Here is a 143,417-nt window from a genome sequence, read left to right on the forward strand (position 1 = left end):
TTTTTAGGTAGGTCAGTCTAGGGCTGATTATTCTAGGGCTGAGTGTTCTTCTCAAAGGCTCATGAATTATATGAGTAGTCTAGTCTGGCTGGTGGTGGTGAGTACTATTGCCTGTCCTGTGTGAACACCAGGTACTGTTCCATGATCTTTTCAAAAATTTCTTTTCTTGGTCTCAGGCATTTCTTCACAAGCATGCTCTTGTCAGAACTCTGCTTAGTACTTGAGAGAGACTCTTTCATATCCTTGGATTCACTCTCTCTCTCTCATCACTGGACCTTTGTTCTGTGAACTCTAGCTGCTTTGCTCTCCACCAACACTCAGCGTCATCTCCACAATCTAAGGAGTTGGTCTCAGATAGCCCTCCTCATGCCCAACCTGGAAACTCTCTGAAAGCATTAATGCGGGCCAATGGCGGGACTCAGCTTGTTTCTCATCTCTCAGAGATTGCTGTCCTCTGTTGCCCGATTTTCTGTGTCTAGAAAACTGACATTATGTATTTGCCTTTTTTTCCCTTGGGGGGCAGGCAAGAGGGGAGGGTGAAATTTCAGGCAGGAGGGCAAATCTGGTTTTTGTCATTCCACCTTTGTCAGAGGCTGAAGGCATCTCCTTATGTGTTCCTACTTCGATTTCAGCAGCAGGTGTGCCAGTTTGTATTCCCATTTTTCCAGCTCCGTGAAAGAGCTTTTTTCTTCATATTCTTGCCATCACAACAAACTATGTATACATCTATATGATACTCTAACAAGGGGAGTGGCACCCTCCTGATTCAACTAAGCCAGAGGTACAACAAAAGTCCAATGTGGACATTACTCAGAGATACCTTATTGCACATGTTCAGCAGCTAAACTTACAAGATGTTTAGAAAGTCTTCCAATAATTGTAATTATTTTTGGTGGTGACCTACTTATTCAGGTGCAGAGAAGACTGACCAGAATGACTTCCAATTGCTTCATACTGAACAGTTTATGGATAGGAGCAGGAAAAAACACTGGTCTCAGACATTTATTCTTCTTCCCTTTTCTTCATGAATATATTTTTGCCATCTTGGATGCACACATCTAATGGTTGTTCACCCTCTTATTCAAGGCTGTGTTAGCATGCTAATGACTGTCTCTATATGATTCCTTGACAGTGTTTGGCTGTTTCTGCAAAAATTATCCAATTTGAGACAAATCACCCTGACCAACAGGATTCTGCACCTGAAAATCCATCTTGTGCAGACCTGGATGCCAAGAGTTATTGGTTGACCTTCCCTGGGTTCTTCTGTTGAATCTCATGAGCACACATGAGCTCTTAGGCTTTTACACACTAAATCTAGTTCTTGGACATTCTCTCTACTCTCTTAGTGTGTGTCTTTGTCTTTCTCTGTCCCTCATACTCTAGGCCTCCACCAATCTACCTACTTTCTCCTCCTTTTCAGCTTTCCAGGACATTGCACTAGATTGCCTTCAATCACTGAGCACTTATTAGGCACTTAGGCACTTACTAGATGCTAGGCCTTGCTATGGCGGGAGGGGGAGAGAGATGCTGCATCGTGAGCCAACTCAAGGTCTCTGCCCTGTGGAGCCCACATCTGGAGGCATTGAAAAGTGCAGTGCAGCGGGAACATAATTGGTTCCTGGCAGTTTTTCCCAGGCTTACCTGCCCACCTTGGCCTAGGGGCTCTAGAAGTGATAGAGACAAGAGAAGCATAATGAAGAACAGTAAGATGGATGACTTCAGGCCTAGAGGTAGGTAACCTAGAACCAGAAACATTGTTTTATTAAATAAACAAGCACTTTAGGAAAACAGGAGGCTTTCAGTGACAGCTCCCTACTTCCTGGAGCAGATATTCCATGTGTTCTACAATTCTTGCAGTTACATTGATGGCCACAGTCATCAACCTCCCATAAACGTTACCTGAGCCTCCTCTCAACCTGTTTACATATGGCCATTCTCTAATCTATAAAAATACGAGGCAGCATCATAGTAGAACAGTGTTTCTCATTTCTACCTCAATTATAAATTATACAGGCAAAGACCACACATCAATTAATTTAATATCAATCAAAGAACTTAAAGATAAAAATAGATCTTAAAATCAAAAGTTGAGCTGACACATAATAGAGAAATGCATGTTGGAATCATACAGTAAATGATACCCCAAATTGTAAGTAGAATAATTAAGTTACTCTGATTTCTAGAATTATAATAGTAAATCTCCATTTAAAATATATTTATGGTATATTTAATTTACTGGAAAATATGATTTTAAATATCATAAGCTCAAATATTTATTGGATTTTAAATTTCTTGTTAAACAAGTAAAACCAGTATAAAAATTTAGGCAGTTCAATGTTATTAGAATTTTGAAGAGAGAATAAATCCAGGACTCATGAAACTAGAATACTATGCTACCCATATGTTCCGTGTTATTGTAATATTTGTAAAACAACATAAAGTAGTTTTTAGACCAAAATTATTAAACTGGTGTGATGCATACAAGGGGTCATCTCTAGGAATATAACATTTTCTATACAATCATATGTTAATTATTAGAATTCCCTAGAGTGTCAAAAGTATTCGAGATTTATCTTTACTATCAACTTGAATTTTTTTTCTTGTACCTAGCACACTAGGTACATACTAATTTATCTCTATGATAAAGTAAAGCTAAACTTTTTGGGTTTTCTTCGGAGTTACAGTTCAGCATGAAAGGTCAGTAAAAAGCACCTTGGATGCTATCCACTGGAATCCTCAAAGTATAGAGGCTCTATCAGAGCCCCACTCTGGGGAGTGACACAGCGGAATGAATACATAACTACAAATCAGGATGCCAGCGAAAGGACACTTCCCTGACCGGGAATTGAACCCGGGTCACGGCGGTGAAAGCACCGAATCCTAACCATTAGACCACCAGGGAGCCACGCAAAACGTCCAACTTAGTGTCTTCAGGTGGAAACTATGAAAGCACAAATTAAATTCCTGAGACACCTAGAGCAGGAAAGGAGGCGATTCCCAGCGGCTCTCAGCTGAAGGCAGCTGTGCAAGGCTCCCAGCACTTGCCCCGCTGCTCAACACCTTTCACCTCTCCTGTCCCGGGCGACGCTTTGGGCTCTGGGGCCAGGCTGCAAGGTAACTGGCTGGGTTCCATCCTGGTCTAGCTTTAGCTCTGTGTGAGGCAGAGACAAGGTCATGCTCTCTTTCTGAACCTCAGTTTCCTTATGAGTCAGGTGCCAACTTGGTTTTCCGCGGGTGATGAGCGTATCTGTTTACTTCCTGATCTCTGACCTGACTCCAGGGGCTCTCCCGATAATGGCACCTGCACGGGCTCCTTTTCCTACCGTGACTCAGTTAGTGGAGTTCTTCAGCTACCCGTCTTTGGCTCCAGCCCCCGGTGCAGAGTTGGGTTCGGTCTCTTTTGTTGTGTCACGCAAATCATATTGTTCTGCAAGTGTGCTGAGCTGTGGGAAAGCCAAGTGTGCTTCACAGGGATGAACTCGTTGGTTTTCAGAGACATAATACGTATTAGTGTGTAGAGGAGATTTAGGCGCCAGATGAGATGAGGGCATTTCCGGACATAAAGGTAACCTGAAGTTGGTCTTGGCCTGTGCCCTCCTTGGAGTAACTGGTGTGGCCTGGTGTCCAAACTGACTCAGACAGAGGAGGCCTGGTTCATGGTGCTGAGTAGGCTTTCAGGTAGTCACAGAACTCCTCCCAGGTTTCTTGGGGATCGAAAATGCAGCTGCTCCCCACACCGTTAGCCTCCTTTTTAAAAGTTTTTCAAATGTGACTGTAACTCTGGAAAAAAATAGAAGCTCTTTCTGCCTGGTTTTGAAGTGCGCACCTCTCGCGTGTTAGGTGAACGTGATAACCATTGCACTAGGAAAACCACCTGACCTACAGGCCCTAAAGACACATTCAAGAACTGTACCCCTTGCCACCATTGGCCACAAACATTTTTGAAAGGAAAGGACCCTGGGAGCAAAGGCGATCCCTCAGGTAAGGAGACTGCGGGTCCCAAGAAGCCTTAGTTTAGGGTTCCTCGCCTCCCCCGAAGCGAGGTCCCTGGGGCTCCCACAGTTTGACTTCCAGATCCCGCATCCAACACACAGCTATGCACCGAGTGCAGGGGTCGCGCCCCCGCGGACTCTCCAGGTCCCGGAAGCCCCAGAAGCCAGGGATTAGGTGAGCCTGAGCCTCAGGAGGCCCCGCCTCCCAGCAGTGTGGACGCAGCCTCTCCAGGGCTGCGGACCGGCTCTTCTGTGGCCCTTTTCACAGCACGGGCGCTCAGTGCGCTCGGCTCTCAGAAATGATCAATGCTCTGAATCCACCGGGGAACCACAGGACCCGCCCTCCCCTTCCTCCCCTCCCTCCCCTCTGCTCTGGTGCGCCTGGCCCGAGCGCTCCTTCTTCGCAAATCCTTTCGCAGCAGCGCTTCTCCGGTGTCCTTCCCGGCAAAGGGGCTTCCTCAGGTGCCGCTGTCGCTTATTCTAGTCGTCTAGTTGAAGTCCTGTACTTTAATCACACTTTCACGTTTAGCAGGAAGCCTAGCAAAGGCTGACGTCTCAGGTCATTTGGCTGTTGGAAAAACCTCGAACATCAACGCAGGCCGAGCCGCGCTTCCCGGCCTGTATTGACTTCGTTTGAAGACCAGGCCCAGCAGAAAGCCGCGGAGGACGCAGGCGCGGTCCACGCCCATCTCACGGTTGTTCATTCCTCCCTCATCGTACTTGACATTCTTCTTGAGGAACAGTTTTGTTTTACCTTTTACAATGTCTGAAACGTCTTTTATTTGCCTTTTATAATTTTCCAGTTCAACAGGTCATGGAGAGCGAATTTTATTAAAATAATGTTTTTATTTAAATCACCATATCCAAAATATTATTTCATCATGTGTATTTTTTATTTTATTTTGGGCTGTGTTGGGTCTTCGTTTCTGTGCGTGGGCTTTCTCTAGTTGCAGCGAGCGGGGGCGACTCTTCATCGCGGTGCGCGGGCCTCTCACTGTCGCGGCTTCTCTTGTTGCGGAGCACAAGCTCCAGACGCGCAGGCTCAGTAGTTGTGGCTCACGGGCCTAGTTGCTCCGCGGCATGTGGGATCTTCCCAGACCAGGGTAGGAACCTGTGTCCCATGCATTGGCAGGCAGTTTCTCAACCACCGCGCCACGAGGGAAGCCCGGAGAGCGAATTTTAACCTAGGAAGACAAAGAGGTAAAGGCGGTTTTCCCAGAAAGCCGGTGCCTGCAGGGGGTTTCGTGTTCACCTCACAGCACACGGCCAGCAGGCAGACGACTTTCTTTTTGCTGAAAGACTTTAATGCAACGTTGTCTGTCTGTGTGTCTGTGTCTCCCTGTCTGGTTTCCTTTAAAAGTAAAGCTTTACAAGTCTGGGGAAGCATGTGCCATTTTCTCCAGCTGTTACTTTTCTTCTTTCTTAATGTGGCGGTCACCGCGTTTCCTTCACACGTGAGGTTCAAGTGCTCCGACCCCGAGGAAGGCGCGGGCAGCTTGCGCACTGACCCCCAAGCCGCGGGGCTCTGCCTTGTTCCACGTCGACTCCAAGTGTCGTCGAGGGTGCTACCGGACTGCAGCATCCTCGCCAGCGCTGGAGGGCTGAGTCCCCAAAGAGGCGGACTTGAAAATAGCTTCAGATCAGGACATTTCATGAGATTTTCCGCTTTTCCCTCCCCTCCAGGTTCCAGTTTTCACCTCCCACGCGCAGCCAGAGGAACGGATTCGCCGTCTTTGGGGCGTGTCCGGCGCGCTGCTGTCCCACGTGGACAGGACGAGGGGTCGGTCGTCCTTTCCCCGACAGGAGCGTTGGGACAGCGGGCCCCCGAGGGACCACAAACACACACCCGCGCCGCTGGGGCCCGCAAACCCGATCAGGCGGCCCCTGGAGCCTCCCTGCAGCCGCAAGGGAAGGCGCGGGGCTCCAGAGCCGGCGAGAGGAGCGCGCTGAGAGCACCTGGCCCCGCCCCTGGCCTCGAGGACGGGCCCGGAAGAGGGACGCAGCCCAGGAAAAAGCGCAAGGGTCGCCCAACGCCCCCATCCGAGGTTCAGGGTGAGGGAGCCGAGCGTTACACTGATTTCCCCGCCTTTATCAGGAGAGTCGTTTGCCCAAGTCCAGAGTCGCGAAAAGGAGGGACTGTGTAGACCAAAGTCCACCTGGACCTAGAAGCAAACACCAAGTCCTAAGTAATTGCATGTGGGGTCTGAGGAAAAGGCTACGTCAGAGACAACTCTTGGTCGGAGCCTTAGGACCTGGAGTTGGCGTCATCTAAGGCGGGAGAACGGCAGGCGTCGCAGGTACTGAGGGGAAGATCCAGAATCCAGGTCTGGGGACAAGTCATGCTCTCTTTCTGAACCTCAGATTCCTTATGAGTCAGGGGGCAGACTTGGTTCTCAGCGGGTGATGAGCGATTCCGTCTACTTCCTGATCTCTGACCTGACACTGGAGGGTCTCCTGATAATGGCACATTTACCGGCTTCGTTTCCTCAGCCAGCTCAGTTCGAACAGCCTGACGTTCTTCATCTTTGGGTCTTTGGCTCGAGCCCCCAGTGCAGGGTTGAATTTGTTCTCTTTTGTTCTGTCACACAAATCAAACTGTTCCGCACATGTGCTGGGGTGAGGGAAAGCCAAGTGTGCTTCACAGGGATGTACTACTACTTGGTTTTCAGAGACATAATACGTGTCAGCGTGTAGCAGAGATTTAGGTGCCAGAGGAGGAGGTGAGGGGATTTCCGTATGTAAAGGTACCCCAAAGTCGGTCTCGTCCTGTGCCCTCCTTGGATTAACTGGCTGTGGCTTGGTCTGCAATATGACTAAGAAGAGAAAGGAGGGCTGGTTCCTAGTGCAGATTAGGCTTTCAGGTAGTAACAAAACTCTTCCCAAGTATCTTGGGCCAAGGAAAATGCAGGCCCGCCCGCTGCCACACACCTTCCGCCCCCCTTTTTAGTTTCTTGAATGGGAATATAAATACGTTCTCGCTCAGTTTCGAACTGGGGACCTTTACACGTATGAGACAATTGTGATAACCACTACACTATGGAAACAATCACCTATGTATGGGTTCAAACCTCTGTCCATGAAAAGCTCAGGTTCTGCCACCACTATCCTAGTCACCAACCTTTTAAACTAAAGAATGAACCTGGAACCACCAGTGATCTCTCAGTGGAGGAAATTGCAGCTCCCGAGAGGCCCAGCTCTAGGGCTCCTCACCCCACCCCACCCCCGTTTTACAGATGAGGTAGCTGAGGTAACTGAGACGCTGGAAAGTTAAGTACATTTGCCCAAGGTCACACAGCTAGAAGCCACATTGCTAGTATTCCAACCCAGGCATGTGTCTCCATTTTATTCATATAGCATTTGAGGGAGAATCCAGAGGCCTAACTAGTCCACCATCCAGTTCCCACAACCCTGCAGGCTGTCTTTGTCTAGTTCTGGGCCTGCCGTGTACATTTCCGCCCTTCTCCTTGCACAGATTTGCTCTTTATTCTATCAGTCTGGGCTTCCCACACAGCTTCCTCCTTACCCAAGCCTTGCAGCCGGTCTCATCTTCTCTGCCAGCTCCCCCTCCTCAAACAGCACTTCCTCCTCCAGCACAGATTCAATGAGGTCTTTGTACTCTTCACACTCTGGGGAAACAGAGACGCTGCCTCAGGGGAAAGCTGGACAGGCTGCTGCGGTCACTGCCTTCAAGGGAGGAGGCAGAGTCCATCCCGGGGACAGATGTAACCTCGGTAGCAGGCTCTACGCAGGGATTTCCATATCTGATTCCTCAACCTCCCAACTACGTGGCATTTGATTCCTCCCCATGTTACAGCTGAGGAAAGAGAAGCTCACAGGCAGGTATAATAACTTTCTCAAGATGATTCAACTGGAATGAAGCAAAGTCAGAATTCACATACCCTGAGTTCTGACTCCAAAACTTTACCAAGCCTTGCAGCCTCTTAAGTAGAATATTAACCTGGGGCATGGAGTAGGAATTTCCCATGTTTGGGAGAAGGCTCCAAGGACTGTAAGGCTGACAGTTGTCCCACACTGACAGTTTCTGTAATTCCCCAATATTTCAAAGATTTTTTAAAATTTTTATTTCTTCATTTATTTTTGGCTGTGTTAGGTCTTCATTGCTGTGCGTGGGGTTTCTCTAGTTGCAGTGAGCAGGGGCTACTCTTCATTGCGCGGGCTTCTCATTGTGGTGGCTTCTCTCATTGTGGAGTACAGGCTCTAGAGCGCAGGCTCAGTAGTTGTGGCGCCCAGTCTTAGTTCCTCCGCGGGATGTGGGATCTTCCCCGACCAGGGCTCAAATGCATGTCTTCTGCATTGGCAGGTGGATTCTTAACCACTGCACCACCAAGGAGGTCCCTCAAAGGTTTTAAAGTTTATCTGGATACAAACTGTGTAAAAATGTGTATGAAGGGAAAAAACTCTGAAAGACATATGCTCAAATGCTAGCAGATGTTGTGTTAGTCTGGAGGCAGAACTAATACAGTGTATGCCAAGGCCCTCTTCTAGTAGATTTTTGAGAATTATCATCCTGTAATCATCACCTCTGCCTGAGGAGGTAGATACTAGTCCTAGTACCATTACAGATGCAGAAACTGAGGCAGAGAGAAGATAAATAACTTGGGTTTATATCCAGGAGGTCTGGGTACATGCCAGGGTACATGCTCTTAATCACTGCACTGTATTACCTTTACATGAAGATGTTGGATAATACCTTTATTCTTCTGCAGTTTCAAAAAAAGCTGTGTTATGATTATAATAATTGATACTAAAAAACCTTACATTCCCACACCCCAAAGCTTGTCTTTTCACTTCTTTTACAACTAGGCTTAAATTTTTACTATTCGGCCCATATCAGTAAGTTGGATAGCAAATTTTATACTCCATTGGTTTACTAAAAAATAATGGTAGAAATTTGAAAGCAAACTCAATTTCAGTGTCAGTAAGAATCCTCCCCTTATATCCCTGTCCCTCTCGTGCCCTCCCTCCCGTGTTCCTCAGTCACTACAGCTCCACCCCTCCACTCTCTGTTATTGATGTTCTCATCTCCAGATATCTGTGGTTCACTTGGGAACAGACAGCTTTAAACTCCTTTAAGGTAGGTGGGGTCTCCTATCACTTCTTTCTCCCCGAGTGCAGCTAGAACTGTGCTTTGCAAATGGGTGCTCATAAAAGTCTGAATTAAATCCTGACATGTTTAAGCCAACAAGGATCTGACACGTGTTCCTGGGAGAGAAAAGAAAGTTTAGTGCCTGAACCGAGATCTCAGCCTCTATTCCTCCATACACTCTCACTGCAAACTTTACTCCCTTGTGCCTCAGTGTTTCCATCCCCTGCAAAATGAGGGTAAACTACCCACTTCCACCTTTCTAGGAGTATAGTAAGGATGAGATTGATTTGATTTGATCTGATGAAGAAGAGAAAAGAAAGCCTGGAGGGTGTTCAGGTGCCTGGAGGGAAGATGGACAATCATTTATCACTTTGGTGACTGTGAACCCATAGGACTTACTGTATTTCTGCAGCTGGTTGGCCAGGGAGTAGGCAGTAGCTTGGGACATGAGGAATTTCTCTGTGAGGTCTCGAAAGTCCTGTTTGCTTTTTTCCAGATGGGAGCGCAAGTACTGGTTGGTTTCCAGGATGCTCATTTCTGTTCTCGGACCAGAGAAAGCGGTGAGAGATACTGCCATGCTGAAGCTTATGGTGGAGGAAGTAGAGCCAAAACCTGGGGAGAAGAAACCCAAACAAATAATAAATTAAAAACAAGTGAATGGATTCTGGTGATGGCCGCACTGCCTGGCAAATTACTAAAATCACTGAAGCATACAATTATATTGGGTGAGTTTTATAGTACGTAAATTATACCTCAATAAGGTTTCATTAAGTGAAAAAATGTATTTAAACATGTGTAAAGAATGCAGATGTAATTCATTACTTAGTTCCTGCCAGACTTTGTCAGCATTCCACAACTGAGAATCCTTAACCACAAAAATAAGGCAAAAGATGCCAAAGCTCAGAGGTCAGGCTCTGACAAGAGTGCCCGAGGGAGGACCCAGTGTGCAGGTAACCATGAGGAGCCGCAGTAACAGAAATGGAAGGTGGGGCTGTCATGGAATCTTGGGAGCCCCTGTCTTCTAGTTGCCTAGGCCACACTGAGACTCAAGGCCACCTACCGGGTCTGTTCTGAAGGTCACCACTGATGGGGACACCCCATCAGCAGCTACTCTCAGTATCTTGTACTGAAACCACAGGCCCGTCTCCTTCTAATATTTAATGCTAGTTTGTACTGTTTATTCTTGCAAGCATAGAAAACACCAAGGAATCGAGATTTTCCCAAATTCTTTCATTGTCTTAAGGACTGTCATGAAGACACTTTTCTTACAGAAAAATTGAAAACTTTTAGTCATATTAAGGGGGTAAATATACAGTCAAAATTATTTTATTATTTTTAAAGAAATAAAAATGAAGTATTAGCCTAAATAGCAAGGAAAGGAACAAAAATGTGCAACTTGAAAGACAGCAGAAAAGAGAAAATAATAAAGCAAAAAAGTTTTAAATGATGAACCGAATGGTTGCAAACTTTTGTGAATATACTAAACATCACTTAACGACATACTTTTAAATGGTGAATTTTTGGTATATGTAAATTATATCTCATAGCGCTTATAAAAAGAAGTAAGGAGTCGGTAAAGAGAAAAGCAGTGGAATGAAAAATGACATAAAATTTAAAATCTGGTTCTTTTGAGAAAAAATAATGAAATACAGTAAAACTGGCAAATTTCTGGAAAATCAAATCAAAGAAAAAGGAGAGAAAATAAACTTTAAAATGAGAAAAGAGATAAAATAAATATGAAAACAATTTAAATTATAAATGAATACTACATGTCAACCCTTATACAAATTTTAAAATTTCAAAAACAGAAGAAGAAAAATTGAAAACTTTTAGAGTGTCTTGGTGTTCTTCTTTGATTCTCTAGTTTTTTTCCACACCATTTTAATATTGTGGGGAAAAAATCCTGAGTATAATACTGTGCTCCGTGTGTGCATAATTAATTTATGAGGATTACCAGACAGATTGTGTCTTATTTACCTTCTTGTTGGAGACCAATGTTAGGGTGGCTTCTTTTTACTCACTAGGGAAGCATGTAGGCTTCTCATTAAACTTGAAATCAGGTTTGACCTCCCTGCCTCCAGTCCCGCCCTCCTCTTCTCCTGTAGGCTGCTTTGTGCTTTAATCTGTATATAAGATGTCGTGCTTGTCACTTGTCAATGTCACCCTAGCGCCACAGGGTTTCTTTCCAACTTGTCAAAGTCACTGAAATACTTTTTTAATGTTTCTTTGAATACGTGCAGTGGCCACCTAATTTGGGATGACTTGGAAACGAATGCTGTTCCTTATGCCAAGAGCAGTTTTCATAGAACTCTGACAAGAGAGTTTGTGTTGACGCAAAGCTATTGACCTGTGGTTGTATTCTCAGCCAGCGCATAGTAAACATTAAGATCATGGGTCTATGGTTGTTGGTCGTGACCACAGCACTCCTGCACAGTGGGATCTAGTGGCATAGAAGCTCGGGTTTTAAAGAGAGGCACAGACAGGCAGGACAGAAAGTGATCGCCTGACCTCTGCTTACTTCCTATGTATCAATTCGTCCCTGATTTTGTGAGCCTAGGGCAACTTCCCTGAAATATCTATCTCTTCTCTTCCGCTGCCTAGCTTTTCCAGGCTGATGGCCTACACATGAACTGTGGGACCACGGCCACCTCCATAAGTGCCACTGAACATTCATGACAAAGTGAAGGAAGGAGGACAGGCTACCCAACCCGCTTGCCACCCTTTCTCTAGGCTGTAGTGTTGGTGTGTGAGATGTCCCAAACTGTATATGACTTCAATCCCTTTAAATGTATTTTAGCTTATATTATGTCTTAGTGAATAGTCTCCTGGAGAATGCTCTCAGTGCACTTGAGAGAAATTCTATACTGCTCTTGTTGGGTGCAGTGTCTATAGGTGTCTGTTAGGTCACATTGTTTAAATCTTCTGTCTCCTCCTGCTATTCTGACTGGTTGTTCTATCCGCTGCTGAAAGTGTGGTATTGAAGTCTCCAATAATTATTGTTGAATTGTCTGTTTCTCCCTTTGATTCTGTCAGTTTTTCCTTCATGCATTTTGGGACTCTGTTAGATGCACTGTGTTTACAACTATTACATCACCCTGATGGATTAACCCCTTGATTGTTATAAAATATCACTCTTTATCTCTGGTAACATTTTATTGTTGCAAAGTCTCCTGTCTATTTTGTCTGGTGTTAGTATAGCCACTGCAGCTTCTTTATGGCTACTATTTGCATAATTATGTTACATTACATGGCAAAAGGTACTTTTCAGAGATAATACAGTTGACTTTAAAATGGGGAGATTACTCGGGTAATCTGACTGATCTAATCACAGGAACCCTTTAAAATCTGGGTCAAGAGGTCAGAACTAGAGAGTTGGAGGGAGTCCAAGCTTGTGAGGGATTCAGTGAGGCTTTGCTGGCTTTGAAGGTGGAGGGAGCCACAGGCAAAGAAACAAATTCCTCAGTCCTACAGCTTCATAATTACTGCTACCTACATACATTCACTGACAGCTTCAAAAATGCATTTATAGTGCGTGCTGTACTGATTCAGACGGATTCCCACGGCCTCTGACCCCTCTTGTCTTCTTGCAGGTTCCTGCATCTGTCTAAACTGGGGGACACAACTGCCAGGGCTTTGTTCAGCCTCTTCTCTTCTCTCACGTGCGTATGGCTCTCTGGAGCCAATGACACTGTTGAGGACGGGGGTGCTGAGCACAGGCTCCGGGTGTGATTGGAAGCCACAGGCTCCTGATACATCTAGGCTCTGAACATCACTTACCTGCAAAGCCCAGTACCCTCCTCAAGCTTCCTGTCAGCAATAAACAGATTAGTACATTCAAGCCTTGCCCTTCCGTGCACCCCTGAGGCCATGGCCTCTAGCATCTCAGCCCCTTTTGGATGGATATGTCCCACCCCAGGGCTACTCTCCCTCCAGGAGGTTCACTTCCTTCATCCCTACAGCACATTGAGAAACTACCTGTGACCAGCCCGAGGGCCAGCTTGCAAATCAGGGTTAAACAGTGACCTGAGGATGCTTTGTCTAGATCAGCCAGAGGTGTAGGTGAATATGCCAAGGAGATTGTTTCCAAATGTTCCACACTACAGAAACACCCCAGAACCGACTTCTCACCATGGAATATACAACCTGGAGGAGCGGTTGTTTCACCTCAGGCCAAGCACTAATCCCCCTAGGATCACAACCTGGCCCCCAAGGCTGCCAAGCTACTGTTTAGACAAACTCTTGAATATCTTTTATTCCAAAATCATGGCTGGGTTCTCCACAGTTTCTTCAGTTGACAGCATCATGGCTCCTGGCTGCTAGATCTCTGCATGGAACAGACTTATCTGTGCAATAAACAGTCCAGCAGAGGTAGTAAAAAGGGTGACTCTTCTAATCTTGCATGCACAATAAAGATTCCCACACATGCTCCGCAGAGGCAGAAAATAAACTGTGGCAGAGTGAATGGCAAACACATACCTTGGCCAGGAATCAAATCTGGGTACTGCACATGAAACCGCAGACACTGCCATTGAACTACCGATGTTCTAAATTCAAGGTTGGGTGCAAGCTTATAACACTCCCAGTAGTTGACGTTCTGCAACCACCATATCTGGACTTGGGGACACCACAGCTCCCAACTACACTGAGAGCCCTTGTGGTTTGGGAGCGTGGTGTGGAAAGAACCAACTGGACCAGAACTGCAACTTAGGATCCAATTCCTCCTCAAGGCTACAAATTCCCACCTGGGGTCTGGAATCCACAACTGTGCCTCTACAAAGGTCAGGGTGCTCCAATGACACCTCTGAGACTTGACTACTAAGAATTCCCCAAGCCTAAGTTCCATAAGGTTCCTCTAGCGAGTTTCCCTAGAGGGATCTTTAGGGGCCTCCATCCCAGCTGCCAGAGAACTGAGTTGAATGAATTCAGAAGTCAGAAGTTCAGGCACATCAGAGGACTGCTGTTGGTCAGTGACTCCTTTGATTAGTGTGGTCCAGATGCTTTCAGGACCTTGACTGATAGTTGAAAAGCAAACATTCGAGTGGTGCAAACTTTTGGAATTTTGTCTTCCAAAAAAGGAGGGCGGGGGACGGGAGGCTCCCAGAGTGAGACCCAGGATCTCCAATATCATAAAGGACGGCGGATGTGGGAACAGGGACGGCCTGGGTGGAAAAGACTTTGAAGGAGGGCCCCAGGGCTCTGAACGAAATTCCGGGTCTCTCCTCTAAAACCTGCGGCAAGGCAATTGCAGCTTTCCCGCCTTACCTGATGATCCGTATGCTCAGACCAAACACACTTCTCTTTTCCGCCGGTCTTTCTCTCACACCACACTTCCGATTTGTCAGAAAATCGTATTTTTTCTTTGATTAATTGCGAACTTTGACCCACACAATCTTTTTCTTTGTCTGATTTTGGCCTTCGACTCTCCTGATAAAGGCGTGGAGATCGATTCAACTCGCGACCCTCGGTCAGCCAAGGCTTCAGGGCTGGAGACCTGTAACCTCGGGAGCGTGGGGCCGGGCCGCGCTTGAGACTTTGCTTGGCTCCGCCCGTCCAAATCGGCCTCGTCCGGGCCTGTCCTCGAGGGCAGAGGGCAGGGGGCAGGGCCGGGCCGTCTCAGCGGGGCCCCTCTCGCCGGGTCGGGAGCCCCACACCTCGCGTGGCGCCGGAGGAGAAGCTTCGGGCGGCGTGGGTTCATTGGCCAACGGCCCGCGTGACGCAGGGGCGCGGTGCGCGCGGGCGCACGCGGCGACTTTGTGGTTCTCGGGCATTCGCTGCCCTCCCGGCTCCTCTCGTTCTCCCTCGCGGGCAGTAACGTCCGGGCAGGAAGACACGGGTAGTAGAAGGGCAGCCTTTCCTTTAAGTCCTGTCCACTCAGGATCCAAAAACGGTCTTGAAGAGACCGTTGTCTCTTCAACGGAGAGGTGGAAACAGATTACGGGAAAAGAAGAAATCCTATGCGAATTCCACATCTAAACGCACCTTGAAGATGAGGTCGGCGTCCGCAGGGACCCTGTTCTCCCGGCGCTGGTGAAGGTGAGTCGAGTTCCCCGTGAGCAGTTGGCGCCAAAGCAGACAACCGAGGCCAGGCGGCCAGCGAGTAAGCAGCCAGCCCCTCCGCCTCCCCAGATGGGCAGCACTTGAACTTGTAGCACTTGAACGTCTCTCCGTTGGCTTTTGATGGATTCCAAGAATGCAACAGATAGGTTTCTTTTTTAATGCACTTACTTAGCGTAAGACCACTTTAAAAGTTTTAGCAAAGAAAACGATTGCCGAGAGGTTTTTTTTTTAAGTGAGGATTTTTAGGTGTGGGGGAAACTAGACAAAACGACCACGTACTGTTGAGGATGTCACACACTCAGGGGCACTTCAGCCGGCTATGTTTGACCCCCAGATCGGGCCCGCTTTATTTTCAACGCATTGTTTGTGGAACTCACTGAAATATGCGTTTTATGTCGGAGGGGGACTAGTGCAATGCGGTTTTGTGGTAAGACAGAGAGAGCGATCAGGCTCAACGCTGAATACAACAAAGCAAAGTGGGAATTTATAGCCAAGAAGCACGATGAGGGTTAGTGAATGGAATATTGCTAAGAGGAAACATCAGCAGTAAGGGGAAATTATGGCTAAACCGAGCTAAGGGATTCTTGCTGAATGCCGGCCAAAGTGATCAAGCATCAGCTGGGGTAGGGTGGTGGAGAAGGAGGAGACTATGGGGGGGCGTTCTGTTTAAAATGACTTAGCAGGATTCTTGCTAAAATTGGACAATGCAAGCAGAAACTCTGAGGTCTAAGAATCAAGACCTAGTTGAGAAGAGAGTTCAGAGGAGCCTGACCTAGAGTTTGGTCAAGGAGAGAGTATGTGTCAACAATCAGAGCTCTCATACATTGTTGGTGTAACTATAAAGTGGTACAACCACTCTGGGAAACATTTAGCCGGTTTCTTATAAAATTAAATCTCCACCCTGCCTCTTAAGTATTCAACCAAGAGAAATGGAAGTGGGGCGGGGGTGGGGGGGTGGAGGGGGAATGTGCCTACAAAGACACGTATAACAAGAATGTTCACAGAAGCTTATTCATAACAGCCCAAACTGGAAACAACCCAAATGTCCAATATCAGGAGAATGATAAAGAAATTGGAAAATATCTATGCAATGGACTACTACTCAGGAATAATACTACTTCTTCAGTCTCGTCTGTGCAATAGAGAAATTAGCTTCGCAAAATTCAGTAAATCTCCATTTTGGGGAATCAAAAGCAGGGTCCTGGGGATGGGACAAAAATTCGACCACTGTCCCGCAGTTGCTGACATGACTGCCTTACTCTCGTCCCCGCTGCCTTCCAACACAAGGAAATCCCTGCCGTATACAACATAGGCGCCTGCACAGTGCTGCAGCGATAATAATCAAACGTGGAAGGAAAGGGGGAAAGCTCTACCACCTGGGTAGAGCTGTGTGACTAGCCAAGGCAGATGAGACCCCTCTGTGAGAGAGCAGGACTGGCTGAGGCTCTTATTCCCTTGGTGGAGGTGTCAGGATCTGACGAGGAAGCAAAGGCAGCTGCGCAGCCGGCCCCACCCTGGAGTACCCGTGGCTGAATTGACATTCAGCTGTATCTAAGCAGATGGAGAAAGGCATTCAGAATTGTTAGTAGATATGAGATCTTATGAAATCTGTTTATCGCTACAGGGAAATAAAGCAGCTGATTTTATGGTATAATGGTCATTCTCTAACCCGTGCAGTCCTATAGTGTAGCCAATAGCCACATGCAAGTATTTAAATTGAAATTAATTACATATTATGAAGTAAAAAAAGAAATATTCAACATCTCCACACTAGCGGCATTTCGAGCACTCAGTTGCCACGTGCGTCTAGTGGCCACTGTATTAGATAATGCAGATCAAGGTCATTCATCTAGCGAGTCAGTACACATAAGATTTTTAAATTTCAAGGTCCCGACTTCTCACTCAACATTAGATTCATTCCAGTCCATTTCGTTCATCCCTAGTACTAGTAGCTCCTGGGTCTATACTGATCTCTATGTGGTCTCTGAGCTTTGATTGAGAGGACGACTTTAGTGGTTCCCTCGGCTGGAAAAGAAGAAGCATTCCATACCCTAAGGGCTACTATAGGGCAGTGGTAAACCAGGCACAACCAGGGTTTTCTCACATTGGTCACTGCAGCCCCAGTGCTGCTCTAGGTTGCTCTAAAGGCCGCCCCTGCCCAGACCTCCAGGGAATGTTTGTGCAAACTCACGAGCTCTGCCTATTAACTCTGCTATTAGCCATAATAACACGTTTTCTTTTTATTTAATTTTAGTATTACATCCTGCTTGTGGCAATTCATAGTGGTATTTCAGTTGTGGTAGTGAGAGGTAATTAATTTTAAAAACAAATTTTCCAAGTAAAACTGTGAATCAAAGCATGAAAACTGTCAGGTAATCAATGATAAAGGTACATGGACATGGCTAAATATGAAAGTGATCTGTTCACTAATGAACTTAGAAAATCATGCTTTTGTCTGATTTCTCTGGGATGTCCTCCCTACCTCTTTTCCCTCGAGGAGCACTTCCTCTTGGCTGAAGTCAAGAAGGCAGGAATGCTGAGCTGTTCCCTCTACAACTTAAACACAGAAGGCACTGTCACCTTTTTCTGGGAGCCCCTCTGGGAACTCCCTAGTTCAGATCAGGAAAATCAAGGCCCATAAAGTCATCTGGTTGGAGATGTGATTGCATCCTCCCCAGAGGCATAGAGTCTGTTTCTTGGGAAGACGAAATGGTTCTGTTTAGTCTCTCTCTTCTTCTCCATTGCATTAATTGGTTCTGAGTGTTTTGTAGGCCTTCCTTTCAATCTTCTTTTTCTCTTTGAAATCTTGGAGGTTGAACAAGAAGGAGGGGATGCAAATCTTAGTGAAGTTTTCTCAGTTACCCGTGAGCATGTTGGCCAAGGGAAAGGGCGCTGGAGGCAGACTGCCTGGGTCTGGGTGCTGGCTCTCACTGTCACGGGGGTGGGACCCTTACAAGGTTAGCTCAGCTTTTCAGTGTTCTCGTCTGCAACAAGGGGGTGGTAATATCCTACACGATCTTTTAGGGTTGTTATGTGGACTTAATGAGTTTTTACGCAGTAAAGCACTCAGGAACAGTGCTGGTCACACAGTGAAGCTCCGAGAAATCTGGTATTATTTCCACTTCTAACTGTCTCGCTGCTGACTTTCAACATTGCCCAGATAAATGAGTGTTTAATGGTTTAACTGATCTCTTCTGCCCCATATTAGTGTTCACCATCTGGAAAAGTGCTTGGTTTTGATGTTGATCTAAGTGGTGATCTAACTGCAATGGGGGACTGGATCCAGCCTCATCAGTTTCTTGGACCTTGGACAGGCATGACGATTGTTCAGCTCACGGTAGACAATATTTTGCACACGCTTCCAGCAAGATCTTTCAATATACAGTCCGTTAAGTGTTATAAGAAAAGTCCAAGTATGTACCAGTGACTCAGTCTTTTTGGTTGCTTTTGTTTGTTTTGTTTGTAAGAAATCAAAGGAGGGAAATATAATTTACCTGGAAGTTGTGGAAGATTTCCTCTCTCGGTTATGGTGCAGTGTTTGTAGCAAAGCAGCATTGACCCTGAAAACAACCAAATAAAGTCTGGCTTAAAGAAATTCTGTTTGAGGTCGTTGGAGAAATACCTATACAGCGAGGACCCACAGGATCAGAGAGAGAGAGAGAGAGAGAGAGAGAGAGAGAAGCTCATTGGAATGAAACTGATTCTCTACCTTTTCCCCTTAGGGCATTTGCCAGTTCTTGGCAAGGCACAAGCGACTGGGAAGCTGGGGACAGGGCAGCTGCTGAGGGTCAGGGAAAACAGCAACACTCTAAGTAGTCTCACAAATCTGGCAAGCAAAAAAAACGAGAAGGAGGAGGGCGAGGAAGAAAGGAGGGCTGGAGGAGGGGAGAAAGAGGGGAGGGGAGAGGGAAGGGAGGAGGAGAAGATGGGGCAGGAAGAAGAGAAGGGAGATGAGAAGAAGAAAAAGAGGAAGAAGAAAGAAAGTAATGTGGGCTGTCCACGTATTCAGACTTAAGGAGCCAATATACTGGAGTGGCTTGATGAGTGTGTTGGATGCTTGCTTCAGGATTTCCCCTGAGGACATTTGCGAATTTAGCCATGTGCGTGTGTGACGTTATGAGGGCAAGCAGAGTGTGGCTGAAAGAGAGTGGAATTTCCATCAGTATCATGGTATGAAGGAGATAAAACTGGAAGTTCAGAATTCCTCAAGGGGCAGGACCCAAGGAAACACCTCAAGGTCTCAGGTGGGAGCCCTAGCCGTCTAGAGCATGGCCCTGTGCGCAAACTAGCCGTGGACGGAGACTTCCCTGCAAATCAGCTCAGTCAAGGACTGGATTGAGGTGATCTTCCCCTCTGCTGCCTGCTGGGGGACAGGGTGCACAATCTTCAGAGAAAGATAACATCATGACTCTATCTATCATTTTTCACACAACAGGTTCATCCTTCAGTCACAATATTCGAGGACTATAAAGGAACGGAAGCAAGGAAACGTGGAAGTTGACTCAACAGATGATTGAGATATTGAAGTTATCAGGTAGGAGGAACTTAGAGTGATGTGTTTTAACTGTTCAGAAAATAGATGACAGGATCAGTCTTTTTCACCAACGATAGAGAATCTATTTTAAAGAACCAGTGTAAATTCCAGGAGCTGGAGAGTCAGCGGGGGCGACTCCTGCCCTCGGGTGCTTAGTTGTGGAAGTGGAGACACTGCGTTGGATGCGGGATCCCGAAGTTAAGCGAGGGCCTCTCAGGAGTCACAGTCTTGTCTCTTGAGGGCTCGCTGGTGCTTCCCGGTTTATTGTTCACTTTAAAACGTTGGTGACCAGGACCTGTGGTTTTCACTGATACAGCTGAGGACTCGGAGCAGCGTTTCCGTAGTGTAGTGGTTATCACGTTCGCCTCACACGCGAAAGGTCCCCGGTTCGAAACCGGGCGGAAACAGACTCAACGCTGCTGCCTTTTTCCTGAAATTTACATTCCCATTTAAAACATGAAAGGGGGGCGAGGGGAGTGAGGTGTAGCGACCTGCGCGGCTGCATTTTCCATCCCCAAGGTACAGGGCAGGAGTTGCTTTGATGCCTGACAGCCTGCTCAGCACTAGGAACCCTCCTTTCTCTGCTCTGAGTCACTGTGGAGTGCAGGCCACAGCCAGCTGATCCAAGTGGGCAAAGGACAAGGCTCACCTCAGGTTACCTCTACATTCGGAAATCCGCTCACCTATTTTCAGGCGCCTAAATCTCCTCTACACGCTGACACACCTATCATGTCTGAAAAGCAAGGAGCTCGTTCCTGCGAAGCACCCTTGGCTTTCCCCCCACCTCAGCACACGTGCGGAGCACGTTGATTTGCGTGACAGGCCGAAAGAGAAGGAACCCAACGCCACCCCGGGTGCTCGACCCAAAGACACGTAGATGAAGAATGTCACGCTCCGCGCGAACTGAGCGGGTCGGGGAGGAAAAGGAGCCGGTAACGTGCAGTTATCAGGAGAGACCCCGGAGCCAGGTCAGAGATCACGAAGTAGACGGATCCGCTCATCACCCGCTGAGAGCCCAAATGGGCCCCTGATTTAAAAGGAAACTGAGGTTCAGAAAGAGAGCATGTCCTTGCGTCGGCCGCACGTAGAGCTAAAGTTAGACTAGGATGAAACCCGGCCAGTTACCTTGTGGCCTGACCTCAGAGTCCAGAGTCGCCCAGGTCGGGAGAGCTGAAGGGCGATGAGCAGCGGGGCAGCGACTTGGGCGCCGTGCGCTACTGCGTTCAGCCTAAGGGGTGCTGGGAATCGCCTTCCTTTCTGCTCGGCCCTTCTCAGAAATTCAACCTTTACTGTCACAGTTTTCAAGTGGAGAGGCCAATTTTGAGAATCTGTCTCCTGCGCGGCTCCCTGCTGGTCTAGTGCCTAGGATTCGGCGCTTTCACCGCCGCGGGCGGGCTCGATTCCCGCTCAGGGAAGCCGCCTTTCGTGGAAGAAGAATCCAACTCTCTTTTCTTCCTTCATGTCAGAAACCTGATGGTTTCACAGAGTTTTCATCCAAAGACAACCTGCGATTTGAGTTCCAAAAACTCAGTAAGACATTTGAAACATACAGGACACTCGAAATACAAAGGTATATTCTGGACCTAGCCGCGCAGAGTTAACATTTTCTCACTATTGCTTTCTCACTCTCTCTCCATATATATGAACTGCGACGCCTTTTGGAGTAACCTGGAATCCGTTCCCTTCAGGCTTGCAGAGACGCTTCAGGCGGTGTTGGATTCGGCTCTCCCCCAGGTGCAGGCCAGGCGCGCCCTGTGCTCGTAGGCGTCCCCCCGGACCGGCTGCCCTCAGGTCTCCTCCCGGTTGCCTTGGCGGGCAGTGGGGTCTTGGGTCAGCCTGAGCGCTGGAACCGCCTACCTCGGGAAGGGCCCTTCAGGGAGGTGCAAGCTGCCCCTTTGGCCCTTGCCTGGCTCCCTGGGCCCTGCAGGGGGCAGAAATGTGTAGGATCTTCCCTGTGGTGGGAGGATGAAGGGAGCAGGTGGGAAATGCATGAAAGGGAGGGGAAAGTTCTCAAGAGCTTCCCAGAACCGTCTGGACGGGTAGACAATTTTGTATGCATCACAAGAGTTTAAGAACTTCTGTCTAAACACTACTTTACGTTGTCTTCCGGATTCTCTACTGATGTGGAAAGTATTGCTGGCACAGTATTCTAGCGTGTACACGTCTTGGATATATTTTCTCTTCAAAATGCTCATGACACTGAACGGCCTAAATTTCCTCCCCTGGTTTTACTGATCCAATAAGCAAACTTTAATTCCAATAGCTATGGAAGTTCATAAGATTTAGAATTATGTGTTCCAGTAAAATACATGTGCCCTAGAATATCTTTTAAATAAAGATTACGTCTCAGAATTCTGTAAAATCATAGCGACTTAATTATGTCAGTTACAATTTGGGGGTAAACCGTTTTAGGCGTCACCCAATATACGATTCTAACATGCATTTCTCTATTAGGACTCGGTTCGAGTTGCCATTTTAAGATCTATTGTTCTCTTTAAGTTCTCTGGCTGATATTAAATTGAGTTAATTAATGTATAATCTTTGCCTGGAGAATATCTAATTAAGACAGGAAAAACAAAACACTGTCCAACTCGGTATAATGCAGTCGCATGTTTTTATAGACTGCAGAGTGGTCAAAGTTTCACAGGTTAGGAGGAGTTGTGGGAATCTTTAGGGGATGATGGTGAACGCAGCCCTCATGTCACCTGAAGAAATGTAAAACCCATGGCATCAGTGCTCCAGGAAGTAAGGAGCTGTCACTGGAGACCTGCTGTGTTCCTGAGGTGTTTGTTTATTATTATTATTTTTTAAATTCCCCGTTCTTGGTCACCTGCCTTCTAGAAATGAAGTCATCCATTTTCCCATTCTTTGCTATGCTTCCCTTGTTTCACTCACTGCTCCTGCTCTTCGGCTCTGGCAGGCGGACGAGCCTGACTGTGTTCCCACTGGGCTGCCCCTTTTGGATGCCTCAAGGTGCAGGTGCAGTGGGCCCAGGGACTTTGGGTTTGTTCACAATTCAACATCTCTCCTGGGACAGGGCCTGGCACCTCATAAGCACCCAATGAAGTGCTTGGCGATTGATGGCATTCTAATGCAAGGTCCTGGAACGCTGAACAGCAGAAGACAGTGGGTAAGACTGGGGGCAGCCTAGAGCGTGAGGAACAGAGAGACACAGGCACACAAAGACAGAGAGTGAATGAGAGGAAGGGGGTGGGGAGAAAAGGTCCTATCCGATTTAGCCCGTAAAAGCTGAAGAGCTCGTGTTTTTGCTCATGAGATTCAACAGAACAACCATGGGAAGGGAAGGGAAGGCAAAAACTCTAAGAACCCAGGTCTGCACAAGATGCATCATCAGGAGCAAGATCCTGTGGTTCCAACAGTTTGTCTCAAATAGGATAATTTTTGTAGAAATAGCCCAACACTGTCAAGGAATCATACAGAGACAGTCACGGTCATGTTCACGCACGCTGGTGATATAGCAGGGAGGCCAGTCATTAGATTGTGTGCATGCAACGAAAGCAAAAACACAATTCAGAAGATAAGGGAAGAGGAAGAAATGCCTGGGACCAGTGGCTTCTCCCCCGCTCCAGTCGATAAGCTGCTTGGCAGGAAGAAATCTGGGGTCATTCTAGCCAGTCTACTCTGGACCCCATTAAGTAGCTCACCACCGAAAACAATTACAGTTGTTGGAAGACCTTCTAAACATCTTGGCAGTTGAGGTGCTGAACATATGCAATAGGGTATCTCTGGGTAGTGCCCACATCGTCCTTCTGTTGTACCTCTGGCTTACATGAGTCAGGAGGGCACCACTCTGCTTGTGAGCATGTCAGTTAGTGATACAGAAACTTTGTTGTGATGGCAAGAGTATGAAGAAAAGACTCTTACTCTGAGTTAGAAAAATACATTGGGATACAAATTGGCCCACCTCCTATTGAAGTCAAGCTAGGAACACATAAAGAATGCCTTCAGCTTCTGGCAAAGGTGGAGTGATATAAATCAGGTTTACCCTCCTGCCTGGAATCTCGCCACGGCCCAAACCACCACCCCCAAGAAATGAAAAAGATAAAAGACATGAAATACCAGTTGTCCAGACACTGTAAAGCAGGCAGCAAAGGACAGCAACCCCTGAGAGATGAGACACAAACAAGGTGAGGCCTGCCACTGGCCCAGCTTACTGCTTTCAGAGAGTTTCCAGGCTGGGTGGGCACCAGGAGGGGCATCTGAGGCCAACTCCTTGGATGGTGGAGATGAAGCTGGGTGTTGGTAGGACAGTAAGGAAGCTAGAGTCCACAGGACAAAGATCCAGTGATCAGAGAGATAGACAGAGAATCCAGGGTTATGAACGTGTCTCCCTCAAGCACTCCGCAGAGTAATGATTGGGATATGCTTCTGAAGAAACTGCCTGAGGCCAAGGAAAGAAACTTCTTAAAAGATCGTGGAACAGTGCCTGGTGCTCACACAGGACAGGCAATTGTACTCGCTTCCCCCAGCCAGACTGGACTTGGACTACTCATAATTCGTGGGTCATTGGGAAGGACATTCAGGAAACTCTTGTTTCAGTAGTGGGAATAATAAGCCCTAGAATGACCAACCCCAAAAATCATGAAAGCAAGATCCAAAGGGATCCAACTGTTTACAAGTCGCTTAACTGTGCCCCAGAACAAAACTCAAGAAGATTTAGAGGAATACCAAAATAGCCAGTGCCCAAGAAGGGAAACTTTGACAATGTCTGGCGTCCAATCAAAGAATGCCAGGCATGCAAAGAGGCAGGAAAACATGAGGTGTAAGGAGGAGACTAATCAATCAAAACTGAACCACAACTGACATGATGGTAAAACTAGCAGAGAGGACTTTAAGATGGTTATTAGGACTGTGTTGCGTATGTCCCAAGAGTTAAGTAGAAATGTAGAACACATACAAATGGCCAGAATCAAACTTTAGACATGGAAATGATAACATCTGATATTATGTAGTTCACCAGATGGAATTAATAGCAGATTAGACGTCGCAGGGGGAGTTTTAAAAAAAGGAAACAAAAAGGATCAGGGAATGTCAAGCCACGAACGACTGACAGTATCCAAAATGAAACTACAGGCGAAAAGAAGTTTTTAAATGAACATAGCATCACTGAGTGGTAGGGTATGTTTAAAAGGCCCAATATATGAGTAATTTGGAGTCCCTGAAAAGACCAGAAGAGAAGGAACAATTTTTGCAGAAACACTGACAGAAAAATTTCCAAAGAGCCCAATGAACACTATGAGGACAAGAAACACGAAGCAAACCACACTTAGCCACATCATAATTAAACTGCGCATTACCCCACTGAAATAGAACAGTATCTCCAAAGCAGTCAGAGGGAAAAGACACAGTACATACACAAAACAAAAATAAAGATTATGTCAGATTTCTCATCAGAAGCAGTGAGAAGACAGTGGAGCAACATCTGTAAAGAACGTGGAATTCTATGCCTCCTCCCCAAGAAATGTCTTTCAAGAATGCAAGTGAATAATGACATCTACAGACATACAAATGCTGAAAGAATTCATCACCCGCCGACCCACACTATAAGGAATGTTAAAGGAGTCCACTGACACCAGATGGAAATCTGGAGGTACACAGAGGGGCGAAGGACAACAGAAAAGGTATCTGCCTGGGAAAATACGTAAGGATTTTTTTTATTATTTAAGTCTCTTTAGAAACATGGGACCGATTTTTCTAAAGTAATAACGGTGGGTTGTGGGGTTTAGGACACATGCAAAGTTAGATGCATAGTGACGACAGCATAACGGCCAGCAGGGAAGAAATGCGAACAAGTGTGGCATCGCTTGAAGGCAGACTGTGGTAAGTTACAGAAGTCTGTTACAGAGAGTCAAGCAGTCGCTAAAATAAGAAAAGAAAGAGTGATACCTAGTAAGTCAGCAAAGGAGCGGAACTGGAATCATAGGAACCATGGAAGCGCTATGTGATCGAGCAACTGCTTCTCCAGGACTCTTCCCTATTATAAGAAGACCTTGTACAAGGGGCCAAAGATACCTGTACAAGAAGGATGACTGCAGCATTATTGGTAACGTGAAATCGTAGAACCAACTTAATTTCAAAAGTATATGGAAAGGGTTAAAGAAAGACTAGTACGTGCAAACAACGGACGCAAGAGAGTCCATCGTGAAAAGGAATTCAGAAAGTGACGATGACAGCCGTACTCCTTCGAGGATTTCCAGGCGACCAATTCCGATCGCCCCTTATGTCCTCGTGTTGTGAACCGGACACGGGGGACAGAAGGGTAGTAGTGGAGGAGCCCTTTTCGGCCTTTACGGGAGAGAGTGTGCAGAGCAGAAAGAACCACGAAGCCTTTACTTTCTAAAAGAGGCGGGAGAAAGGCGTCCCTGGGTGGGCTCGAACCACCAACCTTTCGGTTAACAGCCGAACGCGCTAACCGATTGCGCCACAGAGACACGCGACCGCCATTCTCCCCTCTCATTGCCTTGGAGATGAAACACAGCTTCCGCGCCAGGCGTAGTCACTCGCCTTTCGCAGGACAGCGGCGACGGCTCCAAAGCCTCGGACAACCGCAGACGTGGAGTCGACGCAGCGCGTTCGTCCCGTGGCAAAGCCGTGCGTCGGGCGATTCCGAACGCAGAAGGGCAGCCGAGCGTCCCCGCCGCAGATGTCCAGCGCCCCGGAGACGCCCCCGGGGGCCTGAGCCGAGGGGGCCCCGAGGGAAGCTGAACGCCGGGTTTGGCTCCGTGACGGCTCCCCGTTCTCTCCGCGGGCGCTGCCCGCCCTCCGCTCGGCCGCGGTCGGTGGCACGCGAGCCGGAACCAGGGGCTGGGGAGGGAGGGCTGGTCCAAAGGGGCAAACGCGAAGAGGCGGGAAAGAAGCCGGCGAGGTGGGCACGAGCGCAGCTTGACTTCCCGGGAGGCCTGTGCAGAGTCACGTGCTGGATTAGGGGAGATGAGAATTGGGTTTGGGTTTGGTTTGGTTTGTTTTGATCATCGTGTACCAGAATTGAGAGGACGGGAGTGGAAAAGGGAGAGCGGGCATGAGAGAAGACTACGAATACCTACAGTTGTCCAGGCACAGCGCAGTAATTGGAATGATTTTACGTCAACATCCTAAGAGCAAGAGCTCCCTCCGCCGCGGGGACCGTGGCGCGCCGTGATCGTATAGTGGTTAGTACTCTGCGTTGTGGCCGCAGCAACCTCGGTTCGAATCCGAGTCACGGCACCCTCCTCTCTCTCACGTGGCACGGCGGCTCCCCTTTTACTTTGTCTTGAAACTTGCACCGGCCTGGGGGCCAGAGAGCACTGCCTTCCCCAGGCCACCTGGCGGCAGGAGGTCAGGAGAAGGGAAGGAAACCCCACACAGGGCACTTACCTCGTGTCTGAGCAGAAGGAAACCCAGGGCAGTGGCTTCTCTTCGGCCCTGCTCCAAAATAGGGAAGCCCGGCAAGGAGCCTCCTGTGCTGTAACTGGTGAAAAAATGTGGTTTCGGTGTTACTCAAAATCTGCAGGATCTTAAAGACCAGATAAAAAATTTTAATCAGATAGGCGACTCCCCCTCCCTAGACCTGTTTTGCTGGTTTAATCTTGGCTCCTGGGAATCTCTGCTCCGAGGACTTTTTCAATCCTTGGCTCTTGTTCCCTTTAGAGTCACCGACGTAACCTCTCTAGTGCCTTTCTATACTCTCAAGGATTTTAAATGCCTGTCGGCAGCCACTCACAAGACAAATGGTATCCATCAGGACTGGACAACTGGAAGACCTTAACAGTCACCGCAGAAATCATGAAAACGGTGACTACAGCACCCTGCGCCCTGACGACCCAGCTAGTGGAAACAGCGAATATGTGTGATTCTTCTGCCTGACTACATCAATGCTGGTGCCCGAGAGTACCGTTAGACTGAGAGCATGACCAAAAGCGGGCGGGGAATTGTTAAAAATCAGACACAAATGGAGATCACGCTTGAAACTTCCCTGAGCAGACAAACCCGTTTTAGTCACACAAGGAAGAGCTCGTTTCGCTTATTTAGCAAAACAAGTGAAACTTACCTTGGGCCACTTCTTGTTTATGCCTCTGAAAGTCATAAACAAAGCCTAAAACTGTTCGCCAAAATTGATGGGAGGTAACCACTTTTAACCAATTCCCTATCACGAGGAAAACTCTAATGTTATAACCGATCACTGGGAAGGACAAAACAGCCACCACCCCCTCACGATATAAGTTGCTTTCTAACAGTGTACCACCTCTGAGCCTCCTTCCATATTCCATTGGAGTGCTCCCAGTTCCTGAACGGTAAACCTTTTTGCGCACGGTAAACCTTCACTAATTACTGCTTCGGTGATCACCAGTGGCTTAACGTCTGCTATATCTGAACTTTGACGGTGCCTCGACATTTTCATCTACCAGATTGGACCAACAAGGCAATTCCACATCACGCTGTTGTTGTCCCATGTGCCTGGACTTAGTGACTACTCAGGCAGTCACGCAGAATCATTAAAATCATTGCCATTGTCCTCTGTTTTATTTGTTAACAATCACTGTCCAGACTCCTTTCACTTTACCTTTGCCTCTTCTAGAATGTCATGGAAATGGCATCATAGTGCACACACTCTTGCCTGCACACCTCTTCATCTTTGCACAGCGTCTCTGACTTTATCGATTGTTGAGTAAAGCAGATGTCATTCCTCTTTCATCGCTGAGTTGTATTCCATGGCAGTAACATAGCACAGTCTGTTTACCATTCACTCGATAATGAGCATTTGAGCTGTATCCAGTACTGGCTATTGTGAATAAAGCTGCTTTGAACAGTCTTTCCACGAGAGATCTTGTGGACGTAGGTTTTCATTTCTCTCGGTGAAGAATAGCTGGTACCAAGGAGTAGTATATGCTCCACTTCATAAAAACCACCAAAGCCTCTTCCAGAGCAGTTGTACCATTTTATGTTACCACCAACAATATGACAGTTGTGGTTATTGCACATCTTTGCCAAGATTGTTGGTGTTTCCTCTCCTTATAATTTTGCCACGCTACTAAGAGTCGTGGTAGCTCAACATGGTTTTAATGTCCGTTTCTCTAACGGCTAAAAATATTGAGGACTCCAGGCATGCTTTTTTGGCCATGTGCATATCTTCTTTTCTGAAGTATCTGTGCATATTTTTTAACCCATCTGAAAAATAGTGGGGTTTTTGATCTTTGAAAAACTTGGTACTGGGTTGGAGGAGCTCATTTTACATTACAATGACAGGCGGTGAGGGTGGTCAGCTATGTGTTGTGAATATTTTCTCCCTGCCTCTAGCTTGCTTTTCCATTTTAGTGGCCTCCTTGAATGAGAAGATACGGCTAACGCTGATGAACTCTAATTTATCATTTGTCTTTGTTTTATACATTCTTTGGGTCCTGGTTAGTACATCTTTGCCTACCACGAAATCACGAAGCATCCTCAAAATGCCTTATACCTTTAACTTTTATGTCTTGGTCTATGATCCACTTCAGACTGACTTTTGTGTGTAGTGTGAGATAGAAATACAGCAGCCCCCCTCCCAATATGGAACCTATTTCCTTTCCCCATTGAACTGCTTTTCTTGAAAACTCATTCACTAATTGAGCTATGGGTCAGTTTCACGTCTCTGAACTCAGTCCATTTTCCAGTTGTGTACCCTGATGCCATTTGCACACTGCTGGTCTATGTTGGGGGCGGTGGTCACAGTAACTCTTAAGGTCAGGTAGTGCAAGTCTCCCCATTCCGCTCTGTTCCACACAGAGCGATACATTTTGCAACGTGTAATAACTCAGGTAACCATCCCCCAGGTCGAGATATGCGTGCCATCACATCATACTTCTCATTTCCTTGTGGGACACAGGCCCTCCCTCCAATGTACTGGCTGGCCCCTTGTAGCCAAAGAGCCTCTGTTGTACTCTCTGGGGATAACAAACGCCCAGTTGCCTGCAGGGCAGCTGAACCTTGCCAGAAAGATCTTACAGGACTCAAAACAGTCGGGATTTTCGGATGCAGGGGAGGGGGCGGGGGGGAAGTTAGCTCACTTTTCAGGCCTTTGGTCTTAGAGAAAGTTTCCTTTAGTAATTCCTAACCGTAAAAAGTACAAAGCTTTGTGCTGCTTAACATTTCCTCTTCTTTCTAGGCAGAGAGAGTCCCATGGAGCATACCTAATTTGCGAAATTGTTCGCTGGGTGCGATGTTGAAAACTGGAGGCTGAGGGAGAGCTCTATCATGTTGTGTTTTGTGTGAATAAAAGAAAATGAGGAAGAAGCGGAGATACAGAGAGGGGAATCATAGGCTGGATCCTGAAAAGCGATCGTGGGGTCTGGCCCTGGATGTCAGATTTTGGAGAAAGATGAGCGTATCCAGGGAAGGACTTCGTTGGAAAGAGCAAACACTTAAGGCTATTTTATGATGTTTTCCATTCGTTTATATGTACTTCTCCTTTCCCATCTTTGTAGATAAGGCACAGGTGAGCTTGATTCGTTCACTGCTTTTTGGAATGCATGCTTAAACAAAAGTGACTACCATACTTCAAATAGTCATCTGTGAACCTCCTAGACTCCTCTTAGGTGCCACCAACTGTGCATTCAAAGTAAAATGGGTCCAACCTGGGGACTCTACCTGGGAAAGTGCAATTAATTTTAAGGGGGTGGGTGAGAGAGGAATGAGACAGTCTCAACAATGGTTGCTTTCCTTACTGCAGTGGTTTTCATGTATGCTCCACACCCGATCGATCGATCCTTTCCTCAAATCCTTTCCTCCTTTTCTCAAGCAGTTGAGAAAAAGAATTCAGTGAGTTGCACCCTGGAAATGGACAGATTTCGTGGCTAGGGAAGTTCAAGCACTCCCGAGTGGGAAGATTGGGGACTGCCTACTCACTGGTACCCGGGCCACCTTTGTTCGCTGTGTCTACTTGCACTGGACTGGACAAGGGGACTCCACTTGCTTTCGCCAGCCAGGGGGAGGACGCGGTTCCAGAGGTGGTCAACTTCATGGTGACTCCAGATCCTGAGACCTCATAGGATTTTTCTTCACTTTCCCTTTCATGTCTCTTCTGCCTGCCCAATAAGAGAGGATTCACTGCCTTTCTCTCTCAGTCAGGACCCTTTTGGGGGGGTCCCTCGTGGACAGGACTGAAGTGGGCCTCTGGTTCCCCCTAGGTGTCTCTCCTGGCTTGGGCGTCTCCAGAGCTCAGGCTGGCCCAATATGGAACCCCCGGCTGGGCTGGTGGGACCGCGGGGAGCCCAGAAGGCTGCACTAGCGGTGGTGGAGGTGCGGGCCCCAGGCGGCAGGCGCCACAGTCAAACCCTGTTCTTCCCCGTGCACCTCCTCCTCGGGGATGCGCGGGACAGCTGGAATAAAGCGGCCCCTAAAGCTTCTCTGCGGGCTGAACCCAAAGAGGCGTGAAGTTCCAGGAGGGGTGAGAGGAACCTCACTGAGCAGAATCAGACTTCTTCCTGGCTGCCTCTCCTGGGCAGGCTCAAGAGAAGCTGATGTCGAGGATGGAGCCAAAGAAAAGGCTTCATGGCGGAAAACCCCACGATCTCGACAGACGTGCAAGTCCTAAATCCTAAAGTCTAGATGAGCAGGGGGCCAAGCTGAAATCCGCCCCTGTGCCCTGATCAGGAGAGTCATCTGCATGAGTTCAGAGGCCAGTAACAGGAGCGACTGTGCACATCTCTGGTTCTCAAACGGGGGCGATTTGGGCTCCCACCCTCATCCCTGGCCCCCTCTGTGACACTAGGCCTTGTCTGGAGATATTTTTTATTGTTAAAACTGGGGGAAGGGAGACGGAGAGTTTTCCACCTGGCATCCAGTCAGCAGAAGCCAGGGGTGTCATTAAACATGCTTCGGGGCTTCCCTGGTGGCGCAGTGGTTGAGAGTCCGCCTGCCGATGCAGGGGACGCGGGTTCGTGCCCCGGTCCGGGAAGATCCCACATGCCGCGGAGCGGCTGGGCCCGTGAGCCATGGCCGCTGAGCCTGTGCTCCACAGCGGGAGAGGCCAGAAAAGTGAGAGGCCCGCGTACGACAAAAACAACAACAACAATAAACAAAACATGCTTCGGTCCTCAGGCGGAGCCCTCCCCCACAAACAATGATCCCGCCCAAAATATCAACACTGCGGAGGTTGAGAAACCCCGGTGTAGATCAATGTCCACACACTTGAGAGACGAGAAAACACGAATGAATTCCTGACTACTTGGATGTGGGGTCTGAGGAAAACCGTGGCGTCAGAGAGAACTCCAAGATCGTTGACCTGGGTATAGAGAAAGATGGAGTTGGCATGGACTAAGGCGGGAAAACTGCAGGTGCAGCAGGTTGTAAGGGGGAAGATCTGTTATCAAACGTCACTCGGGTCCTCTGGCCCATCGCACAGCAAAGCCAATCAACGGACACCAGGTAGTGGTAAGGAAAGTACAGCGTTTATTGCAGGGTGCCTGAGCAAGGAGAACGGGCAGCTAAAGCTCAAAAGACCCCAAATCCTGGATGGCTTTCAGGACAGTGTATTTAAAGGCAGGGTGAGGGAGAGGGTCTCAGGGTGCGTGATCAGCTTCCACACAATTCTCTGGCTGGTTGATGGTGAGGTAACAAGGTGAAGTTTCAGGAATCAACGTCATCAATCTTCTGGCTCTAACTGGTCAGGGGTCTATGTGCTTGTGGTCGGCAGTTTCCATCTGGTGGGGAGTCTGAGTTCTGTAAATACAGCTTGGGAATGTGCATCAAACAGTGTTATCTATGTCCTTCAGGGAGGAACTACAGGTCCCTTGACTCTGCTATATGACTGATATATTGTGAAAATTCTTACCAGTTCTCCTGCCTGACTGCTGTTCTTTATTTCTGCATGTTTTCATTCCTCTAATCATTAATTCTTGGGCCAGACTTTTTGCAACTCAGGGAAGGCTCAGGAGACTGAAGTTTTTCTTTACGGAGAGCTGGGGACACGACGGGATGGGTTAACCGACAAAGCCCATCGGGGGATTGCTCGGCTTAAGCTCCGGAATCCAATTTAGCGCCTTGGAGCCTGGCTTAAAAGGGTTTTCCATCCAAGCCGGGTCTCCGTTGCTGCATCCGCCTGAGTCCTTTTGGACAATGGAGATGCCGGCTGTCGGTGCGTGGCCCCTTCTCAGCCCCGCCACATTCCCTCCCGCCTCCTCCCGGCCACCGGGCCCCGGTGACCTTCTCTCCACACGCGGCCACCTCACAAAGACGCGTCACAGGGCTAGTTCTCAAGGCTAGGTGCGGCCGGGATGAGGCAACTCGCTCGGGACTTGCGGACCCGGCAGGCCCCGCGGGCGTTCGGGCTCCTTTTTTGGAGGAAGCACGGAGGGAACGGCCTTAGGGAAGGCTTTCTGGAACGACGGATGACCCGCTCCCCCGAAGCCTCAAGGTCTTCCAGAGCAAAGGGAAAGGTCGCTGTAGTCAGAAGCACGTGAAAAGCCATCCACCAGCAGCTCCCTGGTGGTCCCGTGGCTAGAATTCAGCGCTTTCACCGCCGCGGCCCGGGTTCCACTCCCGGTCAGGGAAACCTTTTGGGCAGCTTTCCATCCCCTGAATTGTGTTGCGGCGTGCTCCCCGCACCGAGGAAAACCAGAGTGGCCGATTCCCAGGGCACCTAGGTCGTGCTTATCTCCAGGGCAGCCCTACCCCACCCGCGCCCGCACAGCGCCACATCCTCTCATCTCCACCGCACAAGTGGCTTTCCAGGGCTTCCGAGCATCTTGCTCAGGTTTACACAGCCCTGCAGAGGTTCAACTCCCTGTGGGGTTCAAACCCTTGCCCGTTGCTACCCGGGGCGCAGGTCACGTTGAGCTCTGAATAACCGAGAGAGGCTTCACGCCCGTTGCTACTGGGGGCAACGGGAAGATTAGATTGGCCGGCTCCGGGAAGATGTCCTGGAGATTAGATTCTCCCATATAATCAAACATTGGTTGGAAACAACAGTAATTGATCTTTTAATAATTATGATATATCACATATCCTTCCAAATGCTTTGAACACTTTAAAAAGCAGACGCGGGCTTCCCTGGTGGCGCAGTGGTTGAGAGTCCGCCTGACGATTCAGGGGACACGGGTTCGTGCCCCTGTCCGCGAAGGCGAAGGTCCCACGTGCCGCGGAGCGCCTGGGCCCGTGAGCCGTGGCCGCTGAGCCTGCACTTCCGGAGCCTGTGCTCCGCAACGGGAGAGGCCACAACAGTGAGAGGCCCGCGTAACGCAAAAAAAAAAAAAAAAAAAAAAAAGCAGACGCATACTATTGCTATAATGGTTACAAGAATGACTCACTATTCTTGTACAAAACAACGGTGTGTTTCTTCGTTATCTCTCTTTTGATTCTGGCCCTTTCCTTTTTCTAATTCCAGTCTAATTCTGCTTCTCTTTCTTATTTCTTGCCTGGATGAGAATTTCACTTGCCTAACCTAGCAAGTTGGATTATTTTCTCAGACTCTCTAAGGTAAGAGTTTGAGGTTGACAGTTGCAGGTATAGGGTCATAAACAAGGGATCTGGATGAATTTCCGATGTTTTTTCGGCAGGGGTCTGTTGTACGGTTAGAAAGAGCCTTCCTTGTTCAGAGTTGTGGTGTGAGCTGACGAAGCCGATATTTTGATATTTTCATTGGAATGTCCCCACTTCATGCTGTTGCCTGCTTGTAGGCCTTTTTCGCAAGGCTTTGTCCCCAGTGCCTGTCCAGTCTGTGAGCTCTGTCTTTCAAAGACAACGGTGTAGGCCTATTATGGAACCTCTTTGTTTCGCTGCCGCGGGCCGTCGGTCACTCTGGAGATGCTTTCTGGAGAGCCATTAGGGATCTGAATGGAGAGGGGCACTGGTGGTTCAGTGGTAGAATTCTCGCCTCCCATGCGGGAAACCCGGGTTCGATTCCCGGCCGGTGCAGTGTCTCTTCCTGATCCCTTTTCCGGCCCAGACTTTTCACTCCTTGGTTCTTGCCTGCTGCACACGCAAGTCCGATGACCTCGTGGTTTTGGCCACAAGGAGTACTAAGATGAGAATTAACATCTGAAGGCAGTCCTGACCGGAAGACGTTAAGGATGCATCTGAATGGGGACTTTGCAGAGCCCTGGGGCTGTGAGGGAGTACCATATGGCAGCAACCACCTCGCTGGTCAGTTGGTACCTTTCTACCTGCAAGTGTCGTCCACCTCCTACTCATCCTCCTTCTCCTGCCCCACTTCCTCCCCTCCTTATCCCCCTCTTCCCTTCCCCTCTCCTTCTCCTTCCCTTTCCCCTCCCTCTCCCATCCCCTCTTCCCCCTCTCCCTCCTCTTTCTTCTTTGCCATCTGTAATGTTCCCTCATTGGGATTTCACTTCTAATATCCCTTATTGGTTATAAATTTGAGCAGCCTTACATATTTGTTAACCATTTGGATTTTCTCTTATAGGTTCTCCCCCACCCCCATCCCCACCCAAGACCTTGGTGATTTTCCTACAGGTCTTTTTCTTCTTGTTTTGTAAGAATTTATTAAATATCTTCAGTAGTAGTTGATTATGCTGACTGCAAGGACATTCACTTAAGTTGTGACTTGTCTTTTTTACTCTTTAGTCTGTGGTTTGATGAACAGAGATGCTTGATGTAGTCCAATTGATCAGTCTTCATTAAGAACTGTTTTTTTTTCCCTACATTTTATGACATATTCTTATTAGTTATCCATTATACATATTAGTGTATGTATATCAATCCCAATCGCCCAATTCATCACACCACCACCCCACCCCCGCCACTTTCCCCCCTTGGTGTCCATACGTTTGTTCTCTACATCTGTATCTCAATTTCTGCCCTGCAAACCGGTTCATCTGTACCATTTTTCTAGGTTCCACATATATGCGTTAATATACAATATTTGTTTTTCTCTGACTTACTTCGCTCTGTATGACAGTGTCTAGATCCACCCACGTCTGTACAAATGACCCAATTTCTTTCCTTTTTATAGCTGAGTAATATTCCATTGTATATGTGTACTACATCTTCTTTATCCATTCATCTGTCGATGGGCATTTAGGTTGCTTCCATGACCTGGCTATTGTAGATAGAGCTGCAGTGAACACTGGGGTGCATGTGTCTTTTTGAATTATGGTTTTCTCTGGGTATATGCCCAGTAGTGGGATTGCTGGGTCATATGGTAATTCTATTTTTAGTTTTTTAAGGAACCTCCATACTGAAGGACTGGTCTTTTTATCTTATTTTTAAAATCCTCGCTTACCCTTGAGATCATGGAAATACCCTGCTATATAACACCAACTAAAATCATTTTATGTTTAATTCCACATTGAAATGATTTTGGTTATGGTAGAGGTAGGAGTCACCTTTCATTCCCCTGTCCCATCCCCAGTGCACATGATTGAACTGTGTGGTATAATTGTTGAATATTTAAAATGTTTTTAGTACCTTTGTTTCTTGAATCCTCAATTTAATCCAATTGAATCCTCCAATTTAGTCTGATTTTAAAATATTTGTATATACCAAATAAACTCAATTCTCTTAATAATTTTAGTAATTCATCTTTCATCCATGTAAATAATTATAGTAGTCATTTTTCATTTTCACTTCTTATACCTTTTCTTTTTCTTGCCTTTCCTCACTGGCTAAGATCTCCATCACAATGGTGAAAAGATGTGGTCAGAGTGAGGCCTATTTGTCTGATTCCTGAGGGTTCCTAATTGGTAACGGGGGTGGGGGGCTGGGAGCCAGGGGTTTATTACCCACTATAATGTATGCTGAAGGTTTCTTGTTTGTTTTTGTTTTGGAAGCTACCCTTAGCAGATTAGGGCCGTTCTCTTCTAGCTTATTATGCTAAAGGATTTTTTTTTCAATGTTAAATCAATGATGAATTTTTTCAAATACCTCTTCTGTTTTAGTGATTATGATTTCCCTCCTCTAGGTTGTTAATGTGGTTAGATTAATTTATTTTCTAATGATAATCAACTGTTTTCCCAGGAAAAGACCAATTTTTCACAATTAAAAAATGTATTGCTGGATTCAGTATTTTTTTAACATTGCAGCAAATAAGACAGGTCTGTAATTTATATTTTTCACATTGCCTTTGTGGGGGGTTGTTGGTTTCAACATAAACTCATTTTAAAAAGTTGGAGAAATGTGCCGTCTTTTAATTCTTTTAGAATTTGTTTGCTTTGGAGTCATTTCTTCTAATGAACTGTTTTTTGGTCCTGGAGCTTTCTTTGAAGGAAGATTTTAAAATTCTGATTTAAAAAATGTAATGCTTATAGGACTAGTCCATTTTATTTCCCTAAACTCATTATTGGAATATGTTCACTTCCTCTAAATTTTTAATCAGTTGTTATATATGTGTTTATGATATTCATTTATCGTTTCCTTATGTCTACGAGTTCAGTAGTAATGGCTTCCTTCTTTCCTCTCTTTTTAAAAAAATCTATGTATATTTCTTTTTATTTAGAATTTCCACAAGCTGTGAAATTGGGGGCTGAGATAATTTTTTTAGCTCTCAAGGATTTTGGAGACCTCTGTTGACATTTAAGAGCCATGCAATGCCTAAGAAGAGGCACTGGGAGTATTTAAGAAAACACTCTCCTGTGTCAGTCCCACACTCGCCTCCCACTCTGGGCTATTATTTCTTTAAAATATTTGTTTGTTTGTTTGTCTGTTTTTGCGGTACGCAGGCCTCTCACCGTTGTGGCCTCTCCCATTGCGGAGCCTATGCACAGACTCAACGGCCACGGCTCACGGGCCCAGCCACTCCGCGGCATGTGGGATCCTCCCGGACCGGGGCGCGAACCCGCGTCCCCTGCATCGGCAGGCGGACTCTCAACCACTGCGCCACCAGGGAAGCCCCTCTTTAAAATATTTGTAAAAATTTAAAAATTTTTAAAAATACGAAAAGTACAAAAAATAAATATGTATCCCTCACCTAATTTTAAATGATGTTATCCTTTTGCCATGTTCTTTTTAGAATTTTCATAAGAACTAAAAATATTTCAGATGTTGCTGAACTTCTCCTCACCTCCTTAATCACTTCACCCCATTCTCCCATTTCCTTTCTAGAAATACCCATCCTCCTGATGCTGGTGTGACATTTCTTTACAAGTTTTGGTATAAGACAATAAATGATTAAAGACATATATAATATATCCATCTATTTTTTGTTTTAAGAATTTATATGAACACCATCATACTATGTCATCTTTTGTCACTTGATTTTTTTTCATTCAGCTTTGTTTTTCAGTTTTATCCATATTGATAGATAGAACTAGTTCATTCATCTTAATGGCTTAATAGCTGTAGAACAGTCCATGGAAAGAATAAACCAGAGTTTATGTATCCTTTCCCCTCAGGACCATTGGGTAGTTTACATGTTTTTATAAGTACATGCAGTGCTTCAGTGAACCTTCTTGCACATGTCTTCAGAAGCACACGTGTGGGCTTCCCTGGTGGCGCAGTGGTTGAGAATCCCCCTGCTGATGCAGGGGACACGGGTTCGTGCCCCGGTCTGGGAAGATTCCACATGCCACGGAGCGGCTGGGCCCGTGAGCCATGGCCACTGGGCCTGCGCGTCCGGAGCCTGTGCTCCGCAACGGGAGAGACCATAACAGTGAGAGGCTGGCGTACCATAAAAAACAAACAGAAGCACACGTGTGGGGGGGCCTTCTTGCCTCTTAACAGTTTTATCAGTTTTAGTAGTCTTTTCAAAGAGGCAACCACTTACTTTTTCACTTCTGTAAATTTATTTCTAATTCTTAAATTCCTGGTTTTCTACATAATTTCTGCACTTATCTGCTTCTGTTGTTGTTGTTATCCTTTTTTGTAACTTTTTGAAATGGAGATTTAGCTCAATAGCGATCAGTCCTGATTTTCATAATTCACCTTTAAATCTGTGTATTGTCCCCTAAAGACCAGTTTAGCTGCACCTTGTGTGTATACATAGTATTTTCCATTTTGTTTGATTCAGAATATTTTCTAATTTTCATTTTCATGTCTGCTTTGATACAAGTGTCGACAAAAATTCTATTAACAATCAAGTTAAGAAGAAAAAAGAGGATTTTATTCGAGTCAAACTGAGGATTATAACCTGGGAGAGAGACTCTCAGAAGCTCTGAGAACTGTTGTTCTGAGACAAAAGGTCATACATCCAAATGACATACTGACATTTTACATAAAGTTCACCAAAGATACATAGTCCAGGTAATCATGTACAAAGCGAGCAGGAAGTCACTTGACCACTTACGAAGTTGGGAAAGAATGCTAATCTTTTAAGAAGTTACATTGCTAGTGTCAGAAGAAATGGGTGGTGGGGGGACGATCTCTACAGTCAATGGGGCATTTACACCTCTGAGGAGGTCTGGTTATTGTATAATGCAGATGCACTTTTCACATGAAAGTGGGGAAAGAGGAGGCCCAAGAGGACAGAGAGAGTGAGAGTTTTATGCTTAAATTTTCTCAACCTGCTTTAAAATATAAATTTCATTTCATCACAAGGATTGATAGAATTGTTAAAATTCCAGATGCATGAGATTTCGTTCTTATGTGTTAAAATTGAATTCTAGGTGCTAATTGCTTCTCTTGAAATGTTATTTGTGGATACCTCTACAGCCCTAGGATGAATATATTTTCCTCTGAATATAGTCTCCTCTGATAGGCTCCTGGGGTTCGTTAGCAGCTGGGAAACAACACACCAAGTTGAGGTCTTATGGTTTCCCAGACTACCCAGGCTACGAGTACTCAAGGCTAAATCCTCTAGAGGTCGAGTCTGTGGCCATGATTTCTCATGAACTTTTAAAACTTTCTTATTCTTTATACTGTTTGTGGCACCAAGGCTGCCTGGTCCAAAGAGCCCTGGGATTTGAAGGGGCAGGACTAGATCGGATGACCCTTACCCCTGAGGGCTTAAGACTTTGGGGTTCCAGCTTAATGTAGTGAGGACCTCCTATAAGACTTCTCAAGTTAGCCTGGGATTAAAACTTGGCTTTTGTGTTCCTTGTGCGCAAACAGAAGATGAAATAAGCTATCTTGGCAATTCACCTCAGAGTGTAAGCAGCCTTGAGGCCTCTTTTCCTTTTTTTTTTTTTGCACTGGCACCTGCCAATGTTAGTGGCAAGCTTGCCATCTACCTTGAGTCTATGCTTTTTAAAGCTACTGATAAAGCTTTAAGAAACAAACAACAACAAAAAGCCCTCTTCATTGAAATTGAAGTAGATTGTATTCTCTTACTTTGAAAACTATACCTTTATAATCACCAAGGATGAATTTAGAATTCCTGGACTTCTTGGAGTGACACACCAGAGAAAGGAAGTATGGTGAGACCCTCCACCACTGCTTGCCTACTGGCCTGCTGGAACCAGGTTTTGTCCTGCACCTCCAACACATCCATGCTACATCCATTAGCTCTCCCTAAAAGCAGCCTCTTTACACTGCACTGCCCACAAGCTCTAGGTCTGAGTACAAAAGGAAAAAAAGTGAATTTTGCCCTCAGTTTGACAATGTCAAGAAGAAAGATCCAAAAATTTTACACATGAACTAAAAGACACTTGGGCAAGGGATTCTGGGATTCTTTGCACATTTTGGGAACGTCTCCTTGGTTCCATATAATCTTTGCCCAATGGAAGAAGGCACGGCCAGAAGAGGGCCACAGTGGGGCCCATGGCAGATCTCTTCTGCCCTGACTCCAAGCACAATATTGTCTAGACCAGCATGTGAACAATGGTCGCAGTAACATTCCCCAAGCAACAGTGGTGTTGCCAACCATTTTGTTGGGAGGCTGTGACCTAAGAATAGAAGAAAACGAAGAGAACAGAAGAGAGCACTGGGTGGAAAAATCTGTTTCAGCTAATCCGGGGTATTGTGCCAGTTGTGCAGAGCCCTTGAACTGAGATGGTAAGGAGCTATGGCAATTCGCCCCCCGGGGTTTGATTGCTGGCCAAGTTTTGTAAAAGGTAGTTAACATCAACAGATTGGCTACAGAGTGGATAAAAGAACAGACTCTGTCCTACAGAATTGCCAAGGATATATGTGTAAGAATATTCTCCACACACTGTTTTTCATAATAGAATGGCAGAACCGATTTATTATTCAACAAGTATGTAAGGTTTAAATGTATATTAATATATTCCGACAATGAAAAGGCACTTGTTAAAAAAGAGACAATTCTGATGATTCAATTGATGTTACTGATAAAAATAAGAGGTCACCATTACTGAGCATTCGTGGCTCTGTTACACACAATTCCTTATTGGAAGCTCAGAACTACCCAAGGAAATGTGTAACCTGCGGAGGAAGTGAGAGGTCCCCTGGCACAAAGAAAGGTAGGCACTCAAGGAACCCAAGGATAGAAAACAAAGAAGGGGGAAGAGGAAGGGGAGGAGGGAGAGGAGGCGGAGGAGGGGGAGGAGGAGGGAGAGGAGGCGGAGGAGGGGGAGGAGGAGGGAGAGGAGGCGGAGGAGGGGGAGGAGGAGGCCACAGCCCGGTGAGTTTTCCACAGCAGCTGGATAACCCTGGTCGAGAGAGGGAGCGCTCGTTCCACAAGCCTCTCTGCGACCACAGGCTTCGGCCTGCTGCCTTCTTGGAAGACGCCCTCCTTCCCTCTTTTGTCTCAGGCAGGACGCTGAAGAGCGCGTCGTCCTAGAGATTTCTCCGCTCCCCAAAGCCCTAGGAGGGAAGGACAGACCGACGGAAGCGTTGCTCCGAAGTTGTCCATCGCGCAGCATCCGGCTTTCTGCTGGATGATTTCCCCGGTGCCTCTTCTGGGTAAGAGTGGACCCCACAGGATATTCCTGCTGTTCCCTGAGGAGCAGTGGGAGAGACGCCAACTTGGCCGGCTCCTCGGGCCGCGCGAGACCCAGGCCCCCGAGCTAGGCCCCTCGATGGGCTGAGCCCAGAGAACAAGCAAGGGAACGGGTTGCCTTCTAACTCCAGAGGTTCTCACTCCTCCCGTTGCAGGAAAACACTGATCCAACTCCCGTAAACACCGCAGAGGCAGCTAGATCATTTCTGAGGGCTGGGGGTGGGGGGTGGGGTGGGGTGGGCGGCGGGCGCCGAGGGGCGGGTGGAGGGAGCGCTAACTCTCCGCAGGAACACGGCTGGGGTGGAAGAGGAGAGGCGGAAGGCAAGGCCGGGTGGAAGGCCAGAAGGGTTGGCTAGCCCAGGCAAGGATACTGCGCGCCGGCTCCAGGAGCCTCCTTGCGAAGGCAGGCCTCGGGCCTCCTTGTTCCTGGAAGGGTGCCTCATTCCGATCTGGCCCCCAAGGGCCTGTGGAGCTCTAGGCCTTCAGGCGACGTTCGCACGCTTTCGTAACACCGCGGCCGCGTGGCCTTTCTCCTGCGGATGCCAGCCGGCCAGCCTGCGGGCACTGCCCAGACCAGAGCGGGGCCCAGCGGGCGGGGCCCGGCGCGCACACACACACGCGCGTGGCCGGCAGCGGGCTGGAGGAGAAGGCACGTCCCGCACTTGTGAACAGACAGGAGGCGTGGCTCAGGAAGCAGGACCCATCCATACACTTTGGTCACGAAACAGGAAAGCCGGGAAGATGCGGGTGCAGACCCGATTTCCCAAGCTGTGGAGCGCTGGCTGGGGGTGCGCCTCTCGCCCTGCGCCCGGGGAGCGGAGCGCAGCGAGACACCACGGAAGGGACATCGTCTGTCATGAACCGAGGGGTATCGGGGAGAGCACGAACGCAATCTTTCATTAGCACAGATCCCTACATCAGCACGCCCCGAGTGCAGTAGAGGAGCCTCGTCCTGGGAAAACTACCTTAGTGATCACAGTCTCTCCCGTGCCCGGTAACCATGAGCATACACCCCGCAGGCACGGTCAACACCCTGCCCTCCCCTCCCCTCGCTGTTCTTCCAGACCGATCTCCGAAAAGCCACCGATCGCCCACTCCCGCCTGCCCAACACACAGGAGATCCCACGGCCCGGCCCACAAGACTGACCGCCTTTCAGCAGTGGCGCCCGACCCACCGACCCGCAGCCACTGCGCTGTCCCATCACCTACACACCCCACCTGCGCCTCTGAGGCTCCGTCCGCTACACCTGCCAGGGCTCTCGCTCTCTCTCCTGTTGCCTTACAGTGGATGCAACATTTATCCCAACAGGTCTTCGGAGTGAGCGTCCAAGGGAAAAGGGAAAAGGGAAAATGCGCCCAGTGCCTGGGAGAGTGTGCAGGGTTTAAATGCAACAGCCATTGTAGAAACTGTGGGACTTGATTGTGGTTTTGACGTAGTGGTGTTGATTTTTACTCTTACCTTCTGCTTACGGCAGCAGTGCAACAATGTTCCATTCTGCGCATACGTCACCTGCTGCCTTTGTTGGGTCAGTTAACTGTTGTTAACTCCCTACACGGCTTAATCTACAAGGGGAACAACGCTCCAGGATCCGACCCAGCGCTGACCTTCCTGTCAACACTCGTGGATATCGCCTCCGGGCACCACTGCCGAGCGCCTAATAAGCATTTCATCCAGGGCATCTATTGATACTAACACCAGGACCCGGCTTGCCCTCTCTCGGTTATTCAGAGCTCAACGTGACCTGCGCCCCGGGTGGCAACGGGCAAGGGTTTGAACCCCACAGGGAGTTGAACCTCTGCAGGGCTGTGTAAACCTGAGCAAGATGCTCGGAAGCCCTGGAAAGCCACTTGTGCGGTGGAGATGAGAGGATGTGGCGCTGTGCGGGCGCGGGTGGGGTAGGGCTGCCCTGGAGATAAGCACGACCTAGGTGCCCTGGGAATCGGCCACTCTGGTTTTCCTCGGTGCGGGGAGCACGCCGCAACACAATTCAGGGGATGGAAAGCTGCCCAAAAGGTTTCCCTGACCGGGAGTGGAACCCGGGCCGCGGCGGTGAAAGCGCTGAATCCTAGCCACGGGACCACCAGGGAGCTGCTGGTGGATGGCTTTTCTCGTGCTTCTGACTACAGCGACCTTTCCCTTTGCTCTGGAAGACCTTGAGGCTTCCGGGGGGGGGGGGCGGTCATCCGTCGTTCCAGAAAGCCTTCCCTAAGGCCGTTCCCTCCGTGCTTCCTCCAAAAAAGGAGCCCGAACGCCCGCGGGGCCTGCCGGGTCCGCAAGTCCCGAGCGAGTTGCCTCATCCCGGCCGCACCTAGCCTTGAGAACTAGCCCTGTGACGCGTCTTTGTGAGGTGGCCGCGTGTGGAGAGAAGGTCACCGGGGCCCGGTGGCCGGGAGGAGGCGGGAGGGAATGTGGCGGGGCTGAGAAGGGGCCACGCACCGACAGCCGGCATCTCCATTGTCCAAAAGGACTCAGGCGGATGCAGCAACGGAGACCCGGCTTGGATGGAAAACCCTTTTAAGCCAGGCTCCAAGGCGCTAAATTGGATTCCGGAGCTTAAGCCGAGCAATCCCCCAATGGGCTTTGTCGGTTAACCCATCCCGTCGTGTCCCCAGCTCTCCGTAAAGAAAAACTTCAGTCTCCTGAGCCTTCCCTGAGTTGCAAAAAGTCTGGCCCAAGAATTAATGATTAGAGGAATGAAAACATGCAGAAATAAAGAACAGCAGTCAGGCAGGAGAACTGGTAAGAATTTTCACAATATATCAGTCATATAGCAGAGTCAAGGGACCTGTAGTTCCTCCCTGAAGGACATAGATAACACTGTTTGATGCACATTCCCAAGCTGTATTTACAGAACTCAGACTCCCCACCAGATGGAAACTGCCGACCACAAGCACATAGACCCCTGACCAGTTAGAGCCAGAAGATTGATGACGTTGATTCCTGAAACTTCACCTTGTTACCTCACCATCAACCAGCCAGAGAATTGTGTGGAAGCTGATCACGCACCCTGAGACCCTCTCCCTCACCCTGCCTTTAAATACACTGTCCTGAAAGCCATCCAGGATTTGGGGTCTTTTGAGCTTTAGCTGCCCGTTCTCCTTGCTCAGGCACCCTGCAATAAACGCTGTACTTTCCTTACCACTACCTGGTGTCCGTTGATTGGCTTTGCTGTGCGATGGGCCAGAGGACCCGAGTGCCGTTTGATAACAGATCTTCCCCCTTACAACCTGCTGCACCTGCAGTTTTCCCGCCTTAGTCCATGCCAACTCCATCTTTCTCTATACCCAGGTCAACGATCTTGGAGTTCTCTCTGACGCCACGGTTTTCCTCAGACCCCACATCCAAGTAGTCAGGAATTCATTCGTGTTTTCTCGTCTCTCAAGTGTGTGGACATTGATCTACACCGGGGTTTCTCAACCTCCGCAGTGTTGATATTTTGGGCGGGATCATTGTTTGTGGGGGAGGGCTCCGCCTGAGGACCGAAGCATGTTTTGTTTATTGTTGTTGTTTTTTGTTTTTGTCGTACGCGGGCCTCTCACTTTTCTGGCCTCTCCCGCTGTGGAGCACAGGCTCAGCGGCCATGGCTCACGGGCCCAGCCGCTCCGCGGCATGTGGGATCTTCCCGGACCGGGGCACGAACCCGCGTCCCCTGCATCGGCAGGCGGACTCTCAACCACTGCGCCACCAGGGAAGCCCCGAAGCATGTTTAATGACACCCCTGGCTTCTGCTGACTGGATGCCAGGTGGAAACTCTCCGTCTCCCTTCCCCCAGTTTTAACAATAAAAAATATCTCCAGACAAGGCCTAGTGTCACAGAGGGGGCCAGGGATGAGGGTGGGAGCCCAAATCGCCCCCGTCTGAGAACCAGAGATGTGCACAGTCGCTCCTGTTACTGGCCTCTGAACTCATGCAGATGACTCTCCTGATCAGGGCACAGGGGTGGATTTCAACTTGGCCCCCTGCTCATCTAGACTTTAGCATTTAGGACTTGCACGTCTGTCGAGATCGTGGGGTTTTCCGCCATGAAGCCTTTTCTTTGGCTCCATCCTCGACATCAGCTTCTCTTGAGCCTGCCCAGGAGAGGCAGCCAGGAAGAAGTCTGATTCTGCTCAGTGAGGTTCCTCTCACCCCTCCTGGAACTTCACGCCTCTTTGGGTTCAGCCCGCAGAGAAGCTTTAGGGGCCGCTTTATTCCAGCTGTCCCGCGCATCCCCGAGGAGGAGGTGCACGGGGAAGAACAGGGTTTGACTGTGGCGCCTGCCGCCTGGGGCCCGCACCTCCACCACCGCTAGTGCAGCTTTCTGGGCTCCCCGCGGTCCCACCAGCCCAGCCGGGGGTTCCATATTGGGCCAGCCTGAGCTCTGGAGACGCCCAAGCCAGGAGAGACACCTAGGGGGAACCAGAGGCCCACTTCAGTCCTGTCCACGAGGGACCCCCCCAAAAGGGTCCTGACTGAGAGAGAAAGGCAGTGAATCCTCTCTTATTGGGCAGGCAGAAGAGACATGAAAGGGAAAGTGAAGAAAAATCCTATGAGGTCTCAGGATCTGGAGTCACCATGAAGTTGACCACCTCTGGAACCGCGTCCTCCCCCTGGCTGGCGAAAGCAAGTGGAGTCCCCTTGTCCAGTCCAGTGCAAGTAGACACAGCGGACAAAGGTGGCCCGGGTACCAGTGAGTAGGCAGTCCCCAATCTTCCCACTCGGGAGTGCTTGAACTTCCCTAGCCACGAAATCTGTCCATTTCCAGGGTGCAACTCACTGAATTCTTTTTCTCAACTGCTTGAGAAAAGGAGGAAAGGATTTGAGGAAAGGATCGATCGATCGGGTGTGGAGCATACATGAAAACCACTGCAGTAAGGAAAGCAACCATTGTTGAGACTGTCTCATTCCTCTCTCACCCACCCCCTTAAAATTAATTGCACTTTCCCAGGTAGAGTCCCCAGGTTGGACCCATTTTACTTTGAATGCACAGTTGGTGGCACCTAAGAGGAGTCTAGGAGGTTCACAGATGACTATTTGAAGTATGGTAGTCACTTTTGTTTAAGCATGCATTCCAAAAAGCAGCGAACGAATCAAGCTCACCTGTGCCTTATCTACAAAGATGGGAAAGGAGAAGTACATATAAACGAATGGAAAACATCATAAAATAGCCTTAAGTGTTTGCTCTTTCCAACGAAGTCCTTCCCTGGATACGCTCATCTTTCTCCAAAATCTGACATCCAGGGCCAGACCCCACGATCGCTTTTCAGGATCCAGCCTATGATTCCCCTCTCTGTATCTCCGCTTCTTCCTCATTTTCTTTTATTCACACAAAACACAACATGATAGAGCTCTCCCTCAGCCTCCAGTTTTCAACATCGCACCCAGCGAACAATTTCGCAAATTAGGTATGCTCCATGGGACTCTCTCTGCCTAGAAAGAAGAGGAAATGTTAAGCAGCACAAAGCTTTGTACTTTTTACGGTTAGAAATTACTAAAGGAAACTTTCTCTAAGACCAAAGGCCTGAAAAGTGAGCTTCCCCCCCGCCCCCGCCCCTGCATCCGAAAATCCCGACTGTTTTGAGTCCTGTAAGATCTTTCTGGCAAGGTTCAGCTGCCCTGCAGGCAACTGGGCGTTTGTTATCCCCAGAGAGTACAACAGAGGCTCTTTGGCTACAAGGGGGCAGCCAGTACATGGGAGGGAGGGCCTGTGTCCCACAAGGAAATGAGAAGTATGATGTGATGGCACGCATATCTCGACCTGGGGGATGGTTACCTGAGTTATTACACGTTGCAAAATGTATCGCTCTGTGTGGAACAGAGCGGAATGGGGAGACTTGCACTACCTGACCTTAAGAGTTACTGTGACCACCGCCCCCAACATAGACCAGCAGTGTGCAAATGGCATCAGGGTACACAACTGGAAAATGGACTGAGTTCAGAGACGTGAAACCGACCCATAGCTCAATTAGTGAATGAGTTTTCAAGAAAAGCAGTTCAATGGGGAAAGGAAATAGGTTCCATATTGGGAGGGGGGCTGCTGTATTTCTATCTCACACTACACACAAAAGTCAGTCTGAAGTGCATCATAGACCAAGACATAAAAGTTAAAGGTATAAGGCATTTTGAGGATACTTCGTGATTTCGTGGTAGGCAAAGATGTACTAACCAGGACCCAAAGAATGTATAAAACAAAGACAAATGATAAATTAGAGTTCATCAGCGTTAGCCGTATCTTCTCATTCAAGGAGGCCACTAAAATGGAAAAGCAAGCTAGAGGCAGGGAGAAAATATTCACAACACATAGCTGACCACCCTCACCGCCTGTCATTGTAATGTAAAATGAGCTCCTCCAACCCAGTACCAAGTTTTTCAAAGATCAAAAACCCCACTATTTTTCAGATGGGTTAAAAAATATGCACAGATACTTCAGAAAAGAAGATATGCACATGGCCAAAAAAGCATGCCAGGAGTCCTCAATATTTTTAGCCGTTAGAGAAACGGACATTAAAACCATGTTGAGCTACCACGACTCTTAGTAGCGTGGCTAAAATTATAAGGAGAGGAAACACCAACAATCTTGGCAAAGATGTGCAATAACCACAACTGTCATATTGTTGGTGGTAACATAAAATGGTACAACTGCTCTGGAAGAGGCTTTGGTGGTTTTTATGAAGTGGAGCATATACTACTCCTTGGTACCAGCTATTCTTCACCGAGAGAAATGAAAACCTACGTCCACAAGATCTCTCGTGGAAAGACTGTTCAAAGCAGCTTTATTCACAATAGCCAGTACTGGATACAGCTCAAATGCTCATTATCGAGTGAATGGTAAACAGACTGTGCTATGTTACTGCCATGGAATACAACTCAGCGATGAAAGAGGAATGACATCTGCTTTACTCAACAATCGATAAAGTCAGAGACGCTGTGCAAAGATGAAGAGGTGTGCAGGCAAGAGTGTGTGCACTATGATGCCATTTCCATGACATTCTAGAAGAGGCAAAGGTAAAGTGAAAGGAGTCTGGACAGTGATTGTTAACAAATAAAACAGAGGACAATGGCAATGATTTTAATGATTCTGCGTGACTGCCTGAGTAGTCACTAAGTCCAGGCACATGGGACAACAACAGCGTGATGTGGAATTGCCTTGTTGGTCCAATCTGGTCGATGAAAATGTCGAGGCACCGTCAAAGTTCAGATATAGCAGACGTTAAGCCACTGGTGATCACCGAAGCAGTAATTAGTGAAGGTTTACCGTGCGCAAAAAGGTTTACCGTTCAGGAACTGGGAGCACTCCAACGGAATATGGAAGGAGGCTCAGAGGTGGTACACTGTTAGAAAGCAACTTATATCGTGAGGGGGCGGTGGCTGTTTTGTCCTTCCCAGTGATCGGTTATAACATTAGAGTTTTCCTCGTGATAGGGAATTGGTTAAAAGTGGTTACCTCCCATCAATTTTGGCGAACAGTTTTAGGCTTTGTTTATGACTTTCAGAGGCATAAACAAGAAGTGGCCCAAGGTAAGTTTCACTTGTTTTGCTAAATAAGCGAAACGAGCTCTTCCTTGTGTGACTAAAACGGGTTTGTCTGCTCAGGGAAGTTTCAAGCGTGATCTCCATTTGTGTCTGATTTTTAACAATTCCCCGCCCGCTTTTGGTCATGCTCTCAGTCTAACGGTACTCTCGGGCACCAGCATTGATGTAGTCAGGCAGAAGAATCACACATATTCGCTGTTTCCACTAGCTGGGTCGTCAGGGCGCAGGGTGCTGTAGTCACCGTTTTCATGATTTCTGCGGTGACTGTTAAGGTCTTCCAGTTGTCCAGTCCTGATGGATACCATTTGTCTTGTGAGTGGCTGCCGACAGGCATTTAAAATCCTTGAGAGTATAGAAAGGCACTAGAGAGGTTACGTCGGTGACTCTAAAGGGAACAAGAGCCAAGGATTGAAAAAGTCCTCGGAGCAGAGATTCCCAGGAGCCAAGATTAAACCAGCAAAACAGGTCTAGGGAGGGGGAGTCGCCTATCTGATTAAAATTTTTTATCTGGTCTTTAAGATCCTGCAGATTTTGAGTAACACCGAAACCACATTTTTTCACCAGTTACAGCACAGGAGGCTCCTTGCCGGGCTTCCCTATTTTGGAGCAGGGCCGAAGAGAAGCCACTGCCCTGGGTTTCCTTCTGCTCAGACACGAGGTAAGTGCCCTGTGTGGGGTTTCCTTCCCTTCTCCTGACCTCCTGCCGCCAGGTGGCCTGGGGAAGGCAGTGCTCTCTGGCCCCCAGGCCGGTGCAAGTTTCAAGACAAAGTAAAAGGGGAGCCGCCGTGCCACGTGAGAGAGAGGAGGGTGCCGTGACTCGGATTCGAACCGAGGTTGCTGCGGCCACAACGCAGAGTACTAACCACTATACGATCACGGCGCGCCACGGTCCCCGCGGCGGAGGGAGCTCTTGCTCTTAGGATGTTGACGTAAAATCATTCCAATTACTGCGCTGTGCCTGGACAACTGTAGGTATTCGTAGTCTTCTCTCATGCCCGCTCTCCCTTTTCCACTCCCGTCCTCTCAATTCTGGTACACGATGATCAAAACAAACCAAACCAAACCCAAACCCAATTCTCATCTCCCCTAATCCAGCACGTGACTCTGCACAGGCCTCCCGGGAAGTCAAGCTGCGCTCGTGCCCACCTCGCCGGCTTCTTTCCCGCCTCTTCGCGTTTGCCCCTTTGGACCAGCCCTCCCTCCCCAGCCCCTGGTTCCGGCTCGCGTGCCACCGACCGCGGCCGAGCGGAGGGCGGGCAGCGCCCGCGGAGAGAACGGGGAGCCGTCACGGAGCCAAACCCGGCGTTCAGCTTCCCTCGGGGCCCCCTCGGCTCAGGCCCCCGGGGGCGTCTCCGGGGCGCTGGACATCTGCGGCGGGGACGCTCGGCTGCCCTTCTGCGTTCGGAATCGCCCGACGCACGGCTTTGCCACGGGACGAACGCGCTGCGTCGACTCCACGTCTGCGGTTGTCCGAGGCTTTGGAGCCGTCGCCGCTGTCCTGCGAAAGGCGAGTGACTACGCCTGGCGCGGAAGCTGTGTTTCATCTCCAAGGCAATGAGAGGGGAGAATGGCGGTCGCGTGTCTCTGTGGCGCAATCGGTTAGCGCGTTCGGCTGTTAACCGAAAGGTTGGTGGTTCGAGCCCACCCAGGGACGCCTTTCTCCCGCCTCTTTTAGAAAGTAAAGGCTTCGTGGTTCTTTCTGCTCTGCACACTCTCTCCCGTAAAGGCCGAAAAGGGCTCCTCCACTACTACCCTTCTGTCCCCCGTGTCCGGTTCACAACACGAGGACATAAGGGGCGATCGGAATTGGTCGCCTGGAAATCCTCGAAGGAGTACGGCTGTCATCGTCACTTTCTGAATTCCTTTTCACGATGGACTCTCTTGCGTCCGTTGTTTGCACGTACTAGTCTTTCTTTAACCCTTTCCATATACTTTTGAAATTAAGTTGGTTCTACGATTTCACGTTACCAATAATGCTGCAGTCATCCTTCTTGTACAGGTATCTTTGGCCCCTTGTACAAGGTCTTCTTATAATAGGGAAGAGTCCTGGAGAAGCAGTTGCTCGATCACATAGCGCTTCCATGGTTCCTATGATTCCAGTTCCGCTCCTTTGCTGACTTACTAGGTATCACTCTTTCTTTTCTTATTTTAGCGACTGCTTGACTCTCTGTAACAGACTTCTGTAACTTACCACAGTCTGCCTTCAAGCGATGCCACACTTGTTCGCATTTCTTCCCTGCTGGCCGTTATGCTGTCGTCACTATGCATCTAACTTTGCATGTGTCCTAAACCCCACAACCCACCGTTATTACTTTAGAAAAATCGGTCCCATGTTTCTAAAGAGACTTAAATAATAAAAAAAATCCTTACGTATTTTCCCAGGCAGATACCTTTTCTGTTGTCCTTCGCCCCTCTGTGTACCTCCAGATTTCCATCTGGTGTCAGTGGACTCCTTTAACATTCCTTATAGTGTGGGTCGGCGGGTGATGAATTCTTTCAGCATTTGTATGTCTGTAGATGTCATTATTCACTTGCATTCTTTTTTTTTTTTTTTTTTTTGCGGTATGTGGGCCTCTCACTGTTGTGGCCTCTCCCGCCGTGGAGCACAGGCTCCGGACGCGGAGGCGCAGCGGCCATGGCTCACGGGCCCAGTCGCTCCGCGGCACGCGGGATCCTCCCAGACCAGGGCACGAACCCGTGTCACTTGCATTCTTGAAAGACATTTCTTGGGGAGGAGGCATAGAATTCCACGTTCTTTACAGATGTTGCTCCACTGTCTTCTCACTGCTTCTGATGAGAAATCTGACATAATCTTTATTTTTGTTTTGTGTATGTACTGTGTCTTTTCCCTCTGACTGCTTTGGAGATACTGTTCTATTTCAGTGGGGTAATGCGCAGTTTAATTATGATGTGGCTAAGTGTGGTTTGCTTCGTGTTTCTTGTCCTCATAGTGTTCATTGGGCTCTTTGGAAATTTTTCTGTCAGTGTTTCTGCAAAAATTGTTCCTTCTCTTCTGGTCTTTTCAGGGACTCCAAATTACTCATATATTGGGCCTTTTAAACATACCTTACCACTCAGTGATGCTATGTTCATTTAAAAACTTCTTTTCGCCTGTAGTTTCATTTTGGATACTGTCAGTCGTTCATGGCTTGACATTCCCTGATCCTTTTTGTTTCCTTTTTTTAAAACTCCCCCTGCGACGTCTAATCTGCTATTAATTCCATCTGGTGAACTACATAATATCAGATGTTATCATTTCCATGTCTAAAGTTTGATTCTGGCCATTTGTATGTGTTCTACATTTCTACTTAACTCTTGGGACATACGCAACACAGTCCTAATAACCATCTTAAAGTCCTCTCTGCTAGTTTTACCATCATGTCAGTTGTGGTTCAGTTTTGATTGATTAGTCTCCTCCTTACACCTCATGTTTTCCTGCCTCTTTGCATGCCTGGCATTCTTTGATTGGACGCCAGACATTGTCAAAGTTTCCCTTCTTGGGCACTGGCTATTTTGGTATTCCTCTAAATCTTCTTGAGTTTTGTTCTGGGGCACAGTTAAGCGACTTGTAAACAGTTGGATCCCTTTGGATCTTGCTTTCATGATTTTTGGGGTTGGTCATTCTAGGGCTTATTATTCCCACTACTGAAACAAGAGTTTCCTGAATGTCCTTCCCAATGACCCACGAATTATGAGTAGTCCAAGTCCAGTCTGGCTGGGGGAAGCGAGTACAATTGCCTGTCCTGTGTGAGCACCAGGCACTGTTCCACGATCTTTTAAGAAGTTTCTTTCCTTGGCCTCAGGCAGTTTCTTCAGAAGCATATCCCAATCATTACTCTGCGGAGTGCTTGAGGGAGACACGTTCATAACCCTGGATTCTCTGTCTATCTCTCTGATCACTGGATCTTTGTCCTGTGGACTCTAGCTTCCTTACTGTCCTACCAACACCCAGCTTCATCTCCACCATCCAAGGAGTTGGCCTCAGATGCCCCTCCTGGTGCCCACCCAGCCTGGAAACTCTCTGAAAGCAGTAAGCTGGGCCAGTGGCAGGCCTCACCTTGTTTGTGTCTCATCTCTCAGGGGTTGCTGTCCTTTGCTGCCTGCTTTACAGTGTCTGGACAACTGGTATTTCATGTCTTTTATCTTTTTCATTTCTTGGGGGTGGTGGTTTGGGCCGTGGCGAGATTCCAGGCAGGAGGGTAAACCTGATTTATATCACTCCACCTTTGCCAGAAGCTGAAGGCATTCTTTATGTGTTCCTAGCTTGACTTCAATAGGAGGTGGGCCAATTTGTATCCCAATGTATTTTTCTAACTCAGAGTAAGAGTCTTTTCTTCATACTCTTGCCATCACAACAAAGTTTCTGTATCACTAACTGACATGCTCACAAGCAGAGTGGTGCCCTCCTGACTCATGTAAGCCAGAGGTACAACAGAAGGACGATGTGGGCACTACCCAGAGATACCCTATTGCATATGTTCAGCACCTCAACTGCCAAGATGTTTAGAAGGTCTTCCAACAACTGTAATTGTTTTCGGTGGTGAGCTACTTAATGGGGTCCAGAGTAGACTGGCTAGAATGACCCCAGATTTCTTCCTGCCAAGCAGCTTATCGACTGGAGCGGGGGAGAAGCCACTGGTCCCAGGCATTTCTTCCTCTTCCCTTATCTTCTGAATTGTGTTTTTGCTTTCGTTGCATGCACACAATCTAATGACTGGCCTCCCTGCTATATCACCAGCGTGCGTGAACATGACCGTGACTGTCTCTGTATGATTCCTTGACAGTGTTGGGCTATTTCTACAAAAATTATCCTATTTGAGACAAACTGTTGGAACCACAGGATCTTGCTCCTGATGATGCATCTTGTGCAGACCTGGGTTCTTAGAGTTTTTGCCTTCCCTTCCCTTCCCATGGTTGTTCTGTTGAATCTCATGAGCAAAAACACGAGCTCTTCAGCTTTTACGGGCTAAATCGGATAGGACCTTTTCTCCCCACCCCCTTCCTCTCATTCACTCTCTGTCTTTGTGTGCCTGTGTCTCTCTGTTCCTCACGCTCTAGGCTGCCCCCAGTCTTACCCACTGTCTTCTGCTGTTCAGCGTTCCAGGACCTTGCATTAGAATGCCATCAATCGCCAAGCACTTCATTGGGTGCTTATGAGGTGCCAGGCCCTGTCCCAGGAGAGATGTTGAATTGTGAACAAACCCAAAGTCCCTGGGCCCACTGCACCTGCACCTTGAGGCATCCAAAAGGGGCAGCCCAGTGGGAACACAGTCAGGCTCGTCCGCCTGCCAGAGCCGAAGAGCAGGAGCAGTGAGTGAAACAAGGGAAGCATAGCAAAGAATGGGAAAATGGATGACTTCATTTCTAGAAGGCAGGTGACCAAGAACGGGGAATTTAAAAAATAATAATAATAAACAAACACCTCAGGAACACAGCAGGTCTCCAGTGACAGCTCCTTACTTCCTGGAGCACTGATGCCATGGGTTTTACATTTCTTCAGGTGACATGAGGGCTGCGTTCACCATCATCCCCTAAAGATTCCCACAACTCCTCCTAACCTGTGAAACTTTGACCACTCTGCAGTCTATAAAAACATGCGACTGCATTATACCGAGTTGGACAGTGTTTTGTTTTTCCTGTCTTAATTAGATATTCTCCAGGCAAAGATTATACATTAATTAACTCAATTTAATATCAGCCAGAGAACTTAAAGAGAACAATAGATCTTAAAATGGCAACTCGAACCGAATCCTAATAGAGAAATGCATGTTAGAATCGTATATTGGGTGACGCCTAAAACGGTTTACCCCCAAATTGTAACTGACATAATTAAGTCGCTATGATTTTACAGAATTCTGAGACGTAATCTTTATTTAAAAGATATTCTAGGGCACATGTATTTTACTGGAACACATAATTCTAAATCTTATGAACTTCCATAGCTATTGGAATTAAAGTTTGCTTATTGGATCAGTAAAACCAGAGGAGGAAATTTAGGCCGTTCAGTGTCATGAGCATTTTGAAGAGAAAATAAATCCAAGACGTGTACACGCTAGAATACTGTGCCAGCAATACTTTCCACATCAGTAGAGAATCCGGAAGACAACGTAAAGTAGTGTTTAGACAGAAGTTCTTAAACTCTTGTGATGCATACAAAATTGTCTACCCGTGCAGACGCTTCTGGGAAGCTCTTGAGAACTTTCCCCCTCCCTTTCATGCACTTCCCACCTGCTCCCTTCATCCTCCCACCACAGGGAAGATCCTACACATTTCTGTCCCCTGCAGGTCCCAGGGAGCCAGGCAAGGGCCAAAGGGGCAGCTTGCACTTCCCTGAAGGGCCTTTCCCGAGGTAGGCGGTCCCAGCGCTCAGGCTGACCCAAGACCCCACTGCCCGCCAAGGCAACCGGGAGGAGACCTGAGGGCAGCCGGTCCGGGGGGACGCCTACGAGCACAGGGCGCGCCTGGCCTGCACCTGGGGGAGAGCCGAATCCAACACCGCCTGAAGCTTCTCTGCAAGCCTGAAGGGAACGGATTCCAGGTTACTCCAAAAGGCGTCGCAGTTCATATATAGGGAGAGAGAGTGAGAAAGCAATAGTGAGAAAATGTTAACTCTGCGCGGCTAGGTCCAGAATATACCTTTGTATTTCGAGTGTCCTGAATGTTTCAAATGTCTTACTGAGTTTTTGGAACTCAAATCGCAGGTTGTCTTTGGATGAAAACTCTGTGAAACCATCAGGTTTCTGACATGAAGGAAGAAAAGAGAGTCGGATTCTTCTTCCACGAAAGGAGGTTTCCCTGAGCGGGAATCGAACCCGGCCGCGGCGGTGAAAGCGCCGAATCCTAGGCACTAGACCAGCAGGGAGCCGCGCAGGAGACAGATTCTCAAAATTGGCCTCTCCACTTGAAAACTGTGACAGTAAAGGTTGAATTTCTGAGAAGGGCCGAGCAGAAAAGAAGGCGATTCCCAGCACCCCTTAGGCTGAACGCAGTAGCGCACGGCGCCCAAGTCGCTGCCCCGCTGCTCATCGCCCTTCAGCTCTCCCGACCTGGGCGACTCTGGACTCTGAGGTCAGGCCACAAGGTAACTGGCCGGGTTTCATCCTAGTCTAACTTTAGCTCTACGTGCGGCCGACGCAAGGACATGCTCTCTTTCTGAACCTCAGTTTCCTTTTAAATCAGGGGCCCATTGGGGCTCTCAGCGGGTGATGAGCGGATCCGTCTACTTCGTGATCTCTGACCTGGCTCCGGGGTCTCTCCTGATAACTGCACGTTACCGGCTCCTTTTCCTCCCCGACCCGCTCAGTTCGCGCGGAGCGTGACATTCTTCATCTACGTGTCTTTGGGTCGAGCACCCGGGGTGGCGTTGGGTTCCTTCTCTTTCGGCCTGTCACGCAAATCAACGTGCTCCGCACGTGTGCTGAGGTGGGGGAAAGCCAAGGGTGCTTCGCAGGAACGAGCTCCTTGCTTTTCAGACATGATAGGTGTGTCAGCGTGTAGAGGAGATTTAGGCGCCTGAAAATAGGTGAGCGGATTTCCGAATGTAGAGGTAACCTGAGGTGAGCCTTGTCCTTTGCCCACTTGGATCAGCTGGCTGTGGCCTGCACTCCACAGTGACTCAGAGCAGAGAAAGGAGGGTTCCTAGTGCTGAGCAGGCTGTCAGGCATCAAAGCAACTCCTGCCCTGTACCTTGGGGATGGAAAATGCAGCCGCGCAGGTCGCTACACCTCACTCCCCTCGCCCCCCTTTCATGTTTTAAATGGGAATGTAAATTTCAGGAAAAAGGCAGCAGCGTTAAGTCTGTTTCCGCCCGGTTTCGAACCGGGGACCTTTCGCGTGTGAGGCGAACGTGATAACCACTACACTACGGAAACGCTGCTCCGAGTCCTCAGCTGTATCAGTGAAAACCACAGGTCCTGGTCACCAACGTTTTAAAGTGAACAATAAACCGGCAAGCACCAGCGAGCCCTCAAGAGACAAGACTGTGACTCCTGAGAGGCCCTCGCTTAACTTCGGGATCCCGCATCCAACGCAGTGTCTCCACTTCCACAACTAAGCACCCGAGGGCAGGAGTCGCCCCCGCTGACTCTCCAGCTCCTGGAATTTACACTGGTTCTTTAAAATAGATTCTCTATCGTTGGTGAAAAAGACTGATCCTGTCATCTATTTTCTGAACAGTTAAAACACATCACTCTAAGTTCCTCCTACCTGATAACTTCAATATCTCAATCATCTGTTGAGTCAACTTCCACGTTTCCTTGCTTCCGTTCCTTTATAGTCCTCGAATATTGTGACTGAAGGATGAACCTGTTGTGTGAAAAATGATAGATAGAGTCATGATGTTATCTTTCTCTGAAGATTGTGCACCCTGTCCCCCAGCAGGCAGCAGAGGGGAAGATCACCTCAATCCAGTCCTTGACTGAGCTGATTTGCAGGGAAGTCTCCGTCCACGGCTAGTTTGCGCACAGGGCCATGCTCTAGACGGCTAGGGCTCCCACCTGAGACCTTGAGGTGTTTCCTTGGGTCCTGCCCCTTGAGGAATTCTGAACTTCCAGTTTTATCTCCTTCATACCATGATACTGATGGAAATTCCACTCTCTTTCAGCCACACTCTGCTTGCCCTCATAACGTCACACATGCACATGGCTAAATTCGCAAATGTCCTCAGGGGAAATCCTGAAGCAAGCATCCAACACACTCATCAAGCCACTCCAGTACATTGGCTCCTTAAGTCTGAATACGTGGACAGCCCACATTACTTTCTTTCTTCTTCCTCTTTTTCTTCTTCTCATCTCCCTTCTCTTCTTCCTGCCCCATCTTCTCCTCCTCCCTTCCCTCTCCCCTCCCCTCTTTCTCCCCTCCTCCAGCCCTCCTTTCTTCCTCGCCCTCCTCCTTCTCGTTTTTTTTGCTTGCCAGATTTGTGAGACTACTTAGAGTGTTGCTGTTTTCCCTGACCCTCAGCAGCTGCCCTGTCCCCAGCTTCCCAGTCACTTGTGCCTTGCCAAGAACTGGCAAATGCCCTAAGGGGAAAAGGTAGAGAATCAGTTTCATTCCAATGAGCTTCTCTCTCTCTCTCTCTCTCTGATCCTGTGGGTCCTCGCTGTATAGGTATTTCTCCAACGACCTCAAACAGAATTTCTTTAAGCCAGACTTTATTTGGTTGTTTTCAGGGTCAATGCTGCCTTGCTACAAACACTGCACCATAACCGAGAGAGGAAATCTTCCACAACTTCCAGGTAAATTATATTTCCCTCCTTTGATTTCTTACAAACAAAACAAACAAAAGCAACCAAAAAGACTGAGTCACTGGTACATACTTGGGCTTTTCTTATAACACTTAACAGACTGTATATTGAAAGATCTTGCTGGAAGCGTGTGCAAAATATTGTCTACCGTGAGCTGAACAATCGTCATGCCTGTCCAAGGTCCAAGAAACTGATGAGGCTGGATCCAGTCCCCCATTGCAGTTAGATCACCACTTAGATCAACATCAAAACCAAGCACTTTTCCAGATGGTGAACACTAATATGGGGCAGAAGAGATCAGTTAAACCATTAAACACTCATTTATCGGGGGAATGTTGAAAGTCAGCAGCGAGACAGTTAGAAGTGGAAATAATACCAGATTTCTCGGAGCTTCACTGTGTGACCAGCACTGTTCCTGAGTGCTTTACTGCGTAATAACTCATTAAGTCCACATAACAACCCTAAAAGATCGTGTAGGATATTACCACCCCCTTGTTGCAGACGAGAACACTGAAAAGCTGAGCTAACCTTGTAAGGGTCCCACCCCCGTGACAGTGAGAGCCAGCACCCAGACCCAGGCAGTCTGCCTCCAGCGCCCTTTCCCTTGGCCAACATGCTCACGGGTAACTGAGAAAACTTCACTAAGATTTGCATCCCCTCCTTCTTGTTCAACCTCCAAGATTTCAAAGAGAAAAAGAAGATTGAAAGGAAGGCCTACAAAACACTCAGAACCAATTAATGCAATGGAGAAGAAGAGAGAGACTAAACAGAACCATTTCGTCTTCCCAAGAAACAGACTCTATGCCTCTGGGGAGGATGCAATCACATCTCCAACCAGATGACTTTATGGGCCTTGATTTTCCTGATCTGAACTAGGGAGTTCCCAGAGGGGCTCCCAGAAAAAGGTGACAGTGCCTTCTGTGTTTAAGTTGTAGAGGGAACAGCTCAGCATTCCTGCCTTCTTGACTTCAGCCAAGAGGAAGTGCTCCTCGAGGGAAAAGAGGTAGGGAGGACATCCCAGAGAAATCAGACAAAAGCATGATTTTCTAAGTTCATTAGTGAACAGATCACTTTCATATTTAGCCATATCATGTACCTTTATCATTGATTACCTGACAGTTTTCATGCTTTGATTCACATTTTTACTTGGAAAATTTGTTTTTAAAATTAATTACCTCTCACTACCACAACTGAAATACCACTATGAATTGCCACAAGCAGGATGTAATACTAAAATTAAATAAAAAGAAAACGTGTTATTATGGCTAATAGCAGAGTTAATAGGCAGAGCTCGTGAGTTTGCACAAACGTTCCCTGGAGGTCTGGGCAGGGGCGGCCTTTAGAGCAACCTAGAGCAGCACTGGGGCTGCAGTGACCAATGTGAGAAAACCCTGGTTGTGCCTGGTTTACCACTGCCCTATAGTAGCCCTTAGGGTATGGAATGCTTCTTCTTTTCCAGCCGAGGGAACCACTAAAGTCGTCCTCTCAATCAAAGCTCAGAGACCACATAGAGATCAGTATAGACCCAGGAGCTACTAGTACTAGGGATGAACGAAATGGACTGGAATGAATCTAATGTTGAGTGAGAAGTCAGGACCTTGAAATTTAAAAATCTTATGTGTACTCACTCGCTAGATGAATGACCTTGATCTGCATTATCTAATACAGTGGCCACTAGACACACGTGGCAACTGAGTGCTCGAAATGCCGCTAGTGTGGAGATGTTGAATATTTCTTTTTTTACTTCATAATATGTAATTAATTTCAATTTAAATACTTGCATGTGGCTATTGGCTACACTATAGGACTGCACGGGTTAGAGAATGACCATTATACCATAAAATCAGCTGCTTTATTTCCCTGTAGCGATAAACAGATTTCATAAGATCTCATATCTACTAACAATTCTGAATGCCTTTCTCCATCTGCTTAGATACAGCTGAATGTCAATTCAGCCACGGGTACTCCAGGATGGGGCCGGCTGCGCAGCTGCCTTTGCTTCCTCGTCAGATCCTGACACCTCCACCAAGGGAATAAGAGCCTCAGCCAGTCCTGCTCTCTCACAGAGGGGTCTCATCTGCCTTGGCTAGTCACACAGCTCTACCCAGGTGGTAGAGCTTTCCCCCTTTCCTTCCACGTTTGATTATTATCGCTGCAGCACTGTGCAGGCGCCTATGTTGTATACGGCAGGGATTTCCTTGTGTTGGAAGGCAGCGGGGACGAGAGTAAGGCAGTCATGTCAGCAACTGCGGGACAGTGGTCGAATTTTTGTCCCATCCCCAGGACCCTGCTTTTGATTCCCCAAAATGGAGATTTACCGAATTTTGCGAAGCTAATTTCTCTATTGCACAGACAAGACTGAAGAAGTAGTATTATTCCTGAGTAGTAGTCCATTGCATAGATATTTTCCAATTTCTTTATCATTCTCCTGATATTGGACATTTGGGTTGTTTCCAGTTTGGGCTGTTATGAATAAGCTTCTGTGAACATTCTTGTTATACGTGTCTTTGTAGGCACATTCCCCCTCCACCCCCCCACCCCCGCCCCACTTCCATTTCTCTTGGTTGAATACTTAAGAGGCAGGGTGGAGATTTAATTTTATAAGAAACCGGCTAAATGTTTCCCAGAGTGGTTGTACCACTTTATAGTTACACCAACAATGTATGAGAGCTCTGATTGTTGACACATATTCTCTGCTTGACCAAACTCTAGGTCAGGCTCCTCTGAACTCTCTTCTCAACTAGGTCTTGATTCTTAGACCTCAGAGTTTCTGTTTGCATTGTCCAATTTTAGCAAGAATCCTGCTAAATCATTTTAAACAGAACGGCCCCCCATAGTCTCCTCCTTCTCCACCACCCTACCCCAGCTGATGCTTGATCACTTTGGCCGGCATTCAGCAAGAATCCCTTAGCTCGGCTTAGCCATAATTTCCCCTTACTGCTGATGTTTCCTCTTAGCAATATTCCATTCACTAACCCTCACCGTGCTTCTTGGCTATAAATTCCCACTTTGCTTTGTTGTATTCAGCGTTGAGCCTGATCGCTCTCTCTGTCTTACCACAAAACCGCATTGCACTAGTGCCCCTCCGACATAAAACGCATATTTCAGTGAGTTCCACAAACAATGCGTTGAAAGTAAAGTGGGCCCGATCTGGGGGTCAAACACAGCCGGCTGAAGTGCCCCTGAGTGTGTGACATCCTCAACAGTACGTGGTCGTTTTGTCTAGTTTCCCCCACACCTAAAAATCCTCACTTAAAAAAAAACCTCTCGGCAATCGTTTTCTTTGCTAAAACTTTTAAAGTGGTCTTACGCTAAGTAAGTGCTTTATAAAAAAGAAACCTATCTGTTGCATTCTTGGAATCCATCAAAAGCCAACGGAGAGACGTTCAAGTGCTACAAGTTCAAGTGCTGCCCATCTGGGGAGGCGGAGGGGCTGGCTGCTTACTCGCTGGCCGCCTGGCCTCGGTTGTCTGCTTTGGCGCCAACTGCTCACGGGGAACTCGACTCACCTTCACCAGCGCCGGGAGAACAAGGTCCCTGCGGACGCCGACCTCATCTTCAAGGTGCGTTTAGATGTGGAATTCGCATAGGATTTCTTCTTTTCCCTTAATCTGTTTCCACCTCTCCGTTGAAGAGACAACGGTCTCTTCAAGACCGTTTTTGGATCCTGAGTGGACAGGACTTAAAGGAAAGGCTGCCCTTCTACTACCCGTATCTTCCTGCCCGGACGTTACTGCCCGCGAGGGAGAACGAGAGGAGCCGGGAGGGCAGCGAATGCCCGAGAACCACAAAGTCGCCGCGTGCGCCCGCGCGCACCGCGCCCCTGCGTCACGCGGGCCGTTGGCCAATGAACCCACGCCGCCCGAAGCTTCTCCTCCGGCGCCACGCGAGGTGTGGGGCTCCCGACCCGGCGAGAGGGGCCCCGCTGAGACGGCCTGGCCCTGCCCCCTGCCCTCGAGGACAGGCCCGGACGAGGCCGATTTGGACGGGCGGAGCCAAGCAAAGTCTCAAGCGCGGCCCGGCCCCACGCTCCCGAGGTTACAGGTCTCCAGCCCTGAAGCCTTGGCTGACCGAGGGTCGCGAGTTGAATCGATCTCCACGCCTTTATCAGGAGAGTCGAAGGCCAAAATCAGACCAAGAAAAAGATTGTGTGGGTCAAAGTTCGCAATTAATCAAAGAAAAAATAACGATTTTCTGACAAATCGGAAGTGTGGTGTGAGAGAAAGACCGGCGGAAAAGAGAAGTGTGTTTGGTCTGAGCATACGGATCATCAGGTAAGGCGGGAAAGCTGCAATTGCCTTGCCGCAGGTTTTAGGGGAGAGACCCGGAATTTCGTTCAGAGCCCTGGGGCCCTCCTTCAAAGTCTTTTCCACCCAGGCCGTCCCCGTTCCCACATCCGCCGTCCTTTATGATATTGGAGATCCTGGGTCTCACTCTGGGAGCCTCCCGTCCCCCGCCCTCCTTTTTTGGAAGACAAAATTCCAAAAGTTTGCACCACTCGAATGTTTGCTTTTCAACTATCAGTCAAGGTCCTGAAAGCATCTGGACCACACTAATCAAAGGAGTCACTGACCAACAGCAGTCCTCTGATGTGCCTGAACTTCTGACTTCTGAATTCATTCAACTCAGTTCTCTGGCAGCTGGGATGAAGGCCCCTAAAGATCCCTCTAGGGAAACTCGCTAGAGGAACCTTATGGAACTTAGGCTTGGGGAATTCTTAGTAGTCAAGTCTCAGAGGTGTCATTGGAGCACCCTGACCTTTGTAGAGGCACAGTTGTGGATTCCAGACCCCAGGTGGGAATTTGTAGCCTTGAGGAGGAATTGGATCCTAAGTTGCAGTTCTGGTCCAGTTGGTTCTTTCCACACCACGCTCCCGAACCACAAGGGCTCTCAGTGTAGTTGGGAGCTGTGGTGTCCCCAAGTCCAGATATGGTGGTTGCAGAACGTCAACTACTGGGAGTGTTATGAGCTTGCACCCAACCTTGAATTTAGAACATCGGTAGTTCAATGGCAGTATCTGAGGTTTCGTGTGCAGTACCCAGATTTGATTCCTGGCCAAGGTATGTGTTTGCCATTCACTCTGCCACAGTTTATTTTCTGCCTCTGCGGAGCATGTGTGGGAATCTTTATTGTGCATGCAAGATTAGAAGAGTCACCCTTTTTACTACCTCTGCTGGACTGTTTATTGCACAGATAAGTCTGTTCCATGCAGAGATCTAGCAGCCAGGAGCCATGATGCTGTCAACTGAAGAAACTGTGGAGAACCCAGCCATGATTTTGGAATAAAAGATATTCAAGAGTTTGTCTAAACAGTAGCTTGGCAGCCTTGGGGGCCAGGTTGTGATCCTAGGGGGATTAGTGCTTGGCCTGAGGTGAAACAACCGCTCCTCCAGGTTGTATATTCCATGGTGAGAAGTCGGTTCTGGGGTGTTTCTGTAGTGTGGAACATTTGGAAATAATCTCCTTGGCATATTCACCTACACCTCTGGCTGATCTAGACAAAGCATCCTCAGGTCACTGTTTAACCCTGATTTGCAAGCTGGCCCTCGGGCTGGTCACAGGTAGTTTCTCAATGTGCTGTAGGGATGAAGGAAGTGAACCTCCAGGAGGGAGAGTAGCCCTGGGGTGGGACATATCCATCCAAAAGGGGCTGAGATGCTAGAGGCCATGGCCTCAGGGGTGCACGGAAGGGCAAGGCTTGAATGTACTAATCTGTTTATTGCTGACAGGAAGCTTGAGGAGGGTATTGGGCTTTGCAGGTAAGTGATGTTCAGAGCCTAGATGTATCAGGAGCCTGTGGCTTCCAATCACACCCGGAGCCTGTGCTCAGCACCCCCGTCCTCAACAGTGTCATTGGCTCCAGAGAGCCATACACACGTGAGAGAAGAGAAGAGGCTGAACAAAGCCCTGGCAGTTGTGTCCCCCAGTTTAGACAGATGCAGGAACCTGCAAGAAGACAAGAGGGGTCAGAGGCCGTGGGAATCCGTCTGAATCAGTACAGCATGCACTATAAATGCATTTTTGAAGCTGTCAGTGAATGTATGTAGGTAGCAGTAATTATGAAGCTGTAGGACTGAGGAATTTGTTTCTTTGCCTGTGGCTCCCTCCACCTTCAAAGCCAGCAAAGCCTCACTGAATCCCTCACAAGCTTGGACTCCCTCCAACTCTCTAGTTCTGACCTCTTGACCCAGATTTTAAAGGGTTCCTGTGATTAGATCAGTCAGATTACCCGGGTAATCTCCCCATTTTAAAGTCAACTGTATTATCTCTGAAAAGTACCTTTTGCCATGTAATGTAACATAATTATGCAAATAGTAGCCATAAAGAAGCTGCAGTGGCTATACTAACACCAGACAAAATAGACAGGAGACTTTGCAACAATAAAATGTTACCAGAGATAAAGAGTGATATTTTATAACAATCAAGGGGTTAATCCATCAGGGTGATGTAATAGTTGTAAACACAGTGCATCTAACAGAGTCCCAAAATGCATGAAGGAAAAACTGACAGAATCAAAGGGAGAAACAGACAATTCAACAATAATTATTGGAGACTTCAATACCACACTTTCAGCAGCGGATAGAACAACCAGTCAGAATAGCAGGAGGAGACAGAAGATTTAAACAATGTGACCTTACAGACACCTATAGACACTGCACCCAACAAGAGCAGTATAGAATTTCTCTCAAGTGCACCGAGAGCATTCTCCAGGAGACTATTCACTAAGACATAATATAAGCTAAAATACATTTAAAGGGATTGAAGTCATATACAGTTTGGGACATCTCACACACCAACACTACAGCCTAGAGAAAGGGTGGCAAGCGGGTTGGGTAGCCTGTCCTCCTTCCTTCACTTTGTCATGAATGTTCAGTGGCACTTATGGAGGTGGCCGTGGTCCCACAGTTCATGTGTAGGCCATCAGCCTGGAAAAGCTTGCAGCGGAAGAGAAGAGATAGATATTTCAGGGAAGTTGCCCTAGGCTCACAAAATCAGGGACGAATTGATACATAGGAAGTAAGCAGAGGTCAGGCGATCACTTTCTGTCCTGCCTGCCTGTGCCTCTCTTTAAAACCTGAGCTTCTATGCCACTAGATCCCACTGTGCAGGAGTGCTGTGGTCACGACCAACAACCATAGACCCATGATCTTAATGTTTACTATGCGCTGGCTGAGAATACAACCACAGGTCAATAGCTTTGCGTCAACACAAACTCTCTGTCAGAGTTCTATGAAAACTGCTCTTGGCATAAGGAACAGCATTCGTTTCCAAGTCATCCCAAATTAGGTGGCCACTGCACGTATTCAAAGAAACATTAAAAAAGTATTTCAGTGACTTTGACAAGTTGGAAAGAAACCCTGTGGCGCTAGGGTGACATTGACAAGTGACAAGCACGACATCTTATATACAGATTAAAGCACAAAGCAGCCTACAGGAGAAGAGGAGGGCGGGACTGGAGGCAGGGAGGTCAAACCTGATTTCAAGTTTAATGAGAAGCCTACATGCTTCCCTAGTGAGTAAAAAGAAGCCACCATAACATTGGTCTCCAACAAGAAGGTAAATAAGACACAATCTGTCTGGTAATCCTCATAAATTAATTATGCACACACGGAGCACAGTATTAGACTCAGGATTTTTCCCCCACAATATTAAAATGGTGTGGAAAAAACTAGAGAATCAAAGAAGAACACCAAGACACTCTAAAAGTTTTCAATTTTTCTTCTTCTGTTTTTGAAATTTTAAAATTTGTATAAGGGTTGACATGTAGTATTCATTTATAATTTAAATTGTTTTCATATTTATTTTATCTCTTTTCTCATTTTAAAGTTTATTTTCTCTCCTTTTTCTTTGATTTGATTTTCCAGAAATTTGCCAGTTTTACTGTATTTCATTATTTTTTCTCAAAAGAACCAGATTTTAAATTTTATGTCATTTTTCATTCCACTGCTTTTCTCTTTACCGACTCCTTACTTCTTTTTATAAGCGCTATGAGATATAATTTACATATACCAAAAATTCACCATTTAAAAGTATGTCGTTAAGTGATGTTTAGTATATTCACAAAAGTTTGCAACCATTCGGTTCATCATTTAAAACTTTTTTGCTTTATTATTTTCTCTTTTCTGCTTTCTTTCAAGTTGCACATTTTTGTTCCTTTCCTTGCTATTTAGGCTAATACTTCATTTTTATTTCTTTAAAAATAATAAAATAATTTTGACTGTATATTTACCCCCTTAATATGACTAAAAGTTTTCAATTTTTCTGTAAGAAAAGTGTCTTCATGACAGTCCTTAAGACAATGAAAGAATTTGGGAAAATCTCGATTCCTTGGTGTTTTCTATGCTTGCAAGAATAAACAGTACAAACTAGCATTAAATATTAGAAGGAGACGGGCCTGTGGTTTCAGTACAAGATACTGAGAGTAGCTGCTGATGGGGTGTCCCCATCAGTGGTGACCTTCAGAACAGACCCGGTAGGTGGCCTTGAGTCTCAGTGTGGCCTAGGCAACTAGAAGACAGGGGCTCCCAAGATTCCATGACAGCCCCACCTTCCATTTCTGTTACTGCGGCTCCTCATGGTTACCTGCACACTGGGTCCTCCCTCGGGCACTCTTGTCAGAGCCTGACCTCTGAGCTTTGGCATCTTTTGCCTTATTTTTGTGGTTAAGGATTCTCAGTTGTGGAATGCTGACAAAGTCTGGCAGGAACTAAGTAATGAATTACATCTGCATTCTTTACACATGTTTAAATACATTTTTTCACTTAATGAAACCTTATTGAGGTATAATTTACGTACTATAAAACTCACCCAATATAATTGTATGCTTCAGTAATTTTAGTAATTTGCCAGGCAGTGCGGCCATCACCAGAATCCATTCACTTGTTTTTAATTTATTATTTGTTTGGGTTTCTTCTCCCCAGGTTTTGGCTCTACTTCCTCCACCATAAGCTTGAGCGTGGCAGTATCTCTCACCGCTTTCTCTGGTCCGAGAACAGAAATGAGCATCCTGGAAACCAACCAGTACTTGCGCTCCCATCTGGAAAAAAGCAAACAGGACTTTCGAGACCTCACAGAGAAATTCCTCATGTCCCAAGCTACTGCCTACTCCCTGGCCAACCAGCTGCAGAAATACAGTAAGTCCTATGGGTTCACAGTCACCAAAGTGACAAATGATTGTCCATCTTCCCTCCAGGCACCTGAACACCCTCCAGGCTTTCTTTTCTCTTCTTCATCAAATCAAATCAAATCAATCTCATCCTTACTATACTCCTAGAAAGGTGGAAGTGGGTAGTTTACCCTCATTTTGCAGGGGATGGAAACACTGAGGCACAAGGGAGTAAAGTTTGCAGTGAGAGTGTATGGAGGAATAGAGGCTGAGATCTCGGTTCAGGCACTAAACTTTCTTTTCTCTCCCAGGAACACGTGTCAGATCCTTGTTGGCTTAAACATGTCAGGATTTAATTCAGACTTTTATGAGCACCCATTTGCAAAGCACAGTTCTAGCTGCACTCGGGGAGAAAGAAGTGATAGGAGACCCCACCTACCTTAAAGGAGTTTAAAGCTGTCTGTTCCCAAGTGAACCACAGATATCTGGAGATGAGAACATCAATAACAGAGAGTGGAGGGGTGGAGCTGTAGTGACTGAGGAACACGGGAGGGAGGGCATGAGAGGGACAGGGATATAAGGGGAGGATTCTTACTGACACTGAAATTGAGTTTGCTTTCAAATTTCTACCATTATTTTTCAGTAAACCAATGGAGTATAAAATTTGCTATCCAACTTACTGATATGGGCCGAATAGTAAAAATTTAAGCCTAGTTGTAAAAGAAGTGAAAAGACAAGCTTTGGGGTGTGGGAATGTAAGGTTTTTTTAGTATCAATTATTATAATCATAACACAGCTTTTTTTGAAACTGCAGAAGAAGAAAGATATCAGCCAACATCTTCGTGTAAAGGTAATTCAGTGCAATGATTAAGAGCATGTACCCTGGCGCCAGACTTCCTGGATTGAAACCCAAGTTGTTTATCTTCTCTCTGCCTCAATTTCCACATCTGTAATGGTAATAGGACTAGTTATCTACCTCCTCAGGTAGTGGTGATGATTACAGGATGATAATTCTCAAAAATCTACTAGAAGAGGGCCTTGGCAAACACTGTGTATTAGTTCTGCCTCCAGACTAACACACCGCACCTGTTAGCATTTGAGCATATGTCCTTCAGACTATTTTCCCTTCGTACACATTTTTACACAGTTTGTATCCAGATAAACTTTAAAATCTTTGAGGGACTTCCCTGGTGGCGCAGTGGTTAAGAACGGGTTCGAGCTCTGGTCCAGGAAGATCCCACATGCTGCGGAGCAACTAAGCCCGCAGTGTCACAACTACTGAGCCCACCGGCTTAGAGCCCATGCTTCTCAATGAGAGAAGCCACCACAATGAGAAGCCCGTGTACTGCAACGAAGAGTAGCCCCTGCTCACTGCAACTAGAGAAACCCCGCACACAGCGACAAAGACCCAACACAGCCAGAAATAAATGAATAAATAAAAATTTTAAAAAATCTTTGAAATATTGGGGGATTACAGAAACTCTCAGTGTGGGACAACTGTCAGCCCTACAGTCCTTGGAGCCTTCTCCCAAACATGGGAAATTCCTACTCCATGCCCCAGGTTAATATTCTACTTAAGAGGCTGCAAGGCTTGGTAAAGTTTTGGAGTCAGAACTCAGGGTATGTGAATTCTGATTTTGCTTCATTCTAGTTGAATCATCTTGAGAAAGTTATTATACCTGCCTGTGAGCTTCTCTTTCCTCAGCTATAACATGGGGAGGAATCAAGTGCCACGTAGTTGGGAGGCTGAGGAATCAGATGTGGAAATCCCTGCGTAGAGCCTGCTACCGAGGTTACATCTGTCCCCGGGATGGACTCTGCCTCCTCCCTTGAAGGCAGTGACCGCAGCAGCCTGTCCAGCTTTCCCCTGAGGCAGCGTCTCTGTTTCCCCAGAGTGTGAAGAGTACAAAGACCTCATTGAATCTGTGCTGGAGGAGGAAGTGCTGTTTGAGGAGGGGGAGCTGGCAGAGAAGATGAGACCGGCTGCAAGGCTTGGGTAAGGAGGAAGCTGTGTGGGAAGCCCAGACTGATAGAATAAAGAGCAAATCTGTGCAAGGAGAAGGGCGGAAATGTACATGGCAGGCCCAGAACTAGACAAAGACAGCCTGCAGGGTTGTGGGAACTGGATGGTGGACTAGTTAGGCCTCTGGATTCTCCCTCAAATACTATATGAATAAAATGGAGACACATGCCTGGGTTGGAATACTAGCAATGTGGCTTCTAGCTGTGTGACCTTGGGCAAATGTACTTAACTTTCCAACATGTTACCTCAGCTACCTCATCTGTAAAATGGAAATACGAACAGTGTCTACCTCAGAGGGTTATGAAGATTAAATGCACGATTACCAGTGGTTAGAACCCTCTCTCACACATGTGAAGCTCTCAACAAATATTTGCTGTAATTATTATACTTGTTCTTACTTTTTATAAGTGTGGTGATTGTCATCTTTTTAAAATATTAGATTTGGTTTTTATTAGTTATGCAGTCCCGACTTAAGGAATCCATGCTGGCAAAGGAGTCCTGACCCCTGAGAGGGGCTTCTTGATGGTGGCTGCCCCAGGTTATGCAGCCTCCGGGCTGGGCCTGTGTAAGACTAGGCCCCCAGGGTGGTGGCAGCCTGGGAATTGCGAGGACCTCTGCTCTTCACAGGCCCGGGCTTGGCCATGGCTGGCAAGGAGACACTCCTAATTTCCAGTTTTCTGAAGTACCTTTCATGATAATAATGTTTCTCCTCCCCAACTTTAGTTTTTTTTCTAAGTATCAGACAATGTGGAGTGGGAGGGCCATTGAGTAGATAGATAATTGAGCAGCTGTTACCTAGAAAATGAATTATTAATTTGCAAGGACCAGCATTGCCCATCCTTAGAGATTTTCAAACATAGGGTAGATTGTGGCATTTAAGACATCTTTTAACCTTGGTTAAAATGAAATCTGAGAAGCTTAATTGCGTAAGACCCACTAAAGCAGAGATACTTGATTGAAGGAGGCCTTGGTCTGGAGTCCTGTTTCTCCCTGGTCTCTGCCTTTACCTCCTCTGACACTTTATAGGAACTCTAAGTAAAAGAATTTGAAAGACAATCTGTAGAAGATCACTTAGTGGTGAGGAGATTCAGGCATCAGATGGGGTAGATGACAATGTCTAGTCTAGCATTAGGATTACGTGGTTCTAAGTATTAACTGATTGCCTACTTGGGTGTATACACGCTACTGTGTACTGTAAGTTGGGTGATACGGCACTGTCTCCAGCCTCACAGAACTCACGTTCTAGATTGGAATCTATGAGAAATATTTGTACAATAATTAGAAAACTGTGAAATCCCACATAGAGTAATGCAATTGTTACTCAGAATTTTAATTGTTACTCTTAAGTGCCTCCTTACTAATTACAGCTTATCTTCTTGTCATTCAAAGGAATGCTCTTCATCTTGACCCTCTCACTGATTTTTCTTTTCATCCTTTCAATTAATATCAGATGTACGTGTCCAATACTTCTGTACCTGACTTCCGCCCACACACACTTTCTGCATAATGCTTGATGATGCATATGACATTGCAATGGATGTGGGCTGAAGTGAGGAACTGAAAGGGCTTCTTTTTAAAGAAAAATTAATAAAAAAGAAAGAGACAAACCCAATGCTATTTTACTCATTCCCTCTGTCACAGGCAAGGCACACAACCTGTGCAAGAATTCAACATGGGGAATTTCGTACGAGTAATCTAAAAGATATCTTTGTTGAAATTCCCATAACTTATCATTCACGACTTTCACTTTTACATTTTACTTTTCTTTCCCACTCTAGGAGATATGATCCCCTAATTCAGGCTCAGGCCCGAGAACTGACCCACTTACGACAGAAGCTACAGGAAGGGAAAGGTGTCTGTTATTTTTTCGTGCAGCATGCAAAGAACACAGTCAAGTCTTTTGAGAGTCTCCTCAGGAGCACTGACGTTACCTACTACCAGAGACAGAGATTCTGTGAACTACTGGCCCAAGGAAGCCAGCTGGCAGAGAGACTTGCAAGCAAACTCACCACTGGTAAGTTGACTTATAGGTTCTGAGGACCCTTAGCTCCTCCTAAGGTCCTAGCCTCACATAAGATGCCATGCCTCCACGACTCGAATTTTGACTTTTTAGCCAGATGTCCTGCTGTTTTGTGCCAGTCTCAGCCAAAGGATAGTGACGCTGCCAGCTAGAAAAACCTGGGGGTCCTCCCCTAGGCCCGAGGCAAGCCCCCACAGACATTTCCCCTTTTGGAGCCAATGTTATGGCTGGACCAACCCTTGTGGTTCTTATTATGATTGCAAGATACACCTCAGCAACAACCATCAGGGAACTTTGAAACACATGATGTGTATTACTCATACTTCCTGGAGGGTACACGGCTCCCCCAGGGCCGCCCAGTGAGGTCAGGGATAGAGAGGGAGACAGCACAGGCCTGTGGTTCTGCTTAATTTGGGTTGGGGCTGGGGTACCTAGGGTTTTGTGGGTTCACTCTTTATTTGTGAATTTAAAACAGAAGAGGGGGAATTAAAGTGCAGAAAAGAAAAATAAGCAGTCAAACACGAGTTATCTAAATCAACCAGGGATCTCTAAATCAAGAGAAACTTCAGAGGTGGGGCAGCCTGCTTCTTCATCTAGTCCTGTAGCTGCCCATGTGATTCTTTGAGATAGCTGTCTTTGAAGTGGATGCCTCAGGAATCAGTAATAATATCAGGCACTCGGGTTACAATTTTTTTTTTTTTTTTTTTGCCGTACGCGGGCCTCTCACTGTTGTGGCCCCAGACGCACAGGCTCAGCGACCATGGCTCACGGGCCTAGCTGCTCTGAGGCATGTGGGATCTTCCCGGACTGGGGCATGAACCCGTGTCCCCTGCATCGGCAGGCGAGCTCTCAACCACTGTGCCACCAGGGAAGCCCATCGGGTTACAATTTTAAAAGAGGAGGACTGTCAGGTGCTTACACTCCACCTGCTGTTCACCTCACTCTGGGGACCATGACAATGTGAGGACTGTCTGGGGGCGAGTACAGGGGAGAATACCCGGGGCTGGAGGCCACATTGTTACAACTGCCTCCTTCATCACAGGCTTTTGGACCAGGAGGCAGCAGCCATCCAATCTTTTTTGGTTTTTAAGGATAATTGACATATAATAAAAAGACCCATTGTAGTATCAGTTCTGTGAGTTTTGAAAAATGCATACAATGGTAAAAGCACCACCACAATCAAGATGTAGAATAGTTCCATCACTCCTAAAAGTTCCCTTGTGCCTCTTTGTAGTCAGCCATTTTCCCCAAACCCAGTCCCTGGCAACCACTGGCTCTGTTTTCTGTCCCTTTAGACTTTTCACCTCCAGAATGTATCAGTAGTTTGTTCCTTTTTTATTGCTGAGTACTATTCCCTTATAGAGATGTACCACTTTTTGTTTATCCATTCATCCACAGTTTGGGCCAATTATGAATAATAGCTGTTAAGATTCACATACAGATTTTTGTGTGAGAATACATTTTCACTTCACTTGGGTAAATATCTAGGAGTGAGATTGCTGGGTCATAGGGTGAGTGTATGTTTAACTTATAAGACACTGCCTTCTAGGTAATTAAGGTTGTGAATTTTCATTTTTGCTTCATTTTTAATGAACATTTGTCTTTCAGAATAGGATTGTGTGATAATGATTAAATGGCAAAAATAAAACATGATTTTGTGCAATTAACAACAAGGTACTGCAAGCAAAATAAAAACGTTTCTTGGTAACACACACACACGTGCGCGCACACACACACACACACACACACACACACACACACAGAAACTGCCAAACTGTTTTCCAATGTGGCTATACCGTTTCACATTCCCCCTAGTGATGAGTCAGCATTCCAACTGTTCCCTAACACCAGCTCTTGATATTTTCAGGTTGTTGTTCTTTTGTTTGTTATCTATTAATAGGTGTGTGGTTGCCTATCATTGTGGTTTTAATTTGCATTTGCCTATTGACTAATGATTTTGAGGATCTTTTCATATGCCTATTGACCATCCAAATATCTTTGGAAAAGTGAGTATTCACCTATTTTGTCCATTTTAAAGTTGAGTTGTTTGTTTTCTTATTATTGAGTCTTGAGAGTTCTTTATATTTCTGGATACAATCATTATCAGATATTTGATTTGTCAATATTTTCTCCTGGTCTGTGGTTTATCTTTTCATTCTCTAACTCCCTTTCAGAGAGAAGAATTTCTTAATTTTCATGAAATCCATCCTATGGATCATAAGTTTGTAGTTCTATCTAAGAACTCTTTGCCTAAAACAAGGTTCTTTGCCTTTCCAAGTAGATTTTACAACCAGCTTGTCATTATCTATTTAAATCCTGTTGGGATTTTGAGTGTCATTGCTTTAAATCTATGAAAAGTTTGAGGAGGATGGACATTTTTAATAATATTGAGTTTTCTAATTAATGATCATAGTGCCTTTCATCAAGTTGAGCTATTGTTTGTTTTCTTTTATTTATCCATATATCAATGAACAAACAAACCTTCTACTTATTGTTTTATGATGGTGACTGAGGACATCAGAGAAGAAACTATGTCCCCTAACACAAAATGAGCAGGCATGGTACAGCTGAATAAACCTTTCACCTTATTTAAGGAAGTTCCTCTTTGTTCCTTATTTGCTGAGAGTTTTATTTTGAATTGATGTTGAGTTCTGTCAAATGCTCTTTGTTCATCTGTTGAGATAATTATATGTTTTTATTATGTTGAGTACTTTTAGATTGTACTCTGGACATTTTGAATTTATATTGTGAGACACTGGGTCCTGTTAAAGTCCTCTGGAAATTATTTTCTAGTGGGCAATCAACCCCTTCTAGGTTCAGACTGCAAGTTCTGTCTCACCTTCTATGGGCAGTAGTTCCAATGTCAGTTTAGTGTTCAGGGCCTTTGACATGTTGTTTGGGTCAGTCCAGCAAAAATGTCACTAGGTTTAGTTTGCACTAGCTAGTGTTTTATATGGTAATTCAGATCTCTAATCCTTTGCCATGATTCCTTGGGTCTGTTCCACACATGTTCAGTTTGGGGATGAGCCCTGGGATTTTTGACAGCTTGTAGACAGTTTTCCAGCCTCTCCACTCTCTGGTATTTCTTCCCTACTTTCCAGTTCCCAAGGGTCCTTTTTCCAAGTCCCTCTGTTCACAAAGATTGGGTTCTCCCAGTTGTTTCTCCTGTCTCACTGTCTTGCAGTTCCACATGACTGGGGCTACTTTAAGAGCAAGGAGGCAAGAAAACTGAGAAAGAAAAAAAAAGAGGGGACACTCTTCACACTTTTCAGACAAGAGGTCCCTTTTTTTTTTTTTTTTTTGGTGGTACGGGGGCCTCTCACTGCTATGGCCTCTCCCGTTGCGGAGCACAGGTTCCGGACGCGCAGGCTCAGCGGCCATGGCTCACAGGCCCAGCCGCCCCGCGGCATGTGGGATCTTCCCGGACCGGGGCACGAACCCGTGTCCCCTGCGTCGGCAGGCGGACTCTCAACCACTGTACCACCAGGGAAGCCCAAGAGGTCCCCTTTTGACTAGAGAGCTAGATTCTCATTTGTGGTTAAGGTCCCTGCTCAGTTGCCTCGACAATACAGTTCTGCAACTATGTTGGTCTCTGGGCAGGGTCAGAAAGAGAAACAGAAAAGAAGGGAAGATTCTCTTTACAGTCATCAGCATGCAGAGGTCCCTTGGTCCAGTCAGTTGCTTAGAAACAGGTGGTTTCTCCTAAAGTATTTACTCCTCAGTGGCTGCTGCAGGGTCTGTGTGAGAGGAATAATGGGACTCACAACCATGGTCCATCAACCAAGTTTGTGGGGGGAATGAAGGTTACGGCTGAAGAAGTATAGAATACAGCTGGGCAAGTATCCTGTGTGCTGGGGAACATTTTAAACGTTTTGCCTGGATTCAGTAGCAGACATCATGGGGATGATTCACCACACCAGCAACAGTGTTCAGTGTTGCTCAGGAAAGCCTGCCAGGCTACTCCTCTAAAGACACGACCTGAACCCTCCTAGAATAATTCTTTCAGAGTGTTATGAACAAACATGTAAGTATAAAAAAATAAATAAAATTCTAAATAAATAAATAAAGTAAAAAAAAAACCAAAACAAAACAAAAACAACAAACGTAGGGTATTATGGCTCTGTCAGATAGGCCCTTGTATTTGTAAAGCATGAAATGGGACCTGCTCAATTTCCTACTAGCTGTCTCTATTTTTGGTTCACAGGAAATCATCACGATAGGAAGGATGAAGACGGAGAGCCACTGACACCCAGGTAACTCTGAATGATGAAAGGGCTGATAATGGAATGGTGAAATCTAGAGAGGATTCCAGAAGCAAGAGACCCAGAGGCCAAAGGTCCCAGATCCAGGAGAAACCAGAAACTGCTGATTGTACCTATTTCATTCATTCATCATACAATGATATGTCCTATTAATCCATGTTTTCTGTTCTCTTTGCAGTTCTTGTATTAGTTACCATTTCTTAGTAATTCCTCAAGTTAAGTTAACTAGAGTCAATCTGACCTAAAGGTAAACCAGCCAGAGATCCCTGGTTTCTATTTTCTAAAAACCTGCATGGTTAAAAGCTAAAGTGAGATGCCTATCTGGTTTCTGCACAGTTTCCTGAGATACGTTGGCAGATGTTTCATAGCCAGAAATATCCTGAAAAATAAAGTCAGTCATATCAAACATTGAGAGAGAGAGAGAGAGAGAGAGAGAGAGAGAGAGAGGTCTAAAAGCTGCAAGAGCCCTAGGAGGTTACATTGCCTCAGGAGCCATTATTCAATGGACTCCTTCATATACTATTGTATAAAATTTGTCCACAGCATTTTAAAGCCAATATTATAGGTCTCTGTGTGTCCGGTGTGTCAGAGTGTATTTTAGAGGAGTCGTTGAGTCTACTTCCTCATCTGCATTATGAGGTCAGTACGCTGAACACTTGCTGCTCTCTCTCCTACGCCAACTCTAGGCGCACTATAACCCCAGTCAGAAGTGGATTGTTATGCTTTCTTTCTCTGAGAGGATGGCCCCTTTGGTTTCTGGTGCCTCTTCCATGAGCTTCAGATCAGGACCAGCTGTGAGGCTGTGGTTCCAGGATGCCTTAGTTTAATCTCCTGTCTTGCCTGCCCTCCACCCTCCCTCCTCTCCATTCCCCACCCAGGCTCAGCAGGGGGCTCCAGGAGGAAGAAGTGAATGAAGTCCTGGAGGACTCACTGGATGAAAGGTATCTGACTCATTCCAGTCTCCACGACTCCCACCAGCCTCCCAGCAGCAATGCCTTTGTGTGTGATGTGCAGGAGGTGACCCCTGCTGTGGATGTAGCCAGTGAGTATTCCCAATTAAAGAGAATAACCCCCAACAACCAGAAGACTGAATAATAAAGCTCTGGTAGCTCTTACATGCTCGCCACCTCTGTCTATGCTGATTGAGATCATCTCTGCAGGCAGTCCCTAAAAACTAACCTTGAAAAAGTGATTAGGCTGAACACAGTTCTGGGTCCAAGTTTTAAGTACAAGTCTCTGGTGAGTCTGGTCATTTGCATTGTTCCTGGGCCACACCTCACCTCTGTCCCTCTGTCCCCCAGTGGCATATGCAAGCTGAGGAACCCCAGGCAAACCAGAGTGCAGAGAGTGAAGGGACCATGGCAAATTCTCTGCCACCCTTCAACACATGCATGGAATCTGTCTAATAAATTTCCTTATTTAAGATGGAGCATCTTAGCTTTCTGAATTGTTCTTGCTATTTATAGTTCTGGAACGGTGTCCCTTAGGCCTTTCTAGCTGTCCAACAATATTGGCAGTCTTGCCTATATTTGGGGCCCACTTATCATGGTCCCTGAGTTCAAGCACCAGTGTCCATCCCACCTCAGGCGGCTTGTCTCCCCATAAGGTTCCATCTTAGTACTAGAATATTGGTGGTGTCCCTAAGGCCAAGGCTCTGATCTTGGTAACACTTGGGTAAATGGCCAGGGTTCCCATTCTTTGTGCAACACAAGATTTGGTGGAGTTATTTTTGTTTGTTTGTGGATTTAGTCTCAGTGCAGCATTCTAATCTAAACCAACAACTAGCATATCTACTAGAGAAATGGCTGAATCTAGCAGCAATGCCACCAGCATGCCCCTTTCCAAAAACCCACCCAACTAGCCAGTGAAGCTCCTCCATGCGTAAGAGCCCCTGGGTTAGCAGACTCATTGATGTGTGTGTGCAGACTAGGACCTCAACTTTCATCTCCTTTCCCCTACTTGAATGACTTTCCCTTGGGGACAAAAGTTTGGATTGTTAGAGGACAATATGTTTTATATTCTCTTCTAGGCATGAGAAAGAAACTTTCTTAATTTGCTCACTGTTAACCGAGTTTTTCATAGTGATATAAACCACATCAGGTTTTTGTCTTTTTGCCAGCGATGGGTGTAAGTACATGTCTTTTGTTACTCAGTCCATTCCCTTACAAAGGTATTTTCACTCCTGCTTCCCATTTCACCCTGTGGTGCAGAGGGAGGTCTTTGCCATCTCTTAAAGATGTTCAGTCATAAATCAGGTGGGAGAGGTATTTAGTAGAGAGGAATACCTTCCTAGTACCCACAAAGTCATACTGAAGAGGGGGCCACTCCTTTCCCAGTGCGAGACAAGCCCTACTCAGAGGCCTTCAGTGTTTTCCCACCTTGTGTCAACCTCCCTTAGACTTCCCAGATCCTTGTGTAGGAGGTGGCTCTATGGAGTGAGCTCGGCCCTGGGCCATGCTTTGTTTGAAAGCCTAAGGGCTCTTAAAGGAAGCTACCTGGTGTTCCCTGATGAGAAGACAAATTGGCAGAAGAATGGTGAAAGGCAGGGATCTTGCTGAGAGGCCCCGGCCACGCCATTACTGATAAGGATTTTCCACCATCTACATCATTCCATGTCCTGGGGGAATGGCTGCAGTAGATGAGATCCAGAACCTGTGCCAGCACCTGAAGGAAATCCTTTTCATCAATGCCTGCCTTCCAGAAAAGCTGGAACATCATCTCAGCATTTCTGACCAAAGAAATGGTAGGGGAGGCCCAAGTTTGCCTGCTTCTGGCCATGTGTCTCTCTCTAAGGACCAGTCTCCTGTGCAGGGCTTCACAGACTTCAAGAGCTTTGATATAACTTACTTACTTCACTTACTTCTTATAAATGGCCCAGCTAGGCAGGTGGGGCAGGTACTATTATTCTTACTTGATAGGTGAGTAAGTAGGCTCTGGTAGATTTGCCCCAAGGCTGATCTATGCCTCCATCCTAGAGCTGTCTGACCTCCAAAGCCATTCTTGTGACTCCTGTGCTGTATACTTTCTGCTCCTCTCCTCTTGTGTGATCGTCATTCAGCAGAACTCAGGTTTCTGAGCTCTTTTTTCCAGCGCAGTGAGGGTCTCCACGGCTGCCATCCTCACCCTCTCCCTTTTGTCTTGGTTACTCTTCATGGTCCCCAAGGTGGTTCTTGTTCCCACATCCTCCTCTTAGACTGCATTCACACAGAGGCCATCATTCCACAGTCTGGTGCTGGGACAGTGACCTGGCCCCTTCCCACACCAAAGCAGCAGCTATTTAATGGGAAAAGGTTTCTTTCTAATTGCAGCCGCTAGGTGTGATAATACATATAAATGTTTTGGCATTTGTTAAGGGCCATGTGAAAGTTAAGCTTCTGCCCCATCACGCTGAAGTCCCAACCCTTGAGTCCCAGTTTTGTTCTGAGCTGAGACAGAAGCACAGGACAAGGAACTGCAGAAAGCATCCTCCTAAGCAAATGTGTGTAACTTGTCTCAACTGTAATTATTTCCTGGAACAGGATGCACTTCTCACTTCTACAGGCAGATCTTGGAGTCCACTGCCCAGCTGTACAATGAAATCAGACATCAGGAAAGAAAATCAGAGCCTTCTGGCTCACCTGATTCATATTCCAGAGATAAGTGGTCAAAACCCACAGGGTGAGATCACTCTCAGTTCTCTCTTTTCTCTTGCCACATCTGGGTAGCGAAACAAAAGATGATGATGGGGAGACCAAAACTATTTCACAACCGAGAATTCTCATAGTTTTTTCAACCTAGAAAGGTGCTCCCTCTACAGGTCCCCAAGACTCCAGGCTCCAGGAATGAGTAGCTCTGGGAAATCCACCACTTAGTTACAAAATTCACCCTATTATTGAAGCCTGGATTCCAGTCCCATGTTTCTCAATTTACAGGTCATATGGCTTTAGTTACTACTTAACCTCTTGACCTACTGTTTCCTCATGGGCAAAGGAACTGTACCTGAATGGTATACAGGTTCTGGTACCAATTCCAACGTGGTAAGGGAGATTTCCCCTTCCACAGGTTAAAGGTTAAGCATTCAGGCCTTCAGGACTGCCTCACACCCCCATACTCTGTCCATTTCTGAGGGCAGTTGAAAGCCCATGTTGTTACCTGTACTTCTGACTGACTGGCTAGAAATCAGAGGATAGCATCACCCCCTCCTCAGGTTCGATTAATTTCCTAGAATTGTTTCTCACAGAACTCAGAGAAACATTTTACTTACTATCAACAGATTACCAGTTTATTATAAAAGGATATAACTCAGGAACAGCAAATGGAAGAGATGCATAGGGTAAGGCAGGGGGGAAGGGTGTGGAGCTTCCACGCCCTCTCAGAGCAAGCCACTCTCCCAGCACCTCCTTGTTTTCACCAACCCGGAAGCTCTCACAACACTAAAAACCCTCCCAGGAGGTCAGGAGCTGGGACTGGAAGTTCCAACACTCTAATCACAAGGTGGACCTTCCTGGCAACAAGCCCCCCACATTCCTTGCTTTCCAAAAGTTACCTCATTAACATAACACAATAACCTTTATCCCTCCATCACTTAGGAAATTCCAAGGGTTTTAGGAGCTCTATGACAGAAACAGATGAAGACCAAATATACATTTCTTATTATAAATCACATCACAGAGGTGGTGTCTGAGAGCCTCCTGGTTTCACATTCTACAGCTGTTCCCTTGGCACCACCCTCCTTTTTAAAAGGAATTGGACATGGATTTAGGAGCTAGATTTCCATTCAAAATATCCTCTTTCCTAGAACAGACTGTTTCTGAATGTGCGTGCTTGAAGCTAGGCACAGCTCTCCTGAGAGGTGTGAAAGGCCTTCATTTTTCTCCACAAGAGTAGAAAGGAGAGTAAACTGATACTGAGGAGGGGTGGTAGGGATCTAAAAGCTGCTTAAAGCTAAAAGCTGCTTAAAGGTGCAGAAGCTTTGAGCAGGGTTATCAGTATTTTGAGCTGGTGGGGGCCTAAATTCCACACCACAGTGCAGACAGTATCTTTCAGAGGACTTTCCCTCTAATCTGCTCGCACAACTTTCTCTTTCCAGACTGTAGGCTTACCACCATAGCTTATCCACTCAACTGCATTCAGGTGGCACGTGGCCTCTTTTCCTCTCTTAGCTCTCAATCAAACCTCAGTTTGGTATCAGCAGAACCTGATAGAAAATTCTCAGTTTTTGTTTCTGTTTTCTGTTGCAGGTAACAACTAATGCTGGAACTACAAAACGTTCTGTCTTATTTCAACAAAGCATAATCACAAACATTTCCCCAATTGATGAGAAAAACAACAAAACAAGCAAAAGTCCAAATCTGAAAGGAAGAGCAAGATTTCACAGCCACTCCAGACTTTTACTGCAAATGGATAGTTAGATTACAGAAATCACAGCCCTTCAGCCTGCAAATGTGATAACTGCCTAAGGGACACCAATACCTAGGTTCTCAGATAATCTTGAGAAGCCCTAAACCTTTTTCCTTCCCACCCCCATCCTGTGGATAACTGGAGTCAGCAGCAGCTGGAAGAAAATGACAAGGATTTGGGTGAAGAATAAGTCAGAATAGTGTCGCTGCAGGCCATTCATCAGCTCTTCAGCATATGTCCTTTTTCCTTGAAGGTTGGGGGTTTATAAAGATCCTAGAATAGAGTTTATTTTATATACATTCTGTTGGCTATCATCTTTCTGTGCAAATCAAAATTATAAAGCTTTCTTTCTTCAGCTTAAAGCAGGAAACTCAAACTTTAAAGTGCCCACTGCATTTATACCCCTGAGTGATAGAAACCAGGTCTGAGTTCATCATTTCATTCCAAAATTAAATATTATTGTACACCCGGTATTACAAAGAAAATATTCATTGTGTCTCACCCTCTGGGAACCTAGATACTCAGACAAAAAGTTCTGCCCCCACAGTTGGGCATCTGTAAGCAGAGCCGCGGTCTCGTACATATCCACCTAATGGGGGACCCAAGGACACGGTGATAGAATCTCTGCCAGAGAAGGATCCTGAGAGCTTACTGTTCACTGTTGTATTTCTGATACACTCTAGCAAAAGTCTCATCCTAGAGGTCTCTATTTAGGGCCCACAGAGAGAGAGATAACATACCTAGAGGGAACTGGTAGCTTTCAAATATCTCCACTCTCATTTGGATTTTTTTTTCTAAAAATAAACTCCTCATACCCTCTGTCTGTCTTTTGCTATCAAATATAACATCGGGACATCTCATTCAGAAGCTTTGAAACATATAAAGTAGCCTCCAACTTACCAGACTTCTGCGTTAGAAAGCTGATTCGTGTAAGGAGGATACATCCTGGGTGGCAGGAAGGGATCCTTTAGATCCTTTGTGCAGCACACTTCTGACTTCAATTTTTTGTATGAGTGGGTGGCATTGAGCACTGTCACACCCTTCTGCAAGGGAGAGAGACATTGAGAGCCAATTTTTAGTCCAGGACTCAGCTCTTCACAGCCTCCTGTGTTTTACAATAATTTCCCCCCACAATTATTTACTTTGAAAAATTTCAAACTTACAGAAAATTTGAAAGAACCATACAATGAACACCTCTATTCTGTTCATCTAAATACAACAATTAACATTCATTTGCTCCTTTTCTCTGTCTGCACTCACATGCCCACTTCTAAATACTTCAGCATGTATTTCCTGGTGTTAAGGGCATCATTCTATGTAACCATAATACAATTCAATTACCAAATCATAGGACATTAATACTAATTCAATACTATAATATATGCTCCAGGTATAAATTTTACAATTGTTTAAAAATGTCATATGCATGTGCATGTATGTAGATACAGATGCATTTAACATATGTATCTATATTTTATATGAGCAAGAGATTAAGAATTAAGTGTGTGTGTTGTGGTACTGGTATCTTCCCCTGTTCTAATTAAAGTTTCTAAATTACACTTTGGTCTTTATTACCTGAAACTCTCTCCTGATGTCTTTGTTTTTGTTGTTTTTGATGGCATTGAATTTCTGAAGAGGACAGGCTAATTATCTTGTTCAGTGTCCTACATTCTGATCAAACTAAACATTTTTGGAAAGATCAGCACATAGTATTTGTGCTTCCTACAGCATCCTGTCAGGAAGCAAGTTGTCAAAGAACAAAGCAACAAAATAGTGCGAATACTTTTCGTCGAAAATATTAAAGGAAACACACCATCTGCCAGCAAGGTTAGTAGTCTGTATTGTGCCTGTAGTCCTTCAATCCAAACCACAGTGTCTGCCATCTATCTTGACAGGAACTGAGTCTTTAGGTTTGCTTTTAACCCCAGCACTGACTGCGACCGTTATTTGCAGCCACAGAGCAGGATTTACTGAAGACTTACCAGTGCAACGTGATCCGAAGAAGGGAAGGAAAACCCACAGTGAACAAACCTACAGCCAGGCCACTGGGAGCCTTGGATGGGCCTCATGTCTGAGCATGCTCAGAAGCTACTCACAAATGTGAAATGCCTGCTCTCAAGCAGTCTGTAGCTTCCACTAATGAATCGTGCCATCATAGCCATTTTTTCTAGTTGAGATATTTTAAATATTAGTGGGACTTCTAGGGAGAAATGAGCTTAGTGCATTTAAAATAAAATCAAACTCTTTGCCCTAGTCTACACCGGCTTATCTCCATCTCCCATACTTCTGTTTTTGTGGTTTGTTAGGTTTTTTTTTTTAATCGCAGTATAGTTGATTTACCGTGTTGTGTTAGCTTCAGGTGTACAGCATAGTGACTTAGTATATTTGCAGATTATACTCCATCATAGGTTATCACAAGATGATGTATATGATTCCCTGTGCTATACAGTATATCTTTGTTGCTTAACTATTTTATATAGTAGTTTGTATCTGTTAATCCCATACCCCTAATTTGTCCATCTCTTCTTCCCACTCTCCTTTGATAACCACAAATTTGTTTTCTATATCTGTGTGTGTGTTTCTATTTTGTATATGCATTTGTTTTGTTTTTTTAGATTCCACATATAAGTGATATCATATAGTGTTCGTGTTTTTCTGTCTGACTTATTTCACTAAGCATCATATTCTCTAGGTCCATCCACATTGCTGCAAATGGCAGTTTCATTCTTTTTAAAGTCTGAGTGGCATTCCATTGTGTGTATACACACACACACACACACACACACACACACACACACACACATTACATCTTCTTTTTTTTTTTTTAATGGTACGCGGGCCTCTCAGTGTTGTGGCCTCTCCCATTGCGGAGTAAGGACTCCAGATGCACAGGCTCAGCGGCCATGGCTCACGGGCCCAGCTGCTCCACGGCATGTGGGATCCTCCCGGACCGGGGCATGAACCCGTGTCCCCTGCATCGGCAGGCGGACTCGCAACCACTGCGCCACCAGGGAAGCCACATCTTCTTAATCTAACCCTCTGTTGATGCGAACCTGGGTTGCTTCCATGTCTTGGCTACTGTGGGGGTGCTGTGAACATGGGGGTGCACATATTTTTTCAAAGTAGTGTTTTCATTTTTACTGGACATATACCCAGGAGTGGAATTGCTGGATCATCTGGTAGTTCTATTTTTAGTTTTTTAAGGAACCTCTATACTGTTTTCCATAGTGGCTGCACCAATTTACATTCCCACCAACAGGACACAAGGATTTCTTTTTCTCCACATCCTCACCAGCACTTATTATTTCTTGTCTTTTTGATAATAGCCATTCTAACAGGTGTGAAGTGATAGCTCATTGTGGTTTTGATTTGCATTTCTCTGATAATTAGTGATATTGAGCACGTTTTCATGTACCTCTTGACCATCTACATGTCTTCTTTGGTAAAATGTCCATTCAGATTCTCTGCCCATTATTACCTGGAATTTGAGGGGGGCAGTTGCTATTGAGTTATATAAGTTCTTTGTGTATTTTGGCTGTTAATCTCTCAACAGATATATGATTTTCAAATATTTTCTCTCATTTGGTAAGTTAACTTTTCATTTTATTGATGGTTTCCTTGGCTGTGCAGAAGCTTTTTAGTTTAATGTAGTTTCACTTGTTATTTTTGCTTGCATTCCCATTGTTTTTTGTGTCATGTTCAAAAAATCATTGCCAAGGTCAATGTCAAGGAGCTTACCATCTGTGTTTTTTGTAAGGAGTTTTATGGTTTAGGGTCTTACTTTTAAGTCTTTAATCCATTTTGAATTAATTTTTATGTATGGTGTAAGATAGTGGTCCAGTTTCATTCTTTTGCATGTGGCTCTCTAGTTTTCCTAACACCATTTTGAAGAGACTGTCCTTTCTCTGTTGTATATTCTGGGCTCCTTTGTCATAAATTAATTGTGTGCTTATTTCTGGGCTCTCTATTATGTTTCATTGATTTAGGTGTCTGTTTTTATCCTGATAACATACTGTTTGATTACTATAGCTTTGTAATATAGTTTGAAATCAGAGGGCATGATACCTCCAGCTTTGTTCTTCTTTCTCAAGATTGATCTGACTATTTGGGAGCGTTTGTGGTTCCATACAAATTTTAGGTTTGTTTGTTCTATTTCTGTAAAACATACCACTGAAATGTTTATAGGGTTTGCATTGAATCTGTAGATTGCTTTGAGTATTATGGATATTTTAACAATGTAAACTCTTCCTACCCATGAGCATGGAGTATCTTTTCATTTATTTTGTGTCTTCTTCAGTTTCTCTCATCAGTGTCTTATAGTTTTCAGTGTACAGGTCTTTCATCTCTTTGGTTAAATCTATTCCTAGGTATTTTATTATATTTGATACAGTTGTAAATGGGATTGTTTTCTTAACTTCTCCTTGTGATTTTTTGCTATTAGTGTATAGAAACAGCAGATTTTTGTATTATTGTATTATTTATATTGTGATTATATCCTGCAACTTTACTGAATTCATTAATTAGTTCTAACAGTTTTTTTGTGGAATCTTCAGGGTTTTTATATAAAATATCATTTGATCTGCAAATAATGACAGTATTACGTTTTCCTTTCCAATTTGGATTCCTTTTCTTTCTTTTCCTTACCTAATTGCTCTGGCTAGGACTTCCAATGTCATGTTGAGTAAAAGTAGTAGAGTGGACATCCTTGTCTTTTTCCTAATCTTAGAGAAGATGATTTCATCTTTTCACCATTGAGTATGATAATAGCTATGAGCATTTAAACTATGTTTTTTCTTTGACTATTGAACCTACCTTGTAGCTCTGGTGTAAACCCCACGTAGTTATGGTGTGTAATTCTTTGTACATATTGCTGAATTCTATTTGTTAATATTTTGTTAAGATTTTTCATCTATATTCATGAGGGAAATTTGTAAGATATTAGAATATTTATATATTTATGTAAGATAGCTATAGTTTTCTTTTTGAACTTTTTTCCCCCTGCTTTTGGTGTCAGGGTAATACAGGCTTCATAGAATGAATTGAGAAGTGTTTTGTACTCTTCTATTTTCTGGAAGAGATTGTATAGAATTGATATTAATTCCTGTTTAATCTTTTGGTAGAATTCTCCAGCACAACCATCTGGGTCTGGGATTTCTTTCCTTGGAATATTTAAATTACAAATTGACTTTCCTGAACAGTTATAGAGCTATACAAATGATCAATTTCATATTGAGTGAGTTGTAGTAGTTTGTACTTATGAGGAATTTGTCCATTTCATCTACGTGGTCAAATTTATCTGTGTAGAGTTTTCCATGATATTCCCTTATTATCCTTTTGATATCTGCAAAATCTGTAGTGATTGTAGTCTCTATTCATTCATGATACTAGGTACTTGTCTTCTCTCTTTTTCCTTTGTCAAGTTTATTGATCTCTTCAAAGAATCAGCTTTCATTTTATTGATTTTATCTATTGCTTTTTTGTTTTTAATGTCATTGATTTCTGCTTTGTATTATTTTCTTCCTTCTGTTCACTTGATTTCTTTTTCTTGTTTCTTGATGTGGGACCTTAGGTTATTGATTTGATACGTCTTTTCTTTTTTTTCATATAAATTTCACTTTATTTAAAACATATGAAAGGGGGTATTTCAAACCACACTAAACATAATAAATATATAACTTGCTTTTTAAAAAATCTGCAGTGTACATTCAAGGAAGGGCTAAACTTCCAATGCCAACTATATATGAGACAAAATTAAACATTTACAATAATCAGGTTCCTAAAAGTGCTATTTTTAATACCTATACGAGGAAACTCATTCTAGTGCTTTGTTTCCATCCAAACATCTATATACCTCTTTTCTAATGTAACATTTAGGGCCTTAAATTTCCCTTTCAGCACTGATTTAAGCTGTTTCCCACAAATTTTGATATGTTATGTGTTCATTCCATGTTTTAAAACTGCCAAATGCCCTAAGGCATAGCCTTTGCTACGTAGTGGCTAAAACATAAATGCGTGATTAAAATATTGAACTTAAATTGAATTGAAAGAATTAAGCGACAGAGATAGAAACCGGAGGAATCTCTTTCGCCTGGAGGATACCGGAGAGATCACCTTTGATAACCCAAGAAGCGCTGAGGCAAAAGGGCTTGAGAGGAAGAGCAGGAAGATCCGGATAATCTGAGCAGAGGAGAGGGCGAGGAGAGACGTTCCTATGGTTCCCTGAATTCCAAGCACAGTTCATTTCCAAGAGCCGAGAGCGTTGACCGTTGGCTCCGTGAAAAGAACCACCGAGGCTCGAGTCCGCAGCTCGGGAAGTAGGCGTGCACACTGCTGGGCGGCGCCTGAGGCTCAGAGGCACCTAGCCTGTGGCTCCTGCGGCTTCCGGGAGCTGAGGAGTCAGCGTAGGCGACCCCTGCACCCGGGGGCATAGCTGTGGAACTGGAGACCCTACGTTGGATGCAGCATCCCGAAGTCAAACTTGGGGTGGGGGGTGCGGTGTCCCATGGTCTTCGCTTCCAGGTAGGCGAGGAACCTTAACCAGGGCCTGTCTGGAGCCGCAGTCTGCTTGCTTGAGGGACCACTGGTGCTTCCAGGTTTATTCTTCAGTTTAAAAGGTTGGTGGCCAGAACAGTGGTGTCAGGACCTACAGTTTTCACAGATGTATCGTTAAGCTCACGCACTTGGCTTGTTTTCGCAGTGTAGTGATTATCACGTTTGCCTTATACGCGAAAGGTCCCCGATTCCAAACCGGGCGGGAACAGTTTGATTTTTCCGAGTTACATTCACATTTTAAAAACAAAAAGGAGGCTAGGGGTATGGGGTGAGGCAGCAGACGCAGCTGCATTTTCAATCCCCAAGAAACATGGGAGGCATTCCGTTACCACCTGAAAGCCTACTCAGGACTACGAACAAGGCCTTCTTTGTCTGAGTCACTTTGGAGACCAGGCCACAAACAGTTTCTCTAAAGACAGCACAGGACAAAGCCAACTTCAGGTTACCTTTATGTCCAGAAATCCCCTCGTCTCATCTGGCGCCTAAATCTGCTCTACACACTGACACGTATTATGTCTCTGAAAACTAAGGAGTTCATCCCTGTGAAGCACACTTGGCTTTCCCACAGCTCAGCACACTTGCAGAACAATATGATTTGCGTGACACAACAAAAGAGACCGAACCCAACTCTGCACCGGGGGCTGGAGCCAAAGACAGGTAGGTAAAGAACTTCAGACTCCACGAATTGAATTGTCGCGGCACAAAAAGGAGCCAGTACCCGTGCCATTATCAGGAGAGCCCCTGGAGCCAGGTCAGAGATCAGGAAGTAGATGGAATCGCTCATCACCCACGGAAAACCAAGTCGGCACCTGACTCATAAGGAAACTGAGGTTCAGAAAGAGAGCGTGACCTTGGCTCTGCCGCACACAGCGCTAAAGCTAGACCAGGATGGAACCCAGCCAGTTACCTTGCGGCCTGGCCCCAGAGCCCAAAGCGTCGCCCAGGACAGGAGAGGTGAAAGGTGATGAGCAGCGGGGCAAGTGCTGGGAGCCTTGCACAGCTGCCTTCAGCCGCGGGCCCTGGGAGCCCCCAATTCTGCTCTCTGCATCTCTGAAACCTAACCTCTACTTTCACAGTTATCACCTGGAGAGGCCAAATTCAGGCTCCAGTGTGGCTCCCTGGTGGTCTAGTGGCTAGGATTCCCCAATTTCCTAGCTCCGGCCCGGGGTTCGATTCCCGGTCAGGGAAGCTCTTTTCTCAGCGTCTCCACTCAAAGGAGTCTTCTTCAACCCCACAGGTGTGTTTTGCCACAAGGTCCAGATGCAGAAGTACTTCTGCACTGAGTCCCTAAACTCCAGTGAGGTCCTGCCTCAGGATTCTTGGCATCGCCCAGGCTGGAGAAGGTGAGATGTGATGAACAGCCAGGGCTGAGCAGCCCCTCGCCTTCATTCTCCCTTCATCTCAGGAATTTAATGTCTTGCTTTCAGAGTTTTTCATCCAAAGAGAACCTGGAACTTGAGTTCCCAAAACAATAAAAAACAAAAACATAAAACATTTGAAACATACCAAAAAATTGAAATACTAACATTGTATATTCTGTACCTAACGGCGCAGAGTTAACATTTCCCCACATTTGCTTTCTCACTCTCTCTCCATATATATGAACTGCGACACCTTTTGGAGTAACTTGCAGACATTGCAACTCCAGATCACTGGTTGGGCCGCTGTTGCTCCTTTCCTTTGGCGTCTCCCTCAAAACCAGCTTCTGCGGGACCTGCCCTCCAAGACCAGGGGAAGGCTTTGTCCTCGCAAGGAGGCCCCTCTTGCCCCTTCAGGAACCTGGAATCTGTTCTCTTCAGGCTGTAGAGAAGCTTTAGGTCGTGTTTTATTCAGCTCCCCCCTGAAGTGCAGGCCAGGCACGCCCTGTGCTCGTAGGAGTCCCCCCAGAACGGCTGCCCTCCGGTCTCCTCCCGGTTGCCTTGGCGGGCAGTGGGGTCTTGGGTCAGCCTGAGCGCTGGAACCGCCTACCTCGGGAAAGGACCTTCAGGGAGGTGCAGCTGCCCCTTGGCTGTTGCCTGGATCTCAGTGACCTGTATGGAGGGAAAAGAGTTCTGACGAGACAGAAAGTTGAAGGATGTTTCCTGTAGTAGGAGGATGAGGGGAGCAGATGGGAAATGCGTTAAAGGGAGGGGGAAAGTTTTGAAGAGCTTCCCAGAATTGACTGTATCAGTGCTGGTGGTGGTGGGGTGGGTGGGTGGGGTAGTGGCTGCTCTGTGACAACAATGGTACTTAGTCTTGTCTTGGCCTTGACCTGGTCCCGGGTCCAGTCTCAGTCCAAGCAGACAGAGGCATCCTGGTTTGCAGAACATATTCCATTGTGCCTCTCTCCAAAATGGGTATTCACTGAGTTTCTATTTCTAGGATCCCAGTGGATGGTGTCCATGGGGTTTCTTGAACTTTCTTTCTTGTCTGAAAAATTCCTTATCTCTCCTTCAATTCTAAATGGTAATCTTTCTGGGTAGAGTATCCTGGGTTGTAGATTTTCCCTTTCAGCACTTTTAAATATATCATGCCATTCCCTTCTAGCCTGCAAATATTCTGCAGAAATATCAGCTGATATGGGGGTTCCCTTGTGTATGACTCATTGTTTTTCTCTTGTTCCCTGTCTTTGTCTTTAACTTTTGCCATTTTAATTATGATATGTCTTGGTGTCGGTCTGTTTAGGTTCACCTTGTTTGGGACCCTCTGTGCTTCCTGTAACTAGATATCTGCTTTCTTCTTCAGGTTCGGGAAATTTTCAGTCATAATTTCTTCAAATACATGTTTGACCCTTTTCTCTCTCTTCTCCTTCACAGATCCCTGAACTTCCTTTCTTGCTGAAATGTAAATCAGGGGAAATTAAAAAGTAGATAAATTAGTGGTCTAGATAAATTAGTCGTCTCCATGCCAGGTATAAGAAAAAAAATTTAAGTTGATAATAAAGATGAATCTCAAATACTTTTAAAGACTTTAAAGAATTCTAAAAATTGACATAATAGCATAGAAAATATTTATGTCACGTCATATTTCTAGAGATGACTCCTTTTATGCATCACACTGGTTTAATAATTTTGGTCTAAAAACTACTTTGTCTTTCAGATTTTCTAATAGTGTAGAAAATATTGGTAGCAGAGTATTCTAGTTTATACACACCTTGGATTTATGTTCTCTTCTAAATCCTCATGACACTGAATTGCCTAATTTTCCTCTACTGGTTTTACTTGTCCAATAAGAGAACTTTAATTCCAATAAATATTTAAGTTTATAAAATTTAAAATTATGTGTTCCAGTAAATTAAGTATACCATTTAATAACTTTTAAATGGAGATTAACTCTTATGATTCTAGAAATCATTGTAACAATTATTCTACTTACAATTTGGGGGTCAATGTTTTTAGGTATCGTTCAATATATGATTCCAACATTCATTTCTCTATTATGATTCAGCTCAAGTTGTGTTTTTAAGATCTATCATGATCTTTAAGTGCCTAGACTGATATTAAATTAATTAAAGTATAATATTTGCCTGGAGAATTTTTAATTAAGATGGAAATAGGGCTTCCCTGGTGGCGCAGTGGTTGGGAGTCTGCCTGCCGATGCAGGGGACATGGGTTCGTGCCCCGGTCCAGGAAGATCCCACATGCCGCGGAGCGGCTGGGCCCGTGAGCCATGGCCGCTGAGCCTACGCGTCCGGAGCCTGTGCTCCACAGCGGGAGAGGCCACAACAGTGAGACGCCCGTGTACCGCAAAAAAAAAAAAAAAAAAAAAGATAGAATAACAAAGCCCTGTTTTTATATAACGCTGGTGTGGCCATAGGTTAACAGGTTAAAAGGACATGTGGGTACCGTTAGAGTATGTTGGTGAGCACAGCCATCATGTCACTTGAAGAAATGTAAAACACATGGAGTATCTTCTTCAGGAAGTAAGGAGCTGTCACTGAAGACCAGCTGTTTTCATGAAGGGCTTGCTTATTTAAAAAAAAAATTTTTTTTTTGGTTCTTGTTTGCCTGCCTTCTAGGTCTGGATTCATCCATTTTTCCATTCTTCTTTATGCTTATTTTGTGTCGAACACCACTGGTGTCCCTAGGCCAGGTGGGCAGAGGAGCCAGAAACTACAGGGCTTGACCAAATTATGTTCCCACACTTTTTGATGCCTCCAGAAGGGGATGCCACAGGCAGAGACCTTGGGTTTGCTCAGGATGCAGCATCTCTCCTGGACCAGGGTCTGATACTTAGTAACACCTAATAAGTGCTCAGTGATTGAAGGAATTCTAACACAAGGTCCTAGAAAGCTGAAGAGGAGGAAAGAATGTGGGTGGGTTGGGGCAGTCTAGAGTATGAGGGCCAGAGTGAGACAGACAGACAAAAACAACCACAAAGAGAGTAGAGAGAATGGTTAGAACTGGATTTAGGGTATAAACGCCTAAGAGCTCATGTGTGCTCATGAGATTCAACAGAAGAACCAAGAGAGGGTGAGCCAGCAACTCTTGGTATCCAGGTTTGCACCAGAAGCATTGTCAGGTGCAGGATTCTGTTGCTTCCAATGTTTTGTCTCAAGTGGAACAATTTTTTTTCAGAAATAGACAAACACTGTCAAGGAATCATATAGAGACAGCTATTGGATTACTAACCCAACTTTGAGTAGGAAGGTGACCAGTCCACAGATCGTGAGTGTCCAAGAAGGCAAATAGCAACTTACAAAGGGAAGGGAAGATGAATATATGTCTGGGACCAGTGGTTATTCCCCTCCAATCGATCAGCTACTTGGCAGGAAGCAACCTGGGGTCATTCTGGTCAATCTTTTTTGGACCCAATTTAGTAGGTCACCACCAAAACCAATAACAACTACTAAAAGACTTTCTAAACATCTTGGAAGTTATCAGCTGAACAAATGCAATATGGTACCTCTGGGTAATAGCCACATTGTCCTTCTGCCATTCCCCCTGCTTAGCTGAGTCAGGAGTCCAACACCTGTTGTAAGAGTATCAGATAGATTTATAGAAAGTTTGTTGTACTAGAAAGACTTTGAAGAAAAAGAATCTTTCACTGAGTTGTAAAAATACATTGGTCTATAAAGTGGCACACCTCCTATTGAAGTCAAACTAGGAACACGTGAAGAACGACCTTCAGCTTCTGGTAAAGGTGGAGTGACAGAAATGAGATTTACTTTTCTGCCTGAAACCTGACCCTACCCTTCCCCCCTGTCCCCAAAGAAAAGAAAAAGACAAAAGGCATAAAATATTAGTTTTCAAGACACTGAAAATCAGGCAATAAAGGGTAGAAATCCCTGAGAGATGAGAAACAAATATGGTGAGCCCTGCCATTGGCCCAGCTTACTGCTTTCAGAGTCTCTAGGCTGAGCACAAGGAGGGGATCTGAGGCCAACTCCTTGGATTGTGCGGATGAAGCTGAGTATCCATGGAGAACAAGGGAGCTAGAGTTCATAGGACAGATTTAGTGATGAGAGAGATGAACACAGAGAACCCAGGCATTTGGAAAGGGTTTCCTTCAAGTAGTGAGGGGAGTTCTGATACAAGCATGCTTGTGGAGAAATGCCTGAGACCAAAAAAAGAAACTTTGAAAAATATCATGGGACAGTGCCTGGTGTTCACACAGTACAGGCAATTGTACTCTCTCCCCACAGCCAGACCGAACTACTCATAAGAGCCATGGAGAAGAACACTCAAAGAAGGTTGTGACTTACTAGTTGGATTAGTCAGCCTTAGACTGACCTACCTAAAAAATAATAAAACCAAGATTCAAAGGGATCAAACTGTTTACAAGTCACTTAACTCTATCCCAGAACAAAACTCAAGAAGATTTATAGGAATACCAAAATAGCCAATACACAAGAAAGTAAATTTTGGCCATGTCTGGTATCCAATCAAAGAATGTGAGGCGTGCAAAGAGGCAGGAAAACATGATGAATAAGAAGAATAGTCAATGAATCAAAACGGAACCAGAACTGACATGATGGTATAATCAACAGAGAGGACTTTAAAACATTTATTATGACTGTGTTACACATTCCAAAGAGTTGTAGAAACGTGGAACATATAAAAATGGCCAAAATAAAACTTTAAAGATGAAAACAATAACTTCTTTTCTAAAGTTTTTAAACAGCTTTATTGGAGTATAATTGCTTTACAATGGTGTGTTAGTTTCTGCTGTATAACAAAGTGAATCAGCTATACATATACATATATCCCCACATCCCCTCCGTCTTGCATCTCCGTCCAACCCTCCGTATCCCACCCCTCTAGGTGGACACAAAGCATCGAGCTGATCTCCCTGTGCTATGTGGCTGCTTCCCACTAGCTATCTAGTTTACATTTGGTAGTGTATATATGTCCATGCCACTCTCTCTTGTTCCCAGCTTACCCTTCCCTCTCCCCGTGTCCTCAAGTCCATTCTCTACGTCTGCATCTTTATTCCTGTCCTGCCCCTAGGTTCTTCAAAACCTTTTTTTTCTAGATTCCATATATATGTGTCAGCATACAGTATTTGTTTTTCTTTTTCTGACTTACTTCACTCTGCATGACAGACTCTAGGTCCAACCACCTCACTACAAATAACTCAATTTCGTTTCTTTTTTTGGCTGAGTAAAATATTCCATTGTATATATGTGCCACATCTTCTTTATCCATTCATCTGTTAATGGACACTTAGGTTGCTTCCATGTCCTGACTATTGTAAATAGAGCTGCAATGAACATTGTGGTACATGACTGTTTTGTTTTGTGGGTTTTTTTTTCTTTTTTGTAGGACGCAGGCCTCTCACTGTTGTGGCCTCTCCCGTTGCAGAGCACAGGCTCCAGACGCACAGGCTCAGCAGCCATGGCTCACGGGCCCAGCCGCTCCGCAGCATGTGGGATCTTCCTGGACCAGGGCACAAACCCGTGTCCCCTGCATCGGCAGGTGGACTCTCAACCATTGCGCCACCAGGGAAACCCTACATGACTGTTTTTGAATTATGGTTTTCTCAGGGTATATGCCCAGTAGTGGGATTGCTGGGTAGTATGGTAACTCTATTTTTAGTTTTTTAAGGAACCTCCATACTGTTCTACATAGTGGCTGTATCAGTTTACATTCCCACCAACAGTGCAAGAGCATCCCCTTTTCTCCATACCCTCTCCAGCATTTATTGTTTCTAGATTTTTTGATGATGGCCATTCTGACTGGTGTGAGGTGATACCTCACTGTAGTTTTGATTTGCATTTCTCTAATGATTAGTGATGTTGAGCATCCTTTCACGTGTTTGTTGGCAATCTGTATATCTTCTTTGGAGAAATGTCTATTTAGGTCTTCTGCCCATTTTGGAGTGGGTTGTTTGTCTTTTTGATATTGAGCTGCATGAGCTACTTGTAAATTTTGGAGATTAATCCTTTGTCAGTTGCTTCATTTGCAAATATTTTCTCCCATGCTGAGGGTTGTCTTTTTGTCTTGTTTATGGTTTCCTTTGCTGTGAAAAAGCTTTTAAGTTTCATTAGTTCCCATTTGTTTATTTCTGTTTTTATTTCCACCTTCACTAGGAGGTGGATCTTGCTGTGAGTGATGTCATAGAGTGTTCTGCCTATGTTTTCCTCTAAGAGTTTGATAGTGCCTGGCCTTACATTTAGGTCTTTAATCCATTTTGAGTTTATTTTTGTGTATGGTGTTAGGGAGTGTTCTAATTTCATACTTTTACATGTACCAGTCCAGCTTTCCCAGCACCACTTATTGAAGAGGCTGTCTTTTCTCCACTGTATATTCTTGCCTCCTTTATCAAAGATAAGGTGACCATATGTGCGTGGGTTTATCTCTGGGCTTTCTATCCTGGTCCATTGATATATATTTCTGTTTTTGTGCCAGTACCATACTGTCTTTTTTTAACATCTTTATTTGAGTATAACTGTTTTACAATAGTGTGTTAGTTTCTCCTTTACAACAAAGTGAATCAGTTATACATATACATATGTTCCCATATCTCTTCCCTCTTGTGTCACCCTCCCTCCCACCCTCCCTATCCCACCCCTCTAGGTGGTCACAAAGCACAGAGGTGAACTCCCTGTCTATGCTGCAGCTTCCCACTAGCTATCTAATTTACATTTGGTAGTGTGTATATGTCCCTGCCACTCTCTCACATCGTCACAGCTTACCCTTCCCCCTCCCCATATCCTCAAGTCCATGCTCTAGTAGGTCTGTGTTTTATTCCCATCCTACCACTAATCTCTTCATGACATTTTTTTTTTAGATTCCATATATATGTGTTAGCATACGGTATTTGTTTTTATCCTTCTGACTTACTTCACTCTGTATGACAGACTCCAGGTCTATCTACCTCATTACAAATAACTCAGTTTCGTTTCTTTTTATGGCTGAGTAATATTCCATTGTATATATGTGCCACATCTTCTTTATCCATTCATCTGTTGATGGACACTTAGGTTGCTTCCATGTCCTGGCTATTGTAAATAGAACTGCAATGAACATTTTGGTACATGACTCTTTTTGAATTATGGTTTTCTCAGGGTATATGCCCAGTAGTGGGATTGCTGGGTCATATGGTAGTTCTATTTGTAGTTTTTTAAGGAACCTCCATACTGTTCTCCATAGTGGCTGTATCATTTTACATTCCCACCAGCAGTGCAAGAGTGTTCCCTTTTCTCCACACCCTCTCCAGCATTTATTGTTTCTAGAGTTTTTGATGATGGCCAATCTGACTGGTGTGAGATGATATCTCATTGTAGTTTTGATTTGCATTTCTCTAATGATTAATGATGTTGAGCATTCTTTCATGTGTTTGTTGGCAATCTGTATATCTTCTTTGGAGAAATGTCTATTTAATTCTTCTGCCCATTTTTGGCTTGGGTTGTTTGTTTTTTTGTTATTGAGCTGCATGAGTTGCTTATAAATTTTGGATATTAATCCTTTATCAGTTGCTTCATTTGCAAATATTTTCTCCCATTCTGAGGGTTGTCTTTTGGTCTTGTTTATGGTATCCTTTGCTGTGCAAAAGCTTTTAAGTTTCATTAGATCCCATTTGTTTATTTTTGTTTTTATTTCCATTTCTCTAGGAGATGGGTCAAAAAGGATCTTGCTGTGATTTATGTCATAGAGTGTTCCACCTATGTTTTCCTCTAAGAGTTTGATAGTGTCTGGCCTTACATTTAGGTCTTTAGCCCATTTTGAGTTTATTTTTGTGTATGGTGTTAGGGAGTGTTCTAATTTCATACTTCTATAGGTAGCTGTCCAGTTTTCCCAGCACCACTTATTGAAGAGGCTGTCTTTTCTCCACTGTATATCTTTCCCTCCTTTATCAAAGATAAGGTGACCATATGTGTGTGGGTTTATCTCTGGGCTTTCTATCCTGTTCCATTGATCTATATTTCTGTTTTTGTGCCAGTACCATACTGTCTTGATTACTGTAACTTTGTAGTATAGTCTGAAGTCAGGGAGCCTGATTCCTCCAGCTCCGTTTTTCGTTCTCAAGATTGTTTTGGCTATTCGGGGTCTTTTTTGTTTCCATATAAACTGTGAAGTTTTTTGTTCTAGTTCTGTGAAAAATGCCAGTGGTAGTTTGATAGGAATTGCATTGAATCTGTAGATTGCTTTAGCTAGTAGAGTCATTCTCACAATGTTGATTCTTCCAATCCAAGAACATGGTATATCTCTCCATCTATTTGTATCATCTTTAATTTCTTTCATCTGTGTCTTATACTTTTCTGCATACAGGTCTTTTGTCTCCTTAGGTAGGCTTATTCCTAGATATTTTATTCTTTCTATTGCAATGGTAAATGGTAGTGTTTCCTTAATTTCTCTTTCAGAGTTTTCATCTTTAGTGTATAGGAATGCAAGAGATTTCTGTGCCTTAACTTTGTGTCCCGCTACTTTACCAAATTCATTGATTAGCTCTAGTAGTTTTCTGGTAGTCTTTAGGATTCTCTATGTATAGTATCATGTCATCTGCAAACAGTGACAGCTTTGCTTCTTCTTTTCCTATTTGGATTCCTTTCATTTCTTTTTTTTCTCTGATTGCTGTGGCTAAAACTTCCAAAACTATGTTGAATAATAGTGATGAGAGTGGGCAACCTTGTCTTGTTCCTGATCTTAGTGGAAATGGTTTCAGTTTTTAACCATTGAGAACGATGTTGGCTGTGGGTTTGTCATATATGGCCTTTATTATGTTGAGGTAAGTTCCCTCTATGCATACTTTCTGGAGGGTTTTTATCATAAATGGGTGTTGAATTTTGTTGAAAGCTTTTTCTGCATCTATTGAGATGATCATATGGTTTTTCTCCTTCAATTTGTTAATATGGTTTATCGCATTGATTGATTTGTGTATATTGAAGAATCCTTGCATTCCTGGGATAAACCTCACTTGATCATGCTGTATGATCCTTTTACTGTGCTGTTGGATTCTGTTTGCTAGTATTTTGTTGAGGATTTTTGCATCTATGTTCATCAGTGATATTGGCCTGTAGTTTTCTTTCTTTGTGACATCTTTGTCCGGTTTTGGTATCAGGGTGATGGTGGCCTTGTAGAATGAGTTTGGGAGTATTCCTCCCTCTGCTATATTTTGGAAGAGTTTGAGAAGCGTAGGTGTTAGCTCTTCTCTAAATGTGTGATAGAATTCACCTGTGAAGCTGTCTGGTCCTGGCTTTCAGTGCTTGTGATTGGTCTGTTTATATTTTATATTTCTTCCTGGCTCAGTCTCAGAAGGTTGTGCTTTTCTAAGAATTTGTCCATTTTTTCCAGGTTATCTATTTTATTGGCATATAGTTGGTTGTAGCAATCTCTCATGATCCTTTTTATTTCTGCAGAGTCAGTTGTTAGTTCTTTTTCATTTCTAATTTTAATTATTTGAGTCTTCTCCCTTTTTTTTCTTGATGAGTCTGGTTAATGGTTTATCAATTTTATTTATCTTCTCAAAGAAGCAGCTTTTAGTCTTATTGATCTTTGCTAGTGTTTCCTTCATTTTTTTTCATTTATTTCTGATCTGATCTTTATGATTTCTTTCCTTCTGCTAACTTTGGGGTTTTTTTTCTTCTTTCTCTTATTGCTTTAGGTGTAAGGTTAGGTTGTTTATTTGAGATATTTCTTGTTTCTTGAGGTAGGATTGTAGTGCTATAAACTTCCCTCTTAGAACTGCTTTTGCTGCATCCCATAGGTTTTGGGTCGTCATGTTTTCATTTTCATTTGTTTCTAGGTATTTTTTGATTTCCTCTTTGATTTCTTCAGTGATCTCTTGGTTATTTAGTAGTGTGTTGTTTAGCCTCCATGTGTTTGTATTTTTTACAGATTTTTTTCCTGTACTTGATATGTAGTCTCATAGCATTGTGGTCATAAACAATACTTGATATGATTTCAATTTTCTTAAATTTACCAAGGCTTGATTTGTGACCCAAGATATGATCTATCCTGGTGAATGTTCCATGAGCACTTGAGAAGAAAGTGTATTCTGTTGTTTTTGGATGGAATGTCCTATAAATATCAATTAAGTCCATCTTGTTTAATGTATCATTGAAAGCTTGTGTTTTCTTATTTATTTTCATTTTGGATGATCTGTCCATTGGTTAAAGTGGGGTGTCAAAGTCCCCTACTATGATTGTGTTAGCTAGGACAATTTTAAAAGGCCTATCATGGGAGTGTTTGAAGTCCCTGAAATGACCTGATGACTTTTGTTTTTTGTTGTTTGTTTGTTTTTGCGGTACGCGGGCCTCTCACTGTTGTGGCCTCTCCTGTTGCAGAGCACAGGCTCAGGACACGCAGGCTCAGCGGCCATGGCTCACGGGCCTAGCCGCTCCATGGCATGTGGGATCTTCCCGGACCGGGGCACGAACTCGTGTCCCCTGCATCGGCAGGCAGACTCTCAACCACTGCGCCACCAGGGAAGCCCCTGAAAAAGTTTTTTGAAGAATAAAATTTTGAAGAAACTAGACAGAAAATATTCCAATTATAATGAAAATTATAAAGCCACCAATCCAAGAAGGCAAATGAACCCTGAGCACACAGAATATGAAGAAAGTCACACCTAGCACATTACTATTAAACTGCTCAAATCCATAGGAAAAGGAAAAATCACTAAAGCAGCCAAAACAATAAGACATGCTACATACAGAAAACAAAAATAAAGGCAGTGGAGCAACATCTTTAAAAAACTGAGAGGGGGGAAAAACAAAGTCAGCATGTAATTCTATGTGTGTGCCCTCACAAAATATCTTTCAAAAATAAAAGTGAATAATGACATTTATAGACATACAAATGCTGAAAGACTTCATCACCAGGAGATCCACACCACAAGAAATGTTAAAGGAGTCCTCCAGAAAGAAGGAAATTCACAGCAGATAGAATTCTGGGTGTACATAAAAGAATGAAGGACAAAAGATATGATATCTGCATGGAAAATATATAAGATCATTTCTTATCAATTAAATATCTTCAAAAACATGGGACAGTTTAAAGAAAAGTAAAAACCTTAGATTTGGGGTTTATAATATATGCAAAGTAAAATGCATAAGGGCAATAGCATAAAGGCAGTCAGGTGAGAAATATGAAGAGGAATGACATCACTTGAAGGCAGGCTGTGATAAGGTAGAAATGTATGCTCTAAAGCCTAAAGCAGTCGCTGAAATAACAAAAGAGTTATAGCTAATAAGCCAACGGAAGGTGAGAGAATGGAACCATATGTAAAACCATGTAAACTCTCTTAAATGAACAGTTGCCCTTGTGGCACTCTACCCATACACATGTGTACAACAATGATGAGTGCAGTATTGTTTGTAATAATAAAAGCATAGAAACAAATTGATTTCAAAGGTATATGTAAAAGGTTCAATAAATACTAGTGCAAACAATGGATAAAACTTCACTGTTAAAAGGAACCCAGAGGGTAACGATGAGATGACGACTCTACCTTCTTTCCAGGAATCCTGGATTCCAAGTGACCTGTGTCCTTCGAGGGTCTTCTGTGAGGATCAGAAGAGCAGCAGTGATCTTGGTTTATTTAGGTTCTCTTGCTGTGGACAAGACACGGGTGACAAGAAAGGTAAAGGAGGCCTTCCTCCGAGTTTACGTAGAAAAGGAGGCCTTCCTCCGAGTTTACGTAGAAATGATGTACGAGGGAAACCGTTAAATTACATACTGAAAAAACTAGAAAGGCGTCCCTGGGTGGGTTCGAACCACCAGCCTTTCGGTTAACAGCCGAACGCGCTAACCGATTGCGCCACAGAGACCTGAAGGTACGCTGTTTCTCATTTACGTAGAGAGTAAGCAGTCCTTCCAAGGTAGGCGGAGTCACCGCCTTTCTCAGGACAGCGGCGAAGGCTCCAAAGCCTCGGACAACGGGAGAGGCGGAGTCGACGCAGCGTGCTCCTTCCGGCGGGGGAGCCGTGCGTCGGGCTATCCCGCAGGCAGAAGGGCAGCCGTGCGTCCCCGCCGCGCCTTGCTCCACCACACCCGCCGCAGATGCCGGCGCCCCGCAGACGCCCCCGGGCTTGAGCTGAGGGGGGCCCGAGAGAAGCTGCGTGCCCGATGGGTTACGTGACAGCTCCCCGTTTGCTCCGCCTTCACTCGACCATCTCCCCCGCTGGGCAGCGGTTTAGTAGATGTGGTCGGTTTGGCTGCAGCGGGAAGGAGATCAGGTCCAAAGAGCAAATGTGAAAAGGAGCAAAAGAAAGCAGAGGCATGGATGAGACAGACCTCCCAGGAAGCCTGTGAGGCACAGGCCGGATCTTGAGAGATTAAAATTGTTTTTATTAAGTAACTGAATAGGGAGGGAGAACCGGAGAAGGGCGTGAAATAGAGAAAAGCACGAGCATGTGTGTCTAAGAATTAAACAGCAAAATAATGTGAAAATATTTATGTCAAAGAAATTACCTGTTGGCCTCTGGTGCATCGTGACTGTACAGTGATTAGTGCTGTGTTGTGGCGGCATCAATCTCGGTTCAAATCAAAGTTACAGCAAGTTCGTGTCTATGACCTGTCTTTCGGTTTGCTTTTAATGCCAGCACCAGCTGCGCCCCTTAGCAGCGTTCAGAGAGCAGTTTGCCGCTGGCCGCCGAGCGCGATGCGGTGAGAAGAGCAGTAAATCCCACAGTGCACAAACCTGCGGGCGCTGGTCAAAGCGAAACCTAGGGCGGTTCCTTGTCTCACTGTTGAGCAGGATATATCCCCAAAGTTGAAATAACGCCTCTCAAGGATCCTTATCTGTATCTTCCACTAATAAAATAGTGTGGTGATAGCCATTTTACTGTTAAAGATAATTCAAATACTAGTGAGGGTTGTTACACTAAACGAGAACGAGTTTTTAATGAGTTTACAGTAAAATGCGAAATAGTTGTTCATTGTCTACACCAGCTTGCCTTCGTTCACCAGTCACTAATTTTGAACTATAGTTCACGTAGAGTTAAAAGCACATATCTTTATGCAAGGCAGAAATAGAGACACAGATGTAGAGGACAAATGTATGGACACCAAGGGAGAAAAACCTGGGTGGGAGGAATGGATGAATTGGGATATTGGGATTGGCATATATACACTAATTTGTATAAAAAACGAACAATTTGTAGAATTTTAGCAAACGTAATCATCACCCAGATCAAGTTATAGAAAATTGCCATGATCCCAGAAATATACTCAGTTCCTTTCCAGGCAATTGTTACCCTATCTCACTTAGTTAATTACTATTGTGAGGTCTATTGCCGAAATTACTATTGCCTGCTATTGAAATTCAAATGAATGCATGTAGTTTTTTGTATCTGGCTTTTAAAATACAACATTATGTTCATTAAACATAACCATATTATTGTGTATATCACTTCTTAATTTTGGTATTATTGGAGTAATTTTGGTGTTATTGTTTTTGATGAATATTCTATACCAATCTTTTTGTATACTTGTGCATTCATGGAAGTACTGCAACTGCTGGGTTGTGGAGTAGGTACAAGATTAACTTTATTAGAAACTGACAAACAGTGCCCTAGAATGGTTTCAAACCAGAAACTACAGTTGCAGTTTCTGTGCATTCTTGTCAGCTTTTGGTGTACTAATTCTTTTAGCTATAGCCATGCTGGAGGGTGTGTAAAGATATCTCCTCATAGTATTAATGTGCATTTCCCTAATGAATAAAAATGTCAGGAATATTTTCTTATAACTTCTGGCCATTAAGATATCTTCCTTTGTGATCCAGGACGACCCTGGCTTAGCCTTTCGAGGAAAAGGAAACAGGGTCAGGTGGGTGGTCGCTGTGGTGCAGGTGGATCCTTCCGAGGCACCTCTCGGAGACAGAGACCCAGGCTCAGTGTGTTCCCAGTGGCAACACACGCAGATCCAATGACTGGCCCAGCATCAGCGGACAGTGCCCGGCCTCCCAGGCCTTTGCCATCTCCACACACTTATCAGTTGAGCGAGGATGGAATATACTGTTTACATATTCTCTTTCATTCGAGTCATATTCATTTCCCTGAGTAATTTGACTTTTCAGTTCATCTCACTACCACAAACAGAACACTGTTATCGGTGCCATAATCAGAAGTTAGGTGTAAAAATCAATCCCAGAATACCAAAAAGACGGTGATCCAGGCAACTTCTCCAACTGCTCTTGATTCAAATACCTGTGGTCTCTACCAATGAGCATGTTTTCCTTTTTCCCTTGGACACTCACGCTGAAGACCTATTGGGACAAATGTTGCTTCCACTGTAGGACAAGAGGATAGCCAGGGAGAGGGAGGGGGAGAGGATGTGGACCAAGTGTGCAGAGGCAGCAGGTAGAGTATGTCGATGAGACAGAGCTGAGGCTGTGGGTCCCTCCTTCTGGAGCCACCGCTGAAAGGTGATTAGTCTGATGGGCCGGGCTGTGGGTGGGTTTATGAGAGGGTGTGGGGGTGGATGGGAGAGATTTGGAGGGTCTTCGCTTGAATTCCTTTGGGGAGAGCGGTTTAGAGGAACGGCAAAGGGTGGGTGGAGGGGAGGGTGGTGATCCTGAGTGAACACTGGAGGGGTGGGAGCCTGCACTGGTGCCTGCAGGGTGTGTGCCCCTAGTTACCTGACAAAAGAGATGTCATGATCTTGAAGTTGCTTTCCCCAGGGTGTAAGGCTTATCCACTGTACTCCTGAAAACCTGATGGCTGCGATTTCCCCACCTGTGGGAGGGAATTGGTGCTGGTGGGCGGGGGGCGGGGGTTTGAGTTGCCGCTCCTCCTGATATGCCTTGGTTCATGGCAGACGACGTCTCTTCCGTGATGCCTCACTGTTCTACGCCGACCCAGGGCAAGAGGCGCACCACACTGTGTTCAACTGCCTCGGAATTCCGGTGAGCAGCCGCATCTTCCTGGCCCTCCTATTTCATGACCAAAGTGTATGGATGGGTCCTGCTTCTTGCGCCAAGCCTCCTGACTGTCCTGTCTGTGTGTGCGTGTGGGGTCCCCGTGCGGCACTTTGCTGGGGAGGCCCGCTGGCTGGCAGGCACCAGCAAGAGAGAAGCCACGCCACAGGGGTGGTGAAAAAACATGGGAGACGTCGCCCCGGAGGCCTCGTGCTCCACCGTCCCTTTGGGGCAGGTCAGAAGGAGGTACCTCTTCCGGGAACACGGAGGCCGGAGGCCTGCCTTCGCAAGGAGGCTCCCGGGACCAACGGCACTATCCCTTCCAGGCCTAGCCAACTCCATGGCCACTCATAAGGCTTCCCCTTCTCCCGCCTCCTTCTCTACACCAGCTGTGTTCTTCGGGAGTGTAAGTCACCCCTCCCAACAAGCAGAAATATCCCAACACACCTCTAGTGATAGGGAAAGGAGTTGGATCAACGTTTTCTAACAAGAGGAAGAGAGAGCACTTGTGGTGGTAGGAGGCAACACCTTCTTTGTTGGTTCTCTTGGCAGACACAAGGGCCTGGAATTGAAGCTCCTCCTTGAGGGGTTGGGTGGCACAGCCCAGGAACCTGGCCAGGTAGGCACCTCTCCCACTGCTCCTTAGGGAACAGCAGGAAATCCTGCAGGGTCCACTCTTACCCAGAAGAGATGCCCAGAAAATGCTCCAGTAGAGCCCAGAATCTGTGCACTGAACCACTTTGGAGTGAAGCTCCCGTTGTCGGTTCTTCCCTCAGTGGACCTTGGAGAACCGAGAAATGATTGAAAAGGATATGCCTTTCAATTTCAGTAAAAATTCTACTTTTCTCTGACTTGCCACTGTGCCCCTCCACTCCCCCACTCTAGCATCTCTAGGATAGAAGGCACTGGTTTTGCTTTCCTGGCCGATTTTTTGGTCCATGGCTCCTTTACCTTTAATGGATATTTATTCTCATATTCACAAGTTATAGTAGAAAGGTATTCATATGAGCCTTTCCCAATGCTGTAGTTTGAAACCACCCCAATGTTCATCATATGTGAAATAGTTTTACATTAGTGTAATGCTTATCATTAACACCAAAATTAAGGTATGAGAAACACAAATACATATATATATATAAAACATAATAATGTTGCTTGATAATAGCTAGATAGAAACTTGTATATTCAGACACATGAACTTGAAGAAAGGGCAAGCCTAATTTGAGATAGAAGACATCAGAATTCTTTAAAGTATCAGGGGATGGGTGGGCATTACCTGGAAGGTGTATCAGAGGGCCATGCTTGAATGACAAAAAATGTCTATGTCGTGATCCTGGTGATGATTATACATTTCAATATTCAAATAGCTGCCCATTAATGATGTGTGTATTTTGTTCTGTGAACACACTTTAATAATTTCCTTTTAGGGTAAAAATTGGAGGTCGGATGTCAGAGAATCCAGTAAGATGATGACCGGATTGGAGTACATTGTAAACTGTTTATTTAAAGTCTGGAGCCCAGATCCCACTTGGAGTTGCAGGGAGATTCTGAAGATTCAGATCACTCCCCAAAGGAAAACCATTCGTACCACTCTTGATCATGACAGGAGTGACCCTTCCAAATGAAACTAAGATAAAATTCGAGGTTGAATTTTGTACATGAGACAATCAGAGTTTTATGGAGCCCAAGGCTTTGTGTGCAGTGTCCAATGAAGCTAAGACTTAAGCTTTGCTTTTACTATTTGTCTTAGGGTTCTGTCTGTCCTTTTTTTTCCTTTTTTTTCAGTATAGTTTTTAGCGCTTGTTATCATTGGTGGATTAGATTTGGTTTGGTTGCTCTCTTCTTTTTTTCTTTCTTTTTTAAAATTACTTTTTAATTTTTAAATTTTAAATAATAATTTTTGTTTTTTATTTTAATAACTTTATATTTTTTATTTTATTTTTTCCCCCTTTTCTTCTGAGCCGTGTGGCTGACAGGGTCTTGGTGCTCTGGCCGGGTGTCAGGCCCAAGCCTCTGAGGTGGGAGAGCTGAGTTCAGGACTTTGGTCCACCAGAGACCTCCCAGCCCCACATAATATCAAATGGTGAAAGCTCTCCCAAGATCTCCATCTCAATGCTAAGACCCAGCTCCACTCAATGACCAGCAAGCTACAGTGCTGGACATCCTATGCCAAACAACTAGCAGGGCAGAAACACAATCCCACTCATTAGCAGAGAGGCTGCCTAAAATCATAATAAGCTCACAGACAAAACACACCACCGGATGCAGTCCTCCCCACCAGAAAGACAAGATCCAGCCTTATCCACCAGAACACAGGCACCAGTCCCCTCCACCAGGAAGCCTACATAACCCACTGAACCATCCTTACCCACTGGGGGCAGACACCAAAAACAATGGGAACTACAAACCTGCAGCCTGTGAAAGGGAGACCCCAAACACGGTAATTTAAGCAAAATGAGAAGACAGAGAAATACACAGCAGATGAAGGAGCAAGGTAAAAACCCACCAGACCTAACAAACGAAGAGGAAATAGGTAGTCTACCTGAAAAAGAATTCAGAGTAACGATAGTAAAGATGATCCAAAATCTTGGAAATAGAATGGAGAAAATACAAGAAACGTTTAACAAAGACCTAGAAGAACTAAAGAGCAAACAAACAATGATGAACAACACAATAAATGAAATTAAAAATTCTCTAGAAGGAATCAATAGCAGAGTAACTGAGGCAGAAGAACGGATAAGTGACCTGGAACATAAAATAGTGGAAATAACTGCTGTAGAGCAGAATAAAGAAAAAAGAATGAAAAGAATTGAGGACAGTCTCAGGGACCTCTGGGACAACATTAAATGCACCAACGTTCGAATTATAGGGGCCCCAGAAGAAGAAGAGAAAAAGAAAGGGACTGAGAAAATATTTGAAGAGATTATAGTTGAAAACTTGCCTAATATGGGAAAGGAAATAGTCAATCAAGTCCAGGAAGCACAGAGAGTCCCATACAAGATAAATCCAAGGAGAAACACGCCAAGACACATATTAATCAAACTATCAAAAATTAAATACAAAGAAAAAATATTAAAAGCAGCAAGGGAAAAACAACAAATAACACACAAGCGAATCCCCATAAGGTTAACAGCTGATCTTTCAGCAGAAAATCTGCAAGCCAGAGGGAGTGGAAAGACATATTTAAAGTGATGAAAGGGAAAAACCTACAACCAAGATTACTCTACCCAGCAAGGATCTCATTCAGATTTGAAGGAGAAATTAAAACCTTTATAGACAAGTAAAAGCTAAGAGAATTCAGCACCACCAAACCAGCTTTACAACAAATGTTAAAAGAACTTCTCCAGGCAGGAAACACAAGAGAAGGAAAAGACCTATAAAAACAAACCCAAAACAATTAAGAAAATGGTAATAGGAACATACTTATTGATAACTACCTTAAATGTAAATGGATTAAATGTTCCAACCAAAAGACAACTGGTTGAATGGATACAAAGACAAGATCCATATATATGCTGTCTACAAGAGACCCACTTCAGACCTAAGGACACATCCAGGCTGAAAGTGATGGGATGGAAAAAGATATTCCATGCAAATGGAAATCAAAAGAAAGTTGGAGTAGCAATTCTCATAGCAGACAAAATAGACTTTAAAATAAAGGCTATTACAAGAGACAAAGAAGGACACTACATAATGACCAAGGCATCGATCCAAGAAGAAGATATAACAATTGTAAATATTTATGCACCCAACATAGGAGCACGTCAATACATAAGGCAAATGCTAACAGCCATAAAAGAGGAAATCGACTGTAACACAATAATAGCAGGGGACTTTAACACCACACTTTAACCAATGGACAGATCATCCAAAATGAAAATAAATAAGGAAACACAAGCTTTAAATGATACATTACACAAGATGGACTTAATTGATATTTATAGGACATTCCATCCAAAAACAATAGAATACACATTTTTCTCAAGTGCTCATGGAACATTCCCCAGGATGGACCATATACTGGTTCACAAATCAAGCCTTGGTAAATTTAAGAAAATTGAACTCTTATCAAGTATATTTTCCAACCACAATGCTATGAGACTAGGTATCAATTACAGGAAATAATCTGTAAAAAATACAAACACATGGAGGCTAAACAATACACTAGTAAATAACCAAAGATAACTGAAGAAATCAAAGAGGAAATTAAAAATACCTAGAAACAAGTGACAACGAAAACACGAAGACCCAAATCCTATGGGATGCAGCAAAAGCAGTTCTAAGAGGGAAATTTATAGCAATACAATCCCACTTCAAGAAACAAGGAACTTCTCAAATACACAACCTAAACTTACACCTAAAGAAATTAGACAAAGAAAACAAAACAAGAAAAAAACCCCAAATTTAGCAGAAGGAAAGAAATCATAAAGATCAGTTCAGAAATAAATGAAAAAGAAATGAAGGAAACAATAGCAAAGATCAATAAAACTAAAAGCTGGTTCTTTGAGAAGATAAACAAAATTGATGAATCATTAACCAGATTCGTCATGAAAAAAAGGGAGAAGACTCAAATCCACAGAATTAGAAATGAAAAAGGAGAAGTAACAACTGACTCTGCAGAAATACAAAGGATCATAAGAGATAACTACAAGCAACTCTGTGCCAATAAAAAATGGACAACTTGGAAGAAATGGACAAATTCTTAGAAATGCACAACCTTCTGAGACTGAACTGGGAAGAAATAGAAAATATAAACAGAGAAATCACAAGCACTGAAATTGAAACTCTGATTAAAAATCTTCTAAAAAACCAAAGCCCAGGACTAGATGGCTTCACAGGCGAATTCTATCACACATTTAGAGAAGAGCTAACACCTATCCTTCTCAAACTCTTCCAAAATATAGCAGAGGGAGGAACACTCTCAAACTCATTCTACGAAGCCACCACCACCCTGATACCAAAACCAGACAAAGTTGTCACAAAGAAAGAAAACTATAGGCCAATATCACTGATGAAAATAGATACAAAAATCCTCAAAAAAATACTAGCAAACAGAATCCAACAGCACACCATACACCATGATCAAGTGGGGTTTATCCCAGGAATGCAAGGATTCTTCAATATATGCAAATCAATCAATGTGATAAATCATATTAACAAATTGAAGGAGAAAAACCATCTCAATAGATGCAGAAAAAGCTTTCAACAACGTTCAACACCCATTTATGATAAAAACCCTCCAGAAAGTAGGCATAGAGGGAACTTACCTCAACATAATAAAGGCCATATATGACAAACCCACAGCCGACATCGTTCTCAATGGTGAAAAACTGAAACCATTTTCACTAAGATCAGGAACAAGACATGGTTGTCCACTCTCACCACTATTATTCAGCATAGTTTTGGAAGTTTTAGCCACAGCAATCAAAGAAGAAAAATAAATAAAAAGGAATCCAAATCAGAAAAGAACTAAAACTGTCACTGTTTGCAGATGACATGATACTATACATAGAGAATCCTAAAGATGCCAGCAGAAAACTACTAGAGCTAATCAATGAATTTGGTAAAGTAGCAGGATACAAAATTAATGCAGAGAAATCTCTTACATTCCTATATACTAATGATGAAAAATCTGAAAGAGAAATTAGGGAAACACTCCCATTTACCATCGCAACAAAAAGAATAAAATACCTAGGAATAAACCTACCTAAGGAGACAAAAGGCCTGCATGCAGGAAACTATGACACTGATGAAAGAAATTAAAGACAATACAAACAGATGGAGAGGTATACCATGTTCTTGGATTGGAAGAATCAACACTGTGAAAATGACTATATTACCCAAAGCAATCTACAGATTCAGTGCGATCCCTATCAAACTACCAATGGCATTTTTCACAGAACTAGAACAAAAACTTCACAATGTGTATGGAAACACAAAAGGCCCCAAATAGCCAAAGCAATCTTGAGAAAGAAAAACGGAGCTGGAGGAATCAGGCTTCCTGACTTCAAACTATACTACAAAGCTACAGTAATCAAGACAGTATGGTACTGGCACAAAAACAGAAATATAGAGCAATGGAACAGGATAGAAAGCCCAGAGATAACCCACACACATATGGTCACCTTATCTTTGATAAAGGAGGCAAGAATATACAATGGAGAAAAAACTGCCTCTTCAATAAGTGGTGCTGGGAAAACTGGACAGGTACACATAAAAGAATGAAATTAGAACACTCCCTAACACCATACACAAAAATAAACTCAAAATGGATTAAAGACCTAAATGTAAGGCCATATACTATTAAACTCTTAGAGGAAAACATAGGCAGAACACTCCATGACATAAGTCACAGCAAGATCACTTTTGACCCACCTCCTAGAGAAATAGAAATAAAAACAAATGGGAACTAATGAAACTTAAAAGCTTTTGCAAAGCAAAGGAAACCATAAACAAGATGAAAAGACAACCCTCAGCATGGGAGAAAATATTTGCAAACGAAGCAACTGACAAAGGATTAATCTCCAAAATTTACAAGCCACTCATGCACCTCAATATCAAAAAAACAAACAACCCAATCCAAAAATGGGCAGAAGACCTAAATAGACATTTCTCCAAAAAAGATATATAGATTGCCAGCAAACACATGAAAGAATGCTCAACATCATTAATCATTAGAGAAATGCAAATCAAAACTACAATGAAGTATCTCCTCACACTGGTCAGAATGGCTATCATCAAAAAATCTACAAATAATAAATGGTGGAGAGGGTGTGGAGAAAAAGGAACCCTCTTGCACTGTTGGTGGGAATGTAAATTGATACAGCCACTATGGAGAGCAGTATGGAGGTTCCTTAAAAATCTAAAAATAGAACTACCATATGACCCAGCAATCCCACTACTGAGCATATACTCTGAGAAAACCACAATTCAGAAAGTCATCTACCACAATGTGCATTGCAGCTCTATTTACAATAGCCAGGACATGGAAGCAACCTAAGTGTCCATCAACAGATGAACGGATAAGGAAGATGTGGCACACATATACAGTGGAATATTACTCAGCCATAAAAAGAAAGAAAATTGAGTTATTTGTAGTGAGGTGGATAGACCTAGAGACTATCATACAGAGTGAGGTAAGTCAGAAAGAGAAAAACAAATACCGTATGCTAACATATATATGTGGAATCTTAAAAAAAAAAAAAAAAAAAGGTTTTGAAGAACGTAGGGTAGGGCCAGGACAGGAGTAAAGACATAGACGTAGAGAATGGACTTGAGGACACGGGGAGGGGGAAGGGGAAGTTGGGACGAAGGGAGAGTGTGGCATGGACATATATACACTACCAAATGTAAAATAGATAGCTAGAGGGAAGTAGCTGCATAGCACAGGGAGATCAGCTTGGTGCTTTGTGTCCTCCTAAAGGTGTGGGATAGGGAGGGTGGGAGGGAGATGCAAGAGGGAGAAGATATGGGGTTATATGTGTATTCATAGCTGATTCACTTTGTTACACAGCAGAAACTAACACACCATTGTAAAGCAATAATACTCCAATAAAGATGTTTAAAAAAATAATAAAATCTGTTTCGTTTTGTGTAAAAAAGCCTCACTGCTGTTTGAAATATTTCAACCAAAAAAAGAAAAAAAAAAGAAAAAAATCCATATATGACTACACCATTTCCTTCGTCAAAGGCACACACAAGTTTCATTTAGAGCTTGAACCTGATCTTTAGGTATTTTCTCTTAAATGGTGAGACGTGGTTTAAGTCCAGAGCGCTTCAGCCTAGTGCACTGTTGGGGTGACCTTCGTTCTCCTGACTTTACTCCGTTTGGTGACTAAAGAGTTGTTCTGGTAACAGATGCAACGCAAAAGAAAAGTGAAACACTGCCGTGACTCGGATTCGAACCGAGGTTGCTGCGGCCACAACGCAGAGTACTAACCACTATACGATCACGGCGCGCCACTGAACCGGCGGCGAGGCCGGTTTCTGCGCTACTACTTTTAATATAAATCGATTCCAATTATTTAGCTGTTCTGTTGTTGAAAACTGCAAGTATTCGCGAGTTTCCCTCACGTCTTCCCTCCGTTATTCCCTTCGCATTCTGATGCATTTCTCATCTCCCCTGCGTCCAGCCGGTGCCTCAGATCAGGTCTCCTGGGAAGTATCTTTGCTTTGTTCTTGCCTCCCTTGCTTCATTCCCTCCTCCTTACATCTCCTCTTTTGACCAACCCTTCCCACCGCCTCCTTCCGGCTCCCGGCCCACCTACCGTGGCTCAGACTGTCGGGTGAAGGCGGAGCAAAGAACCGAAAGAACCATTATGAGCCCATCGGGCATTCAGCTTCCCTTGAGTCCCACTCGGCTCAAGCCCGGGGTGTCGGGCGACTCCGGGCCGCTGGCATCTGCGGAGAGTGTGGAGCAAGGCGCGGCGGGGACGCTTGGCTGCCCTTCTGCCTTCGGAATCGCCCAACGCACGGCTTTCCCACGAGTTTCTCCGGTTTTCCGAGGCTTTGGAATCAGTACAGCTGTCCTGCGAAAGGCGGGTGGCTCCGCGTAAGGTGGAAGGCGTGCTTGCTCTCTGTGGGATGAGGTGGGGAAGGAGAGAGAGAGGAGATAATGCTCAGGTGTCTCTGTGGTGCAATCGGGGAGTGTGTTTGCTTATTGACCGAAAGGTTGGTGGTTCGAGCCCGCTGAGGCATGCTTTTCCTGGCCTTCTTAGGATGTAATTAAAGGGTTTGCAGTTATTTCTGTCTTGTACATCCTTTTCACATAAACTTGAAGCTAGGCCTCTATTACCCTTCTTTTCACCTATGTCTTGTCCATAACAAGAGAACCTAAGCCGAGATCATCGCTGATCCTCACAGAAGAGCTCTGAAGGAAACAGGTCACTTCGTCATCTCATCGTTACCCTCTGGGTTCCTTTTAACAGTGAAGTTTCGTCCCTTGTTTGTACTAGTACTTATTGACCCCTTTACGTATAACTTTGAAATTAATTTGCTTATATGCTTTTATTATTACGAACAATACTGCAGTCATCATTCTTGTACACATGCCTATGGTTAGAGTGCCTGAAGCACAATTGTTTTATGAGATATACACGGTTTTGTAAATGGTTCCATTCTCTCACCCTTGTTGGCTTATTACCTATAACTCTTTATTTTGTTATTTCAACGACTGCTTTAGGCTTTAGAACAGACATCTGTAACTTACCACAGCCTGCCTTCAAGTGATGTCTTCACTTTTCTCCCCTGCTTGCCTTTATGCTATCCTTGTCATGCATTTTACTTTGAGTATGTTATAAACCCCACAACCCAAGGTTATTACTTTTCTTTAAACTGTCCCATGTTTTTAAAGAGATTTAAATAATAAGGGGAAAAAGGTTATATATTTTTCATGCAGATACCATTTCTGTTGTCCTTCATTCTTTTGTGCATATGGAGATTTCCCTCTGATGTGAGTTTCTTTCTTCCTGGAGGACTACTTTAACCTTTCTTGTGGTTTGGGTTGCTGGTGATGAAGTCTTTCAGCAATTGCATGTCTGTAAATATCGTTATTCACCTTTATTGTTGAAAGACATTTTTGAGGATAGGAGCCATAGAATGCCACATTGACTTTTTTCTCTTAGTTCTTTAAAGATGTTGCTCCACTGTCTTTTTCACTTGCTGTAGTGCTTCTGATGAGAAATCTGGCATTATATTTATTTTCTGTATGTAGCATGTGTTATCCCTCTGGCTGCTTTTGAGATGTTTTTCCCAACTGATTTGAGCAATTTAATTATTATGTGACTAGGCGTGGTCTTCTTCATATTTATTGTGCTTGAGGATCATTTGATTTCTTGGATCAGTGGTTTATAATCTTAATTGTGGCTGGAAAATTTTCTGTCATTGTTTCTAAAAAATGAGTCTGATACAAAGCAAATCTGATACATGGTAGCAGTAGGTCCTGGGGAGGACCAGCAGACCCATGTAAGGCAACTACTCGGATGTTATAGGGAGACCTTTGAGCTTCTTCAGGTAAGTGGAGGTAACGTACTTTATGTAACCTCCTCAAACAAGGGAGGAAGGGCTGCTTCTCAGGTAACCTGAGGCTCAGGGCAATTTAGGGTTTCAAGAGCCCCACCTTCATCAGAATCTATCCATAAGACCCCATCCCAATGATACCAGTCCTTCTTAATAAATTCCCTGACTTTAACATAAGAGATTCTGTGATGTTGAAAATTCAATTTAGGTTTAGTTTGCAGAGCTACATAAGAGATTCTGTGATGTTGAAAATTCAATTTAGGTTTAGTTTGCAGAGCTCGGGCCTACAGTTATACTAATAGACAAGGTTTTAAGGTTGTTTTGTTTTGTTTTAAATATGGTTATAGAATCTTTCAGGTCCCTAACCTAAATCTTAAGCTAGGAACTTAGAACCTTGAGCTCATCATTTTGTTTCCCCAATTCCTCCAGTTTACATGTAAGTAACCAACCCATTATATTCATATCTTCACTAAAATGTTCTATGGCAGCAACTATTTGACCACTCTAATCCTTACTTTCTATGGAAATCTAAATACAGGTGTCTGCAGATGATGATTTGGGAAAATGTTTTGCTACTGCATGCCACGAACTGAAAGTGTTCTCTGACATCAGGGTCATTAATAATTTCACATCTAATCAGGTCCAAGATCCAATTCCAGATAATATGGAACCACTCCATTTATTATCACTCAATTCTAATCAAGGGTGTCTCTACAACAATGCTAAACATAGAACAATGGCACCACACAAAGACGACTAGGAACTTCAGCATACTGCATTTCTGCTACCATGCCACTTTCTTGAGCCCACGCACACAAACTCAAACACACATCTTACTCCCTCCTCCCAAATGTTAAATCAGGCATTTGTACTACCTAGGTTTTCAACAAAACAAGGCAAAGCTTGAACCACCTTGGAGGCCTCAGTTTTCTGTCCCACTTGCCTCACCATCCTTCTACTTTCTCTCATTAGATTTTTATTTATTCCTGCCCTCCTGCAGCATGTCCTTCTTCGAGCCCCTGGCCCTCTCTCTCAGGAACAGGAGGTAAATGGAGAATTATGATATTGTTGACATTACTACAGGCTTGTTCCCTGGATAGACATCAACTCAAAGAAGAGCATTTGTCCATCCCAGGGTATTTTGTAGAAAAAAAGCTTAGAAAACTAACACTTGAATATTTGCTTTTCCTACAAAGAGAAATTTGAAGTGACACTGCTGGCAGCTGTGAAGTTAGCTCTAGGTATTAAGCTAAAATGGAAGCCTTTGCATTCACCATGGGGCTGAGGAGAAATGGCAGTCAAAACTGGTTGGAAGGAGGTTTCTGAATCCATAAGACATATCACTTCCACCAAAGAGAAGTAATGTTTCCACTTCTCAGTTTGTAGATGGAATTTACAGAAGCTTTCACTCTGAGGGAGGTAAGGAACAAGTTATGGGAAGGCAGTTGACTGTCAGTCTAGCCTTGAAATCATTTAACTAACAGGTGTTCTCATGAGCCCCAAAATGTGTTCCATGACATGACTTCCTCAGTCATGTCTCCAATGTCTGAAGCCTCCCCAGGCTCCCAAAGCTAGAGAAGTTTGAAAGAGGAGAGAATGAAAGAGACACAAGCCTAGGTTCTTGTAAGCACATTCTAGAGTATGGTACAAAGACTTCAGGGTCACCAGTCCCTTGGGCTATCAACTAAGTGGGTTTGGTGGCATAAACCTACTTCGCATCAAAGCTTCCTTTTGAATCTTTTAAGGTAGATTCCCTACATGGTTGAGTTTTGCTGTCATTTCAGCAGTGATCTCATCCTCTTTGTCCTTATCATTTAAATCAGATAACAAAAAGCCCTAATTAGTAGAGTGTTGGTGGACATAATATAAATATTTTCATCTAAGCTCTGGAAATTAAAGGTAAAATTTGCCCTCAAAGTAGTTTTCTTATGTTGCCAGCATTTTGGTTCTTTGTAACTGTGTATCCTTGGAAGGCAGGCTTGGTGTGCTCCAAACTTGTTTCCAGCTCTTGCTTAGTTCAGTGAGCTTAGATCTATCTCTAGAGTTCCTTTGGAGTCTATAAGATGTCTCTTATATTTCTTGTATTTCAAACATGACCTTTCTGAAAAGAGTACATTGTCTTTAAAAAAAAAAGATGATTCTACCCAGTTTTTGAATGAACATTTTTCACATTGAGGCAACCTCTCCACTGTAGTGTCCCCACTCCTTCCTGAATTCAGTGCTGCCTGCTGTGTCCAAATTTAGGGCATGTGATGTCCAAAATTCAACTGCATTCTACACCAGGAGCAATATCTCCGTGAGAGTTCAGCACTCCAGAGGCTCCTGCTTTGGGGCTGTATTGCCTTTCCCTGGAAGAAAGGGCCCAGGATTTTCACATCCTGGATTCAGAATCCCACATCTCAGTCAGGACTCCTGATTTGAGAACAGAACACCAACTGCAAGTTTTCACCACTTGGACCTTGGAGATCCTGGAAGCTGCAGGAGCTAGGGGACATGAACAGATCAGAGGCATGAGACAGCTCCTTGCAAGCCAAGAACTGTGGGACTCCTCCCCTCCCCCACCTTTTCCTTCCTCTTCATTACATTGCTCTGCCAGGTCATTCCTCTCAAATTCCAGTGCCTCTTTCTTGCCTTTCCCTCAGAAATAGGAGATCTTTCTGGCTCTTGTCACTTTGTTCTATTTGATCAAATTTCAAGTCTGATACTTTAACCAGGCCTTCATGTTTTAAACAGTTCCCTAGCCAAGGCTGAAGGCCTCAGGGCATTTGGCTGCTTTAAAACGGTGAATATCTGTTCCAAGTCAGCCCTTGATTACATGTTTGAATTGGACAGAAGACCAGCCATGAAGCCAAGTGTCAACTATTCACATCACTGAGCCACCACCTAGTGCAGGGCCAAGGTCCAGGAAACACAGACTACCATGTTGACTCTACTTTCTCTTCTTTCAACTTTAGATTCTTTGTTTTGATGTAGATAATGATGTTTTCTAAGGGAACAATTGAGTTTCTATCTTCCCAATACCTGTGTCATCTAGTTCCCTGTCTTTTATTTACTTTCATATGTGTCTATTTGTTTATTTATGCTGACCTACAGGTCATCAAGTGAGATATTTTACTCAGGATTAAGGGAAGCATAAAAGACAGAGAAGCTTCCTTAAGACAACTAAAGTTTTTTCCCTTGGTTGGTTCTTCTTACAGGAAAGTATCTCAGATGGAAAGCAGGCAGAAACTGCTTTTGCGAAAGACTTTCATGTATCCTTTCTCTAAAGGGTGTCTATGGAAAGACAAGGAAAAAAAAATCAAGGGTGTCCTTGAATTCCTCTGGGATCCTGGATATAGAAGCTTGGTTACTACCCCATGTTGGGGAGAGGCACAGTTGAATATGAACCACAAATCAGGACACCTCAGACTGGAGCCAGGACCATTTAAGACCAAGCACCATTGTTACCTGGGTTGTTAAAGCATGGCTTCAGTAATTAAATGTTAAATAATCTAAATATATGAAAGTCACTTAACAGTTCCAGGGTGATTTAGAGTAGAACATGTTGTGTACTGCCAGAAACTTGTCTTACTAATTGCCAGATTCTCAAAAAGACATTCCCAAAATATTTAAATAAAATTTAATGAGGTTATCTTATTTTTTAAAAAACAGACTAAGCACCATTATTACAAGGCAGCCAACTACCTGACAGCAGTGATACAGACAATTCTGGAAAGCTCTTGAGAATTATCCCCTACTTTTGATAATTTTCCACCTGCTCCCCTCATCCTCCCACCACAGAAATATTCTTCACCTATTTGTCAAGTCAGAACCCTTTAAAATGTTGGTAGGAATGTAAAATGGTGCAGCTACTATGGAAAACAGTATGGAAATTCTGCAAAAAAGTAAGAATAAGACTGCCATATGATCCAGCTATTCCACTTCAAGGTATTTATCTAGAAAATACAAAACCAGTCATTGGAATAGATATATACATCCATACATACATCAAAGCATAATTTACAATAGCCAAGATATGGAAACAACCCAAGTGTCCATCAACAGGTGAATGTATAAAGAAGATGTGGCATACATACACAATGGAGTACTATTCAGCCTTAAAAAAAAAGAAAAGAAAAGAAATCTTGCCATTTGTTACAACATGGATGGACTTCAGGGTATTATGCTAAATGAAATAAGTCAGGTAAATAAAGACAAATACCATGTGATTTTACCCATATGTGGAATTTAAAAAAATTTTTAAATGAATGAACAAACCATACAAAAAGAAACACATAGGTACAGAGAACAGAGTAGTGGGTTACCAGAGGGGAAGGAGGAGGAGAGAGGGGAAGTGAGTAAAGTAAATTGTTATAAACAAAAAAACCCAAAATCCTAGCAGGACAGAGAGCCAGGCAAGAAGCAAGGGGGCAGCTGCACTTTCCTGAAGGGTCTCTCACAAGGTAGGTGGTTCCACTGGGCAGTTGGACTCAAGAGCCCACAGCCCACCAAAGCAACCAAGCAGAGTCCACAGGGCAGCAGGTCCTGGGGGGAATACCAGCATAGACATGTTCCTCCTACAAGCTCAAGGCGTGCCTGGCCTGCACTATCAGGAAGAGCAGAATAAATTTCCACCTTAAGCTTCTTATAGCCCACAGGATAACAGGGCAAGAGGGGCCTCCCCGCCAGGACAAAATCTTACCCTGGCCTTAGAGCACAGATATCGCAAAAGCTGGTTTTGAGGGACACGCCAATGAAGGGAGCAACAGCAGCCCAGTGATCTTGAGTTGAGAGGTCTGCAAGTTACTCTCAGATGGTGTAGCAAATTATGTACATGGAGAGAGAGTGAGAAAGCAAATGTGGGAAAATGTGCGTTTTGGTGAAGAATATATGCTGTTCCTATTCTTGCAAATTTTCGTAGGTATCAAAGTTTTGTTTTTCTGGTTATTGTTTTGCTTTTTTAAAGGAGTAATTCGCACTCAGGTCCCAAGTTCTCTTTAGATGGACACTGAAAGTGAGACTGTAGGTATCTGAAATGAAGGAAGGCGTGGAGGAGAGGGGCTGCCCAGGCTGCTCGTCACATCTCCCCTCTCCCAGCCTGGGATATGCCTTGGACCTGGGACCCAACCTCACTGGCTTAAGGATTCAGTGCAGAGATCTACTGCATCTGCACCTTGGGGCATATAACACTTGTGAGGAGGAAGCAAAGATTGCTGGGTGCAGAGATGCCACAAAGAGGAAGGGAGAAAAAGGAACAACAAAACCTACACCTCCCTGACCGGGAATCGAACCCGGGCCGCGGCGGTGAAAGCGCCGAATCCTAGCCACTAGACCACCAGGGAGCTATGCACAAACTCCTTGTGATAGTAGAAAGCCTACAATGAGTGTGTGCTATCTCCCGCCCTCCTGTTCTCAGTGCCGCACCTCCCTCCAAGGAACTGTACCCGAAGAACGTTCCCTCCCTGCTTTCTCCAAAACAGGAGCCCCACACGAAAGGCCGAGCGCTCTGCGGGACAGTGGACGCGCCCGCGAGGCCCGCAGGGGCCGCAAGTCCCGAGCGAGTTGCCCCGTCTGGGCCGCACCTCAGAACTGCCCTGGAGCCGCGCCTTTGCCAGGCGACCGCGTGGGGAGAGCAGGCCGCCGGGGCAGGGGCTGTAGAGACAGGAGGGGAGGCGCGCGGGGTGACACCCCGGGATCCCCAACACCATAAAAGACTCCCAGCGGATGCAGGATCGGGGACGGCTGGACGGAAAACGCTTTCAAACGAGGCTGCGCGCCCAGACCTGCATTCAGGGTCTTCCCCTCACTACCTGCGACAACTGCCGTTCTCCCGCCTTAGATGACGCCAACTCCAGGTCCTAAGGCTCCGACCAAGAGTTGTCTCTGACGTAGCCTTTTCCTCAGACCCCACATGCAATTACTTAGGACTTGGTGTTTGCTTCTAGGTCCAGGTGGACTTTGGTCTACACAGTCCTTCCTTTTAGCGACTCTGGACTTGGGCAAACTACTCTCCTGATAAAGGTGGGGAAATGAGTGTAACGCTCGGCTCCCTCACCCTGAACCTCGGATGGGGGCGTTGGGCGACCCTTGCGCTTTTTCCTGGGCTGCGTCCCTCTTCCGGGCCCGTCCTCGAGGCCAGGGGCGGGGCCAGGTGCCCTCAGCGCACTCCTCTCGCCGGCTCTGGAGCCCCGCGCCTTCCCTTGCGGCTGCAGGGAGGCTCCAGGGGCCGCCTGATCGGGTTTGCGGGCCCCAGCGGCGCGGGGGTGTGTTTGTGGTCCCTCGGCCCCTGTCGGGGAAAGGACAACCGCCCCCTCGTCCTGTCCACGTGGGACGGCAGCGCGCCGGACGTGACCGAAAGACAGCGAATCCGTTCCTCTGGCTGCGCGTGGGAGGTGAAAACTGGAACCTGGAGGGGAGGGTAAAGGGGGAAAATCTCATGTAATGTCCTGATCTAAAGCTATTTTCAAGTCCGCCTCTTTGGGGACTCAGCCCTCCAGCGCTGGCGAAGATGCTGCAGTCCGGTAGCACCCTCGATGGCACTTGGAGTCGAGGCGGAACAAGGCAGAGCTCCACGGCTTGGGGGTCAGTGCGCACGCTGCCCGCGCCCTCCTCGGGGTCGGAGCACTTGAACCTCACGTGTGAAGGAAACGCGGTGACCGCCACATTAAGAAAGAAGAAAAGTAACCTCTGGAGAAAATGGCACATGCTTCCCCAAACTTGTAAAGCTTTACTTTTAAAGGAAACCAGACAGGGAGACACAGACACAGACAGACAACGTTGCATTAGTTTTTTCAGCAAAAAGAAAGTCGTCTGCCTGTTGGCCGTGTGTTGTGAGGTGAACACGAAACCCCCTGCAGGCACCGGCTTTCTGCGAAAACCGCCTTTACCTCTTTGTCTTCCTAGGTTAAAATTCGCTCTCCATGACCTGTTGAACTGGAAAATTGTAAAAGGCAAATAAAAGACGTTTCAGACATTGTAAAAGGTAAAACAAAACTGTTCCTCAAGAAGAATGTCAAGTACGATGAGGGAGGAATGAACAACCGTGAGATCGGCGTGGACCGCGCCTGCGTCCTCCGCGGCTTTCTGCTGAGCCTGGTCTTCAAACGAAGTCAATACAGGCCGGGAAGCGCGGCTCGGCCTGCGTTGATGTTCGAGGTTTTTCCAACAGCCAAATGACCTGAGACGTCAGCCTTTGCTAGGCTTACTGCTAAACGTGAAAGTGTGATTAAAGTACAGGACTTCAACTAGATGACTAGAATAAGCCACAGCGCCAGGAACCTGAGAAAGCCCCTTTGCTGGGAGACGCAGGAGAAGGGCTGCTACGAAAGGGCTTTCGAGGAAGGAGCGCGCGGGTCAGGCGCAACCGAGCAGAGGGGAGGGAGGGGAGGCAGCGATGGTGGAGGGAAGGGAGGGAGGGGCGAGGGAGGGAAGGGAGGGGCGAGGGAGGGGAGGGAGGGGCGAGGGAGGGGAGGGAGGGGAGGGAGGGGAGGGAGGGGAGGGAGGGGAGGGCGGGCCCTATGGTTCCCAGGTGGATTCGAAGCATCGATCATACCCGAGAGCCCAGAGCACTGACCGCCTGCGCCGTGAAAAGGGCCACCGAGGCGCGGGTCCGCAGCCTTGGAGGGGCGGTGTCCACGCTGCTGGGATGCGAGCTCGCCTGGGGCTCAGGCTCACCTAACCCCCGGCTCCTGGGGCTTCCGGGAGCTGGAGAGTCCGCGGGGGCGACCCCTGCACTCGCTGTGTGTTGGATGCGGGATCGGGTAGTGAGGCTGTGGGGGCCCCAGGGACCTCGCTTTGGGGGAGGCGAGGAACCCTAAACTAGGGCCTCTCGGGAGCTGCAGTCTCCTTACCTGAGGGCTCGCCTGTGCTGCCAGGGTCCTTTCCTTTCGAAAATATTTGTGGCCAGTCGTGGTAAGAGATACAGTTCTTGGATGTGTCATTAGGCAGGTGAGCAGGAGCTGTTTCCGTGGTGTAGTGGCTATCACGTTCGCCTAACACGCGAAAGGTCCCTGGTTCGAAACCAGGCGGAAACATATAGTTCCTTTTCTGAAACTGACGTTCACGTTTAAAAACCGGAAAACTGGGCGAGTGGGATGGGTTGACGTAACGCGTGCAGCTGTATTTTATCCCCCCGAAATACAGGAGGAGTTCCCTTATTGCCTGAAAGCCTACTCAGCACTAGGAACCATCCCTCCTTTGTCTGCTCTGTGTCACTTTGAAGACAAGGCCACAGACAGACTACGAAGGGCACAGGACAAAGCCAAGTTAAGGTTATCTTTATATTCGGAAATCCCCTCACCTTCTCATGTGGCGCCTAAATCTCCTCTACACTCTGACACGTATTTTGTCTCTGGAAACAAGAAGTTTATCCCCGTGAAGCTCACTTGCTTACCCCACCTCAGCACACTTGCAGAACACGCTGATTTGCGTGACAGAACGAAAGAGACCGACCCAACTCCGCACCGGGTGCTCGACCCAAAGACACGTAGGCGAATTTCAGGCTCCAGAATTGCAGCAGGTAGGGGCACGTGAAGGAGTCGTTGCACGTGCCATTATCAGGAGAGCCCCTGTAGTGAGGTCAGAGATCAGGAAGTAGACGGAATCGCTCATCAGCCGCTGAGAGCCAAGTCGGCACCTGACTCATAAGGAAACTGAGGTTCAGAAAGAGAGCGTGACCTTGGCTCTGCCGCACACAGCGCTAAAGCTAGACCAGGATGGAACCCAGCCAGTTACCTTGCGGCCTGGCCCCAGAGCCCAAAGCGTCGCCCAGGACAGGAGAGGTGAAAGGTGTTGAGCAGCGGGGCAAGTGCTGGGAGCCTTGCACAGCTGCCTTCAGCCGCGGGCCGCTGGCAATCGCCTCCTTTTCTGCTCTGCCATTCTCAAAACTCTAACCTCACTCTTACAGTTTTCAACTGGAGAGGCCAAATTATGGAGGTTTGTTATGTCTGGTTGCCTGCTAGCTACAATTTGGCGTTTTACTGCTGCGGCCCGGATTCGATTCCAGGTCAGGAAAGCTCTAAATTGCGCTAAATCTTCCTCTTCCCGAAGAGAGGTAGTTTGCCAGAAGGGCGATGCAAGACCCTCCTCAGAGTTCCTATTGCCAGGCACCCTTCATGTGTGTTTGTGTGTGGGGGGGAATGTGATGAACCACCAGGGCTTCTGCCCTCCACTCTTTTCTTCCTTTATTTCAGAAACCTAGTGTCTCACATATGGAGTTTTCATCCAAAGAGAACCTGGGACTTAACTTCGAAAAACTCATTAAGAAAACAAAAACATAAAACCTTTTAAATATACAAAAATTTTGAAATACTAGCATTGTCTATTCTGTACCTAATCTCACAGTTAACATTTTCCCACGCTTGCTTTCTCACTCTCTCTCCATATACATGATTTGCCACACCATTTGAGAGTAACTTACAGACATCTCAACTCAAGATCACTGGTTGGGCCACTGTTGCTCCTTTCTTTTGGCATCTCCTTCAAAACCAGCTTCTTCGGGACCTGCCCTCCAAGGACAGGAGGAAGCTTTGTCTTCGTGAGGAGGCCCCTGTTGCCACTTCAGAAACCTGGAATCTGTTCTCTTTAGGCTGTAGAGAAGCTTCAGGTGGTGTTTTATTCGGCTCTCCCCTGCGCTGATGTTCGATTTTTTTCCAACAGCCATATGACCTGATTCGTCAGCCTTTGCTACGGTTCCTGCTAAACGTGAAAGTGTGATTAAAGTACTGGACTTCAACTAGACGACTAGAATAAACCACAGAGCCAGGAACCTGAGGAAGCCCCTTTGGCTGGGATGACACTGGAGAAGAGTTGCCGAGAAAGTGCTTGCGAAGAAGGAGCGCGGAAGGAGCGCGCGGGTCAGGCGCACTAGAGCAGAGGGAGGGGAGGGAGGGAGGGGAGGGGAGGGCGACTCCTATGGGTCCTGGGTGGATTCGAAGCACTGCTCATTTCCGAGAGCCGAGCGCACTGACCGCCGGCTCCGTGAAAAGGGCCACCAAGGCGCGGGTCTACAGCCCTGGAGTGGAGGTGTCCACGCTGCTGTGAGGCGGGGTGGCCTGTGGCTTAGAAGCACCTGACCCCCTGCTCCTGAGGCTTCAGGGAGCTGGGGAGTCAGCGGGTGATCCCTGAACTCTGGCGCTAGTCTGAGGAACTGGAGACCCTGCGTTGGATGTGGGAGCCTGAATCTAGACTGTGGGAGCCCCAGGGACTTTGCTTCTTGGGAGGTGAGGAACCCTAAGCTAACACCTCTCAGGAGCTGCAGTGTACTTGCTTGAGAGATCGCAGGTGCTCCCAGGATCCTTTTCCTTTAAAATTTTTTGGTGGGCCAGTCATGGCAAGACATAATACATTTCTTGGATGTTTCTTTAGGCAGTGACATCTGTGTGGTTTCTGTAGTGTAGTGGTTATCACATTCACCTAACACGTGAAAGGTCCCTGGTTCAAAACTGGGTGGAAACAAATGACGGTTCCTTTTTTTTTTTTTTTCCTGAAACTTACATTCACACTTAAAAACCAGAAAGGGGGCAAGTGGGATGGGTTGTGGCAGAATGTGTAGCTGCGTTTTTATCTCCCCAATCCCAGGAGGAGTTCCATTACCACCTGAAGCCTACTCAGCACTAGGAACCAGCCCTCCTTTCTCTGCTCTGAGTCACTTTGGAGACCAGGCTACAGATATTCCAAGGAGGGCACAGGAGAAGGCCAACTTCAGGTTATCTTTAAATCTGGAAATCCTTCACATTCTTATCTGGTGCCTAAATCTCCTCTACACGCTGACACGTATCATGTCTCTGAAAACCAAGAAATGCATCCCTGTGAAGCAACCTTGGCTTTCCCTCACCCCAGCACACTTGTGAAACAATTTGATTTGTGTGACAGAAAAAAAGAGGACGAATTCAACTCTGCACCAGGGGCTCGAGCCAGACACGAAGATGAAGAATTTCAGGCTCCACGAATTGAGCAGGTTGGGGAGGAAAAGGAGCCGGTAATGTGCCTTCATCAGGAGAGACCCCGGAGCCACGTCAGAGATCAGGAAGTAGACAGATCCACTCATCATCACCCGCTGAGAACCAAGTCTGCCCCTGACTCATAAGGAAAGTGAGGTTCAGAAAGAGAGCATGACTTTGGCTCTGCTGCACACAGAGCTAAAGCTAGAGTAGGATGGAGCCCAGCCTGTTACCTTGTGGCCTGGCCTCAGAGCCCAAAGCGTCGCCCAGGCGGGGAGTGGTGAAGGGTGATGAGCTGAGTTCAGACCGGGGCTCTGGGAATCACCTTTTTTCTGCTCTCTGCATCTCTAAAATCTAACTTTTACTGGGGTAGACTGCCTATCTCCACTTTACTTAGTTATTCTGGGGTTTTATCTTGTTTCTTCATTTGGAACATATTCCTCTGTCACCTCATTTTGCCTGATGTACTTTAAAAATTTCTATGTGTCTGGTAGGTTGGTTACATTTCCTGGCCTTGGAGAAGTGACCATTTGTAGGGGACTTCCTGTGGGTACCAGCAGCCCACTACCCTCTCATCACCAGATCTGTATGCTCTAGGGGTGCCCTGTATGTGGGCTGCATGGGTCCTTCTGTTGTGCCTGGCTGACTGCAGTGCATGGTCTGGTAGGATTAGTTGGTCCCCTCTCTTTGGTTGTCAGGCCCTGCCTTGTTTGGAATCTGCAGCCACTAGTTGGCACTGCCGGGTCAAGAGGCAACTGGCTGTGGAACCCCCGTGGTGGGGGTGGGGGGGTTAGTGCTGTCTTACTGGTGCATGAAGCCAGGTGCTAGAGCTAGTGCTAGTGCTGGCCCACTGGTGGGCAGAGCGGGGTCCTGGGGTTTGGCTGCAAGGCCCAGGAGTCTGAGAGCTGGTGTCAGACTGCTGGTGGGTGGGGCTGGTTCCCGACACAGCTGACTGTGGGGGTTCTGGGTGTCCTGATACTTGTGTTGGCATGCTAGTGGGCGGGGCCAGGGTCCAGCCAGTCCCAGGGCTGGTGAAAACATGGGACAGTTTAAAGAAAAGTAATAACCTTGGATTGTTATTATTTGGATGGTTATAAACCTTGGGTTTATAAGAGATGCAAAGTAAAACGCATGGCAACAAAAGCATAAAGACAGGCAGGGGAGAAATGTGAACTGGTATGACTTCACTTGAAGGCAGGCTGTGGTAAGTTACAGATGTCTGCTCTAAAGCCTAAAGCAATTGCTGAAATAACAAGAGTTATAGCTAGTAAGTCAACAAAGGCAAGAAAATGGAATCATATACAAAACTATGTATAATCTATGATAGAGCGATTGCTCTTCTGGCTTTCTACCCTATGGACATGTGTACAAGAATGATGACTGCACCATTACATGTAATAATAAAAGCATAGAACCAAATTAATTTCAAAGTATATGCAAAGGGGTAAATAAATACTATACAGACAATGGAAGAAACTTCATTGATTACAGGAATTCACAGGGTAATGATGAGTCTATTCTTGAGGATTCCTCAATTCCAGTGACCTGTTTTCCTCCTGAGCTCTTCTCAGAGGATCGATGATGATCTGGGCTTAGTTAGATCCTCCTGTTGTGCACAAAATACAGGGTACAGGAACATAGTAGTGGAGGAGCCTGTCTTGGCTTGTGCGGGAAAGGGTGTGTAGAAAAAGGGAGGACCCCAAGCCCTCTGCATTATGGATGCTTCCCTGAGTAGGCTTGAACCCCCAACCTTTTGGTTAACAGCTGAAGGTATTAACTGCTTGCACCACAGAGATACCTATATGTCGCTTTCTCTCTCTCTTCCCTCACCTCATTCTCAGTGAGAGCAAGGACGCCTTCCACTCTATGCCGAGGCACCCGCCTTTAGCAGTGCAGTCGTACCTGCTCAAATCAGCCCAGGAAAACCGGAGAAACCCGTGGGAAAGCCGTGAGTCGGGCGATTCCGAAGGCAGAAGGGCAGCCGAGCGTGCCCGCCGCGCCTTGCTCTACATGCGCCGAGATGCCAGAGCCTCGGAGACGCCCGGGGCCACGAGCCCCCAGGCCTGAGCCGAGTGGGGCCCAAGGGAAGCTGAATGCGGGTGGGCTCCGTGACGGCTCCCGGTTTGCTCCGCCTTCACCCGACCATCTGCCCCGCAGCTGTAGTAGGTGTGCTTGGTATGGCTGCGTCGGGAAAAAGATCAGGTCAAAAGAGGAAACGTGAAAAGGAGCGAAAGCAAGCAGAGGCATGGATGAGACAAGGACACCTCCCAGAAAGCCTGTGAGGAGGCTCGGGCGAGATCCTGAGAGATAAAAATTGCTTTTATTAAGTGTCCAAGAATAAAACAGCAAAAGCAGTGTGGATATATTTACCTTCAAAAAATTACGGGAAGTGCAGTGACTTCCAGCCGGCCTGTAGCGCATCATGACCGTCTGGTGGTTAATACTATGCGGTGGCCGCAGTAATCTCGGCTCAAATCCGAGCTATAGCAGGGTGGTGTCTGTGACTGGTCTCTCGGTTTGTTGTTGTTTTTTTTAAACATCGTTATTGGAGTATAATTGCTTTACAATCGTGTGTTAGTTTCTGCTCGGTTTGCTTTTAATGCCAGCACCAGCTACGCCCCTTAAGAAGCGGTCAGAGAGCAGAGTATAGCGCCGGCTACACAGCGCGATGCGGTCAGAAGAGGAGTAAATCCCACGGTGCACAAACCTGCGGGTGGCCTTGTCTCACTACTGAACAGAAAATGTCTCTAAGGGTGAAATACAGCCTCTCAAGGAGCCTTGTCTGTACGTTCCGCTAATTAAATAGTGCCGTCATTACCGTTTTTCTGGTAAAGATAATTCAAGTATCAGTGTTGGGTTTTTTTCTAAACGAAAACGAGGTTTTAATGAGTTTACAATAAAATGCAAACTAGTTGTCATCATCTACACCAGCTTGTCTCCATCCATCATCCACTAATTTTTATTGGAACAATAAATCATTGAGCTACAGTTCACATAGAGTTAAAAGCACAAATCTTTAAAGCACAGTTTTTTGAATTTTAGCAAATGTAACTATTACCCAGATCAAGTTATAGAATATTGCCATCATCCCAGAAATGTCCCCTGAGCCTCTTTCCAGGCAATTCCTACCTTCTCTCTCTTAGCTGATTACTATTTTGAGGCCTATTGCCGAAATTACTATTGCCTGCTATTGAAATTCAAATGAATGAATGTACTGTTTTGTATCTGGCTTTTTAAATTCAACATTATGTTCATTAAACATAACTATATTATCGTGTATATCACTTCTTAATTTTGGTATTATTGAAGTAATTTTGTTGTTATTTGTTGTTATTTGATGAATATTCTTGGTGTTTTGATGAATATTCTATACCAATCTTTGTGTATACTTGTGCATTCATAGAAGTACTGCGACTGCTGGGTCATGGAGTAGGAACAAGATTAACTTTATTAGAAACTGACAAATAGTACTCTAGAATGGTTTCAAACCAGTAACTATGGTTGGAATTTCTCTGCATTCTTGTCAGCATTTGGTGTAGTAATTCTTTTAAATATAGCCATGCTGGAGGGTGTGTAATGATACCTCCGTATAGTATTAATGTACATTTCCCTAATGAATAAAAATGTCAAGAATATTTTCTTATAACTTTTGGTCATTAAGATATCGTCCTTTGTGATCCAGGACGACCTTGGCTTAGCCTTCCCAGGAAAAGGAAACAGGGTCGGATGGTCAGTCGCTGTGCAGGTGGATCCTCCCGAGGCGTCTCTCCGAGACAAGAGACCCAGACTCGGGGTGTTTGGAGCAGCGACGTGTGCAGATCAATGACTGGCACGGCATCAGCGCCCCCTTCCGGCCTCCCAGGCCTTTGCCATCTCCACGCACTCCTCAGTTAAGCAACGGCAGAGACCTGTCAGTTGAGACAGCGCAATGGCTGTGGGTTGGTCTGTTTGGAGCCGCTGCTGAACGATGGTCGGTGTTGTGAGCTGTGCAGTGAGTTCTCCTCTCTCTGTGTGTGTGTGTGTGTGTGTTGGGGGGAGATTGGGGAGGAGATGTGAGAGGGGAGGGAGGTCTTCGCTTGAATTCCTTTGAGGAAAGTGGTTTAGAAAAACAGCGTGGGGCGGGTGGAAGGGAGGGTGGCGACCCTGAGTGAACCTTGGAGGGGTGGGAGGCTGCACTGTGCCTGCGGGGTATGTGCCCCTAGTTACCTGGCAGGAAAGATGCTATGATCACGATGGTGGTTTTCCCAGCGCGACGCTTGTCCATTGCACTCAGGAAGCGCTGACTTTAGAGATTTCCCCAAATGTGGGAAACTTGACCTCGGAATTTGTGCTAGTAGGGGTATGTATTTGCGCTCTCTGCTATCTCTGTGTGTATGGCAGGGGAGTTCTCTTCCGTGGTGCCTCACTGCACTCTGCTGGCTCAGGCCCAGGGCAAGAGGCGCCCCACACCCAGGGCTCCAACACACAACTTCCTGGCTTTCCTATTCTGGGACCAAAGTGTATGGATGGGCCCTGCTACTTGCTTCAGGCCTCTTGTCTGCAGGCTTGCCGGCAGGCATCAGCAAGAGAAAGGCCACATGGCGGGGGTGGTGGGAAAGCGTGGGAGAAGTCATCCAAAGGCCTCGAGCTCCACAGTCCCTTTAGGGCCAGATCGGCACTTCTTCCAGGAACATGGAGGCCGGAGGCCTGCCTTGGCAAGGAGCCTCCGGGGGCCAGAGCACTGTATCCCTGCCCCGGGTTAGCCAACACTTTTGGTCTCTCACCCGGCTTTCCCTTCTCCTTCTTCCCGTTCAACCCCAGCTGCGTTCTTGGGGACGGTAAGCTGTACCCTATCACCCCCTAACCCACACGTAATGACCCAGTCCCTTCTCCAGTGCTTATGAAGAGAGCTGAATCAACGTTTTCTAACAACGGGAGGAGAGAGAACCTGCGGCGACAGGAGGCAACCTTCTTTTGGCTCAGGAGCCTGGAATCGCCCCTCCTGCTTGAGGGACATGGGTCGCACGCAGCCCACGGAACCAGCCAAGTTGGCGTCTCTTCCACTGCCTCTCAGGGAACAGCAAGAAATCCTGCGGGGTCCACTCTTACCCAGAAGAGACACAGGGGAAATGATCCAGCAGAAGCCCGGACCCTGCTCGATGGACCACTTCGGAGCGACGCTTCTGTCGGCCGGTCTTTGAGAGGAGAAATCATTTAGGACGAGGCGTTCTTCAGTGTCTTGTCTCAGACAAGAGTGAAGAAGGGTGATTCTTCCAAGAAGCTGGCAGTCCTGATACCTGGTGTCGCAGAGAGGCTTGTGGAACAAGACCTCCCTCTCTCCACCAGGGTTAACCAGCTGTTTTGGCCTCCACCTCTTCCTCCTCTTCTCCTCCTTCCCCTGTCATTTTCTATCTTGGTGTTCCTTGAGTGCTTATCTTCCTTTTGTGCCTCGGAACCTCTCACCCTCTACCATGGATTATACATTTTCCTGGGTTGTTCTGAGCATCAAATAAGGAAATCTATGTAAGAGTGCCACAAATGCTCAAAAAGTTTGATCTCATTTTATCAGTAACATCATCTGAATCATCAGGATTGTCTAACTCCCTTTTTAACAATTGCATTTTCATTGTCTGAATATATTAATGCACATTTAAACACCACATAATTTTTGAATAATAAATTGCTTCTGATATTTTAGTATCAAAAATAATGCTGTAGGGCTTCCCTGTGGCGCAGTGGTTAAGAATCCTCTTGCCAATTCAGGGGACACGGGTTTGAGCCCTGGTCCGTGAAGATCCCACATGCCGCGGAGCAACTAAGCCCGTGCGCCGCAACTACTGAGCCTGCGTTCTAACGCCGGTGAGTCACAACTGCTGAAGCCCATGCGCCTGGAGCCCGCGCTCAGCAACGAAGACCCAACGCAGCCAAAAATAAATAAATAAAATAAGTAAATTCATATAAAAAATAATGCTGTAGAAAGTTCTTACTTATAAATCCTTGGCAATTCTGTAGGATAGACACTCCTTTTTTCCACCCTGTAGCCAACCTGTCAGTGTTAAATACCTTTAACAAAAATTTTACAACAATCAAACACTTGGGGCCAATCGCCTTAGCTTGTTACCATCTCAGTTCAAGGACTCTAGGTAATCGGCACAATACCCTGGATTAGCTTATATGGAGAATTATTTTCTCACTCTCTTTTTTGTCTCCTTTCTTCAGTTCTTAGGTAACAACATCCTAATAAAATGGTTGGCAACAACAACACAAGTATATCACTGTATCTTGGGGAACGTTAGTGCTTTCATTGTTCATATGCTTGTCTACCCAATTTGTGCTTGGAGCCAAGGAATAAGAGATCTGCCATGGGCCCCGCTCTTGCACTCTTCTGGCTGTGCCTTCTTCCATTAGGCAAGGATCGTGTGGAGCCAAGAGGACATTCCCACATGGTGCCCATGCCCTCCCTCCCCCATAGGGCTGTCAAATGTGTAACGAATCCCAGAGTCCCTTGCCCAAGTGTCTTTTAGCTCATGTATAGAGACTGTGGATCTTTCTTCCTCGCATTGTCAAACTGAGGGCAAAATGTACTTTTGTTTGTTTGTACTCAAACCTAGGGCTTGTGGGCAATGTGACATCAAGACCACTTTTTAGGGAGAGCTAGTGGATGTAGCATGGATGTATTGGAGGTGCAGAACACAATCTGGTTCCAGCAGGCCAGTAGGCAAACGGTGATGGATGTTCTCACCATGCTTCCTTTTTCTGGTGTGTCACTCCAAAAAGTATAGGAATTCTAAAATCCTATACATTCAGGTGATTATAAACGTATAGTTTTCAAAGTAAGAGAATACAATCTATTTCAGTTTCAACTGAGAGATTTTTTTAAAGCTTGATCAGTAACTTTAAAAAAGATAGACCCAAGGTAGATGCCAAGCTTGTCACTAACATTTGCAGGTGCCAGTGCAAAAAATAAAAAGAGGCATCAAAGCTGCTTACACTCTGAGGTTGGAGTGCCAAGATAGCTTATTTCATATTCTGTTCCAGGGGGCCTTGAGTACAAGAAACACAGAAGTCAAGTTTTAGTCCCAGACTAACTTGAGAAGTCTTATAGGAGGTCCTCACTACATTAAGCTGGAACCCCAAAGTCTTAAGCCCTCAAGGGTAAGGGTCATCCGATCTAGTCCTGTCCCTTCAAGCCCCAGGGCTCTTTGGACAAGGCAGCCTTGGTGCCACAAACAGTATAAAGAATAAGAAAGTTTTAAAAGTTCATGAGAAATCATGGCCACAGACTTGACGTCTAGCAGATTTAGCCTTGAGTACCCACAGCCTGGGTAGTCTGAGAAACAATAAGACAGCAACTTGGTGTGTTGTTTCCCAGCTGGTAACAAACCCCAAGAGCCTATTAGAGGAGAACATATTCAGAGGAAAATATATTCATTCTAGGGCTGTAGAGGTGTCTACAAATAACGTTTCAAGAGAATCAACTAGTATCTAGAATTCAGTTATGAAATATAAGAGCAAAATCTCATGTATTTGGAATTTTAGAAACACTTCTACCAATCCTTGTATCAAAGCAGATGTGAAAATTAGAAAATATTCTGATATTTATTCTGAAAATTAGAAAATATCAAACAAAACTGAAAATACTACGTATATGCAGAAGGTGCAGCTAAGCCAGTCTTTAGAGGACAATACACGGATTTAAATGTAAATTATGAAATTTAAGGCTGATTTCTGAAGAGCTAAATCTCCATCTCATAAAGTTACAAAAAGAATAGCGACAACAACAAAAGCAGATAGGAGCAGAAATTATATATAAAAACAGGAATTTTAAAATTATAAATAAATATACAGAAGAAAAAGTATAAATGGTTGGCTCTTTGAAAAGACTACTAAAACTGATAAAACTGTTAAGAGAGAAGAAGGAAGTCATTGCTGCTGAACCTGTAGACATATAGGAACAATAAATGAATCTCATAAACACATATATGCCAACAAACTAAAATTTTGAGAAGAACTGAACATATTCCAATAACGATTCTGGGGAAAAATGAGCTAGTCCTACAGGCATTAAATTTTTTTAAATCAGAATTTAAAAATCTTCCTACAAAGAGAGCTCCAGAACCAAAAAAGTTCATTAAAGGAAATGATTCCCGAGCAAATAAATTCCAAAAGTATTAAAAGATGGCATATTTTCTCCAACTTATTTTATGAATTTAGGTTGGAACCAAAAACGGCAATGTAAAAAACAGAAATTATAGGTCTGTCTTATTGCTGAATATAGCTGTAATTTAAAAAATACTCAATCAAGCAATATATTAAAAAAGTATATATTGTGACAAAATTGGTCTTATCCTGGAAAACAGTTGATTCTTGTTAGAGAATAATCAAATTTACAACATTAACAATATAAGGGAGGAAAATAATAATCGCTAAAATACAGAACAGGTGTTTGAAAAAATTCACCATCGATTTACCATTTTTTAAAACTTAAGCATAATAGTATAGAAGAGGACAGACCTAATCTGCTAATGGATGGTTTTAAAAACAAAAGAAACACACAAAAAACCTTCAGCAAACATTATTGCTAATTATAAAATACTGGCTTTCCCCCCTCCCCCAACACTTACCAATCAGGAACCATCAGGAATCAGACAAATAGGCCTCACTCTGACCACATCTTTTCACCACTGCGATGGAGATCTTAGCCAGTGAGGAAAGGCAAGAAAAAGAAAGAAATGGTATAAGATGTGAAGATGACCAAAAAACAAATAACCCAATCAAAATATGGGCAGAAGACCTAAATAGACATTACTCCAAAGAAAACATACAGGTGGCCAAGAGGCACATGAAAAATGCTCAACATCGCTAATTATTAGAGAAATGCAAATCAAAACTACAATGAGATATAACCCCACACCAGAATGACCATCATCAAAAAATCTACAAACAATAAATGCTGGAGAGGGTGTGGAGAAAAGGGAACCCTCTTGCATTGTTGGTGGGAATGTAAATTGATACAACCACTATGGAGAACAGTATGGAGGTTCCTTAAAAAACTAAAAATAGAGCTACCATATCATCTAGCAATCCCACTGCTGGGCATATATCTGGAGAAAAACATGGTTCAAAAGGATACATGCACCTCAATGTTCATTGCAGCATTATTTACAATTGCCAAAATATGGAAGCAACCTAATTGTCCATCAACAGATGAATGGATAAAGATGTGGTACATATGTACAATGGAATATTACTCAGCTATTAAAAAGAATGAAATAATGCCATTTGCAGCAACATGGATGGACCTGGAGATCATCATACTAAATGAAGTAAGTCAGACAGGAAGACAAATATCATATGATATTGCTTATATGCAGAATCTTAAAAAAAAGATACAAATGAACTTATTTACAAAACAGACTCATAGACTTAGAGAACGAACTTATGGTTACCAGGGGGAAAGGGTGTGGGGGGGATAGATTGGGAGTTCGGGATCGACATGTATACACTTGAAAAAAAAAAGTAAAGATGAAAAATGAATACTATAATTATTTACATATATGAAAGATAAATTACTAGAATTAGTAAGAGAATTGAGTTTATCTGGTATATATAAAATTTAAAATTTTTATTAGGTATAAAGTTATTAAAAACGTTATAAATATTCAACAATTGTAGCATACAGTTCAATCACATGCACTGGGGAGGGGACAGGGGAATGAAATATGACCCCTACCTCTACCGTAACCAAAATCATTCCAGTGTGGATTATACCTAAAATGAAATGAAACTTAAAATGATTTTAGTTGGTATTATGTAGCAAGGTATTTCCATGATCTCAAAGGTAAGCAAGGATTTAAAAAATAAGACAAAAGACTAATTCTTAATGAAGAGACTGATCAATGTGAATACATCAAGCATCTCTGTTCATCAAAACACAGAATAAAGAGTAAAAAGACAGATCACAACTTGGGCGAATGTATCTGCAGTCAGCATAATCAACTAGTACTGACGATATTTAATGAATTCTTACAAAACAAGAAGAAACAGACAGACAGACCTATAGGGAAATCAACAAGGTCTTGTGCGGGGAGTGGGGGGGAACCCCTTATACAAGAAAATCTAAGTAGCTAACAAACATGTATTGGTGCTCAAATTCATTACCAATAAGGGACATTAAAAGGGAAACCCAAATGAGATAACATTCAGATTGGTGAAGAAGAAGATGGAGGAGGAGGAAGAGAAGAAGGAGGAGAAGGAGGAAAAGGAGAGCGGTAGGGGTGGGAGAGGTGGAGGCAGAGGAGGAGGTGAATGAGGAAGAAGAGGAGAAGGGGGGAGGAGGAGGGGCAGAGGAGGAGGAGGTGAAGAAGAGGAAGAGGAAGAGGAAGAAGGAGAAGAAGAAAATAGGAGTGGGGATGAGGTAGAAGGTTATTACCTGTTAAAGTGTGGGAGGAATTGAGGAATTGCCATCATTTTATACTAAAAATGTGGAAAGACAATCTCAGAACATGGAAACTCTTGAAAATGAATAAATCACGTTTTTCTTTAAAACAGAAAGGGGGGGTAACTCCCAAAATGTCACTGATCTTTGATTTTAAACTACTGTTAGGTAGGGGAATCCTCCACAGATTTGCAGGAAAATTAATCACTCCTAATCTCTCTTAAGGCAGCCACACCCCTAGTACACTCAAGTCGGAATCCTTTAGAAGGAACCTCCAAAAGCTATAAAATAAAACCGGATAAACATATCCCAGATTCTGTAGCTCACTTTCCCTTAAAAAAATATATATAAAATATAAAAATTAAAAATATAAAAAATATATAAATTTATATATATAAATTTTCAGGCTAACAACTGTTGACACACATTGCCAGGTGCACAGGATCCTTCCTGCAACACCAACGGGCCCCTAAGACACGCAGAGGCCGAGGTGGCTGACGATGTTAAATTTAGCACAGTGTCCAGTGCACAGACTCAAGAGGCCTCTCCCCACCTCTGTGCAAGGCCTCCTTTTCGCATCCCTCCTCCTGTCCACGCGGATTCCTCCCCACACGCCTTCCTCTTCCCTAGGCTGCTAGTGCCTCCCTGGCCACTGAGGTGTCTGCCGGGCCCCGCAGATGCTTTCCTTCTGGGACCTTCCTCTCTTGATCCTTGCTCCCCGGTGAGACGTGGCCCAGCCGTCAGCCCAAGGTCCAGAGAGCGAATCAGTGACCTGATGGCTCTTTGGGTTCCTAGGATCTAACAGGAGAAAAACTGAAAGTAAGGTGGCTGCTGCACTGCGAGCCAAAGGCTACTCTGTATGCCCAGAAACCTGAGGGCCACAGGGCTCTGCAAAGCCCCAGTTTAGCTCGACTCCTTAGAGTCTTCTGCTTAGAACTCCCTTGAGGAGTTTAGTTCTCATTTTCCTACTCCTGGTGGCCAGAACCACGGAATTTTCGGACTTGACTGTGCACCACGCGAACAAGGAGGAAGCATGAAAAGTCGGGGAGGGAAAAAAAGAGAAAAGCACCGTGCATTGGCTGGGAATCGAGCCTGGCTCTCCTGCGTGGGAAGCGAATGTTCTACCACTGAACCACCAATTCTTCTCCCTGTCCATGTCTCTGACGGCTCTCCAGAAAGCATCTCCAGAGCGACCGAAGAACCGGTGGTGGGGAAACAAAAATGTTCCAAACTAGGCTTACCCCTTTGTCTTTGGAAGACAGAGCTCACAGACTGACAGGCACCCGAAGCAAAGGCTTGTGAAAGAGACTCGCAATCAGGCAACAGCATGAAGTGGGGACAGTCAAATGAAAATATCAAAATATCAGTTTTGTCAGCTCACATCACAACTCTGATAATTTCACCCATTGAGACTTTTCTAAAAATAAGTCCGCTCCTTATGTAAGCAAAGCACCAAAGCCTATGCCTCATATGCATCTCAGAGTCACAAATGCTAAAACTCAGCACAACATGGAGCCCAATTTAGGAGATTAGATTCTCCCATATAATCAATCATTGATTGAAAACTTAATATTAATTACTCTTTTAATGATTATGATATGTCACATATCCATCCAAATGCTTTGAATCATAGAACAGAACCCTGCAGAAAATAAGCAGAGATTCATCCAGATCCCTTGTTTATGACCCTAAACCTTCAACTGTCTACCTCAAATTTTTACCTTAGAGAATCTGAGAAAATGATCTAACTTGCTAGGTTAGGCAAGTAAAATTCTTTTTTTAATTAAAAAATTTTAATTTATTTTTGAGACTTTTAAATATACAATTTTTTTCCCGTTGCGGAGCACAGGCTCCGGACGCGCAGGCCTAGCGGCCATGGCTCACGGGCTTAGTTATTCCGCGGCATGTGGGATCTTCCCGGACCAGGGCACGAACCCGTGTCTCCTGCATCGGCAGGCGGATTCTCAACCACTGCGCCACCAGGGAAGCCCCTAAATATACAATTTTAAAGGTTACTTTCCATTTATAGTTACTACAAAATATTGGCTGTATTCCCCAACTTGTGCAATACATCCTTGAGCCCATCTTACACCCAACGGTTTGAACCTCCCACACCCTCACCCCTATGCTGCCCCTCCCCACTCACTGGTAACCAGTAGTTTGTTCTTTATATCTGTGAGTCTGCTTCTTTTTTTGTTATATTCACTAGTTTGTTGAGTAGTAGTATATATATCTACTTTATCATCTGTTGATGAACAATTAGGTTGCTTCCATACCTTGGCAATTATAAATAATACTACTATGAACATTGGGTTGCATGTATCTTTTCAAATTAGTGTTTTTGTTTCTTTCAGATATATACCCAGGAGTAGAATTGTTGGGTCTAAAATTCTAATCCAGGGAAGAAATAAGAAACAGAAGCAGAATTAGACTGGAATTAGAAAAGAGCCAGAATCAAAATAGAGATAATGAAGAAACACATTGGTTAATGGAGTTAGTTCTTTGTAACTGTTTTTTTGTACAAGAATAATGAGTCAGTCTTGTAACCACTATAACAATAATATGTGTCTACTTTTTAAGGTGTTCAAAGTATTTGAATGGATATATGACATACCATAATCATTAAAAGAGTAATTAATATTAAGTTTGCAATCAATGTTTGATAATATGGGAGAAGCTAATCTCCTAAATGGGACTCGGTGTTGTGCTGAGTTTTAGCATTTGTGACTCTGAGATGCATATGAGTCATAGGCTTTGGTGCCTTGGTTACATAAGGAGCAGACTTATTTTTAGAAAAGTATCCATGGGTGAAATATTAACATATTGGCCTTCTGATGAAATTGAAATACAGAGAGATTTCTTTCCCAATTTTTCCTGGGGGAAATTACACTGAACAAAGGAACCTGGGGTGGGGGCTCCCCCACATGTTGGGACTTAGGAACCATTATGACTTTCTGAAAGATAGGAGCTGCAGACGTGCAGTCATGCTTCTCTTGCTGAGAAGCCAAGCTAGGTGGAGGCTAACTTTTCCTTGTTGAGTCATAAACTTGAACTCAACAAGGAAAACGACCATCCCCTTGACCTTGAAGAGCTTTGGCTCTATCTGCCCCTTGCCCAACACCCAAGACACATGCCAGCTCTGGCCAACACGTTTTCATTTACCAACTACATCAACCAGATCTACATGTATTCCCACACCTCTTTCTAAACTACAAACCTGCATTTTCCACTCACAACTCCTAAATCACAAGTCGATGCCTCCTATGCGTCTCAGAGTCACAAATTCTAAAACTCAACACACCAGTGAGTTCCCTGTCAGCATCACACACCACCCTCTGCCTCAACACTCTATGATCAGACCCAGGCACAGTGTCTCCCAAAGAGTAGTGTGCACTGTCTCTCAAGTGTTTCAATCAATCACCAAGACAACACCCAAATCTGTTCCTACCCTTACCTAGTGTGTTTATCCTCATCACCAACCACCCTGTTGTCCAAACCAGATCTTGCTACCCTCTTTGGATATAGTCTCTCATGCTCCTGGCACAGAAGTTTATGTCTAGTATAGTCAACAAATAGTGCTTAACTTTATTGTGTGCACCACTGGCTTACTGCCACTCTATGCCTACACTCTTCTACCCATTAATACATTAATACATTCCATCCGTTAATACAACCAGATAAAAAGCCAGCCTCCCTACAGCCAGTCTAGTCTACACTAATCCATTTGCCACACTGTATCCTGAGCAACACTTCCGTAGCCTAAATCTGGACATGCCTGTTGCCTAAAGCCACCTAGCGTCCCCATATTCCTTCACTAAAATGTCTTATTACCTCTATGACATGTACTCTGCTTCCCCTGCTCCTCCTCATCAGAATATCTCTTGCCAATTCTCAAATCCAACAACAGTGAAGTACTTGACCTGTCAGGAACTCTCTCACTCTCAGGGACTTGCTTCTCTCTACAGGGGATGGCCTTTCACAACTCCCTCTTCATTCTTCAAATTCATTCTCATCCTTCGGGTCTCAGTTCAGAAGCCTGTTTCCTCTGGAAAGACTTTCCTGACTGTCAGAATTGAATGTGTGATGTGTCAACTTTTATTTTGGCATAATTGTGTTCTAACAAAATCACATTTTACTTCACTCTGTCTTCTGAAGACATATTTTCATATGAAAAAGATTTATATTTCACAGAAAACTAAGGTTGTATATGTAAATAAAATATTCTTAAGAGGTAGCACAGTGCCTAGCATAGTTTATAGTCTAGGGTTGTTATATAATGAAAGAGAGAGAGAGGGGCAAATAAGGAAAGTTTCTCTCTCTCTCTCTCTCTCTGTCTCTCCATCTCTGTCTCTGTCTCTGTCTCTCTCTCTCTCTCACACACACACACACACACTCACAGATAGACAAAAGAGAAAATAAATTTAGCTAGATAGGCAGAATTATTAGTCTGCAAAGTAGCAAAACTCCAGAAGAGCAATTGAAAAGGGTAGAGAATACAATGATCAAGAATAAAGTTTTGGAAAAAAAAAGAATAAAGTAGTAAAAAGACCTTGAGTGGATCTTCAGAGTTGAAAATAAGTCAAGAGCTGGAAAGGAGAGGGGAAGGATATGGTGTGATGTGGTGAAGGGAATAAACCTTGGAGTGAAAATGTCACTTATACTCTTGTGTAGGTCTTGTAAGACACAGAGTTTGAAAGCTCCCCTTTTTGATCCTTAGGATTTTCTAGGGACTTAAAAGAGATGCCAAGAGAGTAGAGAGGCTCTGGGGCCCTGGAGTGATTGTGCGTGGGTTAGTGCTTGGCCTGTGCCAAGCTAATTGTAAACAAAAGAATAAAAAAGGAATAATTTGGATATCAGAATATCAGACAAGGCAAAGGGCAAAAGAGCTTTACATCAGATAGAAGAGTAACATTCTAGCATCTACCCAGAATCGAATGTAATCGTTTTTCTCTGGCATGCCCTCCTCAAGTGGCCAAAGAGGGTGGGGCTAAAGGGAAGAAATCTTGGAGTGAAATTTTCACTTATTCACCCTTTTGTAGGTCTCTCTCAAACACAAGAGCTTAAATGCAGGGCTATTTGGCTCTTGACCTTTTTCAGCAACCCAGAAGAGCATCTTATCTGGTTAATTTTATTTATTCTGAGGAGAATAGATTAAATTCACTTAACTGTCCAGTCTATTAAATTATGTTATAATTTATGTTACTGTAATTGAATCAGGACAGGAGGAAATTAAATTGCTTTTAAAAAAAAGCCTTAGGAGGAGAGAGTTTCAATAGTCACTCAGATCTGGAGTAACTCAGGCACATCCCCAAACATCCAGCCTCCCAGACCATCCCTGAGTACTGAGTGCCTGTTTAGGGAAAGAACTTGTGCTTGTCTCAAGATTGGGGGGAAAGGGTTTGGGAGGTACCAAGCAATGGGAGGGCAAAGAGAATGCATCCTCAGTGAAGAAATGAAGTCCAGTATTTTGATTTGAATGCTGCAACTTGGTGGTGTTTCCTGACCTAAGCCTTCTACACAAGGCTTTGCTCTGGGTGTGGTTTTTTTTGGGGGGGGCGGGGGAGCGGGTTGTTCTGCCTAATAAAGAGGCCTGTATAAACTTATTTTTAGAACTGGCTTTTCAAAGTCCTTCCCAATACCCTGCCTGGTGACACCTAGTCTAGCAGTACAGACCAAGGCATTGGTGATTCAATGGTAGAATTCTCTTCTCCTACTCAGAAGAGCTTGATTCCCAACCAAAGCATAGCTTTAGCTGCGGGGCTCTTCCCGTGATAAGGAGCTGAGCTCAACAGGAGTACTTTTGCAGCCCTCTGAAGCCACGAAGAGACCGCGCATGCGCTAGTGCTACAGGGCAGAAGCCACCTGGCGAGAGCCTGGCTTTGAAGCCCCAAGTGTGTCTGTCTGCTGGATCTCTGAGGTTTGGAATACTTGAAACTGAAAAACTGAAACCGTTGTTACTACCTATCCTTTCTCCTATCCTATCCTTGGACTACATCGCACTATGGAGTGGGGATCAAGAAATGAAGGTCACTGAAGGACAGTAGCTGTGACGGGAGAGTCGTCAGGGGCCCAGGGAGGCGGACGCTTGTGGGGAGGAATTCGCGTGGAGATGAAGGAAGTTGGAGAATGGGACCTCTGACCTTCCTGGGGAGGTAGGCCCTAGTCTGCTGGTCTTGGTAAAATTAAGAACAAGGATGAGCCCCCAGTGGAGAGGCGCACCCACGAGAAAATCATTTTTATCTTGCCTTTTGGTTTTACACTCCACCACTCCAATCTTCTGGTCAGTAGATCTTTGTTTTTGCATTATTAATACTCGTTAGAACTGTTTGAGGATTACAAAAACATCGAGCACATAGCAGAGTTGTCATATTCACTCCTTCTTTGCACACAGTTTCCTCTATTATTTACATCTTGCCTTTATGTGATACATTTCTTACAAATAATAAACCAATATTGATACATTATTATTAACTAAAGTTCATGGTTTGTGTTAAGGTTAACTCTCTTTTACTATCTCTACAGTTTTGCCTTCAATGTCATATAATTAGAATCATACAGTATGCAGTCTTTTCAGACTGGCTTTTCACTTAGTAATATGTGTTTAAGGTTCTTTTGATTATAGTCCATTTCTTTTTATTGCTTAGTACTATTCCATATTTTGTTCAATACATTCACCTATTGAAGGGCATCTTGCCTCCAGTTTGGGGCAATTATTAATAAAGCTGCTTTAAACTTTCGTGTGCAAATTTCTGTGTGGACATATGTTTTCAACAGATCTCTGTAAATACCTAGGAGGAGCACGATTATTAGATCATATTGTAAGGCTATGTGTCGCTATTGTAAGAAACTGCCAAACTCTCTCCCTAAATGGCTGTATCATTTTTCATTCCCATGAGCAATGAGTGATGATTTCTGTTGTTGCACAATCTGCTGTAGCATTTGGTACTGTTAGTTTTTTGGATTTAACCATTCTAATGGGTGTGTAGTGGTATCTCATTGTTGTTTTCATTTGCAATTCCCTAATGACATAGGATGTTAAGCATTTTTTCATATGCTTCTTGGCGCTTTTGGTTTCATACCCAAGAAACTTAGTGTCAAGCCCAAGGTCACATAGATTTTCTCCTATGCTATCTTCTGGAAGTTTTATAGTTTAACACGTTCCTTTTAGGTCTATGAACTATTTTGAGTTACATTTTGCGAAAAATGTAAAGTCTGTGACTAGATTTGTCTGAGATTCTCTTGCAGCTTGGCTTCTGCATAGAAATTATGTTATGCCACTAGATGCACTCAAGAGAAATTGCAGAAGTGAGAAGAAGCAATTTTCTGCAGCTGTTGCTGGTGGCACGTAAGGTTATGGAACCATGAGTGTTTTGACACATCTGTGACTGGCAGTCATATTCTAGTGTCTAGTCACCTTTACTGCCACCTTCAGTGGCAGTAAATATTCCACTTCTCTATGACCTGCCTCACTGCTCCCCTTCACCCCCTCATACTAAAACCTCTAGGATAGAAGACCATTGGTCTTGCTTTCCTTGCCAATTTCCTGTCCATTGCTCTCTTTCCTTCAGTGGACATTTATTCTCATATCCACAAATAACTAGTAGAATGGCATTCATATGAGCCTTTCCCCAAAGCTGTAGTTTGAAATTACCCAAATGTCCATCATTTGTGACATGGTTTTACATTAGTGTCATGCTTATCATTAACACCAAAATTAAGGTGTGAGAAACTCAATAACATACATATATATCAAAAATATAATGTTGCTTGTTAGTAGCTAGATAGAAAAATTATATATTCATTCACATGAACTTGAAGAAAGGACAAGCCTAATCTGAAGGGGTAGACATCAGAGTAATTTAAAGTAGCAGGGGATGTACAGGCATTACCTGGAGAGTATCAAAGGGCCATGCTTGAATGATAAAAATCTTCTGTCGATCCTGGTGATGATCACACATTTCAATAGTTAAATAGCTGCCCATTAATGATTTGTGCATTTTGTTCTGTAAACACACCTTAATAATTTCCTTTTAGGATTGGTGGTCGGATATCAGAAAATCTAGTGTAGACCATGATCGGTTTACAGTATACTGTAAACTCTTTAAAATCTGTTTTATTTTGTGTAAAAAAGCATGACTGATGTTTGAAACATTTGCACCAAAAACAAAAACCAAACAAAATCCCCGTGTGACTAGACCATTTCCTTCGTGGAAGTTACACATAAGACTCATTTAGA

The 143,417-nt window shown here is 45.1% G+C and overlaps 1 protein-coding gene and 13 non-coding genes across 14 annotated transcripts; 8 read left to right on the forward strand and 6 right to left on the reverse strand.

Annotated features, from left to right (window-relative positions):
- Positions 1-2,830: 2,830 nt before the first annotated feature.
- TRNAE-UUC (transfer RNA glutamic acid (anticodon UUC)) lies at positions 2,831-2,902 on the reverse strand. Its single transcript has one exon. It is a non-coding gene; the product is annotated as a tRNA-Glu (tRNA).
- Positions 2,903-20,024: 17,122 nt separating this feature from the next.
- TRNAV-CAC (transfer RNA valine (anticodon CAC)) lies at positions 20,025-20,097 on the forward strand. Its single transcript has one exon. It is a non-coding gene; the product is annotated as a tRNA-Val (tRNA).
- A 5,971-nt stretch (positions 20,098-26,068) lies between these two features.
- Positions 26,069-26,142, reverse strand: TRNAN-GUU (transfer RNA asparagine (anticodon GUU)). The gene has a single exon. It is a non-coding gene; the product is annotated as a tRNA-Asn (tRNA).
- A 700-nt stretch (positions 26,143-26,842) lies between these two features.
- TRNAH-GUG (transfer RNA histidin (anticodon GUG)) lies at positions 26,843-26,914 on the forward strand. The gene has a single exon. It is a non-coding gene; the product is annotated as a tRNA-His (tRNA).
- A 7,591-nt stretch (positions 26,915-34,505) lies between these two features.
- On the forward strand, positions 34,506-34,576 carry TRNAG-CCC (transfer RNA glycine (anticodon CCC)). Its single transcript has one exon. It is a non-coding gene; the product is annotated as a tRNA-Gly (tRNA).
- Positions 34,577-49,771: 15,195 nt separating this feature from the next.
- TRNAH-GUG (transfer RNA histidin (anticodon GUG)) lies at positions 49,772-49,843 on the reverse strand. The gene has a single exon. It is a non-coding gene; the product is annotated as a tRNA-His (tRNA).
- A 700-nt stretch (positions 49,844-50,543) lies between these two features.
- TRNAN-GUU (transfer RNA asparagine (anticodon GUU)) lies at positions 50,544-50,617 on the forward strand. Its single transcript has one exon. It is a non-coding gene; the product is annotated as a tRNA-Asn (tRNA).
- Positions 50,618-56,761: 6,144 nt separating this feature from the next.
- On the reverse strand, positions 56,762-56,834 carry TRNAV-CAC (transfer RNA valine (anticodon CAC)). The gene has a single exon. It is a non-coding gene; the product is annotated as a tRNA-Val (tRNA).
- Positions 56,835-67,203: 10,369 nt separating this feature from the next.
- Positions 67,204-76,443, forward strand: LOC131764594 (neuroblastoma breakpoint family member 6-like protein). Its single transcript, XM_059078031.1, has 5 exons — positions 67,204-67,339; positions 69,205-69,307; positions 71,113-71,348; positions 75,559-75,607; positions 76,398-76,443. Exons 1-5 carry the CDS (start codon positions 67,204-67,206, stop codon positions 76,441-76,443), a joined length of 570 nt encoding a protein of 189 aa, XP_058934014.1.
- Positions 76,444-100,665: 24,222 nt separating this feature from the next.
- TRNAN-GUU (transfer RNA asparagine (anticodon GUU)) lies at positions 100,666-100,739 on the reverse strand. The gene has a single exon. It is a non-coding gene; the product is annotated as a tRNA-Asn (tRNA).
- A 10,973-nt stretch (positions 100,740-111,712) lies between these two features.
- On the reverse strand, positions 111,713-111,784 carry TRNAH-GUG (transfer RNA histidin (anticodon GUG)). The gene has a single exon. It is a non-coding gene; the product is annotated as a tRNA-His (tRNA).
- A 10,000-nt stretch (positions 111,785-121,784) lies between these two features.
- On the forward strand, positions 121,785-121,857 carry TRNAV-AAC (transfer RNA valine (anticodon AAC)). The gene has a single exon. It is a non-coding gene; the product is annotated as a tRNA-Val (tRNA).
- Positions 121,858-124,206: 2,349 nt separating this feature from the next.
- TRNAV-AAC (transfer RNA valine (anticodon AAC)) lies at positions 124,207-124,279 on the forward strand. The gene has a single exon. It is a non-coding gene; the product is annotated as a tRNA-Val (tRNA).
- A 4,683-nt stretch (positions 124,280-128,962) lies between these two features.
- LOC131747274 (U1 spliceosomal RNA) lies at positions 128,963-129,124 on the forward strand. Its single transcript, XR_009332856.1, has one exon. It is a non-coding gene; the product is annotated as a U1 spliceosomal RNA (small nuclear RNA).
- The last annotated feature ends 14,293 nt before the right edge of the window (positions 129,125-143,417 follow it).

Source organism: Kogia breviceps, chromosome 1, assembly GCF_026419965.1.
Source record: "Kogia breviceps isolate mKogBre1 chromosome 1, mKogBre1 haplotype 1, whole genome shotgun sequence".
Classification (NCBI taxonomy): domain Eukaryota; kingdom Metazoa; phylum Chordata; class Mammalia; order Artiodactyla; family Physeteridae; genus Kogia; species Kogia breviceps.

Excerpts from the sequence above, each read along its gene's own strand:
- LOC131764594 (XM_059078031.1), top strand. The coding sequence starts at position 67,204 with ATGAGCATCCTGGAAACCAACCAGTACTTGCGCTCCCATCTGGAAAAA. Across the intron at positions 69,308-71,112 it reads AGACCGGCTGCAAGGCTTGG|GAGATATGATCCCCTAATTC; the intron begins GTAAGGAGGAAG and ends TTCCCACTCTAG. Across the intron at positions 75,608-76,397 it reads GGAGAGCCACTGACACCCAG|ATCAGGACCAGCTGTGAGGC; the intron begins GTAACTCTGAAT and ends CATGAGCTTCAG.